We start from the raw sequence: 144179 nt of genomic DNA, 5'->3' as shown, positions 1-144179 counted from the left end.
CACTCTGAAATAGTTCTTTTCTCATAAATCCCACTATGATGTCTCAGAATATTTACTGACAAGACTTGAACAAAAGTGTGCACTTGCAAGTTCGTCTATTTTTCAATTAATTTTTAATAAAAGACTTTACTTCTCCCTACAAACACTTCAATATTATAGTGCTTTTATACATAAAAAGAAAGTATTCATGTAGAATACTTACTGTAACTTTTGGACAAACTCATTTCTGTAGAAAAAAAGCAGCCAGGCTTATACTGGAAATACATATGCTCAACTTTTACTTCCCAATCTGACAAAACCTTTTAAAAATACCATTCACAGAAGAAGTGATTTTTAACTTTGATGAACGAATATTGCATAGTGGCAATATAGTGCTTAAATATTTTATTTGTTCTTTTACAAGCCAGGACCATAAGATATGCTGTCTTCTGCTCTTTCCAAAAGCCTGAGAAAGCAGTCAAACTTGTTCTATTTTTACTGTACAGAAAGATTTAATCAGAATTTATCTCCTTTTCGTTATTTGCTTTCTCTTTCTTCAGCCTTCTTTTCAGCCACAGGGAATAGAAAACATAATAAATACTCCACCTCCTCATACTTGTCTGTATTAACACAGCAGCTACAACTCCTAGGACCCATCGACATACTCTCCAAAAAGGATGGTCTCTGCCCCCATTTCAGGATAAGCCATTTCAGATTAACAAAGCTACATTCTTCAACAGAACAAGAGGTGAGCAGAGACAGACCTAGTCCCTAAACCCTGCTTTACAAATTGTATCACCTGTTTTTGTGGTTGACAGCAGTCTCATTACTGGGAGGCCACTAATATGAAAGAAAACAGTCTATGTCATTCTATTTACAGTCCCAAAACTTTGGAATTGAGACCTACTCAGCCTTTTATTTCTTCATTATAATTGTAACACAAAAGGAAATGTTAAAATACATCTGACATTCAAGTCCTGACATTCATTATTCACCCTCTCTTAGACCCTCACACTATTGTTATTCTTTGAGAGTTTCAATGCCAAGTAAAAACATGAGCTTTCTTACGGCTTTTGTGAAAGATTTACAGTTCAGATAGTTGCATCTGTTCTTCTGACCTGAATTGAGCTGCTTGATAATAAATTCAATCTGTCGGATCATCTCTGCATTTCCTTCCTTGATAAAGCAGCGCAGAATTTCTTCCATTCCCTGGATGTAGTGGAAAACATTGCTAGATTAGTATTTCATGTGACCACAGTGACAGAGTTTTGTTAGCGAAAATGTCATTGTTTTGTCAGGAAAAACAAAGGTAGTGTGAAACAAGCCACTGTGTCCAGTTTGTCCATAAGCTTCCCAAAGACAAAAGAATTACGCTGTCTAGATTGCTTCTTGGTTTAAATACAGACACATCCATGATGAACAGCAAATTTTTACAATAGATCTTCTGCTTTTGTCTTCTAAACTCAGTACACAGTAATCAACAGAAAAGGGCAAATTTACATTCACAGATACAACAGTGCAAGGTTCAGAGACAGAAAGCAAAAAGCAGGACCTACTTTGACCTTCTTTTAAACCCAGATTCTCTCTTTGTGGCCCTTGATACGCTTGATGACATGTCTTTAATCATTTAAGATGACTTCCAATTCTCTGTGCTTTGTGAGGTAAAACATCTGACAACAATTATGTCTGCATAACTCTCTAGGTTAATCCTTAAATAGAAAGATACACTGCTATCCGAGGCTTCCTCAAATCCATAAGTCAAAACACATTCATTACCATTAGACTAACTTTCACAGGAGATCAATTCCTAGTTCTGCTAAAACCTTCCTCCTGATGCCTTCCCCAGCTAACCATGTCTATACTGGGCAGAAACAAAAGCAGCAAGAGGAACTCATCCTCTTAGAGGCTATTCACTGGTGCAGGAAGAGTTAAATAAGGGGAAGAAGTAGCAAGTCATCTGAAAGCGTCTCCTGGACCACATCCACTTTATGAAATGCTAGGTGTACAATACTATTCTAAAATAGCACCTTTAATTTATAATTTAGATAGAATCCTTCACATTACTGCGGATCCTCTTCTGGGAAAAGACCGGCAAATATGGAAAAACTGTTTGAGACATACATTCATACCTTCCTGAATATCAAAGGTGGAGGCCTTCTCTGGATTCCCTTCTCAAATGCCATGGCTCCCACCTCATAACCCTGCTGCACGCTGCTCAACACGTACCTGCATGCATGCCATCTTTGGCATACACGTTGATCTTTGTGCTATGCAAAGCAGCACTTCTTACCATTGCTCTGGCTTCTTCTCGAACAGAAGGGATGGCAAGAATGCTGTACAGTGCTCCATTCACATATGGTTGTATCTAAAAGGAAGAAATAGTCATACCACTACGAAAAACTTTTACATTCACACCAGTTGACTATAAGCAAAATTTAAGAACAAAGGTGCAGAACAACTATGTTCAGAGAGTTTAAGCAGACTAGCCTGCACTTGCAAAAATTCCCACTTGGGAAGCAGTGAACTTTCAAGATGCAAATATAGTGTGACATGGTTGATCTAAATCAGTATTGCTGCATGCAGACTTCCCCCCATCCCTTCTGAAAATGTATTCTTGCAAATTGACCTAGCCCTAAAAAAAAAAACAAACCCAAAGAAAAACAAATCGAAAAAAAGGTTAGTTTCTGACAAACACTAGAGGCAGTACAAAAAATAGGACAAAGAGCAGGGACAAGACTGTGTCAGTATGAGCTCAAGAGAGGCTTCAAGCATTGTAGCCTTAGGCAGGATGATAAAAGCTGTAGCAGCTTCAAACGTCCTCTGACTCTGCTGTCTGTTACTCTCCCTCAGCAGAGGAAAAAAACAAACCAGCTAGCATGAAAGCTCTTTAGTATGGCTAGTGAAAGCCACCAGATCTGTCAAACTAGTTTCATCAGCACTTATGTGACCCCTTGAATAGGCCAGTTATTGTTGGAGCACTAAGATTTTCAGTCATCCTCTATCTATACCTTGGAAAAATGAATGAGTTAGGTTGGGAGCAAGGGAAGCAAGGAAAGATAAGTGACTTGACTGGGATTTACACAAAGATTCCACAGCTGCTCAGAAGACTCTCCCTGCACCCAAGAACATTGCCTTCTATCTTTGATTTTGATAACAAAACTTCTATGAGCTGAGCTGGTGTAAACTAGGTTGTAAGAATGCACCCTCTGAGAGAAATTTAAAGGCCATTCTAAGGCACAGACTCAACAGTATGACAGCATTTTCTAAATACTTCAGTATAGCGACTGCGGTGTTATTTTGTATTAATGTGTATTGTATTAACACTAATCATTCACAAAAACAAAGCTAGTGAAAGAGTACAATAAAGATATGCCAAGTTTCATCTTGATCAAAACATGACCTACATCCTCTCATGAATTCATAAAATACAGAGTAAACACTTGATTCAAATTTATTCTCTATTTTCAGTTAACTGATAAACAAAAAAAGCGATTATACAATCACTGTATCTAAACACAAGACACCAGATTTTACATTTCATTGCACCTTGCACAATCATCAAGGAATCAGTCTAAAATACCCTGGTAAAAATTCTGCCACCCTATGATTTCAACTTCATACAATATTTGCCTGCAATTTCTCCTGCCTTGAATTTTTACTCCATGGTTAAAGAAGTGACCCTCCACAGAGACAGCTGAAGCAATGCTTTATACAGCAGACAGCAGATATTAGGTAGAAATAACTAATAATTTTTACCATTTTCCTCTGAGGTAGTCTAATTTAGCATCTAAGATGCAAGCATGTCTGGAGACAGAAAAGAAATTTGACCCACAAAAGGGTTAAGTGGCAGGTTAAATGAAGTGGTAGATAAAAAGATATTAGGGTTTGAATGTCACAAGTGTACTGCTTTCTTATAATATTCCTCAAAACTACGACCAAATTTGCTTCTTTGCACCTGATGTTTTGCATAATGGCTTGCACCACACATTGTTCATCTAATGAACTAGCTGAGCTTGAGATGATTTGGTGTGAGATGACATTTAAACAGCATCAGAAACTGCAATCAAGAAGGCACATGGACTGCATAATAACTATGCATCTAAACAACTTACTTTCTTAGCTGCCAACATTTGTTAAAGGAAGACATAATCATGTCTAGAAAGACCAGTGCCCAACAAAAAAAAAAAAAAATTAATTATGAATTTTAGGAAAATTTCACACAGCCTAATTACATGAGGGCCTAACAAGGGAAACAAACTCAATTTACTTTTTTTCCATTTCTTTCTTGCTTTTTTAATCTTTGATTTTTCTTTTCACCTTTTCCTTAACCCAGAGTTTGCTGTACAAATACCTCATGATTCTCATGGCCAAGAAGATCAGAGAGAACTTTGAGCACATGGTTTGCGATCCTTGCACATGTTTTCTTCCCTGCAAAGAAAGAAAATATAAACATTATTGAAAAAAACATAACAGATCAGAGCAAGCTGCTTACTTCTTAAAATCAGTATTAAATATAATTTACACAGAGCAATACTGTTCCTTGTCCTGCCAAATGCTGCTCAGCATAAATGAACTGAAATCAGTGGAGTTACTCTGGATTTACACAGTTCTAATCTTGGACAGGATAAAACACAAAGGGATTTTTAAAAGTTTAACAAAGACATTAATTTGCTTAAGGCAAGCAGTTGATTTTTGACCCTTACTTTACTTTCCTTTTAAAAGGAAACTTACTTTAAGCTTCTTTTAAGTCTCTTGGACATAGACAGGACCTTATTTTCCTGGGGGGAATCTCTGTGCTGTAGAAGCAAAGTACGCAAGTTTTTCACTCCACAAGGTGAAGGTTAAGCTCCTTCCCATTACGGATCAAGTCAGTTCTGACTTTTTTATACAAACAAATCTCTTACACAAGTGAAAAGCGCCCTTTGAAAAGTAGGCCTGGAATGGAGGAATGGCAGTCCTCACATATGGGTATGAAAAAAGAAACAAACCTTAGAGAGTTCCATTGATTAACTGTTTTCTTAATTTTTTAGATTTTGGTCAAGCTAACCTCCATAGTTTGGGATTCTTAGGAAAGAGATCTGCTCAAAAGCATTGCTTACAACACTCAAATATCTCTGGTTATAGGAGTCCCTGCTACTAATTATAGTCTCTTGAAAGAATCCAGGTATAAGAGAAAAAAAGAATTCACAATCTTCCCTATCCATTTCTTGGAATAAGATTGCAATTCAAAATGTAAGACACCTGCACTCCGCAGACAAAGATTCATGAGCAAGGCAACAGAATACTCCAGCGTGTAATCAGACAGGCAATCTGTATCTGTTAGAACATCAACCAGCCAGAAAATGAGCCCATCTTTGATCATTGCTGACTGCAGTGCACGCCTAGGATTGAAAAACAAAAGGCCACAAAAATCAGACCACATCATAAACAGCTTTCAAATAGATTTATGGCTAATATAAGCACATTAAAACTCTACTTCAACTACCTGCTATACGCTAGCCTGTCAACAAAAAAACCCCTCAAACTTCCCATTTTGGTAGAATTAAACCGAGGACTTAACAAAGCCTGAAGAAATTGAAGATGTAGATTTCCACAGGGTTAGAGAACTAAAATGTTGTTGAATGGGTTGGTTTTTTTTGTGTTTTCTTTGATGTTTTTAAACCTGCAAACTGCTGAGGTAAGTTTCTTCATCATTTTCTAGGGCTTCTAACTCCAAAATTGCATTTTCAATTGTTTTAAAATTGGTAAAAAAAAAAAAGTTACACACAACATATCCATAAAACAAATAAATTTCTTCCTCTGCCATAGGTAGTCATAGCACTATAGCACTTTTGCACTGTTGATTTGACAAAAGAGATTTTTTGCTTAAATCTATTTGCTATCTTCTCTAGAGATTCTTAAATCATATATTCCTTTAACTCAACCTGCAGTTGCCCTATAAGAGTATACTGAATAAAGTGCCAGGTGGTCACCTGTGATATCCTACAACAGAAATTCCTCATTTTAGCTTTACAATACAAAAAAAAAGGTATATACTGGTAGAAAGCTCTTACTGAAGAGCACCATTTTTAATCATATAATTTCCAGTGTGCAGTGAGTCTAGATTACAGAGATCAAAGCAGGTATTTTCCTCATCTTAGTACTTGAGATTTGGGTTACTCCTGAAAGCTCCTACACTTTCTCAGTCCCGGATCTTGCAATAGGTCTATGGCATGGACTGAGCAAAACAAGTGAGCATCTGACCCTATATATATTTAAAAAAAAAAAAAGAAAAGAAAAGTCAGTCCTTCATGTCAAGTGCCTGGAACTAACCTTCTACAAGATTAACTGTTACTTTTTAGAACGTAAAAAACTTTCAAATTTTCAATAGCTTAGTTCCTAGGTCCCAAAATTCAAACTAACTTGTACTATTGACAACTGCTTTAATAGAAAAATCATTTTCTCTAAAGATTGGTTTACGATTTCAAGCAGTAGGGTATGAAAATTTATCCTCTTTCATTTCAAATACGTGTAAAGTATCATGTCAGGAAGCAGTCCAGAAATTTACCCAAAGCACATTTACATGTGCTCCATCCAGACAAGTTCGAAATGAGGCAAATCCAAAAGCAACCCTTACTCTTCAACAAGGCCAAACAAGCAAATAAAAAAACTCATCAACACTTGCAGTCTTAATTTAGAATAAACATGAATGAAAGTAACAAGATCTAAACACATCCATCTATGTCCTCACATTTAGTTAACAATTCAGGGCTTGATATTCCTCATGAGTACTGTGAAAACAGAGTTCCTAGATCATATTTATTTGATAAATGAGAGCAACATCATGCCCTTTATTGCTTTTGCTTGGTATTTCTTTTGTGGTGGGCCTTTGAGTCAGACTGCTAATGCAAAAGTAAGAAACAAGACCGTCCATGCATAGACAGCTCCAGGAAAGAGGATCAACAGGATGAGAATGAAATCCCTAAAAAATGTTTGCAGAGACGATAATGAAAACCTTACGCTTTGGAATGTAATGCAACTCTTTTTTTCTATGTAGGATCTTCAGAACTGTCTACATGAAGATTTTCACTTTGTTCAATTAAGGAATACCTATAAAAGCACACGAGGCTATAGCTGATGTACATTTACTTGAGTCTTGACAGCTGGTAGGAATTTAGGTTAATTCAGTTAGCAAAACTGAGTTCTCCTCCATCATAAATGACACTGCTTTCATCAGTCATCAAAGGTTCTGATGATTGTTATGGGAAAATCAAGTGCTCTTCTTTCCTCCCTGAACAGAGTCTAACTAGCCTGCATTTCCTCTCCTGCTGTCACCACTGCGTGCTGTGCTTTCATCACCTGAGGCTGAATTTCTGCAGAGCCCCCAGAACATTCTCCCATGTAAGGGAATCCTTGTCTTCAGCTTTCAGTCTCTCCTCCAGCATTCGCAGCAACGTTGGGTTCTGAGAAAGGTAGACACGACCTGGTGCAAAAAGCGATGAAAGAGCAGATGCTGAGATATCAGCTTATGACAGAAAAACTCCTCTCCTTGGAAAAGTAAGCAGGATTGACCTCAGTTTCTTCTTGACAAGTCACAATCTTGTGCCAAGACCCAAACAAACCTGCACAAACGAGTTGTCTAGCAGACCAATTGCACTCAATCCAGCCACATGGGGCATTGGAGGCCCCGGCTTGCTAAGTTAATACCAGACAGAATCCACTATGCCCCTTCAGTACATGTTTTCTGATCTATCACAGATCTGTACACTCTAGGAAAAGAACAGAGATGTTCAAAGAGCTCAGTGCCCTACTGCTATTGACTTGAAATAGGATTTCAGTTCCTAGCAATACATATCTCCTTAAGTTGCACCAAACCAAGGTCTAATTTGGGACATGTATGCTCCTGCAGATATATATAACAAAAAACTGCATATATTTACAACCAGTTAGCAGTGATGCACAAAGATGTATTCAAGGTGAGGTCCAGGAAGATGCAAGAGCAGCTGCACTAACTACTGTTGCACAACCTGGTAGCAGGTCTGCTTACAGACCTTTAATTAATGGAGATTTTTCTTCTTTTTTTCTTTTTAAGGCTCATGAAGAGACTGAAAGCTATATTACAGGCAGCACCTGGGTAAGTTCCCACATAGACCACAAATCATCAAAAGAAGTCATAAATGCTGAATATACAGTGTCAAAATGAAAACTTTCCAGATACTGAAGAACTGTTTTGAATGCATGTAACAAAGACAATGAATCCATAGAAAAAGGGTGCAAACAAGGCTCTAAATTTCCACATGCAGTGACATGCACTTGTGAAGTACCTATAAGCCAGCATTATATGAAAATGCTGTATTATTTTTTTGCAGTGAATCTCTTACCTTCTGCCAGTGAAGCAAAAGCATTGATGAGTCTTGCCATATACTGTCTGACTACCTCACTCTTAGAATGCAATAATTTGAGGACACTTCTCTGAAAAAGAAGGTATACGTTAATAAAAACTCACCAAAGGAGGAAAAAATAAAGTTAGTCTTCTATAATGTTTTAAAAGCTTCATTAAATTTTCACAGCAAACAAACTTTGAATGCATATGAATATCTTAAATAATGTCAATATGCTTTAAAATTTCCTGGCTTCTCTTTTTATTGGCAGAAGGCTGAGAGAGATTTGGAAAATGAACAAATAAGCAAATAACAGCTTCTCAGCTCAGCCTGTTAAAACACCATTAAGCTCCACGGTGTAGGGTGAGAATTATAATGAACCAATACAGTTATCAGTTAAAGCTGATATCTAAAATTAATATTTAGTCAGTGACAAAAAAAAAATCTTTTAATTTTGTTGACAGACTTTAATGCAGCAATGCTAACCTGAACAGGGATGGTTTTGTTTGACAAGTAAAAGTGTGGGAAAGCTCAGTAACTTACCAAGAACATCACACTGCAAATGAAACTATTTTAAATCTGGTTTATTTCAGGTATTACTTATACTACCTTTCCTCCTACAGAAATTTACAGGGAGAAAAACAGATAATTGATTTAATAATCCTTTAACTTTTCTAGTGGTACAGGTTACTGTTGCAAGGACAACACAACAAGCCACAACGTAACAAGTAAGCCCACACTTCAAACAACGGAGGAACTCAACTATGCACAAAATTCACTGTTACAAATGAAAAAAGTTGCACTTTTGTTAGCAATAGTGTTGAATCATCAGTGACTGAAGCAACTTTTCAAAATGAACATACCAGCAAATCCCTTTTCTAAAGAAAGGTAACAATTCATTCCAAATTCACAGAAATACTGTTGAATATGCTATTACAAGTGCATAATCAGATATTCCACAGAGGTATTGAGAGACATCAACCACCAGGAAAGGTGACAATCTTCCACTTGTCTACAAGAACTGCATCTACATTGAGAGCTTCTGTAATGCAAAGTTTTACCCGTCAACATTTAAACATTGGGATGCAGAAGTTAAATGTATTGCATGATTTCGGAACCACTACTTCCCCCTCTCCTTCCAGAGAGTGATAACATTTTTTAATCAGTACTTCACAGAAACAGATGAGTGGTATCACATAGAATTTGGAGGAAAACCATCTCCATCTGACCTGACAGTTGCTGTGGCAATCCAGGAGGTCATTACTGATGTAGGCTTGCAGGACAGTGTCTCTCTGTTCTCCAGGATATGATGTTGTCAAGCGCTAAAATAAGTAATAACATAAATAAACCAGTAAAATAAATGAAGGGTAAAGTGAATTTATGAACACTAAAGATTTTAAAGGTGCTGATACCCCATAGTTGAGAAACCTCTTGTCATGGGCAGAAGGAATCCTACCTCAGTGATCTACGGGAAAGAGATGAAGTGAACTGACCTGACCTCAGCTCAGCGATCCATTACAAAACTGTTACCTGGGAGCTGTCATCACTGTCCATAGAGGAAGGATACAGCATTACTTCCCATGAAGTTAAAAAGCCTCTCTAATAGCTACAGATGTGGTGCTTCTCTAAAGCACCTGAGACAGAGTACTGGGCTAGAAGAACCACTGGTCAGACCCAACGGATGTTTTTTTATGTGAAAATAGACATTGAAGCTCAATCAGAATTCCACTATTATCATCTTTAACGTCTGCCACTTTGAACCCATCAGCTTCCTTTTCAGCAGGAAAATGTAACTTCCTCTTGTCACTTTTAATTTTTCTGAAATTTCATCATATGATTTGAATCAACCAAAACATAGGCTCTTGTAGAATACCTGAATATAATGGAAAACTGGTGATTAGTCAGGTATTTTCTGGATACAGCAACATAAATCTAAAACAGGACAATATATGGAAAAAGGAACTGCCTAAAACACCACCACCACCACCAACTTCTTTGAAAACACATCAGAAATTACTTCCAATGAAGATCCCAGGAATTCCAATCTGGCTTTCCTCAGATGAGGAAGACACTGCTACAAATAGATATCTACTGCCTGGGCTTTCTTATCATCTCAAGAGCCCTAGCAAGCTTCACTGGAAAAGAGAGAAGTGGCCTACAACACTGAACTGATGACCAGAACTTGCCTGCAAGATGATTTTTGTTCTGGATCCCTCCAGAAGGGACCTATTTCTTTATTTCTACAGACGCCCTCTCCCTTACCCAGCGCAGAGCCTGCAGTAAGAAGGCCTTGAGACGATCATTCCCTGCAATCAAATCTTTCTTCAGCTTCTCATAATCCAAAGAGGGCAACAATGGCACATCCTGCATCTTCCTACAATGCAAACGGGAAAAACATTAATCAAAACTCTCCTTACTCAGTGCAGCTGATGTTACTGAGGTGCAAAGAGCCAAAACAGGAAGTCTGCTTCAGGAAATGAGCTTCCACATTTTTACACCTTTGTTACTTTTGTTACCATGTCCATGTTAGAACAACAGATTTTTAATCTTGGACTTACTTTTTCTCTACACGGACAGCTCATTTACCATCCTAACTTGCAGACACTAAACTCTGACAACAAGCCAACTGATGACCTGAGCTTTTTAGTGGCACAAAACAGTACAACAACATCCCTCTGCCCTTTGTGGACCATGAGGGCGTGAGGGCAGCAGGTTGCGGGCTCAGCACATGGTTATAAACAGACACTGTAACAAGCTGCAGCTTCAGTTTCACCTCTAAGCCCTCACACACAGAGAACTGTGTTCTCCAAGGCGAAGGTGGCAGGCTGCATGGAGTTTTACAGGCTAGACTATGCCAGTTTAACATAAAACTTAATAACAGGACAACTTTCCATGCCTCAGTACTCTTGCCATTTTGAGTTTCGATACTGCAATAGAAGTTTCACTTAACAAAATTGCTTCCAGTCAATGCTTTAATTTTAATATTTAAATATATTCCACTAAACAATTTTTACTCCTATCTCCTATCCTACCACTTTTCAAAACAAATTTGATGTTACACATAAATTATCCCTTTAATTATCTTGTAACCAGAAGGATCAAAACAGTGTCTCAAAAATTTAATAAAACCTTCGCCTTAGATATAACATATCTATTCGATCTTAGAAGCTGAAATGCATTAAGTCAGTCACAAAAACATTAAGCTTGAAGCACCCAAAAATCCATGTTACCGATTCTCTCTTTTCCTGGATTTGTGAGAAGCAAACCAATTACAACAACAGTACTGTACTGTGTGGAAACAGTAAGGAAAATACAGCAACCAACACACAGGCGTGGAGTGGCAGATTTGCTGGATTAGCAACATCCGGCTGAAGTTAGGATGTAACTGAACCTGCCCAACAGAAGAATACAGATCATACAATATTTACGTACAACGCTCACTGAGATCAGAGGAAGCACACAGAGGACAAGTGATTCCCATTGGCAGACAACTGGCAGTGCTCTCGAGTTTACTAACCCCTCCTCCTCCTCTCTACTGAAATAAATGAAACTCAGCAATAAATACTTACGCAGGGGCTAAAGATGCTCTTAACATTGTGGAAGCCTGGATCAGAAATAGAAATAAAAAAAGAAATCACATCAGATTAGTCCAAATTTCACACCAACCATGCTACTAGTGAGGTGCACAGCGAATTCTGTCACCGAGGTTCTGCAGTTCTTTACTTATAAAACCTATGTTACAAAACAGACACACAGCTAAAGAAAGAAGGACTTCAGTGTTTATCACTGTTTTCCCTTTAAGTGTTTCACAGGTAAAAACCTCTTTTATTACGATCTGGCCACGTCATCTTCACTGTCATACTCCAAAAATTAACTACACTTGAAGTATTTAAAAAAAAAAAAAAAAAGGAAAAAAGTGAATAGAAACTACCAACCAAATTCCACTGAGGAAGATTAAAAACTTCCTAAACAAATTTATTGAGTTCAAAAATATTCATACCTTAAAGTTGCAATAATATTTCACTGGAGATCTAGCATCTATTACTGCATCCAAATTTGCTATAATTCTTTGTTTTGATACTAATGTCATCAAAGTGCCTGTTGCTACTCACATATACCCCTATATGTCACTATTGATATGTAAAGAAAAGACACTGTATTCTAGTATGGATAAAACCAATATGGAACAGCATGCCATTTCTCAGTGGTTCTGCCTAGAGTAAATTCAATTTAAGCCTGGATATTTCCTCTCTGATGCATCGTGACACAGAGCACATGCAGGCACCGCTGCTCAACAAGTCAAAACTTCAAAGTATCAACACCATATAAAAGTTCAGTATAAATGTTGTCTGCTTCAGTAAATATTTTCTGCTAGAGCTAATTGTAGGTGAGTCAAGAAGCAGCAATTCTGGCACAAGAGTGCTTCATATGATGCATTCTGATGTCAACTACATGCCATATTCGCAGAATATTCAGGGTCATCTCTTTGTTTTTATCTCCCTACTCACCTTCTAAAAAATTTCTTATTACCATTTATGCCTTTAAAACCAGTCGCCTTTTCTAAACTAGCCTCTTTCAATGGGAGCTATATAATCAATGTCTATTGTCAGATTTAAAACTGAGGGATTTAGGAGACAAAAAGCATGAAATACCATAGAGAATACTGAATTACACCAGCTGACATATTCCTGAACACATTACCTCATGGGTATCCTTTGTAATACAAGGAACTGCTCTCTTAGATGCGAAATAAGCTTATACACCCACTGGAAAGCATTTTATATTATGTCTAAGTCAATGAATGACTTGTACACAATAGACAATTAACAGGTCACACACTTTAAAATTAACCTGTCTTGACAGGTCTCAAATCATAGTTTATTTTACACAATAGAAAATCTTTCAAAGTATCACATCTACTTAAACTATTTTCCTCTCATTTATTTGTATTCTATTTCCATAGTGTTTTTGATAAATATCAGAAGTTAACTTTTGTTTAAATAAAACTGTTTTCCCAGTCAAAACCTATCAACTTGGACCTGAGTGCCCAATGAAATCACAAATCATTTTCGTTGCCTTCCTCAGCACCCTTCCCCATTAAAGGGAATGGGGAAGAAAGTGACTGTGGCAAGTTAACGCAACAAAAATGACAGAACCCTTGAAGATGAAAAGGTGAGACAAAGAGCAGTGAGAAAATAAATCCAGGAGGTCACTAAGAGTAAACAGATGTATATAAAAGCTCTCTGCTTCTCAGCAAAGCTTCTTTTACCCACCACTTCTTTGCTGCCTTAGAAAGAAAAACATGTGCTCCAACTAAAATCTAACTAAAGGATATATAATTGGTAAGGATCACCCTTCCACAAAAATAAAACTTTTTTGCAAGTGTAAGATTTTGCAAGCTTTTATAAATTTAAAACTACAGAAACTTCAACTGGAAAAACATTCGGATTTTTTAAAAAATTGAGCAGATCAAGCAGGACAAAGTCCTATTAATTCCCAAATTACTTTTTAAGCCAGCAGATGGAGCACAGCAAAGCATTTAGTATGGTTTGGCTCTGTAGTCTACCTACATCAAAAAGGCAACACACAGCAAGGCAGACCCTATTCTGGAGGGCAAGATCACCGAGATGGAAAGTCTCCTTGTCCAGCACTCACTTTTCTGATCAGACCCAAGTTTATCAGTCTAGAACCTGCACAGGAGGCACTCTGACTTTTGGTGTTCCTAGGAAAGCAATAAGGATACAGGTCATATTATGTCAGGTTCAAGGAGGCAAAATAGAAATGGAAGAAGTTTTTCAGGGCTAGCTTCTCCTTCTCTGCACCATCGTTTCTGAATTTGACTGACTATGGTCAGCACCACGGATAAGCAGAAAGAACGCAACTGTCTTACAGGCAGAGATTTCCTTTCTCCATCTACCTGATCATGACTAGTCATAAGTAACTAATCTGTACCCGTCCAGTACAGCACACTGGAGTAAGGCATTGGCTTGGGTCTCAGGACATACACTGCTAGTCTTGATTAAGCTACTGATTGCAGGCAGAATTTAAACATGCCATTTCATATCTCTGGGCCCCAATTTTTCCCATTTGGAAAGCAGATACAGGCATCAATCTCTTGAATAAGCTGTTTTTTGAGATTACCAATGAACAGCAATGTGCAAGAGTTAAAAATTATTATTTTACAATTAAACAGTCAAAAGGTCATGGCACAACCACCATAAATAGAAAACTAACAGATTTAGTGTTTGATTATGACAGAATAATTCTGCAAAATAAGTTAACAGCAGCTTATACAGTATAATAACAACTCTGGTAGAAGTATTTTCCTGTTTTGGCATTTATTTAGGCCTCTATTTTCAGTAATTTTATGAGAACAAGGACTGCAGTAAAACATTGCTAGAGAATTATATTTCTTCACTGGGCGTTTTTTGGCAGTTACACAACTCAGCAGATCTCCTGTGGCTTGCAGGGTCACAATTTTAGGGTCTGCACTCCTTGGGGTTCAGAGGCTGAGGCACCCTGTGAAGCACACAGCGTGCCGAGGGACAGCATTGCTCGCTCTCCATCTATTGCTAGATGGGTCTGAAGAGACATTCAGCCAGTTTAATTTTCAAACAAGTGATTCAAATACAGTACCGCTGAGTGCTGATCAAGCACTTTAACATCCAGGTTACCCTCCTGCCATAGACTCTCAACTCTTCATCTTTTTATCCTCATTTTTAAAGAGGAAAGACCTGCGGCACCCCAGACGCTCAGAGCCCCACTACCCTGCCGATCTTTCTCCTCCTCATATGGTGGCTTCTTCAGCTGTCGCTCCCAGACCACTGCCAGTCTGGCTGGCACCACCTCTGCACCCATTCCTCAGCAGCTTTCCCGGCATCCTGCGGCAGCACCAGTGTCAAGAGGTGCCTGTCCCAGCACAGAGCTCGAGCAGATACCCTCGAGAGGCCATAACAGTTTGTACCAAGCCCCACGCCTCATCTTTAATGCCGGAAGATTTGACCAGTTGGAAGCAGTAGTATCAGCAAAAGGAAGCACTGGGTTATGGACTCAGGTGGAAATTAAGCCTGGGGAATAAGACCCATACTCTGCTGAAAACTTCATGGCTTCCTTCACAGTAACATTTCTAATTAAAAGACTGAAACACAGACTCATCCTGACATTTAACTCAGTTTCATACTCGTATTCCTTAAGCAAAGTGCTCTTCTCCACCTCACAAAGCGTCTTGCCGCACGCAAGCAGGGAGGGGTAAATGCGCACTAGAAATGCCCTCACAGGCACCCCACCAAAGCAAACACACTTTGGTCTCAGCACCTCCTTTTGCATTTCATTAGGTAGTATTTGTTTGTTTGTTTCTGTTTCTCCTCTTCGGTACAGGTCTGAGATGTCCCAGTCTCAGGATATTTACCCAGTTAAACATCTTTACATAACCTAACCCTAAAAAGTTCTGTTAAGCTCTAGTTCTTGACTTGCACATTAGCTTTAACAAAGGGAAAACCACGCCTCAAATACAGCTGGGCCCTACAAATCAGCTCTTGGGCTTACTTACATCAGTACATTTACTTCATTTAGAACATATAATCTAGCCAATGGAAAAAGGTTATTGTCTTCATCATTATCTCTGTACACAGCAGATCCCATGCCAAGCTTCCACATCCATTACTTCTGGCAGGACTGCCAGCTGAACCAGCCTTCACCCCTTTCAACACATTGCTACCACGGAAAGCAAAAGCAAGAGATTGTTGGGAACAAAAACCTGCCCTACCACCAAATTAGTAACAAAACTCTTAAGTTCTTTGCAAAACTTTAGCCATATGCTTTTAAAAATGGACTTCTATGTTGCAGATACACATGAAAACATGAAGCCTTTTAAAATTATTTTTCGGAACGAAGGGATAGATTTAATTGAGGAAAAGGTTAATATTGAAGTTTGGAAGCAGGCAAAACGGAGCCCACTTTGGCCTCCTTTTTTTTTTTTTTATCCTTACAGATCCATTCTTCTCTTTCCTGGTATCCATTCTCAAATCTAAATGCTGAACTCTGACATCTTCTTGTTTCTGTGGCAATAGTACAAAAACATCAACTGTACTATGGTTTTGAGAATGAGAGTATTTGGATACTAGAAAGTTGGGACTTAATTATAACAGTTGCTTTTAAATAATTAGACAAGAGAAAGTAAAATCATCAGCACTGTGCATTCATAGTCTTCACAGCACTCTATAGAAAGTAAATTCTCAGTATTCTTCTAAGTTTAGCAGAAACATTACAATCTTAGTCTCCAGGTGATGAATCCAAGGCCACAGACTGAAAGGCAAACAGAGTCAAAGGCACTGCTGACATGTAACTTCCTCATTACATATCCATCATGTCAACCACCAGATGATGACTCAATCAGCTAAATTTACATAGCTCCTCTTCACTACCAGTTTTCTTAGATTAAAAAGCATTTATTTCTTCAGCATTTTCTCCCAAGCCCTTTCCCCAATCTTACCTTTCCTGGAACAGGTTAAATATTAATTCAAGCTTTTGAGTAACAGTATTCCTTAAATTGCCAGTCAATGAAAAGACCGTGAAGAACATGGGGCACACATGACTCATCTGCAATATACAACTCCCAGCATTCTTGGCTTTAATCTTCAACAAAATACTTCTCATGCAAGATCTATCTTGAGACAGCACCGTTTGTCATAATTGAAACACATGCAGAAACTAGGTGTCTTAAGGAAAGGAAAAGAAACAAGCACAGGAAAACAACAGCCCAAGCACAGCTCATTCTGGTAGGATCATGGGGGATGACCTATGTTTGTGTTGGTTCTTGCCAAAGCCAAACCAGGTACCATATTAAGTCAAGTAATTCTGTCATGACACAGATTAGCCACAGATGGCAGCCCTTAATTTTTGAACGAAGCGAGGCATGAATACGAACAGCATGGAATAAAACAAAGTTCAAAGGGGAAAAAAAAATAAATCAATATTTATAAAAGAAAACAGATGCATTTCATGTGCAAGCCAAAACCACAACTGGTTTTATCAAATACTGTAGTCCTGAATTCAAACCAATCCCACTTTGCTATTTGATGTATATATTCATAATATGCTGAAGGCTGAAGCTGAAAGCCAGATTCTGTCCTCAGTCACCACTCTGAAAATGTGCTGTAAGAATTCAGGGCAAATTCAATGCAGATTCAGAATTAATAATCAAAGATATGTGATGAATATGTGAAGAGTAAAACCAAAGTTTGAGCAAATTTTTACATCTTATTAGAACTCACAAACTTATGTCGAGCTAATTTGTTATATGCTAATGACAAGATGACTGCTACATGCAGCTTTTGATGGGTTAGACCCTGAGCTTGTGTAACTTGGCAGGTCTACTGGGGCTATGCAAATGTATTTCATAAGAAGATCTGCAAATGTTTTTAATTATTTTTTTTCTTACTTATACTAGAGATATGCTGTTATGAAAACTTCCCACTTGGGATATAAAACAGGTTCTCTAAGACATCTGAAGTGTACATAAAAAAAAAATAAATCGCACTGTAATACCATATGATAATGCAATGACAAGACAAAATGTCAGAAAAAGTATAAAATACTATATATAACAGTGTGGGAAGGCTGAAAGCTACCTCAAAAGTAGAGTCAGATAGCTTTACAAAGATTTTATAAACAACTTTCTGTTGTAAGTTATTACATTCTGCATTGTATAAAGTTACATTTAACTAAGGCTACCTATATAAGGGCAAAACTTTTCTTTAGCAAAGATTATTTAATTCATAATTTCTCATCTGTAATTGACTTTTCTCAGTCTCACAAGAGGGAACAAAAGGCTAAATGTCAAGCAAAAGGTGTGCATTATGATCATCCACATCATCAACAGGAACAGGCTGATTGATATACCTGATCTTATAACACAGGTAAATGTGGATAGTATTCTCTACATCAAGGTAAAGAGAAGCATGTAAGGAATAGTTCGTTGTACTCAATAATTCTATGATGATTTCTCAAAACAAAATGTTGTTTTGAGCAGGAAGTTGAGTGTCCACAGGGGTTTCCATAATTCCAGGTGACAAATACATTAAAAAAAAAAGTACATTTTTTCTTGAAATGTGAAATCTTGTTTTACCCAAAGAAAGCTATAAAAATACAAATATGGATTATTTTAAAGTAGAATACTGACTGACATTTTTCAGAATTGGTGTCAACCACTTTTATGATTTGATTACAGACTGAGTTACTTAGAGGAAGACTCATTTCCTCTCTTTGCAAAGAATGCACTGACTATGGGCAAAATTAGATACTTATGATGCACTTGTAATACTGCCAGAATACAAACTTCCATCTGGGTTGCAGAAGTCACAGGCAGTACACAGAATGCTGTTTTGCTTTTTCAGTTTTAAATTAAAGAGGATCCATTTTATTGTATGAAACAATTTGATAATCTTTACTACAGAACGAAAGATTCACTTCAGAAATTAAAAATACGTAAAATATGATGCACCTCTGAAGAGTACAACTCAATTTGCTGTATTATCTTAAGTTATAATGTTTATCTGCTTACTCAAAGGTGTTGTGGGATCAGGTGGTGTTGGCACACTTCAGAGACATCGTGTGCTACATACATTGATGTTCACGAGGAAGAAACAACTGCTTTCCACACATTATAAAGAAGTTGTGGTTCAAGTAGAAGTTGTGGACAAAGCTGTTCTTCTGTTGACATGCTGCATTATGAGTATTACAAAGCCATAACGTTACTCAGAACTTCTATTCTGTTCTCCATGCAGAAACCCCAAGCCTTGAACACTTCTTGGCTCTTTATAAACCATACGGTTAGTGTCATGACAAGTTAAAATGCACGGAAAATTGTTACGCATTGTGAAGTGAAGAGAAATACAGACGGTGACAGACTGCAGCAGGCAATGTGAAAGGATATAAAGATATAGACACTTACATATCCGTCATCACAAGGGCTCATAGAGTAATATCCCTTTATGGGCAAACAGGCACACATTAAAATAAAGAAGATTAAAAAAAAGAAGTTAACAGAAATCAGTCACAGAGGAATGCACAGTTCTAAAAAAACAACAAATCAAAATTAGCTAAAAATTAACAGACTATTAGCTTTGAAAAGTATAAGCACCTTTTCCCAATCCACGTACTTGTATGTTTTAGGACTGAAATCAGTGTGTCTCTCTTGTGATATATTTACATTACCAGTTCTCCTTTCAACACCTGGCAAACACAGCTAGCTTGCATATTATTCCATTATATCTGTCAGTTAGAATAGCTACGTACCAAACATTGACACATTCACGTGAATATATAACTTCTATTGTTCACTACACTGAAGCAGCTAAGACAGAGATGAACGTGGTATCCATCAGAAGACCTCAGCTTCTGAGAAACCAGCTGTCAGTATTCTCCATACTTGCTTTGGTTGGACTTTCTCACCAGCACATAATGAAAGCTTAGAGAGACAATTTAAGGTGTTTCAGCAATGTTATCAATTCCTCATCCCAAAAGGCTCCAAGGATAAATTAAGAAAAAAATCTCTGGAAGGAAACCTAAGATTTAGTTACTAAAATAAAAAACGGTGATAATTCATGGTTTGAGTAGTTTAGTACAAAATATGCCATGTTCTCTTTAATTAGACTAAAATATTTAGCTTAGAACAGCTTTGTATCTAAAAAGAACAGTCTTAATTCAAAATAAAAGTACACAGTTCAACACAATGAAATAAGGCCAACAGTAATTATTCTGCTTCCAGTCTTTTTGTGTAAACCCGCCAATACTTACTTTAGAGGACACATTTGTGCAGATGAATAAGCACATAAACATTGTATTTAGCAGGTTCCTCTTTAACAGACATATATAGCCTTATACAGAAGGTATAAGAAAGTTGTCACTCTTCACTGTGAGCAGAAAATAAAGCTCTTTCTATTCTTTAACAAATTCTAAATGTCTGACATTATTCTTTTTATTACCATCACATTCAGAATCCCCGGATGTGATTGAGTATTTTAACTTTCATGGTGCTATACACACACACAGACACAGACAGTTCCTGGTGAAGACAGTTTAGAATTAAATTTAAGACAAAGAACAACATCGATAGAAACCAACAAATGAGTGAAAGAAACCAGGAGGTAACCTGTACCATGATGAGAGGACTTTTCAACATATGCATGGCCGGAGCCAGTGAAAATGTATGTAGGCATCAAGACAAAGATGACATTAAAGGAAAGTTTTAACAGTAGAAGAAACCACAAAAGGTTGGATCAGATGACCTCTCAAGGTCCCTTTCAACCTGGACTATCCTATGATTTGACAACAATAACAGGAAACCCCCTGTGGAAAACCCTACCAATAGCAACACCTTATCTTTAGAGGTGAGAAATTTATGCAAACAAAAAAACCTACCCAAGTTGCTGCAGGTAGCTGTATCACCTGCAGCAACATGTGAAAAAGGCCTTGTATACCTTATCAGCAGAAAAAAACCCACTTCTTTTTGCTTACATAAAGACGTACGTTTGTTTCTTCTTTACCTTATATAAGTGGTAACTAATAAGAAACATCCTATGGACAGAGGTGGAGAAAACTGATATATTTCGTCCTAAGTAAAGCTTGCTTAGGGTAGATAATGTTTCCTGTAATGTGTGTATTATTTTTAAATGAAAGAGCAAACATCCACATAATGCCTGATGAATCCACTCTGAATGGTTCAGAGTAATAAAAAACCACAACAAATAACTTCTGTTACTCTGTCTCCTCGGTTTCAGGTGGTCTCAAGGTGCAGAAAACTCTTTCACAGGTAAGAAACAGAATATCTGTCACCAACTATTACAGCTTGATGGCATGTTCACATTTGCAGTAAAAAGTGTGTTTGAGGAAAAAAGTGCAGACCAATAAATTAAAAAATTGCTCCTTGTTTACGGTTTGTAAATGACAACTTAACTTTACAGAAGAGTTGGTGCTTTTGTCCAGTGACAGAACTAAAAAAATAATTTTTCCACAGCTTCAAGAGTTGTGCCAAAACAGACCTAAAACTTGCAAGGGATATTAATTCAAGTAATTGCAGCTACAGGTAAATATACTGAGACTTAATAGCAGTAAAAACGTAATGGGCATTTATTCTATTCCATGACACAGGAGCAATATGTGCAAACAACTATACAGCTTTCTAGTCACAGAGAGGTTCTCCACTGGTTAACACACATCTTGACTATTGATAGAGACTGTGCATCTGAAGAAGCAGTTCCTGTTTTCCCTTTAATTCAAAGTTTAGAGAACCTTATTACATTATCCCTAATCCAAGGAATTCCAGGAAGGTGTACAGCTTACTGGAATCAGAAAATCTATTCATGGGTTTAAGACCTGAGCCTATGCTTAAGAGCTACTTCTGATGGAGAATTAATGTAAAACCCTTCAGTGATAACGAGCCAGAATCCTCTTGGCTTCATGATGTGTATTAAACAGAAAACTGCAGGCATCAGAAAACTACAACCCAAGCTTCTCACCCATCCAACAAAACACTATTAGAAAGACAAAAAACAAAAAAAAACCTTAAGATATCTCAAAAGTATTAATGATATAAGGGACCATGATAGATCACTGTATTTAAAACTACTCTTTTCAAACTTACCACTACCCACACCAGCTCCCTGTCCAAATGAACATTAGAAAGTCAGGAATCTGATTAAATCTTCAAATGAATGTTTTCTCAACTTGCCAGACCTGGTTCTCTGACCTCCTATTCTTAGATCCAGACCTTTTGCTTGGGTTTCTTATCTCCCAATTCAGGAGCACAAATGTCAAATACAATGATAGAAGATGGCTATAACATTCAGCTGCAGCTAGAAAAAAGCCTTATGGTAAAACAGGGCTTTAGAGAAGCTTTGGAAACATCTCCTAGCTGTAACACAGTAGTGTGGCCTCTCTCGGCAGATGTATCCTGTTAATGAACTGCAGTTCAGGCTCACAAGCTGACCTAGGAGGTCACAGAGCTGGCAAGAGGCATGAAGTTGCTCTGTGAAAGAAGGAGACTCGAGCCAGCTTACCGGAGAGCACGAAGCAACAGCTAACACCAGAAGCCCTTCCTAAGTAAGATTTTGTGGGTATGATTACACTGGGAAAGTCTTTTGGTTAAAGAGACGTCAGTGCCTCAGGTCTCAAAGCCAGTTTGGTAAGAAAGACTCGTTTTGGAATTTGTCTTCCTGATATTAATTTCTTCTAGTGTGAAAGAACAGGCCTTCAGCCATGGAGACGGGGGGCAAACCAGGAAGCTGATATTTATACAATAATAGCACACATTAGTAAGCGATACAGGCCACCTTTATTGTAATTTCAAAGCCTGAGACCTCAAGGCTTTATACTACACAATACTACTTTCCTGACATTAAAAATTGAGCACAGAGTACAATGCGCTGGGAACAAAATCAAGTTTGCAGACAAATAATGCTACCAAGGACGTAATTCAAGGCATGCTCTTTAATTTCCTTCGGCAATACTTCATTTTGGTTACAGCACTGGTATAGCCCTCCTTCACGGTATAACTTCAAACTACCAGTGTAGGGCTCAAGTACACACCTCAGATGATGATGCAGCTTCAGCATTTTCTGCTCTCAGAACCTGCTCCCAAACCTGGATTGTCCCAAGTTGTGCCAGTATAGCTGACTATGAACTCAAGCATCTTCCCTTTCCAAACTGCATAAGGCACATCCATTCATCCCCTAAGTAAAAGTGGCAGAAATTTAAGGCTGCATGTCGGTACAACAAAAAAATAATTTCCTTGCTGACAATTTTTTCTGCTCATCTATTTAGAGACACTGATCCGCCAAAACAAATTTATTTAAGGGTCTGGTGACATCGGACACCTGACATCAGTGTTGTCGGTGAGATAGGGTCAAATCCTGAATGCTGAAGGTGAAGTGGGGGAAAAAAGCTAACAACTGAGCCACTTTATTTAATGCCTGCCAAAACTCTTTAGACATTGACTATTTTTTTTTAAACCTCTCACTTATCTTGCCAACACAGCAACCTAACAGTAAGGATAAGCCAAGGAGCTGCACCTCTGCTAGCCCCTTCTCTCTGTAGTTACACAAGTGACTGCTCCTTACAGCAGAAGGAGTTTTGTGAAATGGAGTAGCTGGAAAGACCACACTCTACCATCTCTCATTAGCTATGAGCAAAAAGCGAAGGGACGTTCCAACACAAATCCCACACAGATGCTGCAAACTCATGCTGCTACGTAGCCTGGGTCACGATGCCTCCAGATTTATTCCAAAACTTATGCAAAAACCTGAAACCACTTAAGGATAGAACAGTAACATCTAAGTGTGTAACAATGAGGTGTTTGGAATCCCTGAAGAAAAAGTAATGTATGCATTAGTGGCCTAGTGGCAAACACTCAGAATTTGTTTTTTAGTCCACCTCATCTGGCTTCCTGGATCAAAAGAGCCAGGGAGTAGTCAGAAGTATTTTGGTATGATGAGGAAGGAGTCTCCTTTTTCTTCTCAGGAGATGAGCTACATATATTTTCTCTTCTTATACTTATTTGTGTTTCTACATGTTTGCTGTTCATGTATAAAACCAGAACCTTCTAGAGGGGAATAACCAAGAAAATATGATCAACCAAGTGTGGACAAAAGGATAAGATGAGGAAACTTGGTTACGATGCAGTGAAGATCTACAAGTGAAGATCATGATTAGCCCTCCAAAACTTGGCTAATGCCTCAGACTGCCCGAGTGTGTGGGTCTGCTTATAGAAACAACATTAGATTTCAACCGTAGTAGCTACTATAAATCTCACTGTCAAGGAGTGACCTAAACCAGTTGAGAAATCCTTGATCTAAACAATCTCATTGCTATAGCTGTCCTGGTCCTTCACTAGAGAACTTTTCTGGTACAGCAACTACCTCAAATAATATAGGTAAAGGAGCCATAAAGTCACACAGAAATAGTTATGCTAGTAAAGCCTAGTATAAAAATAGATACAATTGTGCCAGCACAAACCAGCTTTACTCAGCTTAACCTGGCTAATTTGGGACAGAAGGGAGGCGAAAATTGACTTCCAGGAGGGAAAAATCCACCACCACCAAATCCTCTTTCTCTGACCTATGTACATAGTTGGAGACTGTGCTAAAGTGGCCATAGTGCTGTAAGCACAAATGCAAAGGCGCTTCCGGAGTAGAAATGCTTTTAGAGACAACTTTAGAGAAGCAAGAGTAAATAAACACGATGCATAAGATTCACAACAATCATTTCACAGATGAGCATCTTTTGGTAGGAAGAAACAGAGGAAGTATGGCTGCAAGAGGTTTTGAGCGGTCACCTCACCTATCCTGGAGGAGCAGCCAAGCATCATCCGTTCCTGGTAAAGGGTAACTGTTTGTCTGCCTTTTCTTAAAACCTTTAGTGACAGAGATTCTGGCTGAAATACTGTGCTTACACACTGCTGCTTTCCTACTTCAGTGATCACGTACTGTTCTTAAAACTCTAAAAAATCTTTTTTTTCATAGAGAAGGAAACAGATGCCTATATCTAAAGGCTAAATCGTACAAGGACAGATGTTTATGCTCAACTAGCATATGTGATGGGGTAAAGAAAGACATATGCAGTCTAGCAATAATCTACCCAGCTTTTACCGGTGAAGACACAGCTTCAGCCACTTCTGCCCTCTCTGCAGAGTGGACAAAGAGACAAATCAGCACCTTGCATAAAGATGACACTTTTCCCTCTGTCCTCTTCCCAAAAAGGTTCAGGAGATCAGAGGATCAACTTATGATAGAAAGAAAAAAAATAACAAAAGTGAAACTCTGGGCAAATAGAGCACCTTGAAAGCACAAGAGAAAAAGAGAAGCCTTGATGCAAGCAGAGAGCAGGAACAGACAGAAGAGGGCATTGGCTGTACAGAGTGGATGATCACAGTACTGGGAAGGGGAGCTGGGAGACACACACAACCCCAACATGAGATGGCAAAAATGTGGAAGACTACTGGGGTACATAAAGAATTATCTCGGAAAGCCCCTGGTGGGGAAAGAGGGAAGATCCCTGAAAATTGTTGGTTAGAAGAAATATGGGGGGGTTACATTATGGGGTGGGAGATGGCATAACCATGCACCATAGACATGGTGTAAATCTGAGGACAGAGGAGTTACAGACATCCCCTAATATTGAGGTAGCAGATAAACACAGATCCTGGTTCCTTCCTGAAAACCTGGGACCTGCAACCTGCAAAGCTGCTGAGTGCACCTCCCAAATACATGGCAAGTCAGAGAAAGGAGTTCTGACCATTAACAGGGAAGTGAGGGCATTAAACAGCTCGAAGAGCGATGAGGAATAATATTTATCTCTGAAAATATTAGCACATAGAAAAGGGAACATTTTTATTATCTCCTCATCTTTCTGTAGCATATTTTCAAGAGGAACAAAATGTACCCATAGCGTCATTGTTATTAAAAACCTTGGCTAGAATAAGGAGCAAGAATCTTATTTTCTTCTGCTTTTCCTTTAACACTTCACAAAGCTCTCCTACTACAAAGCTAAGCATACATGAATGTCTGCCATGGCAAAAACAATAAGCACGGTTCATGACTTTGGCTTGTCTTTGTAAAGTAGGGCTCACAGTATTTTAATATTTAAATGTTTTAATGCAGTTTTAATGTTAATGCTTATTTGAAAAATTTGAACAAGCTAAGTATTAAAAAAGGTTGTACGACTGAACAGCTCCTATGCTATCATTAAATCATTTAAAATTTCACACCCCCAGGCACAGTTTCACAGACACTAGAAACTATCCTAAGTTGGTTCTGCTGCTAAAAAAATTAAAAAAAAGCTCCTTCTCCATTTAGGCAGAAGAGGTGGAGCACAACCTTAATGGGCACAAGCAGCTAGGGATACTGCAGCCATCTGAAGAGCAACAAGAGGCTGGTGAAGTGGGAAGGAAAAAGCCCTAGACATCCCCAGCTGTTTATCAATAAGATGAAAGGTCCTCAGATATGGGGTTAAGGCCCATCATGTAAACCAACAAGGTGGCTTAGGTATTATCATCTAACTGCCCATCTATCAACTAGCTCTTACAAAAAAGGGAAGTCCTTCCTTTCCCCCCTCTTTTCCCCATTTATTCTCATGATCCTGTCTGATGCTTCTCCTTTAGCTGGCTACGCCAGGTCACTCCAGGGTTATAGGAGCATCACGGAGAGCAGAAAGGATCACAGCACGTGCCCAGAGTTGAGTAACACCATCCCTGCTTTGTAGCTAAATTAAATTAGCTAAGATGTGCCATCAAACCACACTGAGGACATTAGTTTTAGGGTTTGTTTGGGGTTTTTTAAACATTCAGTTAGCATTTTAACACACACAGAGCTTACTGTTATCATAACAACAGAATTAATCATACATACACAGCTATGACTGTGTAATCGTGTCATTTCACCAGCATTTGAGATCAACAAAACCTTACGTATTGCCATATTCTTATACAAGCTTGGACACATTACATTTCGTCTTTACCATCTCACATTTGCTGTTCAATATACAGCTTAAGTGATATTGTCTTTTGAGATAGTTACTCTAAAAAAATCCAAATATTAATACTCACAGTTCCAGGCCTTGTGAAGTCAATACTATGTACTACACTTTGTCTCATCTGATTGCTAAACAAGCGAACACAAACACTTTGAAGATACTCTGGTGTGATCTAAAAATTAGGAAACATAAAGAGAGAATAGGATTATATAAAACTTACACTTTCTACCAGACAAGTGTTTCTACACTGAAGGTTTTGTTTTGGTGTTGTGTTTTTTTGTTGTTGTTGTTTTTTTTTTATTAAGAGGGCAACAAATCACACCCCTGAGACTCATTAATGCGAGCACAAGGTATATAGGTATACACTGCACCTGTTCAGAAATCAAGAAAACTGTAATCTCTCTTCATCTGGGAATAGTTATGCTATTCACAAGACTAAAGCTAAATGCTTTCAAAGAGTCTAGAAGAAAAACAGAATTTGTCACATTATTTGCATATAGATTTTCCTCAGTCAAAAGGTAAGTTGTCCAACAGCAAGTTGGAAGTAGTTTTGTGCTTCAGACTTAGACAACAATATGCTGATGTGTTGTGTAGTTAAAAAGCAGAATTTACACAACTGTCTTGTACAGCAGAGAGAATAACCATGAATTGCAAAGGATAGCAACTTTGTGTTTCAATGCAAAACATCTCGGTGGGTTTAGTTTTTTTGTTTAGGGAAATCTACACCACCATAGAACTGCTTAGTTTCAGAACAGATATTAGCTTCCCCACAACAGAGGTCAGAGGACTGAGACTGTGGAAACGGGAATGGGAACACTTCTGATATTCTCAGACTTACAGCAAGACAACAAAACCCTTCAAATTCAGAATGCTGTAACTTCAACATGATTTTATTCAGTATCCAGCCACATTTTGGATTCAGGAAGGACAGAAACCAAGATTCATAACGAAAGAGCACCCTCAGCTGGACGCACTTGGGAAGGATCCAACGACTGCCCAGCACAAGGCTTACAAAGGACATTAAACAACCATCCTCAAAAAAAGATAACCAGTGCTGGTTCCTCCACCACAGAAGATGATATCACCTTAGAGAGCACTGAAGTGTGAAACGGGAGGCAGCAAATGAACGACTACGCATTTCTTACTGTTATTGAACCTCAAGCGAGCAGATACCTTTCCTCATGTGCTGCAAAGCAAAATCCACACCTACAGGCGAGTTCTTCCCTGCAGTAATGATGTGAGCAGACAGTGATTCTAGATGCAGAGTAACAAACTACAAGATGTTCATGCTGATGACAGGAGGAAGGAACATACTGGCTTTTCAGCAGGCAGCACAGAAACTCCTGGGTCGTTCTCCCTGCTAACAATTCACAGCTCCTTTAAAAGCATCTAGAGGACACTAACATGTGCCATAAGAATAATCTTCAGGTATTACAGAAGTTATAGTACAGAGGCAGAGTCGCAGAGAAGAGAGCACAAAAGATGAAGCATGAAATCATCTTTCTATAAAAAATACCCATAAGAAATTTGTACCTTCTCCAGTCACGTGTGGCCAGTTTCACACAGTGAATAACTCATTCACTCCTACCCCAGTTCCTTTTATCAATTAAATTAACAAGTTCAGGTTTAGCAGAACAGAGGGCAAAGTTTTTAACCGACAAAATTTTGAATAAGATTTTTTTCCACCACAGGTAACTTAAAACAGACCTGGGACCAGTTTTAAATAGACAACAACCTCTGACAGGCTGGATTGCTGTCAGTAATCACAGAAACGCCCTCTAATCACTGCTGATGTCAAAGCTCAAACAGGGACTCTCACGAGAGATCTGAGATGTCTTGTGAGATGGTGATAGTTTCTTCAAGATTTCCAAGCCAGCACAATTCAACCCATCTTCTGCACTACCTTTATCCTAGTACACAGGGGCAACGGAAGAATCTCTCATCCAAAGTGCTGTGTTTCATTAGGAAAGAGACACAGTACTTATAGAAAGTATACAAACTTCACAACTACGAAGCTTATTTCACATTTTAGTGGCATTCTCTCTCCATTTTCTGGAGGGTAGGGGAAGCAAACGTACATCTGAGTCATCTCTTACCATCTTGCCATTGACTGTGGCCTCCAAGGAATCCACCAGCTCTGCAGTGACTCCAATGAGATTATGGTAGTCCACCTGCATTTTGTTAAATCGTTTCAGGTAGGTCATGTTCCTGTGCTCAGATTCCACTAACTGTTGATGAAGACGTTGCAACATTTCTGTCAAGAGAATAACAAAAAAGAAATAACATCACCTTTTCAACCGATCTGACAGAAGAACCCACAAGTATTTTTACTGCTCTGAAGGGAAAACTTCAACTGCTTCTGTGGAATTACTCTTATCCAAGGGGGGGAATTTCACTGCAAGGGTAATTCCACACTACTAGTGTGATTTCATTTCATCACAACAGCTACAAGTATTTATTTTGCCTTAATTGCCCAAAGAACCAATTGCTTCACAGTTACAGCAGCAAGACAACAATTAGACAGTAAACATCACTGAATACGTTTGTGAAGAGGATACTGTTTTAAAGGTCTGTTAATACAAGTAATTCCATGCTATCAGAAACAAAACGAGGCTCTGGGCATGGAACTGAAGAATATATGACAAAATGGAGGTCAGACTCGGTTAACTGAACTTGCTACCTGCAGATGAGATTTGTGTGCTATCATCTTCTACATTCACTAAAGAAACTGTGGGTAAAAAACATTACCACGCTGAGCAACTGGAAAGGTCAAGCTGCCACTTCAAAGATAAAACAACAAAACAGGAAAACAAATATCCAGAAATTCATTTCAGTGTTTGTTAGATTACACTGTGAGGCTGAGTGTTTTCTCCAGTTAATTTATAGAAATAGACCACTGATACTCAGGTTGTGTAGTGCTTTGCTTATTCTAAAGTAAATACTAAGTCTACTTTCTTTTCAGGAAAAGGGTACAATTCACAGAAAAAAACCCAACCCAACATTCAAGTTATCCAGTTCCCCACCTGCTATTGAAATATTCACTGAATTCTTCAAAGTTGCAGGGAATTCTCTACTTTGTTCTCTACTTCAACACAAAATTTTTCACTCAGGCATGAACATCTGCTGTCCCATGGCAGCTGGCATAGGGGTGGTAATCTTCAGCAGAGAGAAAAATGGGGAGTGGGAGTGCTGTATTAGCACCATGGTTTATCTGGTAAAGCCTTCACAAGTCGTCTTCTACAACGGCAATCTAGATACATTGCAGGTAGCAACGTATTAATCACGCGCAAATATCGGCCACACAACTTCCGACAAACCGCTTCAAAAAGCAATAAACGTGGACATAAGAGATGCAAAACTGCCAGAGAAATGCTATTCAAATAGAACTGTTCATAAAGCTTTCATTATAAATGAAAAAGATTGAAGTCATTAGATAGCTCTACAAATTCAGGTGTTGGAAATCGCTTTAAAAACTTGTCACATCCTATGGATTTTTAGGGTTTCTGAAATAGGTCGCTTTTATTCCATTTATATGAAAAGCAGTAGATGGCAGAACACCTTTTTTTTACTTTCGGAAAATTTAGCAAAATGATCTTTTTAATGGGATCTTTTAGAGAAAAAGTGCATTACTAGACTTTAGCTATAAACTGACAGTCTTAAAGCACGGAATACAGAGAAGGTACATTTTTTTAATTGTAAACTTTAGCTATAAACTGACAGTCTTAAAGCACGGAATACAGAGAAGGTACATTTTTTTAATTGTAATCTGTACTTTTTCCAAAAGCTACGAGTTAAGTAAAAAAAAAGGACAGTTTACTTTCACAGTCTCCTCCCCTCTAAGAAGGCTGCTTTCTGAGAACCATTCATGAATCGCAGCATTCTGCACCTGCAGGATTTGTGACTGACAAGTGCAAATCAAGCCACTCTTCTGATATTTTTCTCCTACTTTCTAGGAGGGAGGCAAAACGAGTGTAAAATAACAGACAAAGCTGTGACAAGCCACAGATCTTGTTCAAATTCAGCAAAATGCACTTGAAAAAAACTACAACACTAGAACAGCTCCCAGTAACATTAAGTAATATTGCTGAGCGTGCCAAACTTTACAATTCTGTAAGCTGTTAAAACCGTCTCAACTGCAATCAAAATTCATCAACTTAAAAATCAGAGGAGTTAAGACAGCTTCCCAAGCTAACCCAAATTATTCTTCCTTGATAATAATCATTCCACTTCAATGTTATTTTTATTTCACAGCCTTCACTGCTAAACTGCTACCGCAGCTTTAATATGACACAGCTCCAAAACAAGAATATTTGTCTGAAGTAATAAAGATTCTGAGAGCAACCATTGCGCAAAGCCAGCCACTCTTCAGAACTCTATTCCTTTGCCTAGACGACCAAGTTGGAATACGTTTTTATTTAACTGTGATACAACACATTTGATTCAGAATTTCCCAGTGGATATATCTAGAGCGTGACTTTCACTCAGAGGAAAGTTGGAAGCACCAAGTCATGAAACATAAACCTACTCATAATCTTCTTGCATTTCACAGCTTAGTGAGGAAAATTTCCAGTGATGAAAATTTGTTTTCTAACTACAGTCATCAGGAAAAACTACATAACAAAACTCAATGCAGCTCGTGAAAGCTAGTCTTGGCCATTAAGAAACAGGGTCGAATTTACCCCTTGCCTATTAAATCCAGGGATTACCAATTATAAACACTGGTATTTACTGATAAAAGGGAGTCAAGGAGAGGAATTGCAAAGTCTTGACATATCTTGCATTTTTTATATCACTATCTGCTCAGACACAAGTAATTTTTCTAAAAAAGGAAAAGTATCCCATGAAAGTTTCTCTTACTGAAAAAGCAGGAAGCTTTCATCATTGACATTAGCTGACCCAAGTACGTCTGGCTGTTGGAAGAGCTGGACCTGCGCTGCGCCATTTCCCCCTTGCTTTCCTGCCATATCCGCATAATCAATAACAGCATTTTATGCAGACAAATCAGGGAGCTATCAGTCCAGGTAAAAATTAACATTTAGTTGTTTGTTTAAAATGTTAAATCATTGCCATGCAAGTCAGGATTGAGGAACAGCAAAGAGAGTCTTTCAGAGGCAATTCACATTTATGTTACCTTGCAGCAGTGACCAAACTGCACCTGTAACAGGAATCAGGGAGTAACACAACACACTTGGCTTCTCCCTTTCCCTCACCCAGACACAACTCCCAACACTGACAAACGCTTTCTACACGATAAGTTTCTAGAGAGGAGGGGGAAAAGGTCTGGACCTAATACATACCAGAACTATTATTCATATGTGGAGGAAAAGAGGGGAAAATAAAGGACAGAGGACTAACCTCCTTGTTTAGGAAGATACAGCGTACAGTAAAGCTTCATTTGACTCTGACAAACGAAGATGCTGGCATTAGGCATCATCTGAACTACTGCATGTTTCTACCAGTATTCTTGCCTGCTCTCTCATGTATGAAATTGTCAAGTCTTTAATATTTTGACTCCAGTTCCTACGGGCATCCGAGGAGTTACACATACGTACATAATTCCATAATAGGCATTTCTCTCTAAATGAGAGATTTGTCATAACAGATAACGACCACTTAACCTACACCTCAAACACGCTTCCTGAACTTGTGCTTGCTTTCTCTGGCTCTCTAATCTCAGCCCGCCCTCACATACTTTGCTAGAAGTACTGACTTTGGCCAGGTTGAGTTCCTGCATACTGTGCAGCAGAGCTCCCAGCAGAGGAGTTGCAAGACCCAAGAGCTGCTGTCAGACACCAGGGCTCCTTAGGTGACAGCAAATCCTTCCTCTTAGGAGAGGCAGTAGTGGCCTTGTCTCCTTGCTTACCTCATTTCCATAAAAATTACTATCCATATTCTAAACTGACATCTTTCCACATTAATAGTCGTTCAGACTATAGCAAATCTTGACAGACAGGTACATCACACTTCATCTTCTCTTGTGGAGCAGCCTGACACAATTCTCTCACTCTCCCTTTCCCCGAAACGGTGGAAGAATGGCTGTGAACTCAGCCACTCACTGAAGGGGACAGCAGCTGAACACACTTCCAAATACTTCATTCCCTCCGTTCCTCTTAGCACAGAGGACACAGAGAAGGTCTGAAGCTCTCTGTGCAAGATGCCAACCATTCTGCAATTCTTCTCTTTCCATGCAAACTGAAAACATGGGAGAGCTGTAAGTTAAGCACAACTGCCACACAGATGGCTTCGAAAGTCATACAGGTATTAAAGTGTTTTAGCAAACGGGTAAAGAGCCAGAGACTGTAGTAGGTTATTCAGGAAAGGTAAACACACTAAACTCTCCAGGACACCCTCAAGAGCATGTGCATCACCCCACCCAAACTTGAAGTGCTTCAGTATGACAGACTAATGACTGGAAACTATTTACAAAAAGCTGTTTTCAGGACTCTGCCATCCTGCTTCTTCATTTATGTGTTGCCTAACTTTCTTCGTGTTTCTCCTTCACTGATAAAGTAAATATTCTCCAACCGTGAGTGTGTACTGTGGATTCCATGTGATCTGAGCAGCATAGTGCAAAAATAACCTCTCAGAACCAAAATTTTCATATGAGACAGGCCTCAAGTAACCTTTATGAAAAATCCAAACTGACTCAACCTCCAAGGCACATAACAGTTCTACAAATTAAGGCTGACCTGTTCAATACCATGACAGTCCCTGTACTTGTACAAAGCACAGAAGCTGTCCTAATTAGGCCCAAAATAATTCAGCTCCAATCATATAGTTACTTCTTTTTAATCAGATCATGAAATTATTGCCTTCAGGAAAGTCCATCACAAGGAAAAAGAGTAACTTCTGGAAAATAAGAATCCACAAAGATCTTTGTTATTCAATGCAATTCTAATGCAACACAAAACAAAAAAGAAAATACCAGGAACTTACACTGGGAGATGAACCTAACTTTCTCCTTAATTCAATCTATAAATAATAAATCCTAAATGTAACATTACAGATTAAAATAACTCAAGAGGAAAAGTCATTTTAGGAACCCAGTTGGGCTCATACAAATCCTTACCAATAAACTCAAAACAGAAAGTCAAGTGAAAAAAAGAACGCAAGGGAGTTGAGAACCTAAGTTCTATTTATTGAACTGATTTTTAAAAAGCACATATTTCAAGCGCCATCAGCATCTAACAGTATTTAGTGCTGAAATTATCATTTTTTGAGGGACCTCAAGTCACCCACACACTCAACTGCTTATGAACAGCTTACCCAAAACCACAACACATCAGAAAGTCACACTTATATTAACACGTTCTTATTCGGGAGACACCAGTATGCACTATTTTAAGAGTTTAAACAGGATGAGTGAATAGGAACAAGAAATCAACTTTGTCTGAAATCATTAGACACTCTTCAGAATAACTGAATGAGATTTGAAACATGGAAGATGCAGATAGGCATGAGCAGGTATTTTCCCATATCTGGGAAATCTGGAAATCCCATATCTGGGAATCTGAGGAAATTTCCATCATAACTAAAAAAGGAGAGTTAGTATGCACTTTGCACAGAGTTGTCCACTTGTTTTTACAATATTTCAGGGCAGAATAGACTTAAAATACAAATCCTACTACTAGGCCCCCTCCCATTTCTAGCACATGCCTATGCTCAACCCTACTGGCCTCAAGCAGTCTGGCAATAACTATCACCAAGACAAGGGTCTGGATTTCAAAGGGCTTTTTGCCATGCATCACTAGCTTTCCCTATCATCGCAGGCATACTTTCCACTACTAGCACAGCCCCTAAATATCTTACAGAATATCCTTGCCGATCTCAGCACTTACCTTTGTTGTACTGTCCATTCTCCTTCTGTTGTACGAGGAGCAGTTCAGGAAAATGTGCATCCTTACAGTGTTTGTTCCAGAGACACAGAATGGGAAATTCAAACAAACGGCAAACCCAACCAAGCCAAGCATTCCTGTGGTCCCAGGCAACAGCCATTGCCTGGTGCTTCACAGGAGAGCAAGAATAAATGAATCAATAATAAATACATAAAAATCTTGTTAAGTGCACAATGTACAATGTTGCATGGAGACTGAAGACTTTTTGCTGACCTTTAAAGATACCAGATCTGGCTCTGAAGTATAAGATACAATAACTCCAGTCTAAACACTAATAATAATAGTGTTTACAATAACTCCAGTATTAACACCAAAACCAAAAGTCAAATTGTTGATTTTACATAAAATCAACATACAAATATGCAAGTGTTTTAGAGCAAGTGATGTTTTATACCTAAGAAACATTCAGGGCTCAATTATGACCCAGTCCCTTACTTCATAAAAAGGAATAAGCAGAGAAAATTTTCTTCAACTGTTCTATGGCTGACTCTCACACAAACATCTGTAACATGGGAGTGAAAGCAGTCTTTTGATCACTGCTCTGCATCCTGGCAAATGGGCAGGAATGGAACAGAAGGAATATCATTTCCAGCTCATCATTCAATACCACCATGGCAACACGCTGCTTTAAAATAAAGTAAGATATAGCAGGAAAAGGACTTCCAATTTCCCCTGTTTAAAAAAAAGAAAAAAATGAAAAAAAAAAGCGAGAAACAAAGACTCCAGTTCAGTTCTCTCTACCTTGCCTTTAACTGTACTGACCAAAACTGGAGAAGATAATCTGTCACATAGTAGTTTGCAAACTAGGCCTGACAACACAGCTTAAACATTACTGTTAGAAAAACAATACAGCCTGAAGCACAAGCCACTTAGTAGAAAAATAATTTCTGGAATCCTTAAAAACCCTGGAAAACTTTCAGCTAGTCCCTGAAACGGCTAATTGAAAAGATAAACAGCTTTACAAATGCTAAGAAAGAAGTCAGGTCAGGCTGGTGCCTTGGGGTATCCTGTTCTTTATACACAGAAGCAAAGAACGGTCATATGACAAATATGCAGGTTCATAACCATCTATAGATTGTCTTTACACAACTTTTTCAAAAGGTTTTTTTGAATGTAGAATATAAACAATGTTTCCTATCATAAAAACACTGAACTGCAATGTTAATGGAATTCTGCCATAAATGTGAGTAGCACACTCTTCCAATAAATTACACTGCCTCTTTATGATAATTCTAATTACCTTAAAAACGTTTTCTCAAAAGGATACAAATAAAGTGAGAAGACGGGGAGTCTGTCTGGCTTTCAGAGTTAGAAACAGGAACTTTTCCAATCTTGTCCTTAAATCCAATGTCCAAGAATCCTTGAAAAGAAAAACAAATTATGACAGTTGTTCACCAAATATGTACACTCCACTGAAAGTACTGTTTGGATCACAGCAACCTTCCACTAGTAAACAAGGCAGCCAGTATTGCATGGAAAAGACTTTCCCTTCACTGTTTCTGAAGTGAATGTGTTTGCTATCTACCCATAAAAGCGTACAGAAGCTAAAAGAGAGTTCAGTATTATTCCTAGACAAGAGTTCTAAACACACGACACAGCGTCATTTCAAGTGTAAAACTATCATATAGTGTTGGTGCCTCATACGTACATGCAACAACTGCCCCTAAATTAGAAGCACCTTTAAAATACAAGCCACTTCAGAAAAAGATTAAAAAATTAATATGAATTTTAAGTTTACCAAATAGTACAAAATGAATAATTTTCTATCGCGCAGTTCTCAGAAAGTAATCACTGCAGTCATCTTTCACTCCTAACAAGATCTGGGAGCTGCAAATTTTGTCAATAAATACTGCAAGCGTTATGACAGGACATCAGCGATCAGGGTACATTTCTAAAATGAGGATTTGGAGAGAAACAGCTCACATACGAAACACAGACCAAGACATCAGCCACTAATTGAAATGCTGTCTTCCACCTGACACAGTGTCTCATAAGCACAAGAGAATAATAGTTAGGAAAAAAGCCAAACTACCTCTAAGAATTCAATGAATACTCATTTCTTCTATTTCAAACCTTCAGTTAAGCTACTTTCTGCTTGACGAAAAGCTAGCCTACAGATGAAAAAGCAGAATCTTGCAACAAGTAGCAGGAGCTTCCTAAATTTACTGCTGTATATGTATCTGTATATGTAAATGCTGCAAGCTGTTCTCGCAGCGAGGATTTGCCCTTATTTCAACGCACTGGAGAGTGTATAGAATTTACTTGCTGCCTTTACCAATTCAGTATCCAGACAGTGGTGAACCACAGTATGCTGTGTATTACCAAAGGAATCACGTCTCCTGCAGAGAGGAGTGTGTATTATTTTTCAAGACATATTACACAAACAGACAGGAACGCCAGCTATATAAAGCATCAGACGCCTGAGAAAAAAATAAATGCCATAAGAACACTGCTTAGTAGACTAGTGACTCACTGCTGTTCTTTCTCAAATGTGAAACAATCTGTTTTTCAACAGTAACATGGAAAGAGCTGTACAATTCCCACAAGAAAATATGAGTGACTGCGGACTAAAAGCTTGGACACTGGGTTACTATGAATAAACCTGAGGATTTTGTCTTAGATAAGGCATTAAAAAAAAAAAAAAAAAAGAAAAAGCAGATGCTAATTAAAAGAGAGTAGTCACATCCCACCTCTGAGGTCAACCAGTATATCTCATTATTTATAGCTAGTCCCAAAGGAAAATGGCAGTATATGCCTTTTTTTGGTGTTAAACTGGAGCTCCTCATCAGCTGGTACATTCAAAGTCAGCCCTAGGGCAAGTATCACTTAAGCTTTTATTTGATATCAAAAAGCACGTGGCAGCAATGCAGGCTGAAGATATCTCCTCCCACCACAAGTGCCCACAGCTCCTTAGATAAGCCAGCACAACTGTCCACGTGGTAAGATGGTGAAGCATTTCAAGCACATAACCCTGTAAAATATTCATTTTACAAATTTGCGTACACGTGTGTGCACGTGGGAGCTGTACACACACACTCACAGGCAATAAAGCCCATCAAATCATCACGTTGAAAGTGCACCTGCAAACCAGATCTGGTTTGAAGTTCAAGCAAACTTCTACGCTCTCTTCTCACTTTGCATGCGCAAGCCTAGGAACTGAACTTGGAAGCAGCCATTCAAAGGCAAAGGCTAAAACATATTTAACACAAAAATTAACTAGGAAAAATGCCTGTGGCAAGTCTCACCAAACCACTAAGCACAGCTACACTCTTCCAACGGTTTTTTTTAGGTGGTGGGGAAGAGTCTCAGAACATAGACAACAACGACTCATTTTCTCTTACAGGAGGATTACTTACAAACTTGACTTTCTCGTTTCCCCATTAAACGAAACTGCTTCAGTCTCCTCATGCCTAGCTATCATGTTTTAAATTCGGCTGTACATACACAGGTAGTGGGGCTGGGCAACAACCTCAAAGCAAGTAAGTAGACTTGTACTACTACATGGTGATTCCCAGAAGCATGTATATTCCATGTTTGTGTGGAAAAGGAAGGAGAGGTAGCAATTCTTATTTATGGACACAAAGCTGGCATACCATTTAGAACTAAAGCCAACATAAAATACATTTAAGATGGTACTCAGTTACTGTTAGCACTCTCACAACCCTTCCTCCATCAAATACATGTTCTTTTATGATTGTACAGTTTCTGTCAAAGGAAAAAATAAAAGCCATTACCAAACTAAACACCATTCAGTATCTATCACCTCATGAGAAAAAACATCACAAATACTGTCTCTGCAAAATAGATACTTGCCTGGAAAAGTTCTTTAAATGAAGGATGTACCATGGGGTTCGGGACAAAAGGCAAAGCATAGAAAGGAAGAAACTCTGTAGTCTGGCTCAGTGCAGCTCCTTTTGTTTCCAGGTATGCCTTAAAATGAGAAATCCTTTCCTCAAGTTCAGCTTTGTCCTAGGAAATAAAGCAGCATATTTATTTAGAAAACTACCACTCTGAATGCACTCTAAAGCTGACAAATATAAGCAGAGACTCAAATACATTAATATCAAGTTTGAAATCTCAGAACATTTGTTATCTAAAAAGCAACATTTATTTAACTAGAGAGCATTATATCTAGTTTTCATCATTTAAAATGAAAATTTAAACCAACGTTGTTATTTGTGTTGTCCAGACCCAAAAAAAGAAGAAAATGACAATTGCTTTTGGAATCTAAATTATTCCTGCCCACTTCAGGCTACATTTCGAAAGCAGCGTGCCATTTCCACGCTCAAGGCAGAGAGGAAACACCTACTTTAGACACGCTTTATTTCAGTGATAAATACAGAACCATAAAATCCACTCACAGAGCACCAGGAAGGGACACTGCTACATGGAAGAGACCAAAAGCTCCTTAAGCAGCTGGAAAACACACCAAAGGCATCCAAATATTCCTGTAGCAGCTGACAAGTGTAAGGCAGAAGCTATTTAGCCCTGGCTGATCTGGCTGACTCCAGGATACTTAAACGTCTCTGCATCATAAAAGTCCCATGTAACAGAGACGTTATTTTACAGCAGCTTGGAATGACAGTTTTCAATACGATACATTGAGCTGGTCAAGATTCAGCTTTCCCATTTTATCAGAAAGGTTTATATTTCAACATACGACTTCAGTCCAAACTGGAAACACAATAAGTGTTTTAAGAATCTTCTCAGGACTACAATTAGAGGTGTGAAAGTACCAGCATGCTGGTATTTTCCAAGTTAAAATACTTCAGGAGCTCCAAGATAAGGACACCTCCAAATTCCATCTCTGTACTTCACAATACAAGGGGTCTGGTTCAACTAAAATGCAGACTGCGGCCCAAAAACTGGATACGTATTCTGGGAATTCTTTTTGCTAAACATCCCATCCTCATCCACACTAAAGACGTATAAAGGAAGTCAAACGAACAAAAGCAATTTGAAGTTTGGACTGAGAACTAAACTCACAGGCTTCCCCATAGACTGTTTTAAGAGGTAAGTGGCAAAGTGTACGTGAAGATAGAACTCCAGCTTCTGAGCAACTGGTTCATTGTCCTGGACTGAAGACGAAATATGCTCCTCCCAGAGTTGGAAGAAAACTTTCTGCTCACCATTTTCAAATGCTGTAAGCAGATCTTTCTGCAAAGGGGAAAAGTATTCAGTTAAAAACCAAACACAGAAGAGCCACAATTTTTCCAACAGTAGGTTAGTGAATGAAGAATTCAAGTGTCATCTGAAGACTCTGAATTAAAATTTTTCCCCAAGATCTCTCACCATTCAACAACCACATAAATATTCTTTCTCCAGCTATCTTCAACATCTTTGATAGTCTGAATCAACCTTCAATACAAGTAGTAAGCCCAGATTTTCAAGCATGTTGATCTGGGGACCCACCTTTACCATAAGAGAAAAATAAATGCCTACAGTGAAAATCAGTCTTACCAAAGCAGGGCAAGTCAAAAATCTAAAATTACATGAACCAAAACTACTGTCTCCCGTTCAAAAGGACTGGAGTTCTGAAAAAAAAAACAAACAACAAACCCCAAACTTGAAGGTTCCTGCACTGAAAGAAGGCTTCTAGCAGACTTCTAAAAACAATCAAGAACCTGTTCAGACAGTTCAGGTAATCTCACGGCTGTAATAATTCGCAGGGTGGTTAGTGGCCTTTACCTGGTTTTAGTATTACTAGAAGTAACTGCAAATGATGCATTACCTGAACAGGCAAAGCTTTTGAATCTCTTGAGGAAACACCTGCTGGTTTAGGTAGTGGCTTCCCTTTTATTTTACATTCCTTTGTAAATACTTTCAGTGTTTCTTCAAATTCAGCAAAATCCAAATACTAAAAGACAAAAACATACAGGAATAATATTTTTTTTAATTATTAATGCTTCAATGAGTGACCCATGAACTGCCAAAGTCCTTTAAAGTTTCTCAGTAGTAAGGTCCATATATGTTAAAGACTGCATAGCAACAAACCAAGAACTGGCACCTCATGTGGTAGGAAAATACTGTCTTTCAATTAAATTTCCTCCCGCATCCTAGAGAATAGTACTGACAACCAAGCACATCCTCTCTGAAAGAATGATGCCCCTCAATTTGGCCAGTAATTTCATTCAACCAAAGAAGAAAAAGAACTAAAATCCATTAATGCGATTCCTTTGATGATGAAACAAGTAACTTCCTTGCAAATAATGTTATCAGAGGGCAAAATTCTTAGGTGTGACTCTCATCTCCACAGCAGCAGACAGACAGCTTGAATTCTAAGCCAGGTCACTCATCTGAAGCTGTGCAAGCCAAATTAATGACCAACTAATCAAGCACTATTCTTCTGAGAAAGAGATGAACAGCCCTGCCTCTTCCTCGCACAACGTACAGTCACTATATTACACACAACTTTCCCCTCGTCCCCCCATCTCAGAAGTCTTAGCTATTGGTTGCTGAGGCAAGATACCACATTTCATTTTGCAAACTTGATCTGGATTCCCAACATTGCCATAGAGAACAAGAATCATTTACTTTCTTCACTGTTAACATAAACAGCAGTATAGTAATGATTAAGTACTTAAACTTCTTTTTGTGGATCTCAAAACAAATCTAAAAAGATTTAAATTGCGTACGGTTTTGCCATTCGGTAGACTCTTTAAACAGGCAGTATCTGTCCAGGCGTTTAACAGACAGCCTGGTGAAGGCTGGGCACAGTGACAGCTGACTGCTGCTCCTGATCACCCCTCCGCAGCATCAGCATCTGTGGAACCCTGCAATAGGTTGGGTCACACGAGCACACAAGGCAGCGGGGTCAGGCTGTTGGTTTGGTGTGCACTTAGGGCCCTAAACTAGTCTACCAACACAGTGTTGATCAAAGGCATGAGGCCGTAACAAGCAGCAGAGATCACAGTTTGTATTCTCGTTCTAAATCATAAATATCCCATTTTAGCCAATTATCCAGAAGCTGGAAGCACAGACTACCAGAGAGGCACCCACTCTTGAAAGTTTGTCTCTCACTGTCTTTTTCACAGGACTGTCTCACACTTCAGAATATATTCCGATTATCCCTTACAGGCAACACGAGTAGAGGAGTGCCAAGCTGGAAAATCTTGATTCGGCATTAAACCATGGAGATCAGTGGTCTCAGGACTTCAGCCTGGAGTTCATAAGCTCTAGAGTTTTTCCATGCCTCTGCGATTATATACACATATGGAACGAGGTAGCAGCTAAGCAATGTTTTAAAGGTCTCACCATTATCTCAGGCTGGACCTGAGCCCCAAAGCTGTCTGTGGATCTAATGAACTTAACTGTTTCTTTAATGAAATCTTCATTTGCAATGAACAATGGATAATTCCAGATTGATTTGATGTTGACTCCTAGTGGTTAATGGACATTGAGTCCTTTGAATCTGCATAGCATGATAGGAGTCAATATGGCTTCAGGGTGCAGCAAACACTTGGCCAGGTAAATAACTCCACAATGCAGACCACAGTTACAATGCCTGGCTCTGAACACAAGCCTCATGACATTTTGCCTTGCTCATTTCAACAGAATAAAAAGAAAAACAAGACAAAAAACTAACCTCTCTCACTAGTCCGAGTAGCTCGGCTTCATAAGCCAGAACGTCGCCCATTGCTAAGCGTTATTGTTACATCTCATCGTCGATAAACCTAGAAAATGGTAAAGAAGGGAGGCGTCAGCAGACGGCACAGCGTTCACGCAGCCCGTTAGCCATCTCGGCTCCAAACGCACCGCACGAGGCAGGTATCCGCTTCCCCGCTCCCTGTAAGGCACCTCCACAGAAGTGCCGAAGCCGCCCCCCGCCGACTCGAACCGACCCGCCGCTCTCGCCAGGCCGCGGGGTGGTCACACCGGCGCCTCACACAGCCGCCCCCTACACGGGCCGGGGCGCTGCCGCTGCCTCCTCAGGGCCGGAAGCAGCGGCCATCACCGCTCCCGCGCCAGCTGGTGGGGAGAGAAGCGAGCGGACCCCGAGAGCCACCGGAGCCGCCGCGCCGCGGCCTACCTGCCCCGCGCCGCCGCCTCCTGTCGCCTTGGCAACCGCGGCCTCGCGCCACGCCCCCTCCCGTTCAGCCAATCCCAGAGCGGGAAGGGCGCGTCACGTGACGGACGGGCGCGAGGGCAGCGCCGCCTGGAGCGCGGCGGGGCGGCCGCGGCTGCCCGCCGGGTGCGGGGAGGATTCGCCCCCGCAGCCGGGGCGAGGGACGCCGAGACCAGCCCCGTGGCCCGTGTGGATCCTGCAGGCACACGTCCAACATGCCGTTACCCCGTGGAAGCCTGACGAAAACGAGCAGGAGGGCTGGGCGAACCTCTCAGTGAGGCTTTGTCCCATTTTTGGTTCACTATGGTCTTAATGAACCCATTAACACCCAGTTTTCTAGCAAGTATTTGCTAGAGGCAGCAAAACCACGTTGTATCGCCAGCGATGTCCTGCCCAGAATTTCGGTCTTACCCTGAGTGGCTTTGTTTTCCCACCATGAACAGCTAAGCAGACCCACTCCGCACATCCCACAACCAGACACAGCACAGCATCGTCTTTCTTCCTTTAAAAGGCTCTTCAAGTGGGCAGCCAAAACTGAAAGCAAAGATTAGCATCTGCCCTCAACACACGGATTTGGACACTTAATAACCTCACAAAATCCAAAAGCTAATCTCACCAGCCAGCTCAGAGGCACTGCTCTCCACTGAGACCATTTCCCAGTCAAACCTTAACTTTCCAACACCAGCGTGGGTGAATGCGGTTCAGCACACAGCCTTCCCTTGGCTCGTGATCTAAGGGTGGTGTTCTCCTTATGCAATTAAAAAAATATATTTAAGGAATGGCAAAAAAAAAAAAAAAAAGAAAAAAGAAATCACCCTTGAACATTCTTGCCAGACCTAAAATAATCAGCTTGATAGGTGAAATGTTTGGAAAGAGAGAGGTAATAGGAAGTAGAGTTATGACAGATGGTCAGCAGGCACAAGCACTCCATCCATAACCAGTGGGAGTTATTTCACCACTGCTCCATGGTCAGCCAGCAGTGCGTTGGTATTTGCAAGTAAAATACAGAGGCAGACTGCTGCTCTTTGGAAAAGGAAAGGAAGATGTCAAATCTCTCTTGAAGGGCAGAAGCATCCTCGATAAATCTATGTCCGCTCACACACCTTACAGCTTCAAATTATGGTTGTCCCAGTAAGGGACAGAACAATGGTTTGAGCCAGGGTTGTACCAGATTGCCCAGTTTTTGCTTACTTGTGTTTCGTGTGATGGATGAAAAGCTGCCAGGAACGGGTGACTTCATCCACTGCCTCTGTGTGTGCCAGAGGCCCTTGAAAACTTCTCATTCTCCAACTCCATGTGCTTGGGAGACATCAGTTAAAGAAATCCTGCTAGGAAAGGAGCTTCTCCAGGAAGCTCCTGGAAGTTTCCTTCTCCAGGAAGGAAATGAGGAGAAACTCCACCAGTTTTCTTCAGGTTCCATCCTTCCCCCAGAGCTCCCAGCAAGCACATAACAACAGGGGAGGACAAAGGGACAGAAGAGCAGATTCCTGAAACCCCAGTGAGGACCTCACTGCTCTCAGCGCATCACAGAGAAGTCTGCAAGGGCACTGCTGTTGGCATCACGGTGCCCTGCCATGTGTTGTTCAAAGATGATACAAGCCCGGGACAGAGTTGGTAGTGTGGTGTGGTAGCTGTCAGTGTGTCCCGCTGCAAGCCAGAAGGACCCAGGTGGAGGAGGCTGGCTGCTTGTCCAGGGTTACAAGCAGAAAGGGAATGCTGGCTGAATGTAGGCAGAAGAGCCCCAGGGCGAATTATCTAGCAACGCTAAAATCAGGCATGAGGTTTCCTGGCAAAGAAATTGGTCACGACCATGGGCAACATGCTCTGGAAGGGAAGATGAGTATCCTACATCTTGTGCAATGCCTGAGTTTGCCGTCTTCCCTTGAGCAAGTGCATTGCTATAGCAAACAAACATCAGCTTCACTCACAGGAACATCCTTTTCTGCTCAAGATACTCTCCACTTTGCCATATCCCAGTATTCATTTGTGTTGAGAATTCCAGCTGGTGCAAAAACATCTGGACAATGGCAAAACCGTGGCAGCTCAAAGGACTGCTACACTTCCAGGGTTTGCTGCTGCATCGTTGCTCAAAGACAGAGATAGGCAGTGCCTCTTCTATTTATTTTAAAAAGCAGACATTGTGAGCTGCGGAGAAATTTTTGTAGCCCTGTGGCTTCTTGGAGGATGTTGACAGCCTGGAGTTTGGATCAAAGATATTCCTAGGAAACACATTGTAAGTCTTAGAAAGCACTCAGCAATGCCTAGGAAAGAAGCCTGCTATTCCTAGAAAGCAATGGGGAATTGCTAGGAAGTGCTCTGCAATCCCCAGAAAACACCTTAGCATCTGAAAATTCCTAGAAACCACAAGGAAAGGCCTAGAAAATGCTAGAAGTAAAGCATGTAAAAGCCAGCTGAAATTCCTAGGAAGCACATCAAGCTGTTTAGAAAGCACTCTGGAATTCCAGTCTGTAATTCCTACAAAGTTCTCTGCAGTTTCTAGAAAGAACAAGGATATTCCTGAAAGCACAAAGAAATTCCCAGAAAGTAAGGGGAAATCCCTAGAGTCCAATGAGAATTCCTAGAAAGTTGTGGGAATTTCCTAGAAAGCCCACTGAAAACCCACAGAAAGCCCATCGAAATTTCTGGAAAGCACACGAACACTTTCAGAGAGCAGCAGGGAGTTCCCAGGAAGCGCGTTCGTTCGACTGTGTTCTCACTGCTCGCCAGGCGCGGGACAATTCGCGTTCAAACTAGGTTTGCAGTCACTGCCTGCGCTGTTAACTGGTCAGGTAGGCACGTGATTGAGCTGGTAACTGGAATTTCTGGGTTTGGTGATTTGGACACCAGGTACCAGAGTTTTATGTATATAAACAAGCATAATGTTTATATACATGAAACTTCTACACTTAGTAACACAGGTAGTAGATATACTCTGCATATACATAGAGTTTTCATACACAGAGCTTTCCTCTTTCTGCTGCGTACAGAGATCTCACCATAGCGAACCTTAAACGTTAACGTCGAGTTTTACCATGCTAGAGCCTATCAGGCATGTAGTCCATCCTCAGGGGGAGGAAGGACTTGGTCCCTCTGCCATTTGTAGCCTGCTCACCACAGCTGTGTGTGCAGCCTTCTGGGCTCCTTCTTTCTCCAGCTGTGAACTCGTCCTCCTGTTTGTCACCCCTCCCTCTAACTCTTAGACAGTGGTCCTAAGGTTTTGGAGCAGACCAGCTGCAGCTGCCCTCCTTTTTTTTCAAGGCAGCTGTGCTATCCTCTGTGTTCCCTCTCTCTTGCCTTGCTTTGGTGATGATCTGGCACTGCCCATGGGGAAAGAAAGGGATTTATGCTGATTGTCCCCTTTTTCTGTCTTCAGGATGATGTGCATCCAGCTGGCTTTCTCCTCTGAGCAGCCAAACAGGACTCACATCATGCCTTGGGCAGGATGGTGGGAAGGGCTGTGTGGGATCTGCACTTTGCTTGATTGTACTTTTTCCTTCTTTTTCTCCTCCTGTTTTTGCAGAAGTCCCCTTCCCGCAGGCAGGCAAGGTTGCTGTGCACACGCTGCCTTGCACAGGCTTTGCCACGCTCCTAAGGTGCTGTGGCAGAGATACCTTTTCAGGGAGGTGCTGCCCAAAGGTGAACACCCACCACTGGCCGGCACCTGGGATAAGGTCAGAAAGATGCAAAGCTTGTGCCTCAAATCAGAAAAGCAGGACTCCGCTGCCTTGTATGTCCGAGGGAGGACATTAGTCATTGCCTGGGGCATCAACCCAGCTCCATAGTTTAGGGGTTTTTTGGGGCAAATGTCACTGCCACCTTTACCAGGGGCTAAGCATTCCTGCGGCTGGGCCAGTGACTCTGCCCACTGCAGGTCCCAGACTGGACTGTAACCTGTTGATTGATTGAAAAACAGAAGTCTGCTCTCTGTGCTCAAGTGGAAGATTTTGCAGGAAATGTCTTCTTGCAGTAGCCTTTCCAAGTAGTTGCATTAAAAATAAAAGCAAGCAGGCAAGAGGGGAATATATTTCAAAGCTTAAACATCCTGTCATTTTTTAAGTCAAACTTCAGCTTTTAGTTGCCAAAAAAGATTTTGGTTTGGATTTTCAATAAATACTTTGAAGGATCATTTAGGCAATAAATAAATAAGAAGTCATTAGAGTTTTTAGTTGATGGCACATTATTGTTGGTTGGGTTTGGAGCACGCACTGGCTCCTACTGGGACTGGCTGGCAGGCAGAAGGATTTGCTTGGACCAACGTCCTGCGCTCAGGCAAGGCACTTGCCCAGCAGCTCAGACACTGCTCACATACCGAGTTACACAGCGGTGCTTCGCCAGTGCCCTCTGCAAGGAAAACTGAGGCAATGGAATTGCAAAACCTCTCTGCTGTCCCCAGCATCAGGCTGTCACAAAGCTGCTCTGTCTCCCTTGGATGGGGCTTGTTTAGCTGCTGCCGAGCCTCAAGTTTCACCTCGCCCCACGTCCTCCCAGAAGGACGTGGTCTGCCCTGTGCCAGGCTATTTATATGCAGACCCTTCTTCAGTAATTTCCTGTTACCAAAGTTGCTGACCAGGAGAGGCACAACATAGACTTCAATTTTGTGCCACGGGATGCAGTGAGGAGGCAACAGTGTGAACTCAACTTTCCTTGAGATCCAGAAGCCTCTTGGCTTCTGCTCAGTGCAGAGTGGGAAGGGAGGAGGGACTGGCTGGTGGGTCCCCAAAAAACTCGTTTCAGTTCCATTGCAAAATGGTGGAGGCGCCCAGACACCTCGCAGCCCTGTGCAGAAGGAGCCAAAGCTTTCTTCCCCGAGCAGGACTTTGCAGATGAGGACAGGAGCATCCAGGGCTCAACCTATTGCCCTGCAATGTCAGCCCCCCACTTCCCTCAAGTGTCTACCTGGAGAGGAGACGCTGCTCTGCAAAACCTTCTTGTCGCTGCCACCACCAAAAGCCAAAAAAGCCAAAAGCTGGCCAAAGCCCAGCCCAGGCTGGAGGAAGGAGGCAGTTCTCCAGTGCTTTCTCTGCTCCTCCGTCCCAATAGATCAGCCCATGGTGCCTTTCCAGCCATGGCAGAAATCATCCTTCAGAGATCCCTACAGGGACAGAGCTGACAGCCAGGAGAGACCAGCTGCCTTTGTGGGGCTGGAGGTGCCTCTGTAGAGGATGACAGCAGTTCAGTGTCCTGGGCCTGAAGGAATCTCCTGCTGGGCTTTCTGGCACGTGTTCATTTAAGACATGGATCATTAAGCCCCCAACCAAGGCAAACACCAATGCATGAGAGGACTTGGCTTGCAGTAACAGCAAGGTTTTCCAGCCAAAAATGGCAGGGGGCGGACAGGAGAGAAGAGCTAGAGATACTCCATTAAAAAAATATAATATGGAGGAAATAGTCAGGGAAACTGGGTGCACAAAACAGCAGGACAGAGAGATTCATCATCAGGAGAAACAACCCCAGTCCCAGCGACAGCCCCAGGGAGCCTCACAGCTTCCATTGCATGGGCACAGCTTTGATGCTGCCACCAACACAGACCAATGGCAATCTGTCCCACCTCACTGACACAGACTGATGGCCACCTACCTGATCACTTGGGGACAAATTTCAAAACCCCTGGGCCCGCAAGAGGAGCAAGGAGCAGGTTTCATCCATGAACGAGCCCGTGAGCTCTGCTGTCCAATGTAGATGTTTCCAGCAAATTATTTTCAGCTGCTTCTTGTTCATCCTTGAACCCCAGATTTCATGCTTAAGCTAAAAATAAAAAAGAACTCTGTGTGTAGTTAAAGTAAACAGAGAATTTGCCCAGCCCTTCAGGAGCTATCTCAGCTTCTCCTCTGGGAAGACATGGTAAAACAAAAAGTTAATCCATCTTGGTTCCCATTGACATGGAATGGAGAAAAACAATTGAATTGGAGAGCCAGCCTAAAGCTGAGAACAAAGACACTGCATCAATATTTCAGGTCTTTTCCCTTCAATCTGAAGGGGAAAAAATTGCTCCATGCTTCATCTCTTGCAGGTTATCTTTGGAGGAACAAAGTCCCCATAATTTCTGCTGACAATTAACCTCGCCTGTGCAGCAATTCTTCTCTGGGTCACCAGAGCAGCTATTTATACCCGTGGCCAGGGATACTGTTGCCACCAAATGATTACCCTTCCCCTCGGCCAAACCCTGAGCCAGTCTTGCACCAAGGTAGCAGGCAGCAAGCCCTGGGGTGCCCCCCATGCACCCTGCCCTGCTCGCCAGGACCTCCTTCACCTGGACCCTGACAGTATGGGCCCTCCACTGTCCATTTTCTGCACGTGCTTTGTGAACACAAAGAAAAAAATAGATTTATGTGTTGCTTAAACACACACATGCACATAGGTGTTGGGCAGCAGGGTCTGTCAGATGAAGCCCATGGGACTGGGACATCCATCTAGGGCTCGTGATTTCCAGTACCTCTAATTAGCTGATGTCCAAAGGACCTGGGCAGAAATAGGATTTGCTTCGAGTCACCTCTCTGCAATATGTGGGTAACGCCAATTCCCCCATGTGCTGGAAGAGAGACCGACGGCTCACCCGAGTACCTGCACAGTGCTTATTCTGAGCAAAAAGCAGAACTTTACTTGTGCAGCCACTGCCAGGAACTGGAGTATAGACCTCAAAACAAAACTCTGGACCAAGACTGCTGCCAGCTGGGCTATTTGCCCACACAGAGCAGGATTTGAGAGGCCAAGTCAAGTGAGTCCTGAGCTGGAGCCCAAGCAGCAGGGGCTGGGGCAGCTTCTGCCAAGGCACAGAGCATGGGTCAGTCCAATTCCAACAGTGCTGGAGAAACACACTGAATCAGGTCTGCCAGAACCAGTTCTCTTCACTGAGGGAGCAAAGAGCCTTGCTCCCACATGAAGCCACCCCAGGGAAAGATGAGCACCCTAGGTGAAGGTCTTCAGACTAAACCCATCAGAGGTGGCAAACAACACCACAAGCTTCGCACGGTCCTGCGATGTCCATGTTCCTCATCTCCCCCATCCTGCCACTGCCACAGAATTAAGGTGTGCCTGGAGCTGGGCTGGAAACCCAACCCGTCACCAACGCTGAGAGCAGCGGGCAGAGGAAGAGCCTGGGGCAGGCTGGGGTCTGGCAGGGGCAAGGGTGGGGGATGCTTCAGCCTCCAGGATGCAGGGAGATAAATGGCCAACGTCATGGTCACTATCAGTAGCACCCAACCTTCATGTTGAATGACAAGGAGGAAGAGCTTCGCCTGGCCCTGGAAGGAAAGGGAGAGATAGGGAGGGCGGCACCGCTCTAATGGGGAGAGGTGGGAGTATGAGTTCTGCTGAGTGCCCGCCGCTCTCGGCCTCCTCCTTGAAGACCCCTTGCCCTGCGAGCATTGCCTCCAACATCTCCGTCCCCTCTTCTGTCCCCAGCACGGTGCCAAGCAGGGCGCTTGTACTTGAGTTAATGACTGGAAAGGGGAGACTGAGGACATGCCCAGGGCCTCCTGGAGGGACGCTGGGACCTGTCAGTAGGAGCATGCTTTTGAAGTGATATATTTCTCACCAGGGTTAAGGGGAGTGAGGCCCATTAGTCAGGAGGGACAGAAACATGCTTCCTGCCACCTCAGCCTCTCTCTCTGGCAAACCCGGGAGCATTAGGTCCAATTAGCCCCTGGCAAACACCCCAGGGGTGGGTCCCTCCGCAGCATCCCCAGGCGAGCAACACTTCCTCAGAAATCAGTGCTAATGAGTCACTGTGGCTAAATGACATGACTTAAAGCAGCAGCGAAGGCTCCTGAGCTCCCGTCGTACCTTCTCCAAACTGAAGATCAAAAAGCCAGCGGTGGCCTCAGTGCCCCAAACACAGCACTGAGATGGTCCTGCAGTGACTGTCCCCATCTGTCCCCAGGGGAAGCCCCTTCACGTGGGGACAGAATCCAGCCCAGAAGGCTTTACCCCAGTGTTTGCATTTTTTTTGGTACTTTCCTTGCTGGGCACCATCTCACAGGGATGCACAAACCCTATGAGAGACTGGTGCAGGAGGAAGCGAGTTCTTGGCATCCACCACAAGAAGCCGTGGGGCCTGGGAAGGTGGTGGAGGGGGCAGACACCCACCCAAGCACCAAGAGCTGCTCCAAACTGACCTGCAGTGGTACTTTGGCCACCTTTCCAAAGCCTTCCCTGAGCTTTTCTAGTACCTTTCTAGATTTCTGGAGGTTTTCTGGACCTCAGGTGGTCACAGAGCAGCATCCTCAGCAGCTTGATTGGTAAACTGAAGAAATATGTAGTAGTTAGAAAAAATCCCATGTATTGGATCATGCTACAGCGAGGACACATCATTTTACTCCACAAATTCTCATAAACTTGCCGTGGGAGGACCTCTTGTCCTTGTGCTCCCTAAGCAAAACCAGCCTGAGCTAGACACATGGGACCAGCACCCTCCCAAGCTGCGGTGTGGCTGGAGGAGGTTTATTCTTCATGAACTTACAGAGCCTGAGCACACGTACCTGAGCAGCTGCCCACTGCACGAGTAGCTGGGAAGGGCCTGGGCACTCTGCAGCAGTGCAGGCTCCGATTGCAGAGCTCAGTGGGTGAAGTCCCCCAAGGGAAACCCCCATCTACTGATACCAAATGCAGGAGCAACCAACAAGCCCCTCGTGGCACAGGCAGTCTTCTCTCCAGAGAGATGTGCAAACAGGCTGAAACCCTTGGAAGCCACTTACCACCGTGAGTCCTGCAGCCAAGGGAGGAGCTGCTTCCCAATCATCAGCTCTCTGGCGAAAGGTTGATTTGCACTTGCTAGAAAACACTCCTCATGGTTGTTCTATCCAGAGGAGCAGCATGTCTTCCCTTGAGCACCATCCCACTGAGCTGCCCCTTCCCGCTCCCTTCTCAGCTCGCAGCATCTCAAGATTTACAGCATGGCTGTCACGTTTCCTCCTTCACGCTGCTAATCCATTTGCTTCACCCTTTAACCAGTTTCCATCTCTAGTGAAGCTCCTCTGACTCCTCTTCCCCCTCCCCTGGACTCCTGTCCAGAACATTATCTCCAGCAGGAAAATACAGAGCAGCCGCAGAAGAAAGCCAAGACGGTGGATGCTTTTCTGCGTGTGTTCTCAACCCTAAACCACACAGTTCCCACGTGCGTTTAGGCAGTGGAGAAAACACTCAGCGAGCGGCAGAGCCAGGGAAGCAAGGACAGGCCAATTCCCAGATGTTCCTCCTGGTGTCCCCAGACTGGCACACATGGCCTTTTTCTTCCACAGCCATCAACAGCTCCTATAAAAATCTGACTGCCCAAGTGTAACCTTACCACGCGGCCCCAGAGTAGCAGCTCAGAAATGAGTTCGGGGCTATCTGAGGTTTTTACATTTGCTTGTGCCAAAGGAGCTCCAGGAAACTTCACTGCTGGAGGCAGGAGTGGTCTTACACGCACAAGAAAATCATTTAGCACAAGAATCAAGTCTCCTGGATGGTGCCCCAGGCAGTACATGGCCCAGTGGAAACTGCTCTGTGCATACAGATTTACACAGCCACACTGAGCACCAAACCTTTAGGAAGTGCCAGGAATATACTGGCTACCCTGAAACGTCTGTTTTAGTATGAAAGGCTCGGCAAAAAGTCCTATGAATAGAAGCAGACTGTTCACAGCTCGGCCAAGGCATCCATATAGGACTTCAGGTCTAAGCCCATTGTTCCCAGCATCTCTACTCAGACTCTAGAAATCTCCCAGCAGTACCTGGCTGTCCCACAGGTTGCTGAATGACCTGAAATTATTTTTCGTTTTTTCTCCTCCCAATGTCCTCCCCTCAGCACAGTATTTTGTAAGACAACACAAGGCATTACTAACAAATGACCTGAAAAACACCACATACCTCACTGATTGGCTTCAGTAGAACATGCAGAAGTAAGGGATACAGGTACTCGTTCCAAGGGAAGGGATTCCAGCTCCAGAAAGACTCACACAATGTACATTTGTTCAGCTTTTGTTTCTTGCTCCTCAATACCAGATCTTGCTTTGAATGACCATGGGATTGGAGCAGTGATTCCCTCTTTGATTCCAGTTCTCCTGACAGTAACATTGTGTACAGTCATTTCAGGTTAATTCTTGGCTCTGCTCCATGGGAGAACAGATCTGGATCATGCTGAGAACTGGGAGCTCTGATCAGCACCCTTACTGAGAGAGCATTTCAACTTCAGGGACTTCTGGACTGAAGCCAAGGACTCAAAATTGGCTTTCAGTCCCATACCTCTGCTCTGTATTGCTTAAGCTTTGCAGAGACAAAGGCAGACTACTGCTACAGAAACAGTCACCAAAATAAGCCATCTGCTGGAAAAGCTCCCAGGCACTACATGCAAGATTTGACTTCCGTTATTACCAATGCACATGAGCTTGTGGTATGTTCACATGGAGCAAAACATTCCCAACAGACATACAATAAAAACCTCCTTCTGTTGAAGTGCTGTTTCAAATGATGGAGCTTCCCCCAGCATTTGGCTTACAGCTGACCAGGGCTGCAGTTTCTGGCCCGCTGGTGATGCACCCTTTGAAGGGTTACAGTCCAACAGGTGAAGGGCTGGTTGGCCTGACAGTGAAGAACGCTCGAGGCACATTCTTTCCTTCTGACTGCTGCTCATTCCATACTCCTGACTGTAAATCCCCCCCTTGGCTAATGATGCACATCAGTGTAAAAATTTGCATGTCTGGATTCACCTCATCTAGGCCTGTAATGTATTTCCAGTTGCCTGCTCACAACAGCTATTATGGTCATATTTGGTGAAAGCACACATTTAAAAAAAAAAAAAAAAAGGGATTCTGTGAAACGAAGAGAAACATGCCCCATTTCCCCATCACTAACACCCAGAGCCCTTCTGTCAGCCCCACACTGTCAAACGAATACAGGGATGAGCAAAGTGGAAGATCAGTGCAAAGTCATTATCACAGAGATGGTTTGGAAGCAGATCACAGCTGCTGGCAAGCAGAGACCTGCCCTCTCTGTAGCACCAGTGCTATGGCTGGGACAGACTGGAGTTGGTGACCTTGCTCAGCCTAAACGAGTGCTAGAGGAAGCAGAGATGCCCACAGAACCCAATGACTCTACAGAAAAACAGAGTCAATCAAGCTTTGCTGGAGGAAGGTGCATGACTTGGGTCTAGTTTTTAACATCTGGGCTGAGTGGAAAAGAAGGTTGTTAGGCTTCCTTTTTTTTTTTTTTAAAGCAGCAAGTTTTCTGTCAAGAATTTTTAATATATTTATTTGAAAACAAGGTTTTGTGAAAGAGTACACTAAATAGCATATATCTGTTCTTCAGCCATAAAACACGAACTATCAGCTTTAGCTCAGCACAAATTGGGGATGCATGCACTGAACAGCAGATCTTGATAGGAAGGTCTTCATGTCTGTCTTTCTGATATCAAGCATAGTGTCTTCTTTAGAGGACATGATCCTGGAGGAAGGGGAGAGAAAAAACAGAAAAGTAAACTTAAAAGTAACTAGGGCTTCTTGTGGTTGGCCCCACACACTCACCCAAGCCTGCCGCTGATGCAACACATACAGTTTTTAGCATGGAGTTTGTTTTCCTGCCCATCCATCAATTCAAGTGCATAATCTTTGCTCTTGGGAGCACTGGGACATGCCAGCCCATATTTGGAAATAAAGCAACTGGGTTTCTGCCTCTCAGTGAGAAACTTGCACATCAGTCCAGGCACTTTAACCAGGGTACCTGAGAACTGCACCATTCAATTGCCTGGAAGAGCTCTGCAAGCATCGTTATGTTAAGCCCAGAGAGCACCACAGAGCCCATGGCTGGAATGTCTTCAAATTCTTTTAAGAACTGCTGGAAAGACAAGACAACCCCAGAAAGCAGAGAAGATCTCTTTCGACCAGTCCTGCCACACTGAGGGTCAAGTATATGACAGCTTTGTTACATAAACCACTTGTCCCTTTGGGGCCATCTTTCATGAGCTGATTATTCTCAGCTCAGCTGTTGCCTGTGACCTCATGCACTGCTCTACTGCAAGGCCCTACTCAAGAGTAGCCAAGCCTGCAAGATTAGAGACCAGATCCAGTACGACTGGGTCAGACCCAATCCCAAAGAATGAATTTCTCTTGTATTGCTGCCAAACCCTTCAAATCAGGATAGAGCATGTTTCTGAATCTGGTGCAGAAGCCGCCTAAGAGCTAACTGCTTCAGTGGATCCAGAGAAGCTTTTCCTTCATTGAGATTAATACAGTTGACTGCAGACTACACTGTACCTCATGTCTTAATCATCGATGTACTCAAAGGGCTCTGGTGGTTCAGGTTCCTGCTCCTCTTCCTCAATCTTCGGACCATGAGCTGCCACAGGTTCAACGAGCTCCTCCATATCCTCACTGGTATCCTTCAGAATGATGATGCCTCCGATGGAAAGCTGCAAGACAAGCGCAGTGAGCGTTAGAGCTGCTCACCTCTGCCTCACAGTGCAGTGTTTGTGGCCACAGTGTTTATTCTAGGCTGTATGAGACACCTCAGCAGGGGAGAGTTTCAGAGAGTAAAGCGTCTGACACCCACCCGGATCCCTGCCTGATAAAGGGATGGAACAGACAGAGCCTATCCAGGCTGCCTTTTGTATTTCCACTAAGTCTCAGTTTAATAGAAAATGGCACCTAGATTCACACCTTTACCAGTCCCAATCTGGGGCTTTCCACATGAAAACTAATTGAACCATAACTGCTTTATAAGACTCATCTTTTCAAGGCAACAAAGCTTAGTGAAGCCTTTCTGTGTAGCCACCTCCCAGGAGGCTATCTGAAACATAGACTAATCTGATCATCAGCTTCCACCAAGTGAGGAATCCTATTAACAGAACCTCATAAAAAAAAGGGGAATTAATTACAAAGATCACCAAACATCTTGGCAGGCTAAAGCAAGTCTCCAGGACTGAAACATGAGGTGCAAAGAGGCAGTGCTGTGTCATGCCTGGCTGGGATCAGAGCTTTGACCACAGCAGGATTCCAAGCTATAAACAGCATTTCAGAGAAGCCTTTTTACTCTGGCATTGCCCAAAGCAGAGCAAAGCTCCAGAATAGCTCCTTTTTGAGAGCCTCCTTGCTTACACACCCTAAATCCCAGCAAAAAACCTGCACTGTTCTGTTCTCTTCAAAACCTATTTATGGAGAACTGAAGGCAGGAAACTGCGCTCCTCTCACCAAGAACTTGGCTTCTTTTGAAACCGAAGCAAACAGTTACATATATCCACATTTCAGATGCATGAGTGGACACTTACTGGACCATGCAGCATATCTTCCCAATCCAAATACCAGATGGGTCACCTCCGCTTTTTAAAGGGTAAAAACTGAAAAATCCTTCCACAACTTTGCTAAAGGAGATGTTTCAAAAGGAGATAATGCAGAGAGAATTCCAATGTGCTGATGGAATTCCAGGAAATCCATTTACTAAAAACGTAACTATTTTCCTGGAAAAAATATCACTACTTCTGAACACCATCTTCACATGCGTAATTCTGGAAAAGGAGGAAGTCAAGGGTGGTATTTCTTGATCAAAAATAAAGGCCAGAAGAATTTGGCTCAGGAGATTTAGAGGTCAGGAGCAAGCTTATTAGCTTTGCAATATATTTGAGCATCTCACAGAAAAGTTAGTTACCCCTTGGGCTAATGCTAAAAGGTCTTTTCCAATCTCCATCTGACAGTCATATGCTGTCTCTTCTCTATGTTAGCAGGAGATGAAGGCACTTTTCTAAGGTCAGAGGAAACTGAGTAAGAAATCTGTTTAATGAAAAAACCCACTCCAGTTAGGTATAAATGCCACTGTAGAATAATAAAGTGCCAGCACAAGTCCTAATGTATTTCATTGCTTTGACAATGAGCCTGTGCAACATCTCAACCGATTGTAAAGATCAGGGCTCAGTCTTTATGTCCCCAGCAACGTCATTGATATTTCAAGTATGTCTGACTGATTTCTGGGTTACAGCATGTGGCATATGTAGAACAAAGAAAGAAAAATAAAGCTGCATTAACAGGGTGAAAAGGTTTGCAGCAGCTCTGGCTCTCTCCGAGCTAGAACTGCATGTGATCATTTGGAGAGAGGGACACTAAAAAGCAAGTATGACAACAGTGAAGCTGCAAATCTCTAAAACATGTTGCAGTGATGCACCAGCTGTGAGTGGCATTCTCGTGTACATGCAAAATTTCTGGGTCCTTACACACAAGCCCAACACTGGGAACACTCTGTCAATGCACAGACTAGGAAGGTGACACTTACTGGTTTGAAAGGCTGGTACCGGCAGCTCTCTGTCATAGTAAGAACTTTGAGCTGAGCAGGCATGACTCTGGCTGGGTTGTCCAGAAGCTGGAAGTTGGGTTCAGGCTCCTTTTTCTTTTCTTTTTCATCCTTCTTTTCAGTCTCATCCTGTGGAAGGGGAGGAAAACATCAACATGGTTTTAACAGTAGTCTCTAACTCTTTCACAATTCAGGAGAGTAAGGTACAACCTGCTACTCTTAACACCAGCAGCAATGCCAGAGACTGGTGAGAAGCCATCCTCCTGCTGAAGAACAAGCTAACAGGTATCTATCAACTGGCAGAGGCAGTGCCAGTGTGGATCTAAGTACTCTCATCATGGCAATGCCTTGCTCTCAACTGCAGGTGAAAAAAAGTTCAACAAGAGGTGGCAGTGGAATAGTTTACTTCTGCCTTCCCTTTTCAATACTTCCTCTGTAAACTCACCACTTTTTATTCACAACTGAAGATTCTTTAATATCATTACTAAGCACATGAAAACTGCTAAAAGTTGCCCTTGGGTGTTTGCAGCTATACAGCTGCTGCACTGACAGCAGCTCAACCAAAATGACCCGACCTCAGTGACTCTCTAGGGAATTGCAGTTAAACCCTTCTTTACCAATGACTCAGCAGCTGGAGGCAAAAGCTCAGAAGAAAAAACACACAGCATCCTTTACATACTTAAGAACATGGATCATGTTTTCCCTCTTGCTTGGGAACATCTGAGTTGCAAACAAAAAAGACTGCAGAAAAGATGAAAACAACCAATAGGAAATGATCAGGAGCACCACTAAACGCATGGCACACCCTGTAGCAGCAGACAGGGCTTTCTTTGGCACAGTGACTGCTTGTCACTGTGCAGATCTCTTGGAAGCTATGGATTGCTAGTCATATAACAGGCATAAAAGAAAAACAGGAAAGGAATTATAACTCCAAAACACGAGGACAATGGCAAAACACTCGACGCAAACACAGCAGGTGGCAGCAAGCTCTCTTTTTACTGTTCTCGTTCTTCTGCTCAATTCGACCAAGAAAACTTTTCAGACATGTGGCGCGTACACATGCACAGATGTGACATGAGAACCCCTTCTAACATATTGCTTCCTCTCAACACCTGTACTTAACTGTAGGTTGTAGCAATTTCAGAAGAAACATTCATCTGTTCAGCACACTTTGCTAGTATCTAGTGCTGTAAGAATTAATTCAAAGAAAAGGCAATGTTTGATGACAAGGAAACATTGATACAGGAGGAAAAAGACAAAAAACAGAAATTCTACCTTGCACACAAGAGATGGTTCATTTTCTGGGCCAACTGTATAAAGTTCAGTGCCTACAACATGGCTACATTTAAGTAGGTCTAGGACAGTTATTTTACACATACACCTTTGCTCTTACACCACTCTCCTTTCGCATACAATTTGTGTGTTTCTTTTTAAAATTGGAGGCCAAAAATTCCCTGACCCCACTGCTTTTCTCACATAGATGTTAAAGTGGAATCAGAAAGCTTTCTACTGAGCTTGTCGGCATGACGCATTTTCAGCTTACAGTTGCTCTTGGCGTATTTGCATCTGTTAGCAGAGCACAAAAGGAAAGGTCCTTTGTCAGGGTACAGCAAGAATTTTAGCTGCCATATGTTTTCCAAATTACAGCAACCACCAAGAATTCATTATTCAGCAGCCACTTCTCTATCCCTCAGTTCACTCCAGGATGACACATTATTCACACATGAGGATGACAAGTTCTAGTGTCAGGTCTATGAATTGAAAGAAATCATCAAAGGACCAAAGCAATCACCGTAACTATTGAGCAGCGGATGGATCCTGTGCTCAAAGCTCAGCTGGTTCTAAGCTGGGTGTGGATAAACGTTTGGCATTTTGATGGATGGGCAAAGCATGTAAGAGATCGCTGCCAAAAAGATGAACGTTTCAGAACAGGGGGTAAGCAACTGCTACTACACCGAGTCCTTTTTAAAAGGTCAGAGTTACCAAGGACATTAAATTATTAAGACTTTTCCCACATTAACAAGAAAGTACATGGATAAGAGAAAATTCGCTTGCTCTAAAAACAGCAGGCAATGAAATAACGCACAAAAAGCTCACACTGTTAAAGGCACATTCATTTGTCAAAACAAGCTTCTGCCTTTAAGGAAGTCAGTTACTTAACAATATCGAGAAAGATTTATTTCTCAGAAATAACAGATTCGCAAATAATACCACCTCCTGCTTCTAACAGCGCACACATACACACAGAATAAAGATGCTAACCAGCGTATGCAGAACACTGAAGTGTGTGTAAATGCTTTGCTCACAACTAACACAGGTGGCAGGGAGGACAGCATTAAGTGGGCGCCAGCTTTCATGACACACCTTCCACATTTATAAGGGAGGGGAGGAAGAAGACATTTAAATTTTTCAATATTTGCACCCACCACTTCCATCTTCTCCTCTTCCTTTTTCTCTTTCTCCTTCTCCTTTTCCTTCTTCTTGGCTTTTGCGGTGATGGACAGCACAGCAGTGGAAACCTGGATATGTCAACAGAGGAGGCATTCAGCATGACTGCAACACTGGACGCTCTGCTTCAGCTCCCCAAGCAGGGGAACAAAGGGAAATCAGTGTTAAGTCAGTTCTCAGTGCCAGTGCCAGTAAGATCAATTCCACTTCCTACCCACTGCTCTGTCTAAGAGACAAATACACCACCATCAAAGCAAATGGCACAGATGGGGGAAAAAAAAATGCCATGAACGCAGACTGGGTCCAGCCACATACGCAGAAGGAGAGTAAACTTCCTAATTTGGAGATTCATCATTACTGTCTGGGTCTTTATATGACAAGTTTGCTTATTTATTTTTAACAGAGCAACAAATGGAATTTTTTGTCACAGGAAAACCCGTTGTCAGTGTCTCCAAGGTAAAGAAACATGAATACAGATAGTCTTTAGAATGACCTAAAGCTGTTCCACTGTCCTAATCAGACAGCTGTGTTTCTCATTGATCTAAAGAAGCAGATAGGTAAATTGCCCTAGGGAGGAGGCCCTCAGGAGGCTTTGGCACTCCTGAGCCAAAAAGAACCCAGAAGCAACACTTAAATACAAGAATTCAGCGCATTTTCCCTCCAGTGAGCACATCTCTCTATCCACAGTAACTGTCTCTAAGGCAGTAACTTGCTCAGAGGGACAGGGAGCAACTCCATTTGTCACATTGCTGGTGAGGCTTTCTGGGCTACAGGTGGGCTCATGGCACATTTTAATTTTGGCCACAGAAGTTGAGGCTAGGAGGAAAGATTCGTCCAATTTCCATCCTATTCGAAAGGCGAGAAAGCGGCTATGAGCAGCGAGCTTTGCCTTTCATCAGAGTTCATTTCTCGGTTCCTCAGTGGCTCAGAAGCCTGTCCTGTGCAGCATTCAATTTTGGTAAAATGTTTTACAGTTTTCATTCATCAGCATGACATGCCTGAAGTCTCCGCTGCTGCGATTGCTCCCCAAGGGCTGCTCTGCCTGCTGCTGTGCTCTGCTCAACAGCTTTTACCATCTCATGCCAGGAGACAAATTGCTTCCGCTATTGTCCCGCTTGTCATCCCACAGGTCTCATCTCTTCCTTTTCAATACCTAGATATTCTCAGTTCCACACTTACCTTTTGGCAGTCCTTGGGCCTGAGAGCTATTACTCCAGCACACGGGTCCACTGCCCTGCACCCAGCTACACTTCCACATGGGACTACTTGAGAAGTGTCGCACCTAATACTCTCAATGTTTGTACCGCAGTAGCATTTTGAATCCCAAGTTATGAACAAGGACTCCATTGTGCTAGGTGCTGCACAAAGACGATACACATACAAACCAGTAGGACATGGAAAACAGTTTTATTAATCAATGTTTCTGCTTGATCACTGGGGACAAGGGAGGTTCCAGAGACTCAGTAGCACAGCAGTTGTATGCCATGATCAGCAACAGTCCCAGGCGCAGCAGGAAAAAATAGCTAGAATTCTCTTTCAGAGACAATAGTGCCTGCCAATTTTTCTTTTGCTCTTTAGATTCCCTGTTAGTGCCACGAAAGTCAATGTTTATACTAGGAGGGAGAAGGGGTTAGTCTTTACAATACAGAAAGCTATCCCAAATACCTTTTCTTTCTCCTTTTCCTTTGGTACCTCAAGAGGTGGGGGGTAGGCAAATGTGGACGGCTTACAGTTGGACTTGTACTGGACTTTTGGCATCTAAGACAAATGGTTAAAAAAATTGTTAGGGACAAGAAAAGCAGGGGAAAAAAGAATCCACAGCAAAATAATTACTTTAGCTTCATTTTCCTTCCAACAGAGACAAACACAGATCCTCTAAAGAATACAAGCTTCCCCTTCTCCCTCTCCGGAAGCTGAGAAACTGTTATCAGTGGCAACAGTTCAACTAGAACAATGTTATTTAATTATTCTATAATTCGACTCTGGCAAGCTCTCCTAGACTTCTCCGTACACTCCACGCTATTCACACCATGCTTTGTTTTCATTGTTTCAAAGCTTTTCTGGTTTTGATGTTGTTGCTGTGCCTGCTCATATTAACACAAAATTGGTTTAAGATCCAAGTGAAGATCTCCTCTGTCAATGCATGCTAGGGCAAACCAAGCACTGCCTGACATCCACCTCTTGCAAAAGGACAGTACATTTTGGGGGTGGACTACCAATTTCACATATTCTCTTACTCTTGGCTACTTAAACAAGGGCAGAAAGCATCTTTTGACAGCGAATCCAAATCTTTAAACTGAATTAATTTCTGCAACATCTCAACTCTCTTCCTTTACGACAAAAGAGAACAGGGACTGTTCTGAGGAAGCAAAGTGGGTGTGGTGCAGCCTGTAACATACATCCAGCTTGCAGGTGGCTTTAGTAAGCCAAGTTATACAACATAACCTGACCTACAGCTGTTTGAGCTCCCTAGAAACTCTAAGAGATGGGAAGAGAGAGACAAAATGACAGTACAGCCAAGCAGGCAAAAAGGTGCCAAGCCTACCACCACAGGGGAGGCGCAGAGACAAGCAGCAATGCAGCCTCTGTGAAGTGTTCAGGATAGAGAGGAAAAAAACCTAAACATAAGGCACTTTCATGCAAACTCGTCTCTTCAAACAGAGCAAGAGTTTTGAGCTGTGTGTAGACCGACTCAATGCTCAGCCCGAGACAGGTGGAGAACAGCAAGCTAAAGCCAGAAGGTTTTGGTTCAGGGGCTGCAATCCAGCAAGCTGGTTCTGTCCCACACGGGGACTCTGATTGCAGCTCAGACCCATGTACGCTCTGTGCACCACAGAATGAGCCTGCAGCAATGAGAGGAGGGGACTGCACACCTCTGCGCTGCCACAGTCAGAAGGTTTTTTGTTGAAATTACTAGCTCAGTTCTTCAGGACAGGAGACCCAGCACGGTAGGCAGCTTGCAGGGGCCGTACCACAACTGATCAGCTGGAAGAAGACATGCACAAGAAAAGTGCAGTACCCATGGCTGCTTGGTTTAATGTCTACTCCCCAAGGAACCCAAAAAAAAAAAAAATCCTGTTTTCCCACTGCTAGCTTTTCTAAGGGAAAAATATCACATAATTTATTTGGGAGGGCAAGGAGGTGACACACTATTTTTAAAAAAAAATTAACCTTGATCTTTTAAAAATAAGCTTTTAAAAATAACCACTCCTATTATCTGGAGTGATAGTAGGGTGGTCTCTGCCCACATATACTGATGAGAGTTCCCTTCTTTGTAAGCTACTTTGAAGCAAAGAGGTCAAAGTCTGCTCTCTACATTCTTCTTGTCCCTGTTCCCACCACCAGCTCTGCAATTTAAGCCTGCTTTTCAGACTTCTTCCAGTTAGCGCCTTTTCTGGCACAAACAAGCTGTGACATGCAAAGAAAAACAAGAAATCCATGTACACCCCTCCTAGACCACTCAAGTCTTCCAAACAGCTATCAACATCTCTTCTCCTCTCTGCTCGTTACATACCTTAAGGTCCTTGTTAAGGCCAATGACACAGGTTGGGGTGAAAGCCAGTGACAAGAAGTGTGACAGGGGAAACCAGAACCAGAACTGGGTGAAGACCAGAACCCCCACAACAGAAGGCATGTGAGTGTGTCCTGTCCTTGACTGCAGCGAAATGGTTACGTTATGGCCCCCTGTAAGGAATCATAGATTAAGTTAGTTAATGCGTTCCTGGGTACGCCACGAAGACACCTGAGCAACGCACCTCTAAATCAGCTGCTGTGAAGAGGGGTACAGAGCACAAGCCACGCTACAATGTTGTCAGCTTTCTCCTCTGGAATACACCTCCCTCCTTCACTGTGATCTCAGCTTACACAGCAAAACAGACCGGCAGTGTAACAACCAAACTGCTCTATTTGCGAGATATCACCCAAACACAATCAACGAATGCAGCCCTTCCACGCTCGTTTTGCCAGGACACGGGTTAAACGGAAGTACAATGCAGAAGGCAGGGATAGGGGGAGAAAAAGGCAAACCTTTGCCATAAGCAGTTTTAAAACATAGCATATAGATGATGCACAAGACAAAACTCACAAGGAAAACCATACATATGGAGCAGTGCATACAGAAACTTTTCTTTCTGTGGCTGCCTCCCTGAACTGTCAGTTATTTGGAAGAAATATGCCTAGGTTTTCATCCTGCACCATCTCAGTAGAAAAAAATGTAAACAGTAGCAACTTCAGAATTTGCTTCTAGAGGTTATCAATCTAAGCAGCAAAGAGACAAGCTCCTGCAGACTTTGCAGCAAAATTACATCTCTGCCAGACAACCAAGCGTTAGCTTTGTACTTGCAGAGACCAAAACAACTCCATATGTTGATGTAGTGCAGAAACATCCAGCTAGAAACCAAATTGAAAGATTGGGCTTGCAGACAGAGTGAGAAAGTATTAATCTGATCTTCAGTCTTCTGATGAACACAATGAACTGAGTTCAAGAGGGCACCAGGCAAGTCCATTACCGCTGACAAGACCAGGTGCAGGGAGGTTAACTTCATTAAGACACAAACGTCCCCTCGTTGCAAAGTCAGGGTTCTTTATAGCTGAAAATCCCAAAGCGGAGTGGCATTCCCCTGCCTCGCACAAACAGCCACCTCCACGGGGCCAGGGAGCGATGGAGCTATCTGAGTTTTAAAGACAAACAAAATTAATTTTTGCTGCCAAACTAACGAAAGCCCTGAATGAAGCAGCAACTTCATCTTAGGTATCTGTCAGTGTCAGTCCCTGGAGAAGCAGTGGAAGATGGAGGATTCTGATGCCCTCCTGTAGGATACTCTGCACACATACCACCTCTTTGCTTTTCCTTTTGCGGTAGCAATAGATCTCCTGCTGTTTGACTGGAGAACTCCTTCCAGGGCCTCTTTGAAGAAAGGCAATGATACGGCCTCATCTTTTAGTACTGCTAGGTCTGCTCTGCTTCTCACTTTTTTCTCCCATATCAGTCTCACCCTTATACTTGAATTTGCCACAGCGTTAGGGAGGGACTGCCTGAGGTCTTGTGCTATCCTTAAATATATCAAACACTGCACACTCAAATTCCTGGTCTTCCTCCCCATTTTTACTTTGAGCTTTTCTTCACTGCATCACTGTGTAAAGGCCAGGTCAGTAATCTGCAGATATTCTGGATCACGCAGCCCAGTGAATGTTGCACAAGCATCTTCACTAGACTTTATCAAACTTTTGAACTTTAATTTTCAGAATTTATGTTAACCTTTAGAATTATATTATCCAATCTCTGGAATTTCCTGGATGAGTAACAGATTTCATATTAAAAAGATGCTGTCATGCTACTTCTGCTGTTCTACACCCACATGCAGCTGACCCTCACTCCCAAGGTTTTGCAGGGAGCAGGAAAGGTGGGGATACATGATATTGCACAACTGTGATTTATCTTCATGATTAAGTAGCAGCCCTGACAACATGGAAAGGAACACATTCCAGATCTTTGGCTTGACGGATGAAAGCTGTGACGTGATGCTTGGAAAAACAAAATTTCAAAAAGCACAAAAGAAAAATTTTCAGAGCTCCTTGTGTAGTACTACAAGGTCCATCTCCCAGAATTCACACTGCCACTGTGGCAAGGTTTGCTGGAATTAATGTGGCTGTTGTAAAGGCTATGAGGATTTGCTGGCTCAAGTTTAATGTCAGTTAACAAGAGGGAGAGTGCAGCAAGCAGACATCAGTGATCTATATACTTTCATGAACTCACTCTTTACATGGTCGTGGTGGCACTCGGTAATACTCTGGCAGCGTAGCCCAGGACAACACACCAGCACAACAACCATTAGGTAAAGATGCTTTGGGGATCTTGGAAATTAGTTTCCAACTCTGGCCTACGTGGCATCCCATTTTCAAACAATATCATACTGTTTCTTTCCCTATCAAAGACTTATAATCTGCTTCATCTATGCAGTGAACGGAGATGACCTGAACTCTTAGCAGCACAGAAAAGGCAAAATCTCACAGGATGAGCCATCAAAACCCCAGCAGAGTTGATTTCAGCATATGTCAGTGACCTGATTCACATAGGCAATGAAACACAAGGTAGCTCTAATCTAATGGACAAAAACATTAGCAGAGGATAATGACTTTTTTCCTAACTACTGAATTGACCATTGTTGTATACACATTCCGAATGTAACTCAAGATGTAGAACATGACTTAGACTTACTAGAGAAAGTGGAAGAAAGCACTCAAGAACTTCAGCAGAACATGCAAGAGAGTTGGATAGACAAATTTTTTAATGGATTAAGATGGAATTTGAGTTCTTGGGTAAAATCACTAACTAGCACTGCAATTGTCTTGTTAATAATCTTTTTGGCAATTATTTTGATTTATTATTGTTTGAAAAGACAAATAAATAACAAGACTGCATTTAATCGGATGATTATCCAGGCAGTGGCCAGACAGCAGGATGAAACAGAAACAATCCCAAGGCTCCCACCAGCATATAGTGAATGAAGTACTAATAATGTACTACAGAGAATATTCAACTTCTAGCATTAAGATGAAAGCATTGAAATGATTTTCAAAACTTTTAAAGGGGAGAAATGTTACAAAACTTTGACAAAATAATCAAGATTTAATCAGGTAGAAAAGTTAGATAGAAAACTGAAAAGCAAAATGTAGAAGTTGGAATTGTTAAGTTTAATAAGTAACTATAGAGACCTCACTAGGAAATTACTGGATCTTTCTATGTATTGTTTTAAACCAAGGAACCATGGATACCTCATCATCCAGCTACTGTATTTTTCTATGGTTTGTTTTAAGAAACTAAGGAAACCATCACGGACACCAGTTATGCTGCTTAGAAACCCCCTTGCCCCCTCCTATCTTGATTTGAATATCAAGGATTCTAATTAGCAAAACTAAGTAGAATTAACCAATGAATGTTATAGAATAAGAATATTGATATAGCTAGCAAAACCAATCACTTTAAAGGTCAAATTTAAGAGCGAGAATAATATGCAATTTTATGTAAAAGAACTTTTGTAATGATGATTCAACAAAATGAGTGTATAAAAACCTATGGATTTTGATGCTGAGGTGGACACGCTTGGATGGAGCTATCCCTGTGTCCCCCAGTGCTGGAATAAAGGAGTGCCTGTTCATCTACCTAGTGTAGATGAATTTTCTTCCTGGCTGCTAACAGTTTTGCTAACACTACCAGAGAGTTAGACCCAGCTTTACATGAAGAGCTCATGAACAGGGACAGGCAGGAGAAAGGTGGGAAACGGTAGCACTGAATTCAACACGTGGGAGAGCAGACCTTATGCATCAAAGTTTATTTTCTGTACTAACGTCTTTAACATCCAAAATATAACACATCATGCAAGATGCATATTTGGAGAGACAGCAATGAGAAGATAGGCAACTCTCTCCTCTGTAATTTGGATGACATCTTCTTTTTCATCACTCATCACAAACATCTCCAAACTGTGGAGAATCCAGTACATTCACCATGAGGCTGTCAACAGCTTCTTTGGCTTCAGCCTGCACTGCCCAATGCTACACTCTGTCCCCAACCCATTGACCCCACCCAAACCTTTCCTAAATATGGAGAAAATAGTTTTCCAGATATACTACATAGATATTTGTGTGACGACTGCTGCTCCTTCTTTTTTCTCACTGATTGGGAAATGTGGCATTAAGAACCAGAGAACATACCTAGAGTTCAAAGGGCAAAACAGTTTTCAAGCAGGTAAAATGCTGACATCTAATTAGATCAGTATATCCCTTTTGTAGCTCACATTTACAAACACATACTCCAGAAAATAAAGTATATTGATGTTGCAAAGAAGAGAGAGAGAGTCATAAGGCTGGAACAAGAGAGCATGTTTGTACATGAAGGGGAGCATTATAAAAGTTCAGAGGATTTTTTTGGGAAAAAAAATCCCTAAGTTTAAATTTAAAGTGTCTACGTTTTTCTTATTTTATTGAAGAAGTAAAAATGTAGCTGCTGGGACCTAACAATTAGACAATGACCAAATTCTTCATTTCTGCTTCAGCACTCCCAAGGTACCCTGCTCCTTACATGAAACCACCATTCTACTAATTGCCCCATTGTCAGGGCAAAAAACCTGCCTCCAGTGCATCATTTCCCAGTCACGCACTGGAAATCTTATGCTTTTCACAAAGCCTGTCATTGGAAGAGAATTATTGTAGTGGGTTTTTGTGCCTAAACCACGACAATCATACTTTTCTCCCCCTCCCCTCAAAAAAACCAACAAAAAACTAAGAAAAAAAAACTCTAACTCAATTGCCCCAACCGTGGCAGATGACACAAAGACCCTTTTCTTCCTGGTAGCGATAATTAAATTCTATAGCTCATTGTTTCATAAAAGCACTTGAGAGATAAAAAGGATTTATTCTTTTAAGAGACTCTAAGGAAAGTGGCAATAGGTTAAGAAAGGGTAGTTGTCAGCCTTCCCCCAGCCACTCAGAAAGAAATAAATGAGGTTAAAGTTGGCACAAATTCATGTCGTTTATTACAATTGGATGTTTCTGGTTTCCAAGTCATTATACAATACATGAGTGACACAGGAAGCAAATAAGGTTTTAGCTGCATTTTTATGATTTAATCTTAAAGGTTGGAATTTGAAGCAGGTCTGTACTGCTGAGAGAAAAATCTCTGAGCCAGCTGGGCTCTGGCTTCCCAGCAACACACACTGTGAGCATGGGATTGACCAAATTATTCTAACAGTCTTGTGCCAAGACTGGCTCAGCCTGAGCTCCAGGAGGGGTACCTGGGAGGCAAGTAAGATAAAGAAGGTGGTTCCTGTTGCTTTCTTCCCAGTAGCCTGTGGCACAGAGCACAGAGGAGCCTGACTGCCTCACACTCACCAGGAAGAGAGCTTTTTAAGCAGGTTTCCATGCACAGAGGTGCAGGCAGCCCTAAGTTTTTCTTCTCCCACCACATGGCTTAGAGATGTAGTAATTTCACACAGACACTGTGTGACCACAGTGCACGGTGCTGTGCTTAATCCGTACCACAGAGACAAATATGTGAGACTCCTTTGCTTTTCTGACTTCAGGACTAACCTTGATCTCAGAGTACAGGGAAAACCAGCTTGTTTCTACCTACCACAAGGAGTAAAAGGAGGTGCATAGCAAGAAAGGAGAGATCAGATGGGAGAAATCGTTTGGAAACTTGGAAAGGGGGTGCTTTTGACCCACACAGCACTATACAAGTCTTAACTCCAGCAGAAGGACAGATTCAAAGCATTGACTGTCCTCTTTGCTTACAGAATCCTTCCTTAACAGGCCCTGCAATTCAACCCTTGTGAAATGCTAATGCCTTTAGAGGATCCTATCCCTGGGTCAACATTTAGTCATTAACACTCATTTAATGACATTTCCTCTCTAGAAAAAGGTTATAGTCTGTGAAACTGACTGGGTCTTCTGAAGTAACACTGACGCAGTTAACTATGCCTCCCTCTTTGTGCAACGCCTCTCAATAAAAATCAGGAAAGAGGCAAAACTTACTTATTAAAAACATATATAGTATACTTTAAATTGGTTATGTCATGTTTTAACAGAGAAGGCAAAATATAAGGACTGGATACCACAAAGTTTCCAAATTTCTGGAGCAGGTGCTTACTTATAAAAATAACTTATAAAAATAAAGAAGCAACTGATCGTGCTATAAATCAACATTCTGGGTGACAAAACAGACTTGGAGCAAAAAGATCATATTTGTTCAGACTTCTGAATATGAATTCTGCCCCAATGACTGGATTGAGTCTCTCCGAACAGACGCATGCTGATACAGGCTGAAACTACAAAACAGCATTTATTTCTTTAATTAGCTACAATGACTTGAAATTTGAAATTTCTCGCTACTGTTACACAACAAGCATAAAGCCAGCAAATTTCTTTTGAGAGATGAGGTGCTATTACAGCTATCGTAGCCAAACAAGTTTAAGAAATTTTGACTGCTTTGAATGTTTGGGGAATTACCTGCATCCAAAATGCCTTGTGCCAGGATTGCTCCAAACTTTGCCATAACATCATCATGCTTATCATTGATCACTTTGGAATAGAGCTGTCTGAACTGGCTGACCTGGATTAAAAAAAAAAAAAAAAAAAGAGAGAGAGATATTATAAAACTGACTGCATGAGTCAAATATTCTGCCTTTAATGGAAGCATCCTGGATTTCTGCATCCTGGGACAACATTTGTCTTTTCGACAGCTTTAGTCACTAGTGTTACAAGTCATCCCACTAATAATTAATTACAGAGTTTTTCCCTACTTGAAAATACCCATATAGTGATTTTAAAATAGTCAGGATGGACATACATTTCCAAACCACGTTTTGCAGGCCTTACAGGAATAGCCTTAGAATCTCTGGAGTGTCACTGGAATAAAAGACCAACTGATGAGTTTGTAGCAAGAACTATTATATGTTCTTAGGTGCGTGACACTGCACTTATTAAATTTCCTCCAATTCTGACTGCTGAAAACCTCAAACCTATTCCGTTTTTCCTGTACAATATTTCTGCTGTATTGATAATGCCCCTATGGTGCGTCACCAGCAAATTTTGCTACTGCACTCCTACCTTTTAAGTGAAAACTGTTAATGAAAATATTTAATAAAGTAACAGTTTATGCCATGGTATGTTCACCATAATACCTTAAACACACAATAGTACGGGAAATTGCTAAATCTTTGCTTATGTTATCGTCATTGCTTCGAACAGCTCCATCTTTCACTGGTTCACTAAGTGTTGAAGAGACAGAACAGTATCATACCTAGCAGTTTCTAAGGCTTTGTCACAAATTAACAACTTATATCTTCTAATATATACAGTGGGGCAACAATGCAGCTCAAGTCACTTTTACAGCTGAAAAAGCAGACCAAGAAATCCCAATCTGCAACCTACTCAAAACCTGGGAAGCTGCATTCCCTCCACCGCATGTCTAGAAGAATCTTTTATACCTCTTCCCTAAACTAATTTTAATCCAGATATCCGTGTGACATTTTGTTTTTCTTTTTTTTGTTTTCATACTAAGCCTTCACTTAACATGTTCAAAAGTGAAGGTCTTTTCAAAAAGGCTCCTTCCAAGATGTCTTGAACAAGCTTCTCCCCACTACTGGTTGACTTTGTTAGTGGTATTCCAAGTCCTTTTCCTACATCTGCAGCCACAGATGAGAGGACAAACTTGTAGCTCCAGCAGTAGGGTCAGACGCAGTCACCAGAGACACAGAGCAGTTCCCAGTATTGCAAACGCGGTTAAAGTTTGCAAGTATAAAACCCTAATACCAGACAAACCCCTAGTCACTTTTCACATTCAAAGAGCACATGCCTCTCCAGGGACACCAGGGACATTTGCTCAGTGACGAGCATCTGAAGAAAGATCCTACCTCTCAGCTGTGAAACACACCTAAGAGTCTTTTGTGGGCAAAGGGGCAAAACTTCAACACCACCATTAGGAACGCACTCTTGCACAGCCCCTGATGCTCCCAGTGCCTCACTGTACCAGTGTAGGAGACTTAACCACTGAATACGACACGCAGGAGGTCCTTCTGGCTGATAACAGCACCCAGTACCCCATCCATGCAGGACGTCACAAGCTCCAGAGCTGTGCTAAGGGTGGGCTGCACTGAGCACCAGGAGCAGCCCTCAGGCATCACTCCTGGCACATGTGGCCTGTCTTGGAGTGCACTGGGGAATCTCAAAGCACTTACAGAGAGTTTTCACACCCAGGAAAAAACAACCATTCATACAACTGAGTCAGTGACATGAGAACTGTGCTGGGAATAACATTTTGTTAAACTAGGATTCAACAGGGTAAAAAAAAAAAATAAAATAAAGATCAAAACTGAATGAAGAGCTGACTGAGGGGATAAATCAAACTGCAGGGATTTCTCAGCAAAGCATGAGATCAGATTCCCCAGTAAAAGCACATCAGAGCCATGAGGTAATCCTGCAGTCTCTGTAATACTAGCAATAAATTTCACCACATTTCAAGTGAATTTTTGACCAGAGGCAGTAAGAAGTTGAGACTCTACCTTTGAGAGATTACGTCCAATGTCTGGGATGGAAAGAAGACAGAGGCTGTCTCTCCAACCCACAAGCATTATACTCAAGAGCTGCAACGCTGCTTGGCAGCCCTACACGCTTAGCGAACACTTCAGATTAAGACTGCATGTTTTCTGCAAATAGTTTTTGATGCACGTTAACTCATCACATTGCTTAAAACACAGGTGCCCTAAAGGAACAAGCACTCTCTGGTCGATACCTTTTCTGCCTTCGCTGTTTTGGCCACTAACCCAGCAGTACTACTTGTCACCTCAACTCCTTCAGCACTGATGGCATCTAACCTAATGAGATTTAAACCAGTCTGTGACAGCAGAAGACACATTCATACGAGTAAATCATGACCTGCTAACCAAGGCTGTATTAAAATTACGTTATTTGTTTCACCCAAATGGACAGTCTCACAACCGTGAAGCACCAGAGCAGCCAGCCACTTCTGCACGGAGGCAGCGAAGCTGAACAAAACAATACTTCTCTGGTAGAGCAGGAAGCATTTATTAAAACTGACAGGGGAAAAAACAGCAGTTATTTCCATTTTTCAGTCTAAGTAAGTCCAACAATTTGCGTGCTAATATTAGTTCTCTATTCACCAATTCTCCTTTGCATTAAAAAGTTTTTAGTTCCTAGTCCCTGTCCCCAAAAGGAGGTGACAAATTTCCTTGCGTTTATTAAAGCTAAGAAAAAGGAGCAACGTGCATTTTCAGGGCAGCCACACAGACAGATGTGTGGCAGGGAGATACTGCACACACAATACGGGGTTTGTTCTAGATATACTGAGCAAACTCTGCTCTTATTTCACTCCATTTATGGTTTTTCACGCTCTCCCAATTTTTATTTATAAAAGCTTACACTGAGGTTTACACATTTAATATAAATACTTTGTTTCTTACGCCTGACCTCTTGTACACTGGAAAAATACCTTAGTTTGCATTTGCAACCTGGATCGGGGCCTCGTGCAGTATCAAGGGCAACCACAGGCAGACTAGGTGAACCAAAGCCTTCAGATATTATTTGGGACAGCGACACAGAAACAGCACGCACAACTATTCCTCTGGTTGAGCTGAGCAGTAGGATTCTAGTGCCTCTGTTTAGAGCACATCATTCCTGTAACTCTGGGCTCAGCTTCTGGGTTTGGAATATTTATAAAAACAGATAGATGTTACAAAGCTTGTTTGGTGGACTGTAATCTGGAATTTACACCATAATCAAATCTCCAGAGAACAAAACCTTGGGTGAAGCTAGAAGATATTCAGCAGAACTGCTAATGTTCACACTGGCATCTGAAATCTGATGGAGCAGCACCTCGGAAGAGAGGGCAGAAACACCTCACTGGGGAAAGGCAAGGCAGGGCTAGCATGGGAGGTCATCCATCTCTTCTGTTTATGGCACAATGCCCCTGTGAGCACCCTTTCCCTAACATGCCTTCCACAGCCACTCACACATATGTTAGTCCAGAGCAGGAGAACAAAACACTGGGGCAACAAGCTCACTAAGAACTTGCCAGCTGTGACACCAGAAGACCAGGCGGGGCAGTGAGCTAACCAGGAGACCGACAACTGCAAGGGACCAAGGGTCAGAAACCTGGCTGCTAAACCTGAGCAGATCTATTGCCACCTCTCCAGACGACACGGACAGGTTACAGCAGGGAATCAGCTGACAGCAGGTGCTCAGTGCTCCGTGAACAAGTGCTGAACAGTTACACTAAGAAACAGTCCCTATACCCTCTACTTATACAAAATATAGAGTGCCCTATCAAGAGCGTTCCGTTTTCAGATAAATTCTGCATACCTGTGCATCATGAGCCGCGGACCACTGCCAACCCTGAAAAACATATTGAGCAAGCATGCCCTTTCCAGAGTTTTACTTTAACATCAGTGAAAGCAAAATTGTTCTGTGAAAGGGTGGGTGACTACCCTGCCTGGCCTTAGGGACCAGGCAAACTGAGACTGAAGCACTGCCTCAGCACTTGATGCACAGTACTTATTTCAGGCTGCTTATTTCAAATGCTTCACAGGAAGGGGATTTCTGACTGGATCAGGTCCCAGCTGAAAACTTTCCTTGCTGCTGAGCAAAACCTGCTTTGGCAGCTCTAGCTGTAGCGGTTCAGGAAGTTATCATCCTCACATGGAGTCATTGCTCCATGTCTTTGGAGACAGCAAGAGTGGTACAGACAAAATCTCAGTTCTGCCTTTGCTGTCTAGGCACTCATCTCCTACAGAATGGAGCAAGATGTCAACGGACAGTAATTTCTTCAGCTGTTGAAGCAAAATCTGCCGGAGTTTGTCTAGCAGAGCCCAGTAACCTGCTACCACTTTTCCTTCAAATCACAGCAACAAATGCATCCCAAACTACTGAATAGGCTTATTTAATGTGCTGTGAAACCCACAAGCTCTGTTTCTCCCTTGAAATCTTCAAGCACTTTACAAATTTTATAGTATTTAGAAATGCTATGAAGAAATTTATTTGGGCAACTTCCAGGAGGAACACTAAAACGTAGGCAGTGACTCATTTCATCTTTGCTAACAACACACACACACCATTCTGATAATTAGTGCTGGCCAAAACGACATGCCACTGATTTCAAATGAAGCCAAATGTGCAACCTTGGAAACACTGAGGAAACAACACAGGCTTTAAGACATGAGAAGGATACAGAGCATCATTTCCTATGACAAACCCAAGGGGCTGTCATGTTGTTTACCATTAGCTATTGTTTACCACTTCTCCCTCCACCAGTCAACATTCATGCATATGAAGCCTATGAGATTGTTAAAAATAAGACTTGGTGAAATGTTACGTATTGAAACAGTGGCAGATGATGTTCATGATGCTTTTTGCAAATGCAGGTTCTTAAGATCAAGAGTATTTAGGAATCTATTTTTAATAAAACAGGTTTAAAACTGTTTGCATGTTCTATCTATCTTCATCAGAAAGTTGAAGCTATTCTGCATACCTCTGCTCTCTTGAAAGAGCACACAGTATGCAGAAGCATCTAACAGTAACAGGCTTACATGAAGGAATGTGAAGGTGCTAGTAGAATATGGCAAAATTCATTCTTGCATCCTAGCATTTCATCTAAATGGAGGGCAGGGGGAAGAGCAATCTGGTCCTGGTCTCTTCACTGCATCTTAAAGATAATAAGCCAAAATGATTGAAGGAGGATGGAGGAAAAGCCTTGACCTTGCTTATTATCTTTGCATTTTGCCAAGATGACTATCCTAACACAAAACCAGGAAAAAGTAAATTCAATTCAAGATGTTAGACTTGCAGTTTGTCTCCAAAATTGCTGTCTTAATTGCCTTGCAGGTCACAAACACATCATGAAGTTGTCATTGATTTCTGTTACAATGATCTCATCACATCTATAATTTAGGATTCCATTTCACAAAATAAACTCGTTATTGTTCCATATCCTGCACTAATATAGTTCTTAAATGTAACAACAGAGGTCAGGAAAAATCATGGTGGCTGCACATCGAGGAATTGTGTTTCAACTCCAAAGAGGCCAGATCAGCTTTACACAAGATTTGCTACCCCTTTTGGCACTTAAGCAACTTGCAAGTTCAAGGGACCTCCATATAATGACAATTCTCTATTTAAACTCTTTATTTTTTAAACTCTTTAAATTATTTGTTTCAATAAAGAATGAGCATAACAAAGAGGAAGATGAATACAAAGGAAGGAGGACAGCAAAGGTGATTCAAAGGCATACATCTACATCATCTCACAACAAAAATGATTCCTTTTAAAACAAAATACTTTGATTCTTAAATCTCTGTTTATTACTGGCATTTCAGCATTGCAACACTCAGCTCTCAAAACTCTGAAGTTATTTTATTTATGAAAAATCTAAATCTATTCACGGAAGATTGTTTGCTACCATCTCTTTCCATCCTGAATTCTCACCAGAGAATTTAAAGTCCTTCTAACCTAAAGCTCACAAGCAAGAAGTTTAAAAAGAAATAATAAAAGAATCCCAGAACAAACAAAACTGAAAAGTAATGACAGGAAGCTGGTCAGGCTATACGTCACAATCTTTATTAAAATCACCATCTCTCACACACAAAGCACCACAAAGTACTGAACAGCAGTGAGATGATCATATTTAAAATTTAGCTTCTCCATAACCCCATCAAGACCACACACCATACAGCTTGTGGGATAGGAAATCCATCATGCTCCTCTTACTAGTTGCTTATCCAGCAATGCAAATACTCACATATATCACGTTAGACGCTTTGGCACCCGGGTGCCACTTAAAAATCTAATCAAATCAAAACATGTCACTGTAATCCAAAAACAGCTGGTTTTCTGAACTTCGCCCTTTCACATCAGAGTAAAATATTTTTTCTTCAGACTGGCAGAGAGCTCCAAAAAAAGTTTCCCCATGGATAATAAGTAACTTAATTGCCACATATTCCTCCAAATATTCCTTTTTCTTTTAAGCAATAAACATGATGGTTATAACTAACTTTTGGGGTGTTCAAATCAAGTAAAATTTATGTATTCTGTGTTTAGTTCCTAAATCAGCAGAATATTTCAGGGATTATTTATTATTTTACAATCTGTAGGGTTTTGTTTGTTTGTTTTTTAATATCAGCAGTGCTTCTATGACTGGGTAATGAATTGCTTCTGTATCTACATTACATAACATCGCAAAAAATTTTAGCTCAAACAAGGCTCTGGCATAAAGCTTTTTCAGTTCCTCTCCCCATTTTTAAACCAGCCACTGAACCCCAGACTGTACATTTCATCCTGTATTTGCTAGCCAACTACTTTAATATCCCATTTAACAAGTCTAGGTATTACATGCACCTCTGAAGCCAAGGTTACCAGGCCTCTTTGGGGAAAGGGATCTGACTTACAGACCTCAGATAATCTGTATTTTTGCTAGCTATCTTCCTGTCTGCACTTTTCTTTAGGACACACAGACTCTTCCATCTATCATCTCAAAAAAACTGAAACTCCAAGAGAGACTCAGTAAGTAATTCACAACAGTCTCGAATGTCTGACTGACTCAGAACAGTCTGCAATTCCCATCCCAAAAGGATTAGGGTGCTTTGCAAACTAAAATGAATTTATTCTCATAATGTTCTTTCATGGAAGAAAGTATCATCCTTACTTCTTTCAGCTGGGAAACTGAAGCACAGGAGAGCTATACAACTTGCCCAACAGTAGAGGAGTGCAAAACAATTAAATCTGATCTCCTGTATTTGAGGGCTGGCATTCCAAGCATCTGACCAAGGAAGAAACAGTAAAAACAACAAGCAGTTTCTTTCCATGGAAAGATAATTCAACTTCGCAGTACAGAGACTTTGTATCTCGGACGATAAGGGGATCCAATAGAACTTTAATGTTCTCCACTGGCTTATCCAGTTGAACTACAATTCTGATAACATAGACAACGCTCCCAGATTCTGCTTAGTGAAAACTAACTGGTCTTTTTTTCTTTTTTTTTAATAATTCAAAGGAACAAACTGTCTGCCAGCAAATCTTCATGTTCCATGACTTGGAAATGCCCAAACACCTGTATTTGTAGATTTCCTTCGCTGACTTTCCCAAGTAAAATTTTCCACTGGAAAAAGAGGGTTTTTTTCTTTCTCCCTATCCAAATGCAGTAAAAAAGTGCCTGTTTTTATCACAGTTCAATTTCTAAAATAACATCGATAAAAGTAACCCATATATGACAGATGAGTAGCAAAGTACCAGCTACTGCTCTGCCTCAGCATTCACCACAGCAGATGACATGTGGAACCTCAGAGCTTCTATTAATGTGGACTTTTAGTCTGTACAAATGTTTGCATATCATCATCTGCCATATATTCACAGGGCAATCTATTTTTAAAGCTAAACACAGCACATGCAATCCTTTTTGCCTTCTGAGCAGAAAGAAAAACACCATTTAAAAAATGTATTTGCTATAAAGCCGCTAAGCCAGTTCTGACAGCAGACACTGTTTCACCTCAAAAGTGTAAGACTAGCTACAAAAGAAACATAGTTATAGCATGACTTCCCTGCAGGGTGATCACATCCAAAACTAAGTTTACTGTCATCAAAACCAACTTCTTTATTACACAACAGTGTTCACATAAACCATGAGCATACGAGCCTCAGCACGTGTGAGTGGACGACAGCCACTTTCGTATCATTACAAGACGCTTTTAGACCTTTTAAGAAAGAGCATTTATTCTTGTAACACCTAGAGTTAAAACGTTGTCATCTATCAGGCATGTTTGGATCATCAGCAGGCATCGTCCCCCGATTCCAAAGTGCACACTCTGACCCATGCAGGAGGTTCCCGCTGTGCATTCAGCTCTGGCTCTTTACAAGACACGTACACTCTCTCGCCAATCCGTACATGCAGTGCCAAGAACCAAAGATCTGGCATCCAAGAGCATTTTTCCCACCTAACAAGCCCATATGTAAGATATGCCACGTTACCTTTGGGCAGGTGATCTCAGTCTGCTGGATCATGATAAGGGCAGATGCAATCAGAGCCCCTTGACGTACGTAGTTCACAGGATCATTTGTCATTGGCTCAAGCAAATTAATTGCTTCCTAAAAAAAAAAATCAACAAGAAATCAGCAGTTGCAAAGTTAATACTATTATTTTTAGTACCCCAGGATTCAGTACTCTAATGGAAGGTTATCGGATTGATGCTATCAGATATACTTTTTAATATATTTTGCGTTCTTGATAAATAAAGCAGAAACCTGTATTTCTGTAGATTTTAATCTAAAAATTGGGAAGAAAAAAAACCACAAAAAACAAGTGATGGATGGAACACAATCTACGTGCAGAAATAGCCGAACAGATAAACAACAGTTGATGTAAGCAACTGATGCATTCATCACATTAGAACTACTGACATGCCTTAAATAGCACACATAAATTATTTGTACACTTTCTTTGCCATTCTTCCCAACAAAATACATTAGCAATACCTTCATTTTCTATATAAGGAACAAATGAACCAGAAATATCCAACAATACGTTGGAGGTCAGAAAATGAGATCGTAAAACAATCCAGGTGTCAAATTCCTGGCCTTACACTTCATTGTTAGAACCTGTACCATTTAGCATTACATGAAAGCACTCATTTCAAAACTACATCAAGTGGGGCTGCCTCTGAGACCCCAGACAGTAAATGTAGGTTTTTAAAACATTTTAAAACCTTCTACTCCTCTCTCAAATTCAGTAACTTCCCAGATAAGGGTAACAGGAACGTGATCCACAATGATCTATCAATAAGCATTCCTTTCAATGCAGTCATTGATTATGAAAAGCTATAAGAGAGTCTATCATAATAAATGCTGCCTAGATGTACACAAGACCAGCATGGGCAATTTGCAGGCATCTCAGACCAAATCATCTCTTTGGGCACGTTTTCTCATCTCCATTTACAGTTCCGTCCCTTTGCAAGGCATGACTTAAATATACACAGAATTACTACAGACACAAATTCATTTCTAACCATGCAAGGTCCTCAGCACACATTGCACAGGACAACTGAGCTCATCTAAACTCACGGCTTCCAAAAGGAGATCTCTCTCCTTCCTCAGTTTCCCTTCAGCTATCCAGTCCCTTCCCTTCCCCTGTGCTAGCTGCAGCCCTTGTCTCACCTCTCAGTGAGCTTTTCCAGCTCGATAATTCAACAGAGAACTGTGCCCTTTTTTGTTGTTGCTATCTGGGTCAGTTTTCTGTGAGTTTGTGTCTGAATCAGCTCGCAAGGGAGCTGCACATTAGACAGAGCAAAAGGTGGCAGGAGGGACCAAGATTTCTCGTTTCAACCACAGCAAGTTGTTAGTGGGCTCAGCCAGGCTTCACCAGCCACGATCTTCAGATACAAGCAGAATAAATCTAAGACAGCATTTGTACAGCCATGGGCTGCACATATAAATTTGGTCTGTGGCAACACAGAGGCTTTCTAAAAGCACTCTGAAATGGCATGTGAAGCAAGCTGTTAGACACTTTTTGGAATAGGAGAGGTAACAGTTAGACATCCACCCAAACAAGCTGAAAGAGCTCTTTTAATCTATTATGCGATCTTCTGACTGCAGAAGTCAGACAGAATCACTTGGCAATCTCTCATATGCAGCTCTCTCCTGTCCATACTCAAACTGAGAACAGGAGTAAATGCAGCTGAGTGTCCCAGCACAGACCCCTCTCGGAGTTACTTCTGCCATGGTGAGGGTTTTAATAACAAGCCGACTTTATACAGAACACTATTTCTAAGAAACGCTTCTAAAAGAATATCGTTCCTTTGCTTAGATTGCTTTTGCCAATTGAGCTATCTTGGAGGCTTTGCTTCTTCACCTGAAGGTGACTCATTCATTCTTTGGCACGCATTCAATACTATGTATGGAACATCCACTATGACAAAAAGCCGAACTTTCCAATCTCTAAAGTTGAATAAAATTGGGCCTTCAAAATTTACTAATATAAGCTGTGGAAAACAAATCTGAATGTAACGAGATGGTTTACGTCTTTATCACACAATGTATCGGGAAATAAACCAGACTTCTTTGTGCAACTAAAAGGATTTCCACTTAAATCAACTTGTCAGATGCAGCAGGTTAAAAATAATGAGCTCCTTGATTTTACCTTTCACTTGAGAATAGCAACCTGGATAAAAATAGGACTTCCAGTTTGCTTTCAAGTCTGCACGCTTTAGATACTACAGATGGCAAGCAGTGCCCGTCAGCATTCTGTGCATTTAACAACACAAGTGACATGCTGCGGAGCGCTCACTTGCAAGAGTCATGGACCAAGTGTTTAATATTAGCTAAGGAAAGGATCATACAGATAAGCATGAGATTTATCAAAGACTCAGAAGCATGAAGTATTACTTCCACATGGACCGTCTGTGAACCTGTTTTGAAACTGTAATTCAGTACCAGTACAGATTATAGACACATACAGGTGAAGCAGAAGCAGTTTATCCTCAAGTTTACTTGCTGCTTGTCCTAATAAGTACTCACTTCTCACAGCAGAACTGGGAATCCTTCTACTCTAAAAGGACCTTACTACCATCTGTGAAAATTATCCTTCACTGACACTTATGAAGTGAGAATAAAATCTACTGGCTGTGAATTACATGCCTGAAACCACAGTAAATTTCATTGCACTTGGCTTTACCACACGAATCTTCCATGAATTGTGTATCACAGGAAAGAAGAAAGGAGCTAGAAGTTATGCAAAAAACCTGCTGTTTTCCTGTCACTGGCACTCTCTTGTTTCCCCTAAAGCAATCTGTAAAAGATCAACTCCAAGGGCAGAGGAGTATTGATTCTGGAGTACTGAACATACATTTAAAGTTCAGTGGCAACTTGACAGTAAGAAAACTCTAAGAAAAGTTCTGAAGACAAAATTCCAAGAATGTGGCAATAACGTATAAAAACATTCTTCTACTTTTATCTATTCTGTACAAGCAGGAAAAGAATCTCTATGCCTAGGACAACTAAAGAATTTAAAGAAGTACTGCTCTACTCCAGCTGGCTAGCAATGTACATGTGCAAGAAATCTGATCTCTCTGTGTAACGTTTCCACACAAAAGTCTCTGGCAGGAGAGCAGAAACAGTCTTGGCAATGGATGCTTCTGGTCCTCACCTTGTTTCCAGTGCCCGCGCAGCAGATACCCAAAGCCATGGCAGCCCCATAACGCACATGGGGATTGTAGCTCTCTGACAGCAAAGAAACCACGCTCGGACACTGCTCAGGAGTCCTAAAGAGAAACAAACAAAAAAAAGAAGAATGTTACTATTATTATTATTATTGTTCTTCAAAATATGGAGACTCTGTTCATACTGGAAAATTTAAGACTGTCCTTCCACACAGTTTTGCATTTCTCAAGTAGTAACCAGAGGAGTGGAACAAACGGAGTAAGAGGAGAACGGGAAGTGCACAAATGAATAAACTGTCTTATCACTGCAGATACCACACACAGTTCCCTCTACTAAAGTCTTCCTTTTTAGTGCATACTTTTTGCCTCGAAAAGATTACCCAGCAGAATGACATCTCTATTGAGATTGAGGTCTTTATCTCTAGAAATCATGCTGCTGTGACAGACTTTCCACCAGCAGAGGTTTACTCTCCATGAGACACACACTACTAAATCTACCATCAGCAGACATAAAACTCAACCCCACAACTTTCAAGGTTGGTGGGTCCCAAACTTCCCTCCGCAGTCACTGCTTCTGCTGACTCTTCCTCACCCCCACCTACTGCTGTAAATCAAAGCATGTGAGGAAATGCTGATACAACACACACTTCCAATCAGTTTATCAGCGAAGTCTTCTGTTGCTTCCGTATATTATCATGCTGTGATGTTGCTGCATTTTAAGACATCTGAAATGGGAGTATACGTGCCATGCCTCACCAGCTGGGAACCAGTGTCTTGCTGGTCATTACAGCAACAGAACTTCTAGCCCAGCACTGAGGGAGATGAATGAAAACCCTTAATTTCCTACAGCAAGAAGCACGTGTTGCTAATGCAGTCTTGCGAATATTGAGTATTTCTGAAGTACGGCAGAACTCACACGTGTGGCTATACTCATTTCCCTCCTGTCTTTGTAGTCATATTTATCACTCCATTAATTTTGATGCCACGCAAACCACTTCATAACGTACACTGCCAGTTTCGGCAATTCTAATGCAGCAAAGGCAATATTATTTTTAAAATAAGCATCTCTGCATCAGACGAGTCTGCATTCTGAACTTACAGACATTGCAAGCACATCCATCACAGCTATTCTGTTATATTTACCCAATCTCATGACACCATGAACACAAGAGCGATGCAGGAATGCAGCTGGCAAGTACAGGCTCATGAAAAACAAAGATGGGAAACTAAATTGCAAGTGATTTCATTATGTCTGTTTCCAAAGTGCACATCATCTGGTTATCTGCTCCACCTCACTGTGTCTTGCAGCCCAGACTAACTTTTTCACATTCGCAATCCTAAAAGCAGTCTTGCAAGTCATTTACTTTTGACTATAAACTAATTTCAGACTAAAATGTGCAAAAGAGCCAAGAACACTCTAGTTTTAGTTTCCCTTATTATGTTTGCTATACTGAAAGATGGAGGTTGGCCACAGCACCTGTTGTACACAGGAATTATAGCATCACGTAGGATCATTAAGTGTCTTATCAAAATACTCAACAACTCAAAAGGTAGAAAAAACATTTCAGAGTATGCTCCAGCATTGGTTTTATTTAAATGCATACCTTAATCTCAGAAAACAGAAGTAAAAAAGACCTTAAGCAATAATCTAGTTCATTCTCTTCTTTCATCGTGACTGGGGACAGACGCTGTGCTCATATAACCACACACTCATAATTCAGTTACACTCAACACACAAAATCAGTTACTTTATACTATTATCTCTTCCTGTTTCAACACTTTCCCATGGTCTCCTCCGGTAACTAGCCCTAGACTCCTCTTCACACTCCTCTCTCCTGCTCCAGCTGATGGCAGACAGGCAGCACCACCACACAGGCTCCAGTTCTCCTCTAGAATTGCTGAAGGGACTTGAAGGCACCCAGGTTCCAGAGGCTGCTCAACCCCCCAGCTGTAACAGCAGCAAGCATCCCGATCTCCCACCACATTCCTGCTTCCAATAGTCTCTTTCTTTATGAGTTTCCCTAAAACATCCGCATGGGGAAGGAATCCCATCTACCACCACCACCTTAACACAAAAAACCCAATCAAACAGCAGCAAAAAAACACACACAAGAAGAGAGGAACAAACACAAAATTCCTTGAAACTCTGTTGCCTCTAAAACGCAGCCATGATGACAAATTTTAAGAAATGTGGAAGAGCTGAGAAACGGAACAATTCTGTCCTGCAAGCAAGCAGCAGAAGCAAAGATTATGAACTAAAAGACATTTAAAACTACCTGTCAGTCTCTTGCTCAAGTAACAGCTTGGATGCTGACAATGTTTTTTTTTAAAAATGAGCTGATGTGGAGAGCAAGAGTCACAAATCCTATAATAAATGAGTCCAAGCATTCAGCTGCACAGAAAACTTCAGCTCTTGCACAAAGACTCTTAACACCTTTGTGTTTGCTTTACTTCAGCAAACATTGAACAGGCAGATTGTGAGCCAAAGAAGAGAAAAACATCTGGCAAAGATGTGATTATGCACTTTGAAGCATTAATCATTAAAATCCTGTTCAAAAAGCTGGATTTTATAGAATCATTAACTTGGACACATCTTTGTGTCTGAAGGCTCAGAAGTTCCAACACAGTTTTTATTATAAAATCAGGATTAATGTACACTAATTGATTTTTGAATTCTCAGCCAGATTTACATTCTTTGTGAACATTATTTTAACTGCTTTTATCTCAAATCTATGCATAAAACAGTCAAACATTTTGACAGGGGGCCTTCTGTAAATGTGCTTTGGGAGTTAAAGCTACTTAAGGGGTCCCACCATTTTCCCCAGTAACGCAGTCTTCCTGAACGTGTAATCTTCAAAAAGTGTCTTCCCATGTAATAGAGAACTAGAAGGTAGAACCATAAGTGAGCTGAGGAAGCTAAAGAGCCTTGTAAAAATACTTATCAGAGGAACAGGACTTCAGTACACAAGAGCACTGTTGGCATCAATGCTTAAGCAGTAACATTTGCTTGCTGGCTTTATTGCTGAGATGCTTTACAAAGTCCTACAAGCTGTTGCCAAAGGTTAGCTCACATAAACCCAAACCCACACTTAATAACATTCATAAAGTGCAAAACAATTCTGTCAAGTGACCAAAGGAAAAATTAAAAAGCCCTCATAAGCAGTTACAGGCTGCAATCGTACTCCTGTGTTACTTCCAAACGGCAATCCAGTTGAGGAATATGTTTAAAACACAACCATGTTCTCCCCCTGGCCTGAGGCTTTCACCCTTCGTTTAGAGCACAACCACACGAGCTGCTGACTTGACATTCTGTACAACGGAGAGGCAGTCCTGCTGCTGATGGAGGAAGTTTCCATTTCACTGGTACTAAGCCCCATGCAGGTTCCCAAACCAAGTCCACCCCTCTGGCCCCCTGCTGAAGACCTCCACCGCTCTCTCTTGAGCTGATGGCTGAACGAATGTGGTTACTGAGCAGAAACCTCAGGTAGGAGAGGGAGAGAAGTAACAAAGTGTGAGAAAACTTAAAAACAGTACTAAAAAAGGATAAATGGTTTATCAGAAGTCACGCTCAGCAACAGGCTACCCTTAGTCCCAATACGGACATCAGTCATTACTTCAAGTTAAACATAGAAGATAACACCACATGAAATACCAGGATAACATCTGGAGATTTAGTGGCCTGAAGTATCATTTCTGGACAATTTCTGCCCACTCCATCCCTCCCACTTAAAAGTCATAGTAAAAATTCTAAATGTGGAGTATATTTAATACATTCTGAGGACAGAAACAACGTACCATAGACTCCTAGTCTGACCTTCCCATAATACAGTTCAGTAATTTAATCCAAAATTCCTCCATTAAAGCCTAAGGCACATCTCTAAACCGAGCTTTATTTAGAAAGATAGGCAATGTCTATTTTTAAAAAACAAATTATCTTTAATGCACTGGTTCCTTCCTTTTTTCCTAACACTGGTTTTGCTCAAGCAGTTTGCTTTTACAATTACATTTTACTACAACAGCAAAACGTTGACCAAAAGAACGGCCTGATTATTTCCTTCATTTTCATCTGAAAATTGTTCAACTGCTCCTACATAAGCCACCAAAGCACCGAAGTCAGTGAACTCAGTCCCATATACAAAACAAGCTCCATCACAGCTGGCTTCAACTTTGTTCTCTCAGTTACCAGGAACCTAAATAAATCAAGAAACCAAAAAAGCCTCCAAGATTTCTACACAGTAGTCAGCTACAGTGGTGTTTCCACCCTGCACCAGGAGAAGTATTACTGTTTGGATATATGGGCTGCAGATGAAGGACTTCCTCCAAGATGCATTTTGTATGTTTCAGAAGTCATTAACAAAACCGTAAAGAAAAATAAAGATACGCCAAGACAATAATAAGAGATTCTCAGCAAAACATAATAGCTAGCATTTTGTTAGTTTTACTTCCCAACTGGGTGCTCTCATAACCTCCACGAGAGACAAACGCCCTATGCAGCTAAGGATTTTGAATCTTCACTGAAACCAGAACCAGAGAGAACACAAAGGAGCTGCTTAACTCCTACCTAAAGACCTTAGCCTCAGCCTCAACTTGGATCTCACTCCTGGGGATGTTAATCTCCTGGACATAATTAGACATAAGTGACATTTATAAATATTATATTAATTACATTAGATGTAAAAAGCTGATACTTAGCTTCTAAGTGTCCAAGAATTTCCGAGAAACCAAAGAAAGTTTTGGAAGTGCAAAAATTCACAAAATAAAATCCAGGAACTCAATTGTTACGAACACGGACTAGTATGAAAAAAAACCACCCAGATCAGCTGGACACAGAGGTGGTCAGTTTTCCTTTCAATCCATGATGTTGATCATGTTTTCCATAGCGTGCAGTGAACCCTGAAATTGTATTTCCTTTTCACCATGAACTGTTTCTTACAGGAGCTCTATTAGGAATTTGTAAAGCAACTAAATTAGGCCTTTTTCTGAAGGTAATTACAACTGTAACATCTGCAGATACAAAACCGTAACTTTTAGTAGACTTTGCCTGCAAGAGCCTTACTGAGCTATCGAAAGTTGAGGAACACTGTTAGGTACGTTGACTCTGTTTGACAATCCATTTGAATCTTTTTTACCAAAAGGCACGCAACACCATCACAAGACCAACTAAAAACTCATGATTGCCCTATCTTGAAGTATATTTCACTTAGTTTCTTAGATCACAGCCCAGTTAGAATCACATCCAAATACCTTTGTGCAGTTCATCGCCAATTCTGTACATTACACCTCTTGAAGGACAGAGGACTAATGCCATTTGTGTTTATGTTTCAGCAATATTTAAACATGAAATCCTGTGTATGTATAAAAGGTATCATCAATAAGTAAATAAACAGAATACTGAAAATAAACCATCACACTGGTCTTGTGATTGAGACTAAAAATGGAAGTGTCTGAAGCATCACTAACATACACTTATTTTTCAGTCTAAATATTTAAGGTCTTTACGACTCAGTGAAAAATGAAATGTCAGAGAATTAAAGAACAATGTCAAATATATCTTTTAAATTCCTCATTAAGTCTCCCCAGTCATATTTCTAAATATTTATGACTTTCTAAAGTATTGGACATGAATTAATCATTTGACACAGAACTATTTCCACAAGTTGCTTTGGTAGTGCAGTGACAGATTAAAAGAAAAGCTTAACAGAAGTTTCATTTCATCCATGAATGAGTTAATAAAAGAGGAATGCAGATATCTAATTGCACAATGTGCAGTCATTTCTGAAGGGCCTGTGTGTAGCAGAGGCAGAAAACACAGAAGATGAAAAACCTGCAGAGGAAAATACAACACACTGTCGTGTTTCGGTGTAGAGTAAGCACGGGTGTAAACCCCGTTTCTTTCTCTCTTGACAAAAAGGATCTGAGCTATTGCCGTGCCAGGAATTTCCTGCGACTATTTCATGTGCAACACGGCCGCCTCCTCCACAATGTTTTTCTCTGAAATGCCTCCTGGTTGCCTAAGCAAGACTTCCTAAAGAATGAGAACTTCCCGGAGGCCTCCCACTGCCGGGAGGACGAGGGCGAGTGCTGCCAACAGGCGCAGCAGATGAACTTGAGGGATAAGCATCGACTGAACAACACCGACACTACAGTGTCAGCTCACATCTAATGCAGTCGTGGCTTCGTTCAAATAAAGTAGTACAGGCAATCTGAAAACAGAAGTAACAGCAAGGGGTGAGAAAAAAATACCTATCTATGGTTCAAATATTCCGGCTACGGTGGACTAGGAGTACAGTCCAGCAAGATTTAGGGATTATGACTATTAATACAGGAGAGGAACTGGACATGGCGGGGCAGGGAGTGGCCTGCACAAAAAGCCTGGCCAAGCATGCAGTGAAGAACCTGCTGCAGATCTGTAACAGACATACAGGAGGATGTGTTTCTCAGAAATTATTCAAACCTGGGGAAGTTCAAAAAACACCACAACAGGCAGGTAAGTTTCCTAGCCATCTGAAATGAAACAACATACCAAGCAGGTATATATGCTATGCAACCCTACATGCAACTCAACTCGTGTTATCTTCCTCTATGAGTTACTAAGAAAACTCTGTTTTCTTCCACATTTTAAAAATATTTCCATTTCAATTGGATATGAATGTGTTTATACAGCTTTCATCACAGCAATCTGCAGGCAACAGTACAACTTTCAGCTGGTGCTTCATCAAGGTGCCTCTCCTCTCCCAATCTATTTAATTTAGCTATTCTAGTGGCTAAAGAGATTATTTTGTCATATAAATTACATTATAACATCCACTGAGGCATTCCAGAGAAGTGGGAACACTAGATCTTCACTTTGATCAAAACAGCTCTTCACTTCAGTAACCAACAGTGAACCTTCTCAAATGGTAAAATCTGCAAAGAAAATTTATAAAGAGGTAATACAGAACTCACGTTGACAAAATTACACTTCTACAACTCTGAGACTTCCCCCAGATTGAAGTGACTGAGGTGCGGTGTCTACTGTGCTGTGAAAGAAAAAAATCTAGAAAGTGAAAAAAAGTAAACCTCTTTCAAGATAATGCTTCGGCTCCAACACAGGCTTGATCAGTAACTGATGCTGATGATTAGCAGATGGTTCTGATAGAGGCATTGTCTATCTTTTCCCCAGAAGTTTTAATTCAGTTCTTTAAATCCAGAGGTATGACATGAAGATCTGTACATGGCATACACCCACAAGGAGACCACTGAAGTTGAAGGATCAATCTATCTTTTACCATACTTTGGTGGTTTTACTCTGGAACTTTTTTTTTTTTCCATTTATGATCCAGACATACTGACAATAGGTCCATCTCCAGAAGGCATTAATAATTCCAGTCACCTTTCAACAAGGAAAAAAAATAGCTAAAGTGTCAATGATGAAGGAAAACAAACTTCATCTGTACAATTAAAGACTGAACACTGGCTGTGTTTAATCAAATATAAATTTTGGTAAAGACTTCAAGTACAGTTAGATTAATGCCAGGAGAGCCTTCTAGATTTATAAAATCAAACAGAAGTTGATTAGACATAGTTGAGCTTAAAGAAAGCTGACTCCAAATGCTCATTAGCCCAATATAGTATTGTCCTCTCTTGATTTCTGCTTTTTGTATGTTTTCATGTGCTCTACTCTCTCAGTACTGTTGGGGTGAAAATGGGGACGTGGTCAGATAAGGAAACAGAATTACCATAGCTGTATTAATCTTTATTTCCCAATACATACTTTTCTGAAGAATAAAGATATCAAAAGTCAATTGCAAATGAATACAGCATGGAATCTTACTGAGGGTTTCCTTTAAACATGAAAAGTAAGGAACAAGTGAAAACTACTTTGCTGGAAATTCTATTGTATGATCTGAACACACTTTAAGTCAAATATTTCTATTAATTTCTGGCAGCAGTTTTCTCTTTGGCCCAAAGCAGCTGTATCCTAAAGATATGAATGCTTTTTAAAATTTTTTTTTAAAGAAATAAAAACTGATTCACAGTTCACTAAGGACTCAATTCCCAGCTCAAGCCTGGTGAGCACTTGCAGTTCATGGAATGTAATGGCCGGTGACATACATGGGGTCAGACCATGAACTCACGGTCTCTTCTGGCTTTAAACTCAAGGACTCTTACACACTTGTCCAGCTAATGTCCTTGGATATGAACTCTATTTCCATTTTAATGTGGAACTATAAGACGTACACACATCCGACAAAGTTGGAAGGTAACAAAAGAGAACAGTTACGATAATAAAAAGCAGCTGCATGAAGAAAGATCTAAAATAACAGAGCGCACACTTAAAACAGTGTGGTGGACAATACTTTTATAAAATTAGTCAAGAAAGAAATTGGAGTGCTTACAGGGCAGCAGAGCTTTTGAGGGTTAACTATGCTTCCATCCAGACAGCAAGCAAGAGAAACCGAGCGCACAGGCACACACACGCTATGGCATATCGCTATCACATTGCAGCGCGCAGGGTCATTTACAGGATCTGCACATCCTGACACAGCTACAAGGAGCACGCCTTATAGTACTGGAGCGCTGAATCAATTAACCCTCTCTGGCGCTTTTCGAGCCAAACTTCCACTCATGCTTTTCAAGCACTGGAGCTGGATACACTGGAATGAGTCAATCAACAAACAAGGATAGCAGCAGACTGCAAGCTCTGCTAATGAACAAAGAGAAAACTGCACACAGACTCTGCTAATCACTTCAGTAAAATCAAAGGAATGGAAGAGAAAGGACAGCGAAAAAAGAACACAACCTTATTTCTATCTTTTATAAATTTGGCAAGAATGATTCTTCTCCTCTATTCAAGAACCGGAGAAAATACCTGGGTAAGAAATACAGTTTTCCCAAAACAGAAAATCTTGATCATGGTGTTCGAAGAAATGTAAGTGCTAAACAAAAGCACACAAAGAGACAAGCTTCAGAAAAAATTACAAAAACCAAAACCAAATAAACAACTTGTTTTCCGGAAAGTAGTGAAAAATCTTATCTTCAAATTCACCACATGATGAAAAAGAAAATTACAAAGGCTCTTCCCTGGATGGAAAGTGAAGTCTACTAAAATGCAAGAGAAAGAGGTAAGGCTTTCTTCACCTGAAAACTGCAACACATCAAATCTTCTCAGTAACTGAACTGCTCATTCATTCAGCTTAATGCCGTGACAGCTGTTTTAGTCTCTGCTCGAAGGGGGAAATGTAAGCGTTAAGTCCTCAGCAGAGTTGAGAGAGACAGCGAGAGAAAAGAGAGAGGGGGAGAAATGGCTGTGCTTAATAAAAGCCCTGCTCAGATTACAAAAACAAGTGGTTTACTCACTGCCCCCTTCAAGTAATGGGTAAATTTAGACATCTCAGTTCCATAAATCTTTACGGTCCCCTTGAGAATGTCACCAGTGTTTTATTGTCTACAGCTTCCTGACCCTCACCTGATAAATTAGGAACTGTAGACATTAAAACGGAAATCTCATACATCATTTCTGTAGATATTTTTGGGGTGACTCTCTGTGGAGAAATAGGATTCTTAATAAGGGGAAACATGGGAACTGCCATCTGCCTACGCACACGCTGCTGAAGACTAGACACTCGGGAGAGGAGGAGTTGCATATACACAACGCGAGCATCTGCCTTTGCATCAGTTTGTACTTACAAAGAGCAAATCTACGTACACTGTATCTAAAGGGAACCATTTGGCATCCAAATTCATCTATCACTTTTCACTTCTGTAGAAAGGAAAGAAAAAAAAAAAGGAAGCTAATGCACTGCTTACTTTTCACAGCTATTGAACTGTCTCCTATAATCTTCTGAAACCTGAGCCTCGCTATAACGGCGAGACCAGACCCTACCAACCAGAGATGGACACAAGACAGGACTTTCATTTTTAAAACCTAACTGCGCCCAGCAAGGCACAGGATAAAAAAAATTGGATACCAGCTTGGACATGGTTACTCTATCCCAAAATAGCAGATGACCAGTTTACCATACTGACCATGCTGGCCTTTCTTCAGGACCATCCTGGACCAGAGAGGAACAGTCAACTCTTACACCGAACGAAATTCCTGCGCAAAACACAGCTCCCGAATACATTCTGCTGGACACGAAAATGTCCTATCCTTTAAATTTCTTCAACGAGTCTGGAGTTGGCAATGGATCTTTGTCGCCTCTCTCAGTAACAGGAGAACCCAGGCAGGACTACCCAAGTGACGAACAAGGAAACAAAGTGCGTTGGGCAGCTTTACTGATCCTCCTGGTGATAATCCCCACCATTGGGGGGAACATACTTGTCATACTGGCGGTGTCTCTGGAGAAAAAGTTGCAATATGCTACCAACTACTTTTTGACGTCCTTGGCAGTGGCAGATTTGCTCGTGGGTCTGTTTGTGATGCCGATTGCCCTACTCATAATATTATTCGGTAAGTACAGCGCGCTCATTTCATCAGGCTAGCATATGGGGTAAAATTTAGGGAAGTCTATTTTAAACATAAAAACTGTTTGCTTCCCACCATTACAATTTTAAAAATCACTTGGATGAGGTTTGCTAAATCTTCTCTCCCTCTCACCTTAATATAGCTTAATGGATTTATGGGAAGTATACCCACCATGGATACTCTTTCCTTTGAAGCAAACCATTCAAAAATCACCTGAGACTTAGAAATGATATTAAATTGGAGCTGGACATGGGAAATCACATTTTGTACAGCGGGATATTATTTTTAACATCAGCACAATGTTGGTATCTGCTCTACTGGGTATTACACTAATTGCAGTCAGCCTTCTCTTAAAAAACATGAAATGAAGAACAGATAATCTGTTCAGCACACTGAACAGGTTTTGAACTTTCTAGGAGTCAGGCATCTGATTTTACTTTAGTATTTACTCTAAGCTCCATGAGCAGTCAGATACGGCCCCTGGCACCACCAGTGACAAAAAAATTTTACCAGTACCACTTTCAGAGACACTGATTTTTTCTCCCACCCCCAGGAAAATGGCAGGTTCATAGAGCATCCCAAAGAATTAACTCATATGTCAAGCCAAGGAAGCCTCAATCCATGTACCTGATGTTTGAGACTCAGATTTATCATTTAATCTGTTTCATAAGGAATAAAATCGGTATTTTTTACATGAACATACAGTGGGTGTGACATTTTCTTTCTGGTTAGTCATTACAGAACAAGCATGACTTTTTCATATTCTCTCATGCTCAGCTCTATTTCAGATATTGCTTTTGACAGCTAATCAGAGGCAGCTCCATGGGAATGTCTATCTATTTTACTCCTAAAGCTTCTTTTAAATGGTCTATTTTCATATCATACAAATGGAAAAGGACAAATCAACATGAGACAGGTTTTCAATAAGTTTACAGATTTACACAATTATCTTTAAGGTACAGATACCACCAGACCATGACAATGAAAGGCTGCAGGAGTTCATTTTTCCTATGCTTTTAAGAGATAGAGATTCCTAGATATCTAAGAGTTGCCTGAGCAACAAGCAAACACAATCATAAACTATTTCAGAAAGACCATCAGTAGCTTTTGCTCGCTGCAGAAGACTGGTATCACTTTATTAACAAATGTGTTTGTTCACTAAATGCGTTGAGACTGAATTTCAGTGTATTACAGACTGCTTCTCCCTAGACAGAGGTATGAATTGGAGGTCAGAATTCAGTGCTGATTGCATAAAATAGTCTTTTTTCAAGCAACAGTTTCTAAAAAGAAAAATGAACGTCCATGACCAGGACAATGATTTCTAACTTGAGAAAAAACAGTCACTTATAAAAAACCCTCATAAGTCATGTATGTGTATGTGTAGGGGCAAGAAACAAATACATATATACATACTTACACACAGATACTGTAACTGCTTAGTTCCTGCCAAAGGCCTCATTAATAATAAAAATAAAACTACTAACCATAAAAAACACTGGTATTGGACTAGCAATTAACACAAAGAGAAGGCAAGTTCTGGATTTTGCGGAGTTGTTTTTTGGTGGTGGTGGAGTTTTTTTGTTTGGGATTTTTTTAATTAATTTCATTTTGCTAGACCAATAAATCTTTTCTTTTCAACTTTATAAAGAGACTATTGCTCCTTAATCTCTCAGTTAATCCAGTGCTAAACCCTGGTTACAATAGTTTAAAGCATGCTAGGAATCTTAATTTAGAAGTCAAACAAAAGCATCTTTCATGTTGCAGGAAATTTACAAGAAAGTAGCAAAATTAGTTATAATTAACTAAGTAAGACTGTGACCAGCCTTTCACATAGCAGTGGTCAAAACTGAAATTTCTTGCACATAAATCTCTCTCTGGCAGCCAATCAGAAAAACTGCTTTGCCTCTTCACAGACTTGTAGAAGATGCTGAGATGTTTACAGAAGCTCAAAGCATGGGCAAAACATGAGGACTTACTGGAACAAAGCTAGAACAGACATTTAAATACATAACAAGTCTAAATCTTGAAGCTACATTAACCAGATAACTACTTGAACATAGAATAATCACTGATAGCCAGAGAGCCATTTAAATCCAACCTCCTGGCAGTTCTGCACAGGAATGTTTCCATAATAATGAAATAGCTGGGTGCAGTTTCTAGATACAGAATACAAATATTATGCTTCTGATTTGGGACTGATATCTAATTACATGGAGAACGCTCGAGGGAAAAGGTGTGAACTAAAATGCAGTCACATCAAAGATTCTGACTGTAAAAATTAATGTTTCATGGAGCATTCAAATTCAAAATCTACTACAGATACTGGCTCTGTGCCCTGACAGTACGCTTACAGAAAAGTCTTCAGAAATACACTGTCTCTGTAATAAAGAGCTGTCCCTTTTAATAAATAAATAAATATGCAACTCACTCACAGGTGTAATACCACGAGCAGCAGGTTATTTACTCTCAGCAGAGCAACCAAAACGTATTCTGGTATGAAAATACACTGCAGTTTTAATTTAGGCATGTGAGTGTCAGAATATACAAACAGATCATTGATTTACTGCTTGCTAAATTCTTCTCATTTCTTCCAAAAATAGGAGGGCATGTTAAGAAACAATTGCATTCTCTGAAATCTAGCTTTCAAAAGAGTTATCCAAATTTCTACACTGAACTACTGAAGGAAAGCAAAAATACTGCTATTCGTCAGCTAGTGAAATTAGCAAATAAACTTGAGAAATCCTCTCATTTGCAAAGCCTGCGGCAGGAAGAAATCTGTTGCCTGTGTCATGTTGGGCTGTGGGTTACTTGTAGACGGAGCATGTAGCATCTTTCAAAACATATTCTCTGTCCCTCATATTCATCCACTTAAAAATTAAAAAGTAATGCTGATCGTCCTAGGCTGCAAACCATTATTGGTAAAATCTATCACAAACAATTGCCATCTTAATGTTCCCCCGTCACTGGTGACAAACAAACGTCAAATCTTCCCTTCTTGATTGTGGAAACTACCAGAGAAAACTGCTTTAGTTGATGGTTACTTTCCAACATTTCAAAGCTAAAGGTAAGTAAGAAAACAAAGGTTTATCCCTCACAAACCAACTCTAATAAAAAAATTACTTTGGCTAAATTAAAAAAACTACATGACAGTGAACAACTACTGTTGAAACTATAATTGTAGCAGAGAAATAAAGGCAGGCAGCCGTGGGGGTGAGACAGCAAGACGCAGCCTGGAAATGCCAGGTCTGCGCAGCCCACGAAGCTGCACACTGACACGAGGGTGAACACCACACACTGGCTACAGACACACATCCTCCACACTTGAAGCCTGAAGCCTACACTTAAGGCAGCTAGTGATTAAAAATATCCAATTTCCATCCCAGTAAAAGCATCATTATCCAACAGCAGCACAATCCTTCACAGGCAACACGTTTCAGCAGCCCGTATAGCAGAACAAACGGTTTCCCAGTCTATTTAAAGATCTCTCTCAATCATGCTTATACACATACGCAAGCAGTGCTTTCTCCCAAGCTTACAAAAAACCCTTTTGGATTAGAGCAAGACCAGCTCTTCTATACTGAACTTTGTCTTAAGGATTACACATTTCCAAGGTATTTCCTATAAATAAAGCTTTTCTTAAATAAAGATTAATCGAGGGTAGACAGCCACGGTAAAAGCTCATGTATCTTCTCTTAAGATGCAAGACAAATCTTAAAATGTGTACTTTATCTTGTATTGACTCAAAATAAGGAAAATAATCTGCAAAAGCAGATCAGTAAAAGCAGAATCTCAGTCAGCCCCATAAATGCTTTGGTCTGTTCCACAAGTGTGGAGTTACATTAGGATAATCAGAACTTGTAACAATCCAAACTACACATGACCCGCTAAGGGATCTGTATCACTGCTTGGCAGGACATACTCATTTTATGTTCAGTCTGAATCATAAAGCTGGACAACAAATAAGCAGGTGACCATCACGTTCAAGGGTCAGAGATGCTTCCTGGGTCCTGAGGGGAAGCTAGTATTCCATCTTTTCCATACCTCCAAACTAACAGAATAGGCCAACAGTGATGCATACCACCACCACCAGGAAAGAAAGGACACAATCACAGCCTGGAGCAGTCCCTCTAACGCTAGGCAGAGCTTCTAACACAGGTGTAACCAAGAAATGAAAATAAGTAAAACCAAAATACACCACAGTATGAATCCTAGACAATTGCGTGATTCTTCTGGACTTTGAGGTATCTGCTTCACAATCCTCGTTTTGTTTAAATAATAACCAGATTCTTAAATTCTTATCAGCATTTAGAGTCTACTCTGATTTTGTTTGGATAAAACCCATCATCTTATACACACAAATATAAGAGTACATAATGCTGTCATCATGGATGTGATAGCTTACAGCCTTCTGCACCCAGTTCAAAACAAGATAAAAAGAAATAAAAGACAAAGCTTTCTCTGTTCAGTTGCACTTAACTCAAAAACGTACGAGGCTGCTTTGCATCAGATAGCTGTTTAAAGGCATTTATATTTAAAAGAAGAAAAAGAGCTTTTTATTGCAAAATATTTGAGAGTTTTCTTCTGCAAAGAGTAAATTAACTACAAAAGGAAAGAATGTATCACACTGCAGTTCTCCAGAAAGCAAAGCAGTCATAATCCAGGGAGCAGCATCTAAGTACTCTCAACAGAAGCATTAGCTGCTCACTTGAAATCCAGCTGTGTTATCTGCCACCTTCACGATGTAGAAAACCCTTTGCATTGTTCATGTTTTATCTGAACTAATCCTTCATCATAGAGTCAAAAGAAGTAGCCTTATTTTTCTGGAGTGAGCAAAAACATTTGAAGCCCAAAGAAATTATTTCTTTTAAGTGTATTTTTCTCTCTCTTTTTTTTTTTACCAGGCATTTTGGTTTTCCATTTTTTATTTCAGCAAGGCACTATACTTTACTGCCAGCTGAAAGTTTTAGTTTTAGATAGAAAAACTAAATATGAGTAAGCGTTTCATAATGTACCAATTACAACTTTCTCACACCTACCTGACAGAATAACCTTTTGAAGCATTATTTCAACCATGATATCTTTTTTAGGAAATATGCAGCTAGATACTAAAATTTACTGGTTAATGATTTGAAAGTAGACTGCCTCTTTGCCTTCTGCCTCACTGCCTACATCATCCTTACCTGGAGTCCACTGCTTTGGGGATAAGTGAGGTTCAGTTCAGGGCTCCATCCATGCGTTCTCTTTGTTTAACAGGCGAGGTTAACCCAACATAGGTAAGACAAGTACATGCTATGTCTGACTTCACAAAATTTTCCATCCTCTGGAGTTTATAATTCAACTCAAGGCAGCACCATTATCATTTCCATCTATCAGTTACGTTATGAAAAAAATGGTTTAACCACAAACTACAGGAACATTACCACATCGATAAGACTCAGTATTACAACAGTCCAGCTCATTTGGCATTCTCAGCACGCAGATCTATCTACTCAGAGCAAGGAGATTAGAACCAACCTGATTTGTTAGAAATGTCTTTTTTTTTTCCTCTTAATCATCATTCAATGAAGAACTGAATTCTCTGACAATACTATTAATGTGTCTATTGATTGAGTACAGCTGAACTTTATAAGGAAGGAGAATATATTTAATAGATCAACTTCTACCATTAGAAATAGAAAAAACAGTGTTCACACATTCTTCCTTAGGACTACAGAACATTCTCGTAAACACACAACAAACACAAAGGTGCATCTCAAACTGAACACTGCTAGCACTGGATTACAATACAAACTACTTGTGAATGAAAATAAAGCAGTTAAGAAAAATCAGACTTTCATTAAGTTCATTTGGTTTGGTATTCTAACCATTGATGGGGAGACTCAGCTCACAAAAATATGAGCCTTTTCAAAAGTCAACACTACAAAACCTTTATTTTAGACAATGCAGTTGACAGACCCTACGTTCACTATAAAGATTAACATTAAAGACAGACAACTACTGTAAGAAACAGGACGTCAGACTTACAATCCAAGCCATGGCCCTTGGGGGGAAGACACGCATGGAAGCCCTCCAATTTTTATAAAACCTTTACTGAGACAGAAGATCCCTGCTTTGCCACATCAATGCTCAAATGTATCTGGTCAAGTGACATAGTAAACTCATTTTAAAATTGTATGAAGTAGATTCTTCAAGATCACCACTAAGATCCAACCATGGTTCTGCAATGATTGACTAACACATTGGTTATGACCCATTATCTCCTCCATTTAATACGACCTTGAATCACAGGACTATCAAGGAGACATAGCTGAAAAAAATCATTTAACAGCAGCGTGCAAGGACCAAGCACAGTCATGACTCATTTTTTAAAATTTTTTTTATCCAGAGTTCTTGCCACAAAGAGCTTACGATCTAGAAAGGACAAAAACAGAGGGAAAGGTTTATAATGCACAGCCTCATCAGTGTGATGGCAGCAACCATGCCAGTTAGGAGCTAACTAAAATGTGAAACAGAATCCAGCTGAAGCAGTGGCAAAGCTCAGTTCCTGTAGAAATATGAACTCAAAGATACAGATGCCAAGGGAAAACTGCACACTGAAAACCCTCAAAAAGCTTAGATTCTAATGAGTTTTCTGTTCTCTTTCAGACAACGCCTGGCCTTTTCCAACTGCCTTGTGTCCTATCTGGCTGTTCCTTGACGTCCTCTTTTCCACAGCTTCCATCATGCACCTCTGTGCCATCTCACTAGACCGCTATATTGCAATTAAAAAGCCAATCCAGGCTAGTCAGTACAATTCATGGGCTACAACAATCATCAAAATCATCGTGGTTTGGCTCATTTCAATAGGTATGTGAGACTCGGAAACTGGAAAAGGAATGCAGAAGCTTTTCATGTCCAAAACAATACCTGAAAGCTGGGCAAAATGAAAAATTTGGCCAAGCACTATTGGTTAGCAGACCCTGACATCTGGGCTGGCCTAAGTCCACCTCTTGGATCACACATAGCTACATCATAAAAAAATCTGCCTGAACTGCTGCTCCTTGTCAGGGTGACCAGAAAGGGTAAGGATTGAGCAGGGATAATCATCACTCTTCCTCATGGTCCTAAAAGTCCAAAAATCAGAAGACAATATCTGCATGCATAACATATCTCCTGAGAAAACATGATTTCATGTTCCTGTGGTAGTGTATTCTGTTCCAAACACAATTTTTAAGCCTTGAGTAGATACTGCTAAAATCTGTGCCTTACAATCATCCCATGAAAAAAAGTTAAAAAGGTCAGTTAGATACATCAAAGACTGAAACAAAAGTGAGTGGCTGGTAACATTCACACTGAAGACTGAGATGCACTGGCGATATAGCATATAGAAACGGCAACTTCTAAGCAAAAAAACAACCCTAACAAACCCTGAACAGTTTATATAAAGGATACCAATGTATAAACTTCTATATTAGCACCTCTGTGGTGTGCACATGGCACCTTATCTGTCTTTAATGCTTAAAAAAAATATATTTGTTTAATGAGCTAAGGAGGTCAGAAACAACAAAATTATTCTATATTATTAAGACAAATGATGCATAGGAGAATGGGTACATCCACCTTCTTGGCTGAGGCATAAATGCCTAAAATCAAAAATTCCAACTTAAAAAAATTCTGGAACAGCTGTGATGATAGGAGGAAAGATGCTATCTCTATTTCATCACACACACAAAAAGGAAACTATTAGCACGAGAAGACACTTACAAGATGACCTTTTAATGCCTGATTTATTGTCATTAATCACTGTACTTTTTCATTTCTTTTTTATCTTAACACAAAAGTACTCTGCAGCTGAGCCAGGGTTCTCTAAATCAAAGGTTAATTTGGTTCAATCCTCATTTTAAATGTTTGCTGTACCTGAAGGTGTGCCTCTTAAATAGAAAGGGATCAAGTGGCTGAAGGGTAAACCAGTTTGCTCTTGCTGCCTTCAACCAACTTCAGTAAGGAGAGTAGCAGAGGAATACAGTAAATCCCTAGAGCTCATTAAGTGGTATCAGGAAACACAGCACAAACAACCTTCAGCAGACAGCAAGGAACCTGTTGTTTTCATTGTAATGTCAGACTGCTGGCAAATGAAGTGCTGACTGTAATCTAGTGGTTATAAAAAATTCATTTAAAAGACAAGACTGCTAACATTTTTTTTTTAAACGAATGGTGAATTACAGAGCTAGCTAGCCTCATTTAAACACTCTTAAATATGCAAGAGACTTTAAACAACAAATCCGTCTCAAACACACACTGCATAATTCTGGCATCTATTTAACTACTTGTATATACGAGTCAAGCAGGGTGAAAAAAATCAGCTGCCTGTGTCCAGTCACTTGATGTGGTTAAGAGGGAAAGACAAGTTTTATGTGTTTACAGAACTGCCCTTCAAAAAGTACAAAGGTTACCCCAGGAGAAAAAAAACAATCCCAACAGATGGCATCAGGGAAACACTTCACTGGAGGAAAAATCATACTAATTCTAACAACTAGAGTCAAAGCAATTCATGTGTTTTACACTTGAGAAGTTGGCAACTTTATACTGTTTCCTCAATCACTAAGGGTTAGGCCCAATCTCCTTAGAAAGGGCACTCTGTTAAAGCTGAGCTTGCCAAGTCTCAAAGTACTGTTTGCCCAATTACCCACGTGACGCTCTCCACAATTCACATTCTCTCCTGTGCCTGCTTCAGAGCTCAGGAACTGTCTTTCTTTAGAGACTCTGAGGCTTCAGGCCCAAAAAGGAGGTTGCAAGCAATTACCCTATGCTGAAGTACGTGGTTTTTCTCCTGTAGGCATTGCTATTCCGATCCCTATCAGAGGCATCGAAGACGGAAACGGCCACTCTACAAACATCACGTGTGTCCTGATGCCTGATCGTTTTCACGACTTCATTCTGTACGGATCAGTGGCTGCATTCTTTATTCCCCTCGCTATCATGATAGTCACTTATTTTCTGACAATCCAAGTGCTACGCAAGAAGGCCTACTTGATCAACAAGCCACCTCAGCGATTCACTTGGTCAACAGTGTCCACAGTATTTCAGCGTGATACAACACCTGCCTCCTCACCAGAAAAGGTGGCTATGCTAAATGGCTCCAGAAAGGACAAGACTTTGTCCAATGATATGCCTATGTGCAGAACATCCACAATTGGGAGGAAGTCCATGCAAACGATAACCAACGAACAAAGGGCATCAAAAGTTCTGGGGATTGTATTTTTTCTTTTCTTGTTGATGTGGTGCCCATTTTTCATAACAAACGTAAGTTCGGTTCTGTGCAACTCTTGCAACAAGGAAGTTTTTCAAAAGCTTATGGAGATATTTGTTTGGATAGGATATGTATCCTCAGGAGTGAACCCTCTTGTCTATACACTCTTCAACAAAACATTTAGAGAGGCTTTCAGCAGGTATATCACTTGCAACTATCGGACCGCAAAGCCTATCAAGGCCCTTCGGAAGCGCTCCAGCAGGATCTCTTTCAGAAGTTCAGTGGCAGAAAATTCCAAGCTCTTTGTCATGCACGGGATGAGAAATGGCATTAACCCCATTATGTACCAGAGCCCAATGAGGCTGAGGAGTTCACCCATCCAAGCGTCATCGGCCATTCTGCTGGATACATTGCTGCTCACAGAGAATGAAGTTGATAAAACAGAAGAACAAGTCAGCTATGTATAGTGGAACAGCAGCCGTGGCCATATCATAGTATTACTGTATGTATTATTCTAGGTAACTGTGCTATAAGAGGGTATAAATACTACTGTTTTCTGTTATTTATGCAAGCAATATCTTATAAATTTATATTAATTCCTCTCCTCCAAAGTCTCCTTTACTTTAACCCCAACCTCATGGTAGCGACCACAACTTCATTCCATGATAAATGACTAATGCAGAACTGTAGCCTACAGGAAAAGGGAAATAAATAAAAGCTGAATCAGTCTGAAGTATCTGACTTGAGTTCTCATCATCTTCAGTCTCTTCCAAGTACATTTTTATAAAAAAAAGTATCTCTGTACAAACACTACTTTAACATTCACTCTGGCAAGAAGATAGAGCACTCGGCAGGTTGATGCTCTACGAAGAAATTAGCAGGGGGATCCAAGCTTGTTGGTTTTAATTGAAATGCGCCTTTACTCTGTGTAAACGAAACAGCACACGAGCTCACTGCATCGCTTCCTACAGATGCGATCCTCCGCTGAGACCACACATCCAAGCACGAGATTTTCTTGTTCTCTGTGGGTATGTACATCACAGAGTATGTGTGCAAAATCACTCACTCTAGAGACCAAAAGGTGTATGTGTCCATTCTACAAGGGTCAAACTGGTTCTTAGCCGGGTGACAAAAAATTCCATGTACTGAAACTATCCCCTTGTGATTCTACTGTACAGAGGGGATGAGAATCTCTTACCCATCCGAATTTCATCTCCATTACTCTCACATACACATAAAGTTTGCGGAGAGAAATCAGATTTCCCCATAGTACTGGAATTCTTAGACCAAGCAGCCAGCTCACCACTTTTTTCAATAGTTTCCATTTACAGTAAAATTTTAAGCTCAGGCTTTGTTTCCATTTTTAATGTTTTCAGAACTCTTTAGTAACACACTAAAACCATGTACAGTAAAAGGCTTAGTTTTTTTTCATACGCAGTACAGACATTACTAAAGATAACGTGTCCTTCCAACATTTATTTTTATATATTTAATTTAAAACATATGCAAGTTCAAAACAGAGCCTAATGTAACAACTGCCAGAGTGTTCCAGGAGAAAGTATTAAAAATACTCCTGTGGTACTTACAGTAATTTGTCTCCTTCCTCCCCTTTTCGGTCACCAGCCACTTAAGTTAGAATACGCTCTAACTGCTCTTACTCCTCTTTCATTAACCAAAATTTAAGAGGATCCTGTAGTTAAAAGCCAGAATCAATGGGTTGCTGTAGCTGTAAAAGATGCCTATATGTAAAAATATTTGAGAATCAAAAGCCTTTAATAAGATCTAGATTACTTTGAAGCTCCAGGAGGGAGGGAGCAGGAATAAAACAAACCCAAAAACTTCCAGGTGTAAGGCTGAAAACTTCACAGACTAGTGTCTCATTTAACCTAAAGCAGGCACGCTGGAACCAGGTAAAGTGGAATCACATCCATGCACAGAGTGATGACAGCAGAAAAATTAAAAGAATCATTTGCAATGCAGGAACCAGCGTTCACGAGGAATAACACCAAGTGGCAAATGGGCACAGCACCACTCTTGAGGAGTTACTCCCCAGCAGCCACAAAGCAACCAGCAGTCATCTTTGAAAACTCTATTGCTACTTAATTAAATCCATGCCAATTAAACAAAAAACATTCATACAGCAGGCAGCAATCATCTGCTTTCAGCAACAACTTAAATTTTCCTTTTCCAGCAGGAACATCACAGCTGGCTCACAGCATCTGGAAAGAGCAAGAGGTGTCTTAGCTCTTTTCTGTCTGACCCTATTCGTGTACAACTGTCAACCTGCAATGAGCAATGACATGAGGAGTAATTTGCCCTAAGTGTCCCACAAAAAATGATTCCGAGGCCTCTTTGTAGTCAGTGGTTAGACCCCACCAACAGGAAAGAATATTTGACAAAGTCTCAGCCAGCAAAGATGTATTTTGTCAAGCCAGCATATAGATTTCTCAATTTTAGTAACCATAAATAGAAGCTCAACATGTTCCAGTTACTGAATTTAGTCAGCAACAATAAACCTCAACCAAAAGGACTAACGATCAATCAAAAATCCAGTCTTCCTACAGAGAAAGGAAACAGAGAGAGAAACACATCACCAAGAAAACACGCACATTCCATTTAACACACTTAGTGTAAAAAGAAATTGCTTGTCCACTGACAAGCTAACAACTGAGGTAAGAGTCTTGGAAAGTATAAGGACAAACAAAGAAGATGAAGAGAAGATGCAGATCTATGAAATAAAAAGACAACGTAATAGTCAGCAGAGTTCTTGTTTTAGCAACTGTATCTACAAGAAGAGATCTGAACAAAGACATTACCTTCATTAGCAAGACAGGACTGAAAATGAGTCAGTCATTGCAAGCTACTGTAAGAAAGCACAAGTTTGTTGTATGGTAACTAAGGACAACACTGCTCGTGTGGTACTGACAAACGAGACAGGATGCTCGGGACTACATCCATAAGCATCATCTTTAAGTAACACAGATACATAAAAGATATGTGGCTGCAGTGACCACGACACAGTGGAGTTCAAGATCCATGGGGCAGCAAGGAAACCATTCAGCAAGCTCTGTACCCTAGACTTCAAGAAGGCGGACTTCGGCCTCTTGAAGCACCTGATGGGGAAAGTGCCGTGGGAGGTGGCCCTGGAGGGACAAGGGGCCCAGGAAAGTTGGTCCACATTCAAGGAGCACCTTCTCCAAGCTCAGCAGAGGTGCATCCCGACGAAGAACAAGTCGGGCAAAAAGACCAGGAGGCCGGCGTGGATGAGCAAGGAGCTCCTGGACCAACTGAAAATGAAGAGGTTAGCCTACAGAGGGTGGAAGCGGAGACAGATAGCCTGGGAGGAATACAGAGAAGCTGTAAGAGTGACCAGGGATCAAGTGAGGAAGGCTAAAGCCCAGAAGGAATTGAATTTGGCAAGGGATATAAAAAGCAACAAGAAATGCTTCTATAGGTATGTAGGGGACAAAAGGAAGTCCAAAGAGAATGTAGGCCCCCTCCGGAAGGATACTGGTGCTCTGGTTACCCGGGACATAGAGAAGGCTGAGGTACTCAATGAATTTTTTGCCTCAGTCTTCAATGGTAAAGCCTCTTGTCTTACCACCCAAGCTGTGGAAAGAACTAGCAGGGACTGTGAGGATGAACCACCGCCCACTGTACTTGAAGACCAGGTTCGAGAACATCTGAGGAACTTGAAGGTGCACAAGTCCATGGGACCTGATGAGATCCATCCGCGGGTCCTGAAGGAACTGGCGGATGAAGTTGCCAAGCCACTGGCTATTGTATTCGAGAAGTCGTGGCGGTCTGGCGAGGTCCCAGATGACTGGAAGAGAGGGAACATAACCCCCATTTTTAAAAAGGGGAACAAGGAGGACCCGGGCAACTACAGACCGGTCAGCCTCACCTCTGTGCCTGGCAAGGTCATGGAGCAGATTCTCCTGGGAACCATGCTAAGGCACATGGAGAGCAAGGAGGTGGTGGGTGACAGCCAACATGGCTTCACCAAAGGCAGATCGTGCCTGACCAACTTGGTGGCCTTTTACGATGGGGTGACAGCATTGGTGGACAAGGGTCGACCAATGGATGTCATCTACCTGGACTTGTGCAAAGCTTTTGACACTGTCCCGCATGACATTCTTCTCTCTAAATTAGAGAGTCATGGGTGTGATGGATGGACCACTCGGTGGATAAGGAATTGGCTCAATGGCCGCACTCAGAGAGTAGTGGTCAACGGCTCAATGTCCAAGTGGAGACCGGTCACAAGTGGCGTCCCTCAGGGGTCCGTGTTGGGCCCGGCCCTCTTCAACATCTTTGTCGGTGACGTGGACAGTGGCATGGAGTGCACCCTCAGCAAGTTCGCCGACGACACCAAGCTGTGTGGTGCCGTCGACACGCTGGAAGGGAGGGATGCCATCCAGAGGGACCTTGACAGGCTGGAGAGGTGGGCCCGTACCAACCTCATGAAGTTTAACCAGGCCAAATGCAAGGTCCTACATCTGGGTCGTGGCAATCCCAGGCACAAATACAGACTGGGTGGTGATTGGATCGAGAGCAGCCCTGAGGAGAAGGACTTGGGAGTACTGGTGGACGAGAAGCTCAATATGAGCCGGCAATGTGCTCTTGCGGCCCAGAAGGCCAACCGCGTCCTGGGCTGCATCAAGAGGAGCGTGGCCAGCAGGTCGAGGGAGGTGATTCTCCCCCTCTACTCTGCCCTCGTGAGACCTCACTTGGAGTACTGCGTCCAGTTCTGGAGTCCCCAACATAAGAAGGACATGGACCAGTTGGAGAGGGTCCAGAGGAGGGCCACGAAGATGATAAGAGGGCTGGAGCACCTTTCCTATGAGGACAGGCTGAAAGAGTTGGGGCTGTTCAGCCTGGAGAAGAGGAGGCTCCGGGGTGACCTTATAGCGGTCTTCCAGTACCTCAAGGGGGCCTACAGGAAAGATGGGGAGAGGCTGTTCAGGAGGGCCAGTTATGATAGGACAAGGGGTAATGGTTTTAAAATAGAGGGAGGTAGGTTCAGGTTGGATATTAGGAAAAAATTTTTTACTATGAGAGTGGTAGAATACTGGAACAGGTTGCCCAGAGAGGTGGTGGATGCTCCATCCCTGGAGACGTTCAAGGCCAGGTTGGACAAGGCCCTGAGCAACCTGATCTAGTTGGAGATATCCCTGTTCCTTGCAGGGGGGTTGGACTAGATGACCTTTGAAGGTCCCTTCCAGCCCTTACCATTCTATGATTCTATGATATTTTCATATGCTGGCTGTGAAGTGAGAGTATTTTTACAGCTTCCAGCTTCCTTCATAAAGATAGCAGCCTAAACAAATAATAATTGATAAAAGGTTTGCAATCACTTGCTAGCACACAAAATATTTTTAAAGGAGAAAGGGGTCACACACTTCTCACTTAAAAAAAACCAACACATTCCTTTCTCTAGAGTGAAATGCTCTCAATTATTTCAGAAACTGGCCCATACGAAGCCAACCAACTGGCCAACTCTATGGCCTCTGTATACTACATAAAATAATAACTTCCACAGCTACCTGGTTCAAATTTCCTAATCATCACAGAAACTTTTATCTTTCTTACCTTTCTTTTTGAACTACCAGAGAAGCAAGAGAGACAAAAGTCAAAGCTGATCTGCAACATACAAGCACTATGGAAGAAATACATTTTAGAAGAACAATGGACAAGTACTGGTGTTTTTGTTGTTTAATTATTTAAAATACATTAGGAGATATTTAGTCAATGTTCTGGCTGCCTATCTAATTAAAAATTACATCATAGACAAGGACAGAAGAACTACCTATAAATATATCCACCTCAGCAGTCTTGCTGCTGAGACGTGGATAATGGAATTTGAAGCATAATAGAATGAGTGCATTGAAATGCAAATAAAGGGAGTACCTTAAAAAAAAACAAACCATAAACAAAACAACAATACTGTCCCCACTAAAACCCAAGCAAAAACAAACAAACAAAATCCCATCCTTGAAGTCACTCTAAAAAATAGAGAAGGAAGAAATTCAGCTAATCTCAACTGTGGTGATATAAAACCCCTTTCGTGAAGCCAGTCCCAAACCATCTGGGGTTCTGTAAGCTGCAAGCTTAAAGTTCAGATTCTATCAGAAAACTTTGAGGGAGTCAGAAAAATTCATTCATCACTCGTCTTCTCCAAGCGTAAAACCCTTCCTAACCACATCACACCTGGCCATGCTAGTTTCAATTTTCAAATGCATCAAAATACAGTTAAAAAATCCAGTGTTAAGCAGAAGTCAAGGCCCGGAGAAGACAGATTGATGCTATAAAGCTGTTCGCTAGCGTACAAGAGGCACACTGATTTCTTCTGGTGCTTCACAAGAGAATGCCATTTTCCTACACCATTTTCTTATCATGGAAAAATCCACACCACTGTAAGCTGGTATGAGAAAGCAAAAGCATTACCCCCTTAAATCTTCTTCTGTCATACGCTACATCAGCCTTAAAAGGTAAAGTAATGCAAGCGCAGTAAACCTGGTAAAGGCGTACTGAGCAACCTGGGACACTGGAGCCCAAAGAGGCAGGACGCTCATCAGAGCTCTTCTGGCTCTCTGCCTTGCAAGCTGGAGCCAGGAGACCCAGAGTTCCGGCCATTTCTCACGACTGATTTAGTATTACCATGAAGCATTACACCTCTTTCATCATGTTGATAAAGATGCCTATGTATAACTGCTAAGCAGCACTCCTTGTTTCATTTCCCCTTCAGCTCTCTAGCTAACCATCAACATGGAAAAAAAAAAAAAGTCAGGAGAGAAGTAACTTCCATATTTTTGGTTTGGCATTTGACACAATGATGTTTACTGTCAGTGTCAGTTCCCAAGAGACACACTGTTTTCTCCAGTGGTGACGAAAAGCTTTTGCCCTGCAGAACAGGAGAGGAAGCTTTTTAATTTTTAAATGGGAAGCTAGTTACAAAAATAGGAAAGATGGCTTGCTGAAATGTCCATTTTGCTCTTATTTTTAATAATTCATATCAAACCCTATTTGTCTAGTCACATCTAATATTCCTCGCATCCAGGTATTCAGGTCCTTTTCTAACCTCTGAAAAACAGTATCATACTCTTAAAAATGAAGGGCTTCTTGCTCTCTGAAGGATCCTCTTTACAAATGCTCTATTCAGGTGATAGCAACTCATTTCCAAATTCATTAGCCCTGTACAACAAATGAGCCTTTTATTCTGCAAGATGCACATCAGTATTCCCTAATAAAATCCGACAGGAAGTTTTTGCCATTAAAAAATAACTCATCAACTTGATTTAATGACTCTAAGAATATCAGCATTTTTGATGACTTAATTTGAAACTTCAGTTGCTGAACAGTAATTTTCAAGAAAATTCAAGGATTTGGTCAGACAACCAATTTAGTTATAAATCACACTGCTTAAAAGGTTTAGTTACTCAGTTAAAAAGCCTTAATGCATTTAATCTGAGAAATGGAAAATATTTTTATGGAATTAGAGGTGGGGAAGGAACATACTAGACTGGTTTCTTTTCTTCTTGTACACACTGTGATTTAGTAATCTGGAAATCTTTATATATAAGCTTATAGGCTTATTAGAGGCACTATAGGCAGTATTTTCAGGCCCTAAGGAGCAAGTGACTTCCTGAAGGAATACTTTGGAGTTTTCAGCAGGGCACAAGCTAGGCTGAAGGAACTATGTCAGATTTAAACCAATCATATTAATTTACTTATCTGTGTAAACATTCCAGTTTACAGCAGGAAGTTAAAACACTTGCTGAGATTTTCAAAAACTCTCAAGTGATATAAAGCTTTAGGTCTTATTTTCCAAAGTCAGTAAAATCTCATGCATACAAGTAGTCTAGAACAAAAATAAAACAATAGTAGGGAAAGAATTAATACAAGATGTCACAGTGTATTGTTTGAAACAATGAATGCATTTGTGCAATCAGACCGTACAGCTACAACTTTCATTAGAAGTTAGATTAGTTTTGCCAGAAATGCCAAGGGACTTCTCCGACGCACTACAGTTTGGTCAGTGAAAACACACAGCTCTATTCCCAGTTTCAGATCTGCAGATACAGGTATTTTGAAATCCAAAGAGACTTCAGTGGAAGTCTAAGACTTCTTTAGATTATAATAAGATTTCTGTTACCATTAACCTTTCACTGAAAGGGACTCTCATTTCCCTCTGCCAGGAAGACTGAATAAGACAAAGATAAAATGGGTTGGAAAGTAAACAAAACCCTTTTAATCTTTCCTACACAAGAATTAAGCAGGTGTGTTTTGGTAAATTCCTCTTCTTCACAATTAATACACCGAAAAAGTCACTGGTACAGATCATGCTAGAGTGACTGTTAGCCTCATACTCAATTACCCAGAAGATCTGCCATCTGCTCACTGGATAAAGGTAGGTTGTAGGAGTTAAAGAAAACAAACTGTCCAAGTCTTCCTGGAACAAAATCCAAGTATCTGAACTGTGTTTGCTTTAAAACAAATATATAGTGTTAAAACATCAAAGGCTATATAAACACAAAGAATACAAAGGCAGGAAACATTACTATTTCACTTGCATCATCCTAAAATGAAAAACTGAACATAAGGCGTGCAGAGTTCTCCATGTTTGGGTAGCCTACACTTATCAGTCAAGATTACATCTTCCTTTTGGGACTCTCAAGAGGTTGCATTGTTCCCTCTCCTGCCCTTAGTCTTTTCCCAACAATATTGCACCAAGCCAGAAGCAGCATCCTACTTCCCCACAGCTCTTACTCCCCTGGACTTAACAACTCCTATGAGAGCATCAGACCTACTTAGTTCATGATTTGAAGCACTGCTGCATCCCACATTGAAGCCTTCTCCCTAACTAGATTTGTTATATCCATAAAACTTCTACCTCCTCATTTTGTATATAAACAGAAATGTTTAGATACACTGCAGCATTGCTCTAATATATAACAATATAAAAATAAAGCTGATTACATAAACCAATCACATCTCACTCTGCAATATAAACAAAGATCAATGCATAATCTAAAGCAGTAAAAATTAAGATAAAAATAACTCTTTCCATTTTTAAAAAGTAAAACACTTTAAATTTATCATGTTTTCCACCTCAATGTAATAGTCTTAAAAAAGAAAAAGGTTGACCAGAAATCACAAGCACCTTAAATGCTGTTTTCCAACAGTCATGATAAATATTTTATAAACCACTTTAGTAGAAAGAAGGACTGATATGTAAACATCAACAATAAGGTAAGTTTGCTGTCTGTGATCACTAGCAAAAGTATCAGGACTGGGAGAACAGACACATTAGAGTAGCCAAGTCAACACATCTCTTGCTATTTCACAATCCAGCTTCTTGTACAGCCCTGCATCCCCTGCATCCATACTGCAATCTCCAAACATCTCAAGCTTTTTCAGGTCTCTGTACCATTTTACTTAGAAGAATCTCTTGTAAGAGGTAGCCACTTTTAAAAAGAAAGAAGATGTAAAAGGTCCCAGGTTTTTATGTCATACTATGTTGACTGTCTTGCTAGTTGTGAGGAGGAAGAAAGGAGGAGATAGTTTTTGAAACAATTCTCTTGCACCACTGCATTTTCCGATAATTTAATATAGTGGCACGAAAATGATCAGTTGCAAAATACATAACTAATGCCTAATTTTTGTAAGGCACTAAGCCAAGAGGGAAAAAAAACATCCCAAGTCCTATAGCCAGCAAGCTGTGCTTTTGATCCCCAGCCTCAGACCCGTGGATGCTTCTAAACAGTCAGCAAAACCAGAATTAACAGCAGCAACACTGCTGGTCAACAAGCTTCAACTCTACATACATGGCTCCCGGAAAGCTTTAGGGACTCCAAGCACAGAACAAGGAAGTTAGTTCTGTGCTATACAAACAGGACCCCACAACACATTCTGCAGCTCAAGCAGTATGATTGCTGCTGCTTTGCTCCCTAGAGCAACTTGCCTGCGGATATTCACACAGCCAGGCAAGCATGCATCCAACATCCAAGTGTGTAACGGCTACGGCAGCATTAACGCCTGCTCCTCTAATCCCTGCACAACTCTCGCACCATAGTGACATCTTGAGCAATGCAGGGTCCATCAAGCGCTCCTTACGTGGATTACTCTCAAAGTAACACAGGACTTGCTGAGCAAACACAGCTAGTCATCCTGTTGCAGAAGCAAGAGTTTCAGCAACTTTCACTTTTGCTCCAGGCAACACATTCGACTTTGGAAAAGAACATAGGAAGAAAACTCCTGAACGTTGCTGAAAGCGCATTTTAACATTTTTTAAGTTATCTGAGAAGATAAAAGATAATTGCAGTTACAAAAAAACCCAACTGATACTAACTTAAAGAGAGCCATAACTACAGACTGTTGTCACTTGATACGTTAAGGAATACAGAAATTATCTTAAGGAATTATATGCTAAGGAAAGTATTGAATGGTGTAACTGGGTAATTCGATATCTTTCATAACACACTAGAAAATGTAATCTTGCAATTCTTAGGCAAAACTTAATGATCTAGACTAGAACATCCTACCTAAACCTCAATTCATTAATTTTGAACAATGAAGTAGCCACACACATTCTTTTGTACACTTTTCCAGTAATTAAAAAGTGCAAAAATAATCTAAAAAAAGTCTGTGTGTAAAAAAAAGAAATCTTTAAGTTAGCGTGAAACTTTTTTGGTTTAAAAATTAAATATCATGTTTTATTATATTATGTTCTATCATATTTTACTCTGTTACTGTGCTGCTAGTCATAAAGGCCAAGCTGTGCTCTTGAATGTACACAGGGTTGCATGTATGTGCTAGCAGGGAAGACTCACAGAGGTAAACGAGGAAAAAGCCTTACAGAATGTTCTGCAATGCAAATGTATTACCTAAAAATGGCTGGCTTTGTGAGTTTCTGACACTTTTAGTTCAAATCCCAGAGGAAGAACATTTATTTGCAGATAGCTGTAACAAAAGGAGAAAACTAACTAGGTATTTACAACACAAAGTGAATTTGTGGGCTCTAGCTCTGCCAGGAGCTCTGCCATGTTGAAAGATGTGTAGATGTGGTGCTTAGGGACATGGTTTAGTGGTGGACTTGGCAGTGCTAGGTTAATGGTTGGACTTAATGATCTTAAAGAGGTCTTTTCTAACCTAAATGATTCTATAACTCTATACTATGCTCACCAATGGTGCTTTTATGGAAATTACCACCCTCTGACTGTGTAACATCCATCCTTACATGGATTTTATTATTCCTATAAGATGAACAGACAGAAGAATAAGTCTGTGCATACTCCTGCTGCTGTAGTACAGCGCAGCAGACAAACTTACACCTCCAGCATGCTCAACTCTACAGTAGTGGAAAGAATTCCCTGAGAAAAATTTAGACCACATTAAACAAATGTATCCTCTTATTTCAATTCTGACTTCACAGTTCCCTTTCTGGAACCACATATAAAGAATTCAATGAGACCTCTTCTCACAGGAGCTACAGTCATGTTACTTCACCTAAAATGAGATTAATTTCTGGGGCATAGCCCACTGTGTTACAGACCTGCTCACCTCCCATCACAAAACTCTTCATTCAAAAGACAAGTAAACGCAGTTAGACCTCAATAAACAACAATCCTTAGAAAGAGATGGCATTTTAGTCAGGAAATCTGACAAACTCACAGCGCACTTACTCTTTATGTCTCTGCATGCCTCTGGTGCTGATATGGGCCAGAGCACACAATTGGTGCTGACTAGCAGTTTCAGTGAACAGGAAAAGCAAACGTAAAACCAGCTTCTAGATTCCTACACTGATGGACAATAATTATTTCCAGGAATTGAAACACAGCTTTTGGTTTACAATTAGAGAGAGTAATGCAGGGGGTAATCTGTGGGGCCCTCTAAGTAGAAAGCTCCTTCCATCACTGCATGTGAATGCAGACGTCCAGGCTAGGTAAACCAACGGCTCCCTGCAGAACTGTGTCCTAAAGCAAACAACCGGATCGTGTATTTTGCAAAAGTTATCAAGTGAAAAGGGTTAACAAATACAACAGTCTAATACAAGCCTTTCGCCCCCAGAAGCCAGTAACAATAATCAGCTAAACAGTCTTAGTCCTTTCCTACCAAGCAAAGTGGACACTAGAATTTACAAGGAAACATTCCTCCCTATTGTGCAAGCAGGTTTTGGACTGTACCCCTCCAGAAAGGGAAGGGAAGAGGCAGGATAAGATCTGAACCTCTGCACAGCAGGTGAAAGAGTCAAACATTACGTCATTCATTTCCTCATTGTTGGATAGGCAGACAACAGGCCCAGGACTATCTTGCTCCCACAAGATGCCAGCACATGGTAAATGGTTTAGCTCAGAGTCTTGAAAGCTTCTCATTTCAGTAGGAGCCATCAATGTCCAATTATGTTTTGCATTTGTGGAAAAGAAAAATTACACTGAAACCAGAGATAAGAAGTGCTTTGACACAACCTGTTTGTAAAAAAGATGCCTGAAACTATGGAAGGTCTGCGTGGAATTTTCCTTCTGTACACAGCTGCCAGTTAAACAGACCCTTTGGCTTCAGGAGAGACACAGATCGCTATGAAGCAAAGAATAATCCGTGCTCATGAAAGCTCTTGGGAGACACCTGCTGCCCACCAGGAGAATTCGTTCTGTTTGTAAACTACATTTAATTGCAGACAGAACACGCTTCAGATAAAACAGAATGGAGCAGAGTGTTTTCTACATGAGGAACAACTTAGTTAATGACAAACTGACTGGTCATATCAGTAACCCAGTCTTTTAATATCAGCTTTAAGCACCTCTTATCCTGCTTCTTAGAATGAATTTACAGACTGCCACTAACCCAAAGAAGATGCGAACAAAGGTTTTTAAATTACAGTCCTGGAATTTAAAAATTAAGGTTTAAAAATAAAGGGTTTTAAATTACACACTACCTCCTCTCAAATACACTCAAAGGCTGCAGCTGGGCTCAGTGCTCAGACTACACAGATTACTGTGTTAACAGAGGAAGGTTTAGTCCTTGGGGAGCCCTCCAAGTCCCCAATCTAACAAAAGAAACCCCAAACACCTCTTACCTAGGGAACTACAGAACACTACAGGGCACTACAAAGCACCAGTTCAGGAACAGATTTCACTTTAAAGAATCAAAGCAAACATCATGACTATTTTGTGATGGGCTTACATTACCACAACATAAGCCCAGTAACCTGTCAAGGTTTAACAGTGGATACTTAAAAAACAAGACAGATGAAATTTTGACATCCTTCTTCACGTTATTTTTACTGAAGTAACAACCTCCAGGAATGTTTTAGATAGCAATTAGGCAGACATTATTTGTCTAAGTACTGCTGCCTTTAAGAGGCCTGGAACAAGCACTGTATATTTAATTTTTCATTAACTCTCAATCCTGTAAATATTAATTTTTCATTCTATTCATCAAATTCATCTAACTCTATTCAGACAATTAAGCTCTAAGTCCGGAAACCTACAGAAAGGCTCATTAAGCATCTGATGAGCATTAAGGAAGGCTTCTAATTCTGAATCAAGTTTTATTCTCTCTCAATTTTTTTGACTATTGGACCTCCACTCAGTTAGCAATTGAGTCCTTTTGAGAAAGCAATAGCACACACATTTCCTGAAAATCTAACACACATCAAATTGAAGGCTGTGGAAGTGACCGAGGAAGACACTGTACCTGAACAGAATAAAACCAAGTGACTCAACAGCTGCCCGCCTCACGTCATCATTGACATCACTCACCTACAAAAGGGAAAACAGGAAATTCAGAAAATAAATAAAACACTTGAGGACTCTGCAACATTTCAGGCCAGGTGTCAAGCACACAAGCTAATCAAGAAGACAGGGTTACAGAGAAAGAAAGTTAACAATCATGTTCAGCCTTAGCTGAAAACAGCCTCACTCTTGTTCATCCACTGTCACTGCAAGCCTAGCAAAGGGCAGGCAGATCTCATCTTTGACAGCTTAAGTTCTTTTTTCCCCAGTCTATCATTACACAGACTATTCACTGCAAATCTGTTACCAACTACTTTAGGATCATGTTTTATTTTTCAGTAGGTTCCTTTTTTGTGATACCAGGTTGAATATTCTCTTGCTGAAAGTCTACTTATCCCAATGTCAGAAGACCCTGTTGCTTCTACTCAAAGTATTAAGGAAAGCTTTCATCACTTCACGATTTCTGATTTGAACATTAACACTGTAGACACAGAGCCTGTCAAAGCGCTGTGCGTACTCTCTCCTCACAAATTTCTTGCTATGAGCTCCTACTTACAGCCACATGCAGCAGGCGTCTGATAGCCTTGTTGTTCCCTGAGCCACAGTATGCCATAGCAACAGTGTACATGCCAGAACGACGGAGAATTGGATCCTGGAAGAGAAAGCATCAATATTTAACATCCATCCAAATAGGGACTCAGTAATTCTGACTCTAAATCTGTTCCACTCTTGGGCTTGGAATCTGCAAACATCTCGGTGATTAACTGTTTATCGAAGATGAGTAACAGGACAATCACCAAAGCAGGGTCATCATTACCAACTTCAAGGGGGCAGAAAGTTGCTATGTCACAGGCTGCCAAAGACAGTATCTGGCAGATGTGTTATTCTGCTGCTTATTCATTATCTGCTGTTAACCACTACTAGATCCTGGAGAGTGACCAACCTACAGCAAGCCTCATCTGATTTTAACCATTACACCCTGTTCTGCTCCTTGTTGCTGCTCACAGGACTACAGGGACTGAGTATGAGGCTAAAGAAATACATGACTAAGCACTGTTGTTCTTGTATTTTTGATCGGTGAAGCAACCTGTGAAACCGCCCTACTTCAGACCCACGTAAAACTTGCCTGGTTCAATACAGCCAACTCACTGTAATTGGAGATTTCATAAAAGGACAGGAAGGTCACTCGTACAAAAAAAGGGCCAGGGATTAAGTCACAGCTAAACTTACCTTATCTCTGCAGAGACTCTCAATGAGAGCATCTGCCTCCTCCATCCTCCCATACATGACCAGAGCAATTCCAACTGCAAGGCCTCGCAAAATCTTTTCATGCTGGGTTTCCTGTGCATAGCCAACCATGTCCTCAATAGCCTGAGCATTTTTAGATCCCAGCATAACCAATCCCAGTGCCAGACCAGCTGCCTCACCTGCACAGCAAAGAAAAAAAAAAACCCAACAAATCAAGCAAACTCTGCTCCCAAAAGCAGTAAATGTTGTATCTAGAGAATCACACAAGATGTAGGGCAACAGATCACTTCTGGACACCATTGTGCCCAGCAATCCCATTATTCACAGCCAAGTGTGCTTGTAATGATAACCTACCAGCCACAACTTAGTGCTCTTCCCTATCAAGTTCAATTCTCTCTTTATTGGGCCAAGAGCTGCTGACATAATTTTCCTGTGAATCCTTGCCAAGGCAGAAGTAGCCGCCACAAGCTTCTCCAAGCCTGCCTCTCTGCCAAAAAGGGCACATGGCTCTGGAGATCAACCGCAGTAAATACAATGTGTATGACAAAGGCAAGAATAGAGCAAAATAAGGGACTGTTTAAAGACCTAGCATGTCTATATCAATATTTGGCATAGTGCAACAGACCTGTCTTGACAGGACCTCTGAACATTACTGCCACCTAACTGAAGAACTGTGCTCATCAGGAAAAGGCTGGTAAATAAAACACATAAGGCAACCTAGAAGCAATCTATGCTGCTAAGAGAAAACCTGGGGGGAAAAAAAAAGAAAAAAATAATCAAAAAACCCACAGATGTCTGATAAGGCCTCAGATGATTATTTGCTTTGAAAGCAGAACATTTACCTGTCACTGCATCATCCTGGTATAGATTTGTTTTCAGCAAATCATACACATCTTGACGTGCTGTCCCCATGGCAGCCAGACCCAAACCCAGGCTGCCACCATGTCGGACAATCTGGAGAAGCATATGCAAGTTTAGTCATCATAAGTCAGGAAACAATATAGCTTCAGCTGAAATAGACATCTTTCCATCAATATAAAGCTGCAAACTTTTAGCCCCAAACCACCCAAAATTATCTCCTGACCTGTTAGAAATATCACTTTTACATTCTCAGACATAACTTTGATGAAAGAGGCAGAAGCTAGAATAAAACCAGCCGTTCAAAAGCCCATAAACAATGAGTACCAGAAGCTTTTCACACAGCGTAAGAGACTTTTTAGTATCTTTAAGGTCTTTTTCCCCACTGAGTGATTTATGCAATAACATAATCTGCAGCATGCGTAAAAATTGCTGCCTAGTAATAGCTTTTAAATGGAAAAGTAAATCAGTAGCCACTTAAACAGCCTACATCCCCTTTTGTTCTAACAACAGATACAGAAAAGGCAGTACATTTCATACGAGTGAGATCCATTCACAGAATTTTTAAAGATGTAGTCTGAAATTACCGAAAGAAGGGAACGTGCTGGAAAAATACTCATCTATTCCAAACTTAAAACGACACTTTTTGTAGAGGTCTACAAACAGCAAGTGGTGAAGTAAAACGCTTCTTTTTGTATAAGACACATTAAGCCCACAGGGCAGCAGAAGCATTTTGTGGCTTATTCCTTTGACAGCGACACTGTAAGCAATAATGCTGCCTGAATACTGCAGGTCCACTAGCAAAACAAAGTAGATATATAAGCAGTAGGAAAAAATGAAACTAGGTTCACTGTCAAATACATAGGAATTTCCCAAAAATGTTACCCAAACCTTGAGCAATAGGTCGTTAAAATCAAACTTTATATTTAAGGCCTACAGGAAGTGTAAGGATCACACCACTGTCAGTGCTAGTTACCTCTAACCCCCACTTCTAAACCAGCTAGCATCCTTCTGGATATTCCCAACAAAACAAAGCTTCATTACTGAACTCAGTACATACATCATTACTGGCATTCTTCAGCTGGTTCAGCAAATAGTCAATGATGTCCCCACCGTGGTTAGCATGAATGAGACCCAAGGCATAGAGACCTCCACCTTCCTGGTAGGCTGACCCTGGAGAGGTGTCCTTGGGTAAGTACGTTGCCATTAGCTGTAATGCTTCTTTCTCATGACCCTGTATGTACCGTGTCCAGCAGGAAAGGAAGACAATGGGAAGTGAAAGGTGAAGACACGGTGGATGCAAACATTTTGCAATAACAGTTAAACAAGTCAGGATCAAACATGTTATAGCCATTACTTTCTCCACAAGAACCAGCCAAGAATCCTTCTTTACTGGGGTTTTATTAACCCCAGCACACGAGTACATGTCAATCCCTTGGTCACTGATCTAAGTCAGGACAAATTTGGCCAGAAGCAACATCAATTTATTCTCTAGAGCATTTCAAGGGGGGCTGAGACACACAACACAATTACAAAGATTTCTTGCTGTTTCAAAACAGGTTTAAATACACCCTTTCCGTGAATGAGTTTGAAGAAAAAGACCGCTACTTAGGTCACCGTTCAAACTTATTGAAACTAACTACAGGAAAGCTGGAGAGGGACTTTTTACAAGGGCGTGTAGTGATAGGACAAGGGGCAATGGATTCAAACTGAAAGAGGGGAGATTTCGATTAGATATAAGGAAGAAATTTTTTACATTGAGGGTGGTGAGGCACTGGAACAAGTTGCCCAGAGAAGTTGTGGATGCCTCATCCCTGGAAGTGTTCAAGGCCAGGCTGGATGAGGCTTTGGGCAATCTGGTGTAGTGGAGGATTTCTCTGCCCATGGCAGGGGGGTTGGAACTAGGTTGATCTTTAAGGTCCCTTCCAACCCAAACCATTCTATGATTCTATGAATTCTATGATTCTAACTAGAGTAAGGACTTTGGTACTTACCGAAACTAGAGTAAGGACTTTGGTACTGTCCCAAAGACAGGAAATACACTTGAGAAATATACACCTGCAACGTTAATAGCTACAAACTGTCGACTGTGTTCAACTCACAAAGGAAAAGAACAACTAGGAAGAAGACTTTCTCCTTGAGCTATGTTATCCTACCACCTTTTTGATGATCAGCAAAACATGCCGTAAACCAGATCAGATATCAGGTGAGATGGACTTGATAAAGCACAGCTTTTCTTTAGTGCAAAGACAAACTATGTCACAGCTGCCTCACAACAGACCAAAAGACTAGGAAAGCTGGGGTGCAGGCATCACTCAGAATCCCTGCTTTAAATGTCTGCAGTGTTCACAGGTCAAACGCATATTGAATAAAGGAACATGAATGCAACGGTACCTTGTGTATAACACCCAAGCTGGCGGTAGCAGTAAACTTAGCCCAGTTAGTGGCCCTGGCCAGCCACTCCAAATTGTCTCTGGAAGACAAAAAGAGAAAGGTTATACAAAGTTTTTCATACAGCCCATTCCTCACCCTGCAAGTAAGGTTTCACAGCACAGAAGACTGCTTTCAAACCAGAAAGTAGCTCCAGAAGGCAAGAAGGTTAACTGTACTTCCACGCTGTAGCCCTCTCCCCTTCATCAGCCCTTATTTTTGGCTGGTAGTAGTCAAGCTCCTAGATACTGGCAATCTCAGTGAAAGGTGGAGAACAACTGCTCAATATGTAGCCCATCAACTCTCTGGAAGAAACTTGAGCAGAGCTTCTGGAGCTTTCCTCAAGGCCCTGGTAAGGTCAGTCCTCACATTTCCCTTCCAAGAGTCACTTAGTGCTGTCAATCTCTACCAAAAATGATACATCATCATCTCAGAAATTCTCCAACTAGTAAACAAGGAGAAGAGAAATTCCAGATCTCCCATCCTCCAAACTGCTCACATGGTTAGCATTCAAATAAAGCAAATTTGTGAAGACAGAGAAAAAGGAAACAACTCCAGCTTCTTCCCTCTGCCTCCACATCAGTTTTCAGATCTTTTGTTTATTCTTCTCTAAGCTCAGAGCTCTGCAGCCACCCTTTTAGAAGCATCAAGCTACGCAGGATAACAATGTTGTTCAAACACCTCTAAATGACATTGGAGCTTCCTTGCCACAGATTTACCTGAGGAACTGGTCGCTGGTTGTACCACAATGCATAAAGGAGTTTGCTATAACCGTTGCTGTATGACAGACGGAATTCCGCACTGCATCCTGAAAGAACAAAAACAATCGGTATCACCAGTCAGCAAAAGATATGGCCAAGGTCACTTAACATGCTTGCCAGTACACTAGAAAAATGGATTGTAATTACGCTCAATTTAACCAGCAGTTTCTCTTTAATCAATGTTAATAGGCTGTTAATACATTTAATATTTCCTCAACCCATCTTTCCAGTGCAAACCAATCCTTTCTACGAGTTTCTGTCAGACATGTGATTACTTCAATTGCAGCTTAACTGGAGAATCCCCCTTCTGGTCCCCAGAACTGAGCACTGCATAGCATGTGCTGCTGATGTTTTCAAGCCATCCCTGGAATACTCTGCAGGATTACTCCCAAGCACTCAACCAGCAGATGGAAAAAAATTTCCAATAAATTTGAAGTGCTTCCTGAAATAGAAGAATGCACTGACAAGTATCTCCTACCGTTTTGGCTGATGATGTGCACCTCATTCCACATATAAAACACTTCTCCTATGATTTCTAATAATCATTTAGGTTAAGAGAGTCTAATTTACCTATAAGTTCTCATTTGCCCACTCAAAACAAAACCAGTTACTCAATTCACTAGTACTCCCTATCGGTTTTGTCTTCAATGTGGACATAATCTCTGAGCACATGTCAGGATTTCTTCAGGTAAGATGAAGGTGTGGTCTCACATAAAACCTCAGCCAAGATACCAACACGCTGTAACCTCCAGTCCTGGCTGACTCCCTCCCCAACCAGCAGCATTTGCACTGGATCAATCGTGGAGCTGGAGGGTGAGTTCATCCATCTTACTGACGACATGGAAAGCAAACCCACCAAAAAAAACGGGGATAAAAAGATCAGTTTCTATAACCAATCTGCAGAAAAAAACAAACAAACACCCAAACAAAAACCCACTACCAACATGCTAATAAGCAGCTTGTCATTAGGTCATAGTAGCTCTAAGTTGATGCAATCTTATTATATGGCCTTCTTTGGGTGCAATCAGCTCTTTTTCAGCCTCACAGGTTCAATTTTTAAATGTTAATTTATCATGACCAAAACACAGATTTGTATCCTCAAGACCTAGGGAGGCCATGCTAAAATGTAAGATGATGTTATAAAATAACAGCAACATGATCAAAAGAAACACAAAATTAATCAGATAATCCGAGACGACCCTATTTAACAAAGCCTCTTACCTTTGTGTTTTTGAGGATCATGAGGTCTGTATTGTTGTTTCGTATTAAAAACTGCAGATGTAACTCAATGGCCATTTCCCCACTTAAAATTTTAATCATTTTTGAGATCTGGTCCTTAGGCTCTGGGTTCTTCACATAAAAACAAAAAGAAGAAAAAACATGAGAATCCAACTACAGTTCTGTTAAATACAGTTCATGAGAAGCCATGCTGGTACGTTCCCATCACCATATTCCAAAATCTATCAGGTTTTAGGACTAAAAGGACATTGTTCCTGCCCTTGCTGCACAAACCCAAACCTCCCAGATAACCAAGTCCCTTTGTGCACAACAGTGCAGGTGGGAGAAGAGACTCTTTGAAAACAAATTTATTCTTTCATTGAAGGCAAAAGGGTATGGGTGACATCTGATATTCTGAGAGCTGCTATGTTTGGCCTTACAGATACAATGAGTCTCCTGAAAGAGGAATCCACTTTTATATATGTGAACCTGTATTTCCATGGAAGTTTTAATGGAGAGGACCATAAAACCACAACACTTTGCAAGATCCTGCTGACTTGCATCATCATTCTTGTGAGCTAAAGGCTTTATTAGAATAATGGCTAGTAGAGCTAGGAATCTCTAATACATTCATCTTCCAGAGCTCTTTGAGAAAGTCTCCTTCTTCCCCACCATGGAACACTTTCCACAGTTTAAGTCCCAACTGAAGTCCCTTCTAAGCAGGGTGAAAACTACACTGCAGCTCTTTGTACCGGCATTGTTAGCTGGCCAGAGACCAGCCAAGCATGAGTAGTTCAGCCCTTAAACTAATTCCCTCAATTATTTCTTTACAGTCAGCATTCTGAATTGTGGAAGATTAAGCTCAAAAACAGTTCTGGCGACGAAGATCGTATTTATGTACTTGTCCCTTGGCACAATCAGCAATGCCAATGCAGCAGAAATTGATTCAAGACACCTTTTCTCCACAAAACCACTGTTTACAGGTTCATTGATGTGGCAAGAAACTCCAGCCCTTTTCTTTTCCTCATGGAATATAATTTCAAGAAAGCACTTCTGTTTGCCCTTAATTAATTAAAACATTGTCCTTTTTCATTGATTTGCAAGAATCTCTCAAAGATTCCCAAGTCTAGTTCACAAACATGCACCATGGGGAAAAAGAAAAATCCGAGACAAGGTGTTTTTTTTCTTTCCTCTCCAGTAGCATCTCCTTTCCTCAGCATTAGAAGTGTCAGAACTGCATTAGCTATTCTGCAGGCTGAAACGCAACTGTACGTGCATGTTAGAAGTGAAATCACTTTGTCCCATACTTGGGAAAAGAAACTAAACAAAAGTCTAACTGGCTGGCCCAGCAACATAGCTACCATCCTAGCCAGAGGCAACACCATCCTTCTTCATAGAAAACAAACTATGTTATGTCAGCATGTCCTTCTGCCATTCCTGCAGAACAGCATCAGTTCTATCCAACCAGAACTACAGTCAGATTTCAGAAAGGAAAAAAAAAAAAAAAAAAAAAAATCAAGCTAATGCATCAACGAAGGTTCGGTTGGATTTCAGAAGATGAAGGAAAAAAAAAAACACATGAAGCTAATTCATCAGCAGCAGTCAAATTTCAAGATCTTTCTTGTGGAATGAGTTAATTATTTCAACATCAAAAAAAGCAAATGCATGAGCCAGATCCTTCTGGCTTTCCCTTTTTTCTGGGCTCAGTAATTCCTGATGAAATCTACCCACTTCCCAATCTCCTCCAGTTTTCGTTATCTGAACTGCGGGACTTCCAGACTGTCAGCCACATCAATCTAACACCGCCAGAAGTTCAAAGAGAACACATAAGAAAAACTCAGCAAGGCATATTTTGGAGATGGTACTCACGATTTCTGCAGACTTCCCTGCACAAGTGCTTCCTGGTTTCTCTTCTGCTTCCATAGCATCACTGAAATAAAATAAAAAATGCAGCTCAGATCATCACTCGTAACTAGCCAAGCGCTGTAATTACAGCTAACACTGCCCTGAAAGAATAGTCTGGGATTTAGAGATGATGATGACTGGAAACAGGACTTTTGACAGAACCAGGGCTGTCTATCTGGAGGTCACTGCTGAGAAGCAAACTCCTCCCTAATTCAATTTTCAGGGAACTTGAAGACAAAGGCCTGGAAAACTCCTCCCTCACTCCATCCAGAGACATAGGGGAAAAAAAAAAAAAAAAAAAAAAAAAGAGATATGCTTGTAGAGAATGAATAGGCAGAGCCAGGCGAGAAAACAAGGTCAACAACTAGGCAACAAGGATAATTATATCCTCACCCAGAAGCCCTGAGCTCATCACTATTAGGAATGATGCTAGAGCATGGAAATGGAACCAAAAGCTATTAAGCTGTTATTAGCACCTTGTCCTAATGCTTCACCGCCTGACTTATAAATTATTCTGTGCCTTTCCTTTTATTTCACCGGAAAAGAAGAGAGGAGAATGCTGGGTATGCCTATATCACTAATTCAAAAGCATTTAGACCCAGTTCCTCACAGCTGCATAAGCCCCTACATTTAACCAGCCTGAGTTAAATCTAGGTAGCATTCCCCACCACACTTCAAAGATGGTGCAGGGATCAGGTTGTGTACAGACATGATAGCTCTGGTGATTAAAGAGCAGCTGGAGCACAAACTTGTTGCACACTGCCACTGAGCTGGGCAGCAGCCTTAGAGGATTGGCCAACCCTCTAAAAACAGAGGTTTAAAGCAAAGTTATCTATGTCAATTACCTGCAAGCCATCAAAATTAAAAATAAAGAAGATAGAATGGTTTTCTTAACCAGAGGCTTCCTCCAGCTAAGATCCAGTGATGTTGACCACTGAACAAGTTTTAAATGTTAGAACTTTAACAAAACTCAGACTAGATTTGAACTGACTCTTTTTAACTGCAAGTACAAAAAGGACTATAAGACTACGGTATTGTCTGAGCTCACTCTCCCCACAAGCAGGTAGGAGACTACAAGCCCAGTGTGAAACCAAGCTCGCACATAGCTGTGATGAGCTTTTTGCCCGAACTCTCCTCTTCCTTAGCTCTACCAGTTGCTGCAAAGACTACACATCAGAGTGTTCCTGAGCAACTCTCACTATGCCTTAATGAAATACTGCTCATTAGCTGAGCCACAGTAACTGTACCATGGTTACTTCAACTGCAAAGGAAAATGCATTAGTGGATTCTGGTAATACACAATTTTTGCCCTGAGCAAATAATTACCCTGACTTAAAGTAAGGGGAGTAACTCAATTGTTTCTAACGGGCACAGAACAGGAGGCTCCATCAGAGCAGGACTGTAACTGAACAATTACGTCTCTTCTCAAGCCAGTCTCCCCACCTGTCTTTCTCCAATCCAGGGACGGTGCCAGTGTTGGTGGATCCAGGCACAGAGGCAATGGGAGTGCCAACCGTGCGGAGGTTCTGTATCACAGAAGACAAGAACTGTTGGCTAGCACTTTCGTATAGATCAAAGCAAATTTGGTAGGCCATGAGAAGGTTATCTTCCTTCACCAGTTTTTCCAAGATGTCGCTCACAGCCTGTGGGTCATCCAGGAATATCAGGCACTGAGCGGGAGGAAGGGAAGAATAGGAAAAAAATAATTAGGCGAAGACATTATATATTTCGGAATGAAACAGCAGCACTACCTAAGGCCACATTCCATTTTCCTCATTCCCTTATCTGCTGCATCTACAGAACACTCTTCAAAGAAAGAAAAACTCTCTCATAGAGGATAATAAATCTTTGAAGAATTTTCATAGGTCATTTTAAAAATGAGATCAACTATTACAAATTCGAGACACAACATTCAAGCCTTCCTATTTCTGCATTTTTATCTTTGGAAGCTGACAATAGTGTCCTACTAAACACAGAAATTTCAAAAGCACATTAAAGAAGTATCAATCATTTTGTAGGGATGTCTCAGCTAAAATGGAACAGGCACAACACTCCTGAGTCACACGTACATGGCATACGAAAATCAGCAAAGGCCTGAGAAGATCTCAGTAACTGGTTGTTCAAATGCATTCAGACAACGGCTTACCAAAAACCAAGGCACTGTAAACGTTCTTTCGAGGAATAAATAAAACTCCAAGCTGTGAACCTACCATCTGATACTCCCTACATAGGCCTGAAATATTCTGTCAGAGTTGCCTATGCCCCCAAACTGCCTTTGAATGCGTTTGTTTCTCTATAAATTGATCAAATGTGCAATACTTGCATCTCTTTTTCATCTCACTTTGATATATATTTGAAGCACATAACCAGGAAAAGAGATTTCATTTAACTGAATAAAAAACAGAGATCAGGCAGATGTCAAGTCAAGTACTTCTAAAGAAGAACTTTTGATTGATCTTTAAACAGCACTCTGAGAGGTTTACCTGGCATACGTTGATGAAGTCTGGTTTCTCCAGATTCATGTAGATTTTAACTAGAACTCTCAAGACTTTATTACGGAACTGTTTGTTCTGCATCAAAGACATACAGAGCTTCAAGCTGTAGGCTAGCATCCCAGGAACATCGTTCTGAAATTAAATTCAAGGATATCAAGTCTGAGTTTAGACTGACAAGCAGGATTTAGGAATTAAAATAAAGCTACCTCCTTTCCATTTTAAAAAGTAGAGTAAAAGATGTGCACATATAAACATTCACAGCTTCCTTTCCCATTTCAGAAAAGCTTATACGCAGGTGTATTGCAGAGTAAAGAAAAAGTACTACCAAAAATATACAGGACTAATATATTAAACTCAGTAGTTAAAACATGCAAAAGACTAATTTACAAGTCCAATATCTATTTCCCCTTCTTCACCTTTCTTGTTTGAATAATCATCCTTGGTTGCAGTGAAATTCACTGCCGTAACATAAAATGTCAGCAAAAGAAGCCACGCATCAAGAAAAGATCCTCAAGACAAAGATCCTCCTGTTTCTTGCTAGAGACTGAGAAACAGATTTGGTTACTAGACTTCAGAAAGCTAATTTGAAATGATGGACTTATAAGGGGCAATAAAGCTAGTAAATGCATAGGACAGCAAACAGAGAGAGTAAGACAGATGCCTTATGAGTATCCCCCTCCCATATACAGAAATGGGAGACATCCAAAAATACGGGAAAGCTGTAAACTGAGATGTGGTAAAATTTAAAGGATTTAAACCATGTGTTCTGGCATGACTGAGATACTGCAGCCTAACAAGATTACACACCTCCACTGAGCTGCTGCAAACGACTACAGGCACGTTTCTCTGATCACCACGACCAGGTACCACGACTCACTTTAAATCCTCAGTGAAAGATGCGAAAACCAGACTGTACTGCCTTGCAGGCAGGGACAGCTGAGACTAAGTGGCACAGAGCCACTTACTGAAATTTAGAGCAGCTCACCCAACTACTGCATTTTTTTTAGTTTGTTTTAACTACCATAAATAAATCACTTACCTAACCCTACTGATCCCTTCCCGCAGTGAATTACACAGCAGATGACAGGCACAACAAAACAAAAGAGCTGTTCTTACGTTACACCAGACCTAAGGTCTGCCTAGTCCAGTAACACAGCTCTGCTAGCAGCTGACAAGGAATACCTGAAGACGAGGACACACGGTCAGGTTTCCTGTGAATATTCCCCCAGCAACTTGAAGGTCAGGGATTTCTTAAAGGTAGGAGTCTCTCCATGCTTGATAGCCCTGAGTGGCTCTGCCTTCTGTGAACATGTTGAACCAAACACACGCACACTCACTCCACCTTGGCAGAAACTGCATAAACTCAATCCCCTGTGTTTCATCTTTTACTCTTTTCATGCAAAGCAGGGCACGTTCCATAGCAACATGGATCTTTCACTTCACTTCTGGATCCACACCTGGAAGAGACTAGCTACATGCATCTCCTGTCTCTTGCACATACCGATTCGAGGATGGTTTTCTCAAAGATGTCCAGCCTGCGTGTCTCTAGAGCAATGCCGATGGCCTGCTTGTACTTGTGGTCATCCAAGCACCGCTGGAACATTTTGTTCACTATGCCTTCTAGCCTTTCATCAACAGGTTTCTTCTCTCCTTCTGGCAGCTCCGCATTCTCCACACACTGCTTGGTATAGTGGTCAATACATTTTGCTGAAAAGATATTGAATAAATATAAGGGGGGGAAAAAAGTCAGCTTCCTAGATGTTTGCAGTTTTTTTACAGATGAAGAGACCAGTATGTTCATACACACGTTCTACCAGCAAATACAGCACATGGGAAACTACACAAAGGTGAGGCATGAGAACTATTCGTGTAGTCATATACAGATAGCAGTGGAAGATACTTATATCCTCTTCTAAAACCCTCCGATTTTAGCGCTGAAACCAAGCAGGTATTTCTAAAATGGAACCAATGACATGATCTTTGTTTAAGTGGCATGATATTTTAAATAAATGAGGAAGTAGGAGCAGGAGACTTCCTAGCTCCACTGTTAGCACTGGTCGGGGAAACGGAAAGCCAGCCCTGGTCCATCATATCCTGTACAGGGTAAGTGATATTAGCAGATGAGACTTTTAAAAGACATTCAAAGTATACATGCATTCAACATCTGATTTCTCATCTTGTTAAAGGTGGAGAAAAAAACGGCAGGCCTCAGTTAGGTTACAGCTACACTCACTAGCTGATTATTTTAAAAGTTATGCGGACATCAGCAATAACATTAGCACACAAATGAGAGAAGGGACAATAAACAACCAAAGCGATTCTGCTATTACAAATTCGCAATGGAATAATGGTTAAAATAGGAAAAAATTGACAGAACTCCTAAATCTGTAGTTCCACTACAGAATCCCAAAGCAGGGAAAACAAAGCAAAAATAAAATGGGTAAAAACAGCTGCAGCATCAGTTTAAATGAACACAAGGAGAGGAAGACGAATATGGAGAAAAGCAGCTAAATCTAGTAAAATCTCAAAGTTACAGCAGTTTTGACAAGAGCTTTTCTTTTGCAGCAACAGTCGTTTACCAATGATCGTCTCCACATATTCCGAGTTGTCGTTGACATTGAAGAGGTCACCTGCTCCCAGGGCATAGTTCAGTGATTCCTCAAAAGCTCCCAGGTGGTAAAAAACTTTAGAAGCAACCAAAGCAGCAAACTGCCGGCTCCGAAAGCCCTCATCCTCATAGAGAACTTCACTGCAAAGAAGAGAGAGAAGAGCATCAGGTCTGTGTGCTCAGTTCTCCTTAACGCCACAGGACAGCTTGACTGAACTTGCATGTTTGGGACTACAGCTCCAACCTCACATGGACTTATACTGGTGCTTTCTGGAAAACATGGAGCTAGATGCTGTACTAGCCAGTATCAAGCAACCAGAACTACATCTACTTCGTATCTCATGTTCTTTTCAAGCACCACACCCTGAAGTAAAAAAAGCGCCTTCTCTTACATTTTGTCCACTGACTCGGAGATTTCTGCCCAGAAGTCATTGACAACAGCATTCAACTTGTGAAGAGCAAACTCCTACAAAAAATAATAAAAAGTTATTACAAAAAAATTCATTATCTTTCCCCAGTAAAAATGAAGTATTGCCTAAGACTGATATCGTAAACACTGACTCATTTCAACAGCAAACTGTAAAAGATCTTCACAAGCATTCACTAATCTTTTCAAGTCCTTTGCAAATGAAGGGCTGTTCGCTTAACAGTTAAGACAACCCTGATGTTCCTTCTCGCCCCTCTGTGAGGAATGACTGGCTAAAATGACTGAGAGGTGAAATTCCTTAAAACACAAAGCTTTCCAAGTCTTTGTGGCAACCTTTGTGTAGCACATCGAACTCTTTGGCCTGTGGTCTATGCAAGCCAGCTCTCCTTATTTATTTGGACACAGCACTTTAGCAGATGAACAACACCCAGACCAGAACCAGCTCACTTGTAACCAGTTCAAAGGAAAAGCAGGGTTTATTCAGATTTATCACCACCTATGTCTGCTTCCAAGCAAAACATTCAGGGGATTACCAATATTACAGGATGCATCTCCTTCTCATAAAAAGGGCTATGTTAACTGTTCAAGTAACTAGCAAGTGTCACCAGTACACCACCACTTCGAGTGTTTGGTGTTGTCCCATGGACTCATATGCTCTGTGGACTGTAAAGTTTCTGTTCCTGTTTTCTTCTCCTACTACTATTGTGATTTTTTTCTTCCAAGTGAAAACTGTAACTGTGATTTTGTTTTAGAGTGCTTAAACGATGCTAAAAATCTTGAGATATTCTTCAGCTTTGAATTGTACATAGTCAAAATGCAGTCTCTGGAACGCTTTTAAGTAACAAAGTCCCATTATCAACAGAGAGCTGGGAGCTTCAGTGAGTAAAGATCTTCGCATGTGAAGCTCCAGTTTGATCCATGTTCAAAACGAGGAAGTTTGTCACCTGTTACCATGTTATTTAAGCCCTTCCTTTCAGCTTTCAGGCTAGATACAATTTGGAGTCCACCTGTTGCTGTCCAACCATTAATTATGGAGAGGCACTCATTTCTGATTTAATGCTCTCAACATAATGCATTTGCTGCTATTTGCTCCCAGATGTAAGAGCTTACCTTGAGCTGTGGCTCTTCCTCATCCAGAAGAGAGATAATTCCAGCTGCAAAACAAGACCAGAGTCAGTTTTAGACTCTCTGTTTCAAAAGTGAGCATGTTATTTAGTTCAAAACCAACAGAACTGGAAAGAAGGCTGTCTCTGGAATGCTGGTTTAAAATAATCAGTATTAAAATTCAAATATCAGATCCAAATTTGTATTAAACATGACATAAAATAGTTCAGAATTTGTAACTGAAAAGGTACACTGTTTATAAAAGATGATCCTTCTTAGAGGAAAACATATCAGACAGGAACTCAGAGAATCTGCGACTTACTTCCAGCTCCATCACTAGTTTGCTGACTGCTTTCTAGCAAGTCACTTCCCACTGCCCCAAGGAGCATAAAGAAGATCACATCTGTCCTGGTTTCAGCTGGGTTAGAGTTAATTTTCTTCCTAGTAGCTGGTATAGTGCTGTGTTTTGGATTTAGGATGAGAATAATGTCGATAATGCTGATGTTTCAGTTGTTGCTAAGCAATGCTTACACAAAGTCAAGGACTTTTCAGCTCGTCATACTGCCCTGCCAGTGAGGAGGCAGAGGGTGCATAAGAAGCTGGGAGGGGACACAGCCAGGACAGCTGACCCACTTCATACCATACAACATCATGCCAAATAAATCCAGGGGGAAGTTGGCCGAGGGGTGGCAGGCACTGCTCAGGAATTGGCTGGGCATGGGTCAAGCAGGTAGTGAGCAATTGCACTGTGCATCACTTGGTTTATATATTCTTTTATCATCATTATTATTATTCCCTCCTTTTCTGTCCTGTTAAATTGCCTTTATCTCAACCTACAGGTTTTACGATTTTTTTTTTTTTTAATTCTCTCCCCATCCCACTGTGGGGGAGTGAGCAAACGGCTGTGTGGTGTTTAGCTGCCTGCCAGGTTAAACCACAACGTCAAAACATCCAAACCTTCTTCATGCCAATGCAACAGGTCTCATGGCTAAGAGAAGATGTTACATTTTACAGCTTTAGCTGGACTCCTGACACTGTCCTGGAACATTTCTACAAACAGCTACGGAAATATCATTTAAATGACGTAATTGAAAGACGGGTTCACAGTTATTTGGCGGGCTCAGTCTGAAGAACAGTGATTGTCAGACTGCAAGGACGCAACTGAAAGGGCTGGAACAGGCCTGACCAAAGCCCCACACAATTCACTGCTTTCAATCTTTCATCTGTTGTATAGATCAATCCTCTTTTTAAATCTAAATAAGACATCAAATTGGAAAGGCCAGCAAGCCTACTGGAGGGCTGAATTGAGTTTTCAAAAGATCTTGACAAATCTGAAAGGATAACATTCAGGTCAGAACTAAAACACAGAAAGGAATCTGAATAGTACAGTGGCTTAAGATGAAACATGATCAATAATATCAATAAATACGGCTGCAGTGGGAGGCAGAGAATCCCAACTTCACACTGAGACATGTAAGCGAGAGCGTTTCTTGGCAGATGTACAAGGCAATCTCTTAGCACCAACACACCTGAGCCAAACCTCTGTGTCCAGTGCTGGGCACCGTGTTCTACAAGCCATGAGCAAACCAGGGTGCTCAGAACTGAGCAAAGAGAACAAAGAGGTGCAGCAATTGGGACTTACGAAGGTTAACTGGAGGTCTGTGGACTGACCAGCCTGTGGAAATCTAAGAAAGGTACAGAGTTCACACATGTACAGGACAGCTGCCAGCAGAAAGAGAATAATCTGATCTTTGTGTCAGATATGAACAGTAAGACCAAGCTTTATTTGGAGCTTCAAAGATAGAGGTTTGATGGTAAGAAAAGTTTTCTGACAGTAAGACAGTGACTCGCTTTACCTAACAAGGTTGCAGAACCTCCATTATCAGAGATTTTTTAAAACCAGGACAGACACACATCCGTCAGTAACAACAGAAGGAGCACCGATGCAGCCCTTAGGCAAGGAAGGCAGGTTCAGTAGTCCATCCCACAGCGCTCCTTCCAGCTGTGTTCTCCAACCCTACTCCAAATGTATGATTTTTTTTTTTTTAAATAAGGTCCTACATTTGCCTGATCTATCAGGAGGAAGCAATCTCACTCCTATTCAACACACCCCTTCTACCTTTTTATAACCCCTTTGAAATGAGTTCTTCCTTCTCCTCAATTAAAATAAGACTTAAACATAAAGCAAATGGTTCAGAAAGAGAAAGCTACTTGCAGACTACTGTCCCGCTTCTCTCACAAACCCACAACCAGTCACATATTAACTTCTAGCCCGAGTACTTTTGGAAATACTTCTCATGTTTTCTTACACTATGAAGTTCTCAGTAGATCCAGGAACAGTGTCAAACATCTGCTTTCTCACACATTTCACTAGCCTGGACTCTTTAGGCGGGCTTTTTCTCTGCAAGGCGTTTGTGTTTCTGACTCCCTCTGAAGTTCAAGTCTGACCCTTCTCACTTCTCCTGTGCCTCCCACAGCCCCACGTTGCTACTGGTTTTACACCTCGTAGGCGTTACCCATGTTAAGCAAGTGAAGACCTTCAGCTTGCAGCTGCGGCACAGGGAGCTCGCACAGCCACCAGGGTGCCCGCACAAACCACCGCAGGAGCTGGACGCGGCGCCGGGACAGGCGAGCAGCTGCCTCTGACCCCCGCGCCTCCCCACCTCGCCCGCCGGAGCGCCAGCCCTGCTCCGGCCGCCGCGGCACGCTGGGGGGCGGGCGGGAGACCGCCCCGGGGCACGGGCGGGCAACGGGCGGCCCCTCCCGTCCCGTCCCCTCCCGTCCCGCGGCTCGGCGGTAAAGTGCCGGCTGTGGCGAGCCGCCAGGCACCAGGGCGGCCTCCCGCTCCCGCCGGGCCGCACGGCGGCTGCCGGCCAGAGGTGACCGTGGCGGGGGGAGGCCCCCGCGGCGGGCGGCCTCACGGAACGCTGCGGCCGGCGCCCCCGCGGCCTGCGGCGGTGCCCCGTCACGGCCCTGACTCAGCGAAACCCCGGCGCGCAAAGCTACCCCGCGCCGCTTCCCTCACCGGCCGAGGTGATCATGGTGCCGCCCGCCCGGCCGGCCTGCGGAGGGAGGTGGGGTCCGGTCTGGCCCGCTCCGGCCCAGGTCCGGTGGTGCCGCCGCCCGGGGTCCGCGCCGCTGCCGCTCCGCCGCCACCCGGCCCGGAAGTGCCGCGAAGGGCCCCTTCCGGCAGGACGCCGCTGCTCCCGGGGAAGGTGCCCGTGGCGATCGCCTGCGCGGGGCGCCGGAAAAACTGCCAGGCGCGACCCGGACAGCTCTGGCTGCCGGGACTTCGCGCTGTCTCGTGCGCATCTCGCAGACGCGGGGCGAACCGCGCGGGTCCCACCCGGCCCACGGGGCTCGTCAGCCCCACGGGGCTCCTGCGCCGGGTCCGTGCGGGACCCCACGGGCTCCCCCCACCCCCCCACTGCCCACCAGGGCCGCTCGCCCGCGCACCGCGCCCCGGGACGGCCATCTCGCGCTCGACTGGCAAACAGCCCTCCCCTGCGCTCCCTCCGCTGCCCGCGGGTGGCAGGGCGGGCAGCGGGGCCAAGGGCTGTGGGATTCCCGCGGGTCACCCCGTAAATGTTCCCGTTTGCACTGTACCCTGACAAATGGCTGCCCCCATCCGCCAGGCTGCACCGTGCAGGCGGCAGCTCCCCCCTGCCAGGACAGGCTGCTTGCAATGGGGTGGCATCTTTTGGGGCGCAGGCGTGTCCCATGGCTGGCAAGGATTGGGCATTTTACTCCATGGGCTTTCACCTCTGTTGCAGCGCACCTCCATGGGGCCCAGGTCCTTGTAGCCATGGGGAAATGCCTCCCATGCACCCATTTCACCCTTGGAAAGGGAGGCACACATACAGATGCATCTGACAGCCCGTCATCAAATCCTTTTCCCCATCCATGACTTTTTTGCAGGCACAGGGCAATGTCCGGATCTCATCCCACACCTGTGCATAACTGAAGGTGCTCCAGTTGTGGAGGAGCATGGAGCCATTTTTGACTGGTGAGAAATTCAGGCTGGTGGATTCGCACTAAGGTAAATCCAGCTCAACAGCAATGGTGCTGCACAACAAGAGATCAAAGCATCCAGACTTCAGCGGCATTGATTTCTGCTTCTTTCTGCTAAACCAGAAAAAGTATTTTCTGAAAGGACTGAATTCCTTGAGGAAACCTAATGGCCTCAGTTAGTGAACATTATTAATGAAAGTCATCAGAGCTACCTATGACACCAAGAGGATTGACTCTGCTCTTCTCAGGCAACTGAGAAGATCTCCAGCCTTCCCCACCGCCCACAGGTGAGCAGCCTACCTGAGCTGCACACAGACCAATTCTGCTGGTCTCCTGGATGCCACATACTGGGTTCACTTCTATTCCCTCCAAATACACCTTTTATTTAAATCAAGAGAAATATTAGTTAAACCATGCATAATGCTACTTTAAGGATAACATCATGAAAAACAAAAAACAAACTGAAATACATTCCAAATCAGAAATTAAATGTCTTTATTCTTTACAGCAAGCATGTAAGATAACAGTGCTGTTAAATTATTAAATCAGTTAAACATGTAAAACTATGTCCGCGTACCCAGCTAGTGAAAAAAAAGAAAAAAAATATTTCAAGTCACTTTTATTCCTCGGTCAAAAGAAAACAATACTTTTGGTCAGATGTATTCCCACTTACACCTCCTACAGCCCAGGCAGTTCATCTGCTTCCACAAGTCTCACTACAAGGGTAAACTGGCATAATTTACTTAAAGATCACCAGTAAATAAATCCATTGGATTTGTATCACTCAGGTGGGTTTAACTGCAAATCTGTACTCTTGGGCCACCTCTCCTTCGGTAAGTCCTAGGTGGTGAAGGCCAAATACTGCAAGAAAATAAAGATTCACCCAATCATACTGTTAAGTCCTACTGGACTCACCTAAACAAAGACTTTATCAGGGAAGTACAAAACTGCCCAGCGACCTGGGCAGAGGGGCTCACCGCACAGCAGACCTACGCGTTCATGCAGGGACAGAGCAGGAGGACACTTGCATCTCACTAAGATGCACTTACCACTCAGTGCTGAATCCCGGGGTCAGGAATACAGCCACCCACACATTTGTGTTTTCCACCTGGTTGTAAGCAAAGAAAACCGACAGGGATCCTGCAGGCTGGAAGCAGAGTGAGTTCAGTGCCCTCTCTGCAGAGCAACACGCTCCACCAATGTAAGCTGTCTCCTAGGGTTGCTCCCCGCAGCTCATACCCACCCAGGAAAGTGTTTCTGCTGTGAAAAGATGTGACACACACTTTCCCAAACGCTGCTCACAGCAGCCACCTGCCCCCACCCTCCTGCCTTCTTAGGGAGCAGCCACAGCACCTTACAGCTGCATTTCAGGCGAAGCTTTCCTACGCAGACCAAGCCTAACTATCCCAACACACTGAAACGAGCAGTGTGGTAACACAGAGACTTGCTGAGTACACCTGGAAACGCTCCCCATCTCTCCCACTCGATCCTGCCAGCATGCCCGGCACACCCTCAGCCGCTCTCTCCCAGCCAAAAGGGCAAAACAGCACCGTCACTACAGGGACTGACTCTAAACCCAAGAGCTGCTGAGCTCTGCTCCAGAATTACCATCATTACCCCAGTGAGGTAGGTAGGTGTTGCTGTCCCCATCCTACTGGTGGGGAAACTGAGGCACAGAAAAATGGTTTGTTGAAAAATGTGGATGATCACGATCATGACCAGAGTGGGGTAACAATCCCATCCTCTGCTCCAGGTAAGAGCTAGACAGATGCTAAAGGCACACTGCTGGAAGAGAGTGCTGGCTGGAGCTGGCAGGACTGTAGATACTCGGCTGCCACTGGGAAAAAAGGATGGAGAGAAAGGACAGGCATGCACAGAGGACATACTGCCATAATTCAGCAGCTAACCCAGAGAAGAGGTAGGCAGGACATTATGGGCTGAAGTTCCTGGCCTTTGGAAACCTGAAGTTTCCAACAGGCCAGCCAATCCCAAAGAAAACCCAGCTTGTGCTAAAAATAAAACGAGACCTGTTTTATGTTGCATTAAAGTAAAAATGAAAAAGGTATTCCAACTATTATTATAATATTCCTCATAAACTAAGGATCTGTAATTAATTGTGTTGCCCCACAGGCTACAGGCAGCCCTTTAGAACTACTTCAATAGATTATTTTTATTTTTATATTCATTTATGAAGCAGCCACATCTCGTTGAGAGGAATGCTGCAGGCCACCTCCACGACCTGCCACCCTATGGCTGCGGAGATGTTCCCGGCAAGGACGGCCTCCCCCATAACCCCATCTAGTATCAGCCACACTGCAGTGCTCATCTGCCACCCCCTCTAACCCAGGCAGCCCAGCAGCCAGTCTGTGAGCACCAGGATGAGCCAGAGGGATGGATCCTGCTCCCACACCACATTCTGCTTCAGCTGCCATTACTATCGGTGTTATTTGTGTTATTCTTGCTACCCACAGCAGGCTGGTATTGCATTTCTTCACGTTGCACGGTTACATTCCAGCCTTTTCAGTAGCTGGTAGATCCAAGGCCTCGCATTTAGCCTCGTCGCAGTCTCCATGCCGCTGGGCTATTTGTCTTTTTTCACCTGTTCAGAGAGAGGGCAGGAACTTCAAAGCAGTGATAAAGCAGGAAAACAAGGCAGCACAATCTGTTTGCCAGGGAGGCCAGCCCTGGCAATCTCAGCAGGAAACTTTGCTCAGAATTAGAAAGCGTTCCTCTTTCAGTTCCATTTCGCACTCAAAGTCCCCCACATCATCTTGCCCAGGATGCGGGATACATCCCCAAAGGGCTTCGCGGAAGCCCAGTGTCCAGCAGCAGCTCCAGGCACCTCCGGGCAGCAGGGTGCAGCAGGGGACGGCTCTCTGGCATGGACCTCAGAGGCTCTCGGCAGCTACAGAAGACCCTGGTGAGTTAAGGCAAGCAGCTCCTCCGTGGAGCTGTGAGTCCTCCAAGGAGAGAGCAAGCGGGCATGCACCAGCTGCTGCTCCCACTGCTCCAAATCCACCCGGCAGATCGGGACATGGGCTGTGCTGGGCACCCAGCAGCTCTACGTGCCCATGCCTCCAGCAGCTTCTTTGTAGTTTCCGTTGGGAGGTAGGCTGGTCAGAGCCACTTCTTCCTCGGGGTCCTGCAGGTGATCTGCAAAGACCAGAGAGAGGTCAAGGGAAATCTGCACGGGATACCCTTCTCGAAGCAAAATGCAACTTAAAACAACATTAAAAGAAAGCACGGGACAAAGCAATTGATATATATTCACAACCTAAGCACAGCTGAATATTTTTTCCTAATTTGCTTTAGTTTTGATTTGCAAACTTGACTTTCCTTCTACAAACAGGAGTCATCTATGTGCAAAGGAGCACAGGGTCCAGCTCCCTGTCCTCCTGTGGTCTCAGCAATCTTGGAACAAACTGTATGGCCACAAGGCATCGCCTGCCTGGCACTGTCGGCAAGATCAGGCACTTAAATTTTCTGACCCTAGAGAACATGTCTCAAAGCTGCACGGTTGGACTCAATGATCTTAAAGGTGTCTTCCAACCTACACTATGATTCTAAATTGGACATTTCAGGTTTTTTCTCTGACCCTTATGCTTTTTACAGTGAAGGAGATTCCCCTCCTCCATGTGCTCTGTAGAGCAGTCCGGATCTCCACACCACACACCTCCTGTGCGGGGGACTCTCTGCAAAAAGACAATCACTGCTGGGAAAGGCAAGAAGTGCCAACGGTACAGCAAAGGCTGAACCCTCAGCTATTTGGTACCTGAACAATTTCCTTTTGAATCGGGAAGCCCAAGGCTGACTGCTCTCTTCCTCCTCCCCGCCAGCCCCAAATGTAAGTGGTTTGGGAACACTCTTTCCAGCCGTGTTTGCAGAAAACATCATGTAAGATCGAGGTGATGCTTCCAATTCATTGTTTAGACGGACAGCGGTCCTGCTGCCAGGAACTCCTGCAAAATGCAGCTGAGTCCAGGAGTGCTCCCAGGGGTGTAGTTGGGCACTGGACGCAGAGTGTTTTTATTCAGACAAGTGAAAGGTCAGAGAACAAGGAGACAGCAACACAGCAGCCAGGTGTGCGCTATTTGTCTTCAGGTTCTGGCCAAGCCACAGCTGGGGAAGAGACATCAGCTGTGGAGCTGGAAATAGCTTAAGGAGGTCACCAGCACGGGGTCTGGGCACCAGGACCACCAGGGAGTTGATGAAGAACCTCTGACAGACACAGCAGGAGTACAAAGAAGGGAGCTGGGCATACCTTCATGAACGTTGTTTGTAACTTTTTCTTCGTGATCTTTTCTCTGGCTCCTCCGGCTCCAAGAAACGCAGCGCAGGAAGGATGGGAGCCTCCACCTGTCCCTGCCTTTTCCCTCTTCTGGATAAATCAGAGAAGACAAGTTCAGACTGGCAGCGGGTCAGCCCTGCTGCTCCCCCACCTCCCCACTGCTGACCCACAACATCTCCCCTCCACGAGCCAAACTCCTCACAGCAAAACCAGGTCCACTCCACAGAGCCCACCCCTGGAAAGCACAGAGCAGCTCCTGGCATTCCTTATCTCAGGCTGAAAACTCTCCACTGCCCTGGAAATTTGTCCCTGGTGTCAGTTACCACTTGGCCACCTCGCTGCCAAAACCACCCTGGATGCGGCAGGAAACCTGGCCAGAGCTCAGCCGGCGCACGTGGTGAGGCAGGGGGCAGACACGGTCAGGGCATTCCTGCAGAAGGAAGTTGTCCTTTGGTATTATCACACAACTTCTGCCACATCAACCTGTTTACTGCTCCTTGCTTTATTAAGCAATTCCTCCCTCCCAGGGAGACCCGATGGACGCGCAGACTTGCAGCACGCTCAAAACTGTAGCTGTAACTGTTTGCAAAATGCAGGGAGCACACGGCCTCCATCGAAGTATAGCATTTGCTCTGGAGGATGACAAAGGTCACAGCAAGTTACTACAGGCTTTCAGGCCCTTATAGTAAAACATTACAGCAGCTCGTAAAACACTACACCCGTGTGTTTCGTATGGTCTCCAACAGCAGCAGTTCAGCACCTCCATTTAAATGTCATCCAGCCTTTCACTTCCTAAGCAGATAACAAATGATAAACTACTTCAGGGTCCTTCAGCTTATCAAACTATTGCGACACTAAAGGGTTCACAGTGGCAGTGTTTCCTGCCAGCCAACGAACCAAAACCTCCAGCCGCAAACATCCCCTCCTCGCAGGCGCAGGGACTCTGGACATCACTGAGGCGTGACAGGACAGCAGCTCAGCACATTCCTGCTTAGACTCGAGAGGTGCAGGAACCCCACCGCCACTCCTGTCCCAGCTCCAACACACAAGTAACAGTGTCCAGGACCTTCCCAGTACAGGGGTGCTGCAGCTCCAGAGCGACTGTCACAGGTAGAGCTGAGCAGTGATGTGTGTGGAAAAGGAAAAGGCTTTGAAGCTGGGCTGAAATAAACCAAGCACAAGCACATGTACACAGAGCCTTACGCTCTGTACACCTCCCAGCATCCTCATCTGGATGCAAGAGCATCTTTTGTCAGCTTAGCTCAAGCCCCTTTCAAAGTCAAGAGGGGAAACAAGACAAGCTCACCCCCAACTCTAGACATCTTTACAGTGGCATCCCTAGAACCTGCTTTGCAGGATGCTCTGCAGCCCCACACCCATCTTTCCCACAGTCCTCCCTCGCATTACATTAAAGATATTATTCCCCTTGTGCTTTGTCTGTGGGGAAAGACACAGGGCAAAGGAGACCAGGCTGCAACAAAGCTGGTGCCTGGCACTGCCAGCCGCCCAGCTCTCCGGAGGCACAGCTACTCCTGGGGCCCCTCTGGCCACATGAAGACTTTGGAAGGTGGGACTCACAGGGGCATGGAAAGCAGCTGCCCCTGCCTAAGGCTGAACCCTGCAGCTGCTGAGTGTCCTCATTACACATGCAGGTCCTGGGACACTTATATGACTAAGAGCACCAGGCAAAGTATCAGAGGTGAATTAAAGCGCTGAGTCCTCCTTCCCACCACGCTTATGAAGCACACACAAACAGGCTGCAACACCTGCTCCGGCTCCTTCTGCTCCTCTTTCTCCACTGCTGGCTGCTATGCTGCTTCCATGTCGGCATGGAGGACAAATCCACAGCCAGCCACAAAAATACATGTACTGAGCCAAGTGCCAGCAATGTGCAGAGGTAGAAAAAGGTCACGTATGCAGCAGTGTTTAACTTCTGCCTCTGCAGCGACTGTCCCACCAGGCTGCTGCATCCAGAACTGGAGGGCTCACTGAAATCTGGGAGCACATCAGAAATTCTTGCAGCAGGAAGAATGTGAGGAAGACAAAAGCACGCAAAAGGAGAGAAACTGGAAAGGGGATCATTCATGCCTCAGAACAAAGAGTTGGTGGAAGACAGCCCTGCACCCTTGCAGAGGGTTCTAGCCATCTCAAAGCTCCTCAATGTTCAGATCCAGGATTCTGGACTGAGCTGGTGGAAAGAAGCACCTGAGCTGCAGCCAACCATCTCCATGTCCCAGGAATCCCAGAGGACCTGTCAATGTGGTGCTGCAGGCAAGTGCCAGGATCCTTCGAGGTAAAGGCAGTGAGACAGCAGAACACCAGTCCCTGAAAATGATGGGGAGCAAGGGAAAAGTGGGAATAAATGAAAGAAGGAAGGAGGAAAGGGAAACAGCCCAAGACAAGCATGCAAACAATTAAAGAGAGCCTGGGCTGTTTTGTGTGGCTGTCCAGCTGTCCATCACCCTGCGTTTGCACACAAACATGACTCGCCTTTTGCCCCAGAGCAAGTGCTGCTCCTCAAGGCCTGTTGGACACCCAGCTTTCATCCTGCCATCCTCACGTTGCTTAAACTGGCCACCAACAGACACATGGTTTTAAATCCAAACATCCACTTGCTGTTGTTCTTATTCATTACACAAAGCCAGCATAAGCACCTTCCTCCCACAGGAAGGTCAGGTCCTACCTGCACCCTACAGCAAGGGCTGAGCCCCAATCCCGCGTCCTCAAGAACACACGTCCATAAGCATGGATGGCCACCATGTCACAGCCGTCAGCTGCCACATCTCTGCTATCCAAGAGCTGCTCTAGTGCTTCCCAGCCTGCTGGGAAGTTTGTCCTTCCCAGCCGCCAGGACTGGGAACCCCACCAGAGAGAGGCAGAAACCATTGGGAAGGCTCTGATCCCACCAGGTGAAAGAGATCCCATTGGGGAAAGCCAGATCTGATTGGGTGGCAGGAAGATCCCATCAGGAGTGGTCAAATCCCAATCAGAAAGCCAGATCCCATTGTGGTGCGGGATCCCATCAGGAATGGTGAGCTTGCATTGGGAAAAGCCAGATCCCACTGAGATGGGAGGTAGACCCCATCAGGATTGGTCAGATCCCACTAGGATAGGGTCGACCCCACCGAGGAGGGGAAGATCCCACAGGAAAAAGAAGCAAATCCCATTGTAAAAGCCCCCGGGTGAGGGATGGAGGGAGCGGCCCGGCCACCCGCTGCCCCCCTGCCCCGGCTGCCCCCCGCTCCCCGGTACCTGCGGGGTGCTGCAGGGCGGCCCGCAGAGCGCAGCAGGCGGCGGCGCGGCAGTCGCGCAGGGCGGCGGGGCTGCCGGGGCTGTACCGGGCCGCCTGCACCGTGCCGGCCGCCGGGAAGTGCCGCCGCAGCGTGGCGTCCAGCACCGCCGCGTCCTCCCCGTCCCCGCCGGGCAGCAGGACGCCGACGACGGCGGGCGGCGGTGCCGGGGGCAGGCGGCCGCGCACGTCCCGCACCACCTCCCGCAGGCGGGCCCGGGCCCCGCGGCCCCGCGCCGCCCCGCCGCGGCACAGCACCAGCAGCAGCCGCGCTTCCAGCGCCCGCCGACCGCCGCCGCACCGGCGCCGGGACCGGCACCCCGGCACCGCCGCCGGCCCCGGCCCCGGCGGCGTCTCGTCGCCCAGGAGGTCGCGGGCGAAGGCGGTCATCGTGGCCGCCGCCGGGGCCCCCTCCGCCACCTCGGCCACCAGCAGCACGGCGCGCCGGCCGCCCGCCCGCTCCACCAGCGCCCGCAGCTCCTGCAGCTCCGCCGCCGCCGCCATCCCCCGCCGCCGCCGCGCGCTCTGCCGCCGCCGCGCGCCGCCCCCGGCACCGGCACCGGCGCTCCGCACCGCCCACTGGCCCTGCCCGCCGCCCCCGCGCACCGGTCCCTCGCAGTCGGCGCCATCCCCGGCCCCGTGCTCGGGCATCGGCTCCCGCACCAGCTCCCCCGCCCCAGGCACCACCCCGTGCGCCGGCCCCGATGCAGCGGGAGGGGGACAGGGACACCCCCGCCGCCCCGTGCAAGGCGGCCCGCAGCACCCCCAGTCCCGTCCCGGGGCCGGCACCTCCCCAGCTCCCTCCGGTGCACAGCCCCTGCCCGCTGCCGGGTGGGTGCAGCGGAGAGGGTCCTAGAGGGGAGCTGGGGCCCCCAGAGGTGCCACACAACCAGCCCCGGAGGCCTTGCACAGGTCTTCTGCAAGGCTGGTCCTGTTACCAGGGGGGAGGTGATAAAATTCAGGCCAAAACCACACGCTGTGGGGGGGCTAGGAAGCTGAGAGAGGGATGAGTGAGGGCTGCGGTGACTGCAAAGGGGTCACACACAAGGCCTGGACAGAGGCGCAGCTGATCATGCACCCTCAAGGGTATAACGCGCTCCCCAAAGTGTAACACGCTGTACTCCAGGGCAGTGGTGGGGCGGCCTCCGTAACATCATGTGTCATAGGAGACACTATGGTGCTGCACAGGCTGGCCAGGCTACAGCCACATTTGGGAAACAATTACCTCCCCTCAAATGCCATACCCACCCCACTGGTCACAAGTTCTGCTGAGCTGCAGCCCCCACCCCACACACTGCACCTCCGAATCCCTTCCCAAGCCAGTCCCCTTTGGCTTCGCCTCTGCAAACACCACATCCATCTCCCTCCACGCAAATCACAGCCCGTAGTCACAGCCCCACCAGCATCGGCAGCACTCCGCAGTGACACACACGTCCTGTCAAAGCACAAAATGTTTGCAGGGATAAATACGGAGCTATAATTAGGCTTTGGTGCTGGCACATGTTACACAGCCCCAGCACGAGGAAAGACCCGTATCCCACCAGCTGGCTCTGCCGGCCGATGATGAATGAAAGCCACATGACAGCAGTTGCTGTGCCCAGACCTGGTGCTTGTATGGTGTTAGTGTGTCTGTCAGATGAACCAGGAAGCTCCGATCCACAGCACGTGGTAAATACTTATGCTGTGCCATCAGAACAGGCTCCTCCAAACAGGTAATGTCTTATCGCGAGAACCTGGGAGGGGATGAACCGCTCAAAGGTGCAAACGGCCAGAGTCACCTCAGCCAGCTGCTCTCTGAGGCCATTTGGAGCCAAATCGCTTCTGCAGGACAGGCGGAGGAGGCTCCAAGAGCACTGAGGCAAAAGCAGAGCCAAAATTCATGTGCCTGCCCTGGATCAGTGATTCCCAACCCATGCATTGAGGCACACTTGTGTCATGAAGGCGGCTGAGCCAGCGTGCCTGCTCCCTGCCTGTCCTCCTGGCCACCTGTCCCCAGAACCTGGCAGGTCAGCAGCCACCGCAGGGAAGGGAAGGGTCCCCAGGCACAGCAGAGGTGTGGCAGCTCAGGAAGGTCGCTGCATGCCACCAATGTTAAGCCAGGAAAACGTTTGTCCCGGCTGTGACAGGCTTAGCAAACATTGCCCTATGCCAGCGCTGTGGGGCCAGACAGCCCAGGCAAGGGTTTCAGAGAGACTTTCTGCCCTGGGTCCTAGAAAAAGTAACTTACACATTGACAAGTGCTGATAAGCAAGTCGGAGGGAAATAAACCAGGAGCATTTGGCTCCTCTTCCCAAGATTAGGGCCTATTGCTGCAAGAGCCCATGCTTCCATGCCAGCATGGTAGCCCTGAGAGCAGCTGCCAACATGGCAGGGCTACAAAGTCAGATATAACTCAACAACCAGGTCTGACCTTAGTGTTGCCCAGATTTTGTATTTACAAGAATTTTTTTCTCATCTGTTCAGAATCCTGCTCATGGTCCTGTGGAGAAAAGCCATGGCTGTAATGAGCACCAGGAGTTGTGCCAGCAGCAACAGGAGGGGACAGGAGCGGGTGCTGGTCACCAGGAGCCCTCCTCTTGGGGTTTCTCTGCTCATACGTTCCCCCACTACAGAATTTTGGGTATAGCCCTCACACAGATTTATTCATAAGCCAGCCACAAGCAGAAGGTCTCTGGGAAGAGGGACAAGCAGCTTTGGGCTTTGGCTGCTCTCTGCAAGGAACAAGCCAAAGACAGACACTTGCTCCAGCCAGTTTGACCTGGGAAGCCCAGGTCTTTTGAAGTTGGCTCTAAGGAGGCAGGAAGCTCCCTTCAAACAGCCAGAACAAGACCCACAGCATGTTTAAACTCCACACGAGCTGCCAGCGCAGCCTGTGGCACGGTGGCACCAGTCATATCCTG

General features: G+C 42.3%; 4 protein-coding genes across 5 annotated transcripts in view; 1 reads left to right on the top strand and 3 right to left on the bottom strand.

Moving 5' to 3' along the window:
- ARMC9 (armadillo repeat containing 9) overlaps positions 1 to 42822 on the bottom strand; it is a 67111-nt gene extending 24289 nt beyond the window's left edge. The window contains exons 1-19 of the mRNA XM_086618039.1: positions 42789 to 42822; positions 42345 to 42432; positions 40491 to 40616; positions 39746 to 39916; positions 38573 to 38728; positions 36027 to 36119; positions 34703 to 34727; positions 28961 to 29118; positions 26938 to 27036; positions 19291 to 19326; positions 11909 to 11943; positions 10602 to 10713; positions 9569 to 9661; positions 8340 to 8430; positions 7318 to 7441; positions 5221 to 5360; positions 4331 to 4407; positions 2270 to 2344; positions 1098 to 1188 (exon numbers count right to left, since the gene is read on the bottom strand). Coding sequence (XP_086474165.1) covers positions 1098 to 1188; positions 2270 to 2344; positions 4331 to 4407; positions 5221 to 5360; positions 7318 to 7441; positions 8340 to 8430; positions 9569 to 9661; positions 10602 to 10713; positions 11909 to 11943; positions 19291 to 19326; positions 26938 to 27036; positions 28961 to 29118; positions 34703 to 34727; positions 36027 to 36119; positions 38573 to 38728; positions 39746 to 39916; positions 40491 to 40616; positions 42345 to 42395 — 1753 coding nt within the window. The 5' untranslated portion in view covers positions 42396 to 42432; positions 42789 to 42822. The remainder of the gene's footprint in view (positions 1 to 1097; positions 1189 to 2269; positions 2345 to 4330; positions 4408 to 5220; positions 5361 to 7317; positions 7442 to 8339; positions 8431 to 9568; positions 9662 to 10601; positions 10714 to 11908; positions 11944 to 19290; positions 19327 to 26937; positions 27037 to 28960; positions 29119 to 34702; positions 34728 to 36026; positions 36120 to 38572; positions 38729 to 39745; positions 39917 to 40490; positions 40617 to 42344; positions 42433 to 42788) is intronic.
- An 11234-nt stretch (positions 42823 to 54056) lies between these two features.
- PSMD1 (proteasome 26S subunit, non-ATPase 1) lies at positions 54057 to 132765 on the bottom strand. 2 transcript variants are annotated; one of them, XM_086618195.1, is made up of 25 exons: positions 132717 to 132765; positions 129698 to 129741; positions 128553 to 128626; positions 128132 to 128301; positions 127054 to 127259; positions 125541 to 125684; positions 124501 to 124727; positions 123022 to 123082; positions 121156 to 121284; positions 119893 to 119981; positions 119138 to 119216; positions 117804 to 117977; positions 116728 to 116839; positions 115868 to 116064; positions 115194 to 115289; positions 114600 to 114664; positions 81219 to 81333; positions 78050 to 78166; positions 69527 to 69629; positions 63036 to 63205; positions 61187 to 61279; positions 59500 to 59592; positions 57056 to 57202; positions 55051 to 55205; positions 54057 to 54241 (listed from the first exon to the last, which is right to left on the bottom strand). In XM_086618195.1, exons 1-24 carry the CDS (start codon positions 132730 to 132732, stop codon positions 55059 to 55061), a joined length of 2868 nt encoding a protein of 955 aa, XP_086474321.1. In that variant the 5' UTR covers positions 132733 to 132765; the 3' UTR covers positions 54057 to 54241; positions 55051 to 55058. The 2 variants fall into 2 exon arrangements, with proteins under 2 accessions (XP_086474321.1, XP_086474322.1); XM_086618196.1 differs by lacking the exon at positions 61187 to 61279.
- On the top strand, positions 91354 to 101374 carry HTR2B (5-hydroxytryptamine receptor 2B). The gene is made up of 3 exons (XM_009978044.2): positions 91354 to 91663; positions 98324 to 98524; positions 100494 to 101374. The coding sequence occupies exons 1-3, from the start codon at positions 91354 to 91356 to the stop codon at positions 101372 to 101374; spliced, it is 1392 nt and encodes a 463-aa protein (XP_009976346.1).
- Positions 132766 to 136763: 3998 nt separating the features above from the next.
- Positions 136764 to 141930, bottom strand: C11H2orf72 (chromosome 11 C2orf72 homolog). The gene is made up of 3 exons (XM_086618629.1): positions 141243 to 141930; positions 137964 to 138080; positions 136764 to 136903 (listed from the first exon to the last, which is right to left on the bottom strand). Exons 1-3 carry the CDS (start codon positions 141928 to 141930, stop codon positions 136764 to 136766), a joined length of 945 nt encoding a protein of 314 aa, XP_086474755.1.
- Between the last annotated feature and the right edge of the window lie 2249 nt (positions 141931 to 144179).

The sequence above is a fragment of the Tauraco erythrolophus genome, chromosome 11 (genome assembly GCF_009769465.1).
Source record: "Tauraco erythrolophus isolate bTauEry1 chromosome 11, bTauEry1.pri, whole genome shotgun sequence".
Classification (NCBI taxonomy): domain Eukaryota; kingdom Metazoa; phylum Chordata; class Aves; order Musophagiformes; family Musophagidae; genus Tauraco; species Tauraco erythrolophus.
Note: the sequence above shows the minus strand (reverse complement) of the source record. Positions and strands in the feature narration are given on the sequence as shown.

Excerpts from the sequence above, each read along its gene's own strand:
- HTR2B (XM_009978044.2), top strand. The coding sequence starts at position 91,354 with ATGTCCTATCCTTTAAATTTCTTCAACGAGTCTGGAGTTGGCAATGGA. Across the intron at positions 91,664-98,323 it reads CCTACTCATAATATTATTCG|ACAACGCCTGGCCTTTTCCA; the intron begins GTAAGTACAGCG and ends GTTCTCTTTCAG. Across the intron at positions 98,525-100,493 it reads GGTTTGGCTCATTTCAATAG|GCATTGCTATTCCGATCCCT; the intron begins GTATGTGAGACT and ends TTTCTCCTGTAG.
- PSMD1 (XM_086618195.1), bottom strand. Across the intron at positions 117,978-119,137 it reads GCTTGGGTGTTATACACAAG|GGTCATGAGAAAGAAGCATT; the intron begins GTACCGTTGCAT and ends CGGTACATACAG. Across the intron at positions 78,167-81,218 it reads GCGCGGGCACTGGAAACAAG|GAAGCAATTAATTTGCTTGA; the intron begins GTGAGGACCAGA and ends TTTTTTTTTTAG.
- C11H2orf72 (XM_086618629.1), bottom strand. The coding sequence starts at position 141,930 with ATGCCCGAGCACGGGGCCGGGGATGGCGCCGACTGCGAGGGACCGGTG. Across the intron at positions 138,081-141,242 it reads CGCCCTGCAGCACCCCGCAG|AAGAGGGAAAAGGCAGGGAC; the intron begins GTACCGGGGAGC and ends TGATTTATCCAG. Across the intron at positions 136,904-137,963 it reads TACAAACAACGTTCATGAAG|AAGGGTATCCCGTGCAGATT; the intron begins GTATGCCCAGCT and ends TTTTGCTTCGAG.